Below are 144,179 nucleotides of genomic sequence, written 5' to 3' on the forward strand. Positions count from 1 at the left end.
TCCATTGTGTCTCTTAGAACCGTTTTTTGCTACTGTGTCTTTAAGGCAGATATGTAAATATCCTGTCATATGTTTTTATAGTACAACAAGTGCAAAAATATCTCAAAGGAGAATTCAAACACTCCTTTAAACTTCTTTCACACGCCAGTCTTTCAAAGACGAGTGTGACCCAGCACTCTCCAAAGTTTCCCATCTCACCTTAGAACAGAGGTGCTGTTGATTACTTCTCCAGAGGAACGCCAGTAGCACCTGCCTCTGCCGGACTGGTGGAGGGGCTCCTCCTGCCCTAATTGGTTCCAGGGCTGGAAGTTTGTCTCTGAGGGAATAACACAGCTCAAATAAGTTTGTGCGACCAGCTATTTCTGAACTTACCGTCTGAACATAGAACCCTAGGCCACTAAAGTGGCACAGCCGCCGACTGACGCTTTTGGTAGACTGGCCCTGTCTGAGTGTTTGAAAGTGAAAGTTTCATCATTAAAGCCGGAGTGGTGTGAAATGTGGAGAAACACATGTGTGAAACTCAAAAAAAAAGAAAGAAAGAAGAAGACAGATCTGAAGATTCATAATTGAGAAAAGAAGAAACAGAGGAAGGAAGTGAGACGGAGAAAGAGCAACAGACAATAATCTGATAATCACCTTCATTTGTCACTAGTTGTAGAAGCCTCGGATCCGACCTCAACAACAAATCACAGAAACTGCATTAATCTATTATAGGGGTCTATTTATAGTCGTGCCGCCGTCTTGTGTCTGAGGGGAGACTGGAAGCCATTCTTTGGAGGGTGTGAAGTTAGCATTAAACGGATTAGCTCATTAAGCAGAGGCAGGGCTCTTTATGTATGCATTAAAACTTTATCTTGCTCTCAGAAGAGCTATTAAATATCACAGAGCCCCCTAGACACACATTGCAGTTACATTCACCTCATATAGGCAATGACCCTCACGGGACTATGTTTGACCGCATGTGAATCCTTTCCTAAACTAATGACTTCCTAAAACCGAAATGCACTGTCTGCCCCAGTTTGAGTGTCATTAAAGTATCTTTCAGTGGTTTCCCTTAACAGCATGTCTCTTTATCTTTTCTGATACACATTTCCACAAATGGTTTTTCCTTTTTTTCACAGAGGATATTTGCTGTACCATTGCACACCTGTTCAAATGTATTTTGGATGCTCTCTGAACACATGCAACTAGGGCAACAATATACACTACTGTTCAAACGTTTGGGATCAGTAAGATTTTTTATATGTTTTTACTGATGTTTCCTGTGCTCATCAATTTATTTGAACAAAAATACTGAAAAAAACTGTTAATTTGTGAAATATTATTACAATTTAAAATAACAGTCTCTATTTTAATGTACTTTAAAATATAATTTATTCCTGTGATGCAAAGCTGAATTTTTCAGCATCATTACTCCAGTCTTCAGTGTCACATGATCCTTCAGAAATCATTCTAATATGCTATAATATGATTTATTATCAATGTTTGAAACAGTTGTGCTGTTTCATGTTTTCTGGAACCAGTGATACATATTTCAGGATTATTTGATGAAGATACCAAATGTAAGAATTTTTTTTTATTTATATATATATATATATATATATATATATATATATATATAAAGAATTTATTAAAAATGGAAATCTTGTGTTACAATATACACTACTTTTTTTTAAGTAATAAATACTTTTGTTCAGAAAGGATGTGTTAAAAGGATAAAAAGTGCTAGTAAAGACTCATATTGTAGAACAGACTTAAATTTTTAATAAATGCTGTTCTTTTTCATTTTTTATTCATAAAATTATCCAGAAAAGAGTATCAGTTTCCAAAGATAAATACATAAATGAAGTAGTATATTATAGTATATAGTATTTATAGTATATTAAATCAGAAAAACAATATTTGAAATTAAAATAATATCTCACAAAATTACATTTTTCTTTCTATATTTTGATCAAATAAATACAGCCTTGATGAGCACAAGAGACTCCATTAAAAAACATTAAAAATCTTACTGATCCCAAACTTTTGAAAGGTAGTATATCAGAGCAACCTGATTTGGGCTGTAAAAATACATTGATCTTATGCTAAAAATTACATGTTGCAAATTAATTATTTTTTTTATATTTCAAATAATTGATTTAAAGAAAGTTAATGCTGCTGTGTTCAAACTGCTTTATTTTAAAAGCAAATTAAGGAAACACTTTAGTATAGGGAGCAATTCTCACTATTGCTTATTAGAATGCCTTTTATTAACATATTGGCTGTTTATTCATACTTATAAAGCACATATTCTACATCCCTAATCTTACCCAATTCCTAAACTTAATACCTTACTTACTATTAATGAGCAACAAATTAGGAGTTCATGGATAATAGCTAATGGTTTGTTAATAAGGACAATTGGACCTTAAAATAAAGTATGACCTAAATTAACAGTTGCTTTCCTTCCCAAATTTTGAATTATTATTATGCATATTTTGGAATAATTGGAAAATATACATAGAAATGTCCTTTAACTAGCCTTCACTCATTCCTTATGTTTTATACACCATTAATATGTGGGTTAAAACTGGTTTCTCCAAAATTATTTTCAAAAATATTTATAAAGTCTTTCAAAACACTTGAATATACTGATTTCAAGAATTAAACTAAAATCGAATAATTGTCTGAACTAATATTTACACTCCTACATTTAATTTGTCCAGCAGTCAAGTGACTGATTGTGTCCCAAGCTAAAAAGATTCTGTGTCAAGGTGTGTTTGTGCCTCTCATCCATCAGATGTTCAGGTACTAACTACCACATGTTCTGTTTCCTGAGGCCCTCTTGAGCATGCCGAACGACTGCCAGGTCAGACAAATTCTGTTTTCTCCTATTAAAATCATTGTTATTCTGACTGCAGGAGCTGCGGTCTGCAGACCTCACTAGTAACTGCCACTATAAAGTTTACATATGCTTTGAATCAAAAATAAGAATCTACATTTTTTCATGCAACTCAATTATATCTTCATTGAATATAAATAAATAATACACACACACATAAAGTACAGAAAGATTCAGACAGATTAAAAGCATGTATTTTAAAGTGGAGATTACTAGTTATGATAGTGCTTGAAGAACCAGATCTCTCTCACACACACCTTCACTTGTGTCATCACACATCTGTCTTCACTTCTTCAAACAAATCCCTGGAACACCAGATTCCAAAATCCGCTCTCTGAAACAAAGCAAAAACTCAAACAGGGAGCTGTTAGCTGTTCACACAGACTTATGGACTGAATGTTGCAGAGGTTTGGCAGATGAGGGAATCTGTCCTCGTCAGGGTCTCGGCCCTACGGAATTCAATCACCACTGGCTAATCTGGTTTATCTGGCTTGCATGGGCGCAAAGGCAATTTCCAGTTAATGGCATTAAGGGCTTACTTCAGCCAGGTAATTGATTGTTTGAGATGAGAGGGGAAATTAGATAACACAAATGGAGGGAGAGAGAACAGCGTCCTCGTGTTTGCCAAAGTTCTGTAAAGATAAGTTAAGGACGAGAGTAAAATTACATTGGACAAACATTTAAATAGCCTTTTTGTCACTTAAAAATGCTGTATCCCTGTCTTTAATTGAACTCATTACACTGTAATAAAGAACTGTAGGCCTTTCAGAACTAATCAAACTCTTCTGCACTGTGATTAGTCGTACAATCAAAAGGATTTTAGCGCATCCTCATGCTCAACTGGAATTAAATCGCATCAAATAGTATCTCTTGCAGTCTTGGGTTTAATTAAAGGAAGAGTGCAATAAATAAATAAATACGTACTCACCCTCAGGCCATCCCAGATGTAGATGAGTTTGTTTCTTCATTACAACAGATTTGGAACGTTTTATCATTACATCACTTGCTTCACTTCAACGGATCCTCTGCAGTGAATGGGTGCCGCCAGAATGTGAGCCCAAGCAGCTGCTAAAAACATCACAATAAACTCCAGTACATCAGTTATCACCTTATAAAAAAGCTGCATGTTTGTAATCACAATCGACTTTAAGATTTGTATCCTCTATACGTGCTTTCCCCATGAAAAAGATAATAATAATCTTGTCTGAACCAGAAGATAAATATGCACAGATCAAGAACATCCAACATCCAAAACAGTTCTAAACATGTCAGTGATAAAAGAGGACAAATTAGGAAATCGATTTTTCACGGCAAGAAACATTATTATGGATTTTGGCCAAAAGCAGTGATTTAAAGTTGAAATGTATTGAATTGTTTCCTACAAACATTCAGCTGTTCACTTCACTAGACAGTATTTATGTACTGAAGCTGTGTGGATTACTATGTTTTCATCAGCCGTTGGGACCTATTCACTGCAGAGGAACCAGTTATGTAATGTAATGCTAAATTTCTCCATCTGTTCCAATCAAGAAACTCATCTACATATTGGAGCCCCATTTATGGCCCTAACGTACAGCCTGAAAATACAGTTGATTGAAATAAAATCCTCTTTTGAAATAGACGATCACCAAAAAAGTATTTCAAAGTCATATGGATCGTTGTGCTTCTTGCATTAGTAAAGGACTCTGTCCCTCCTGCTGTAAGTGGAAGGTCAGTGCACAGCAGCTGTGCAGACGCCGGCCTCTCCTGTCCCAGCTGGAAACATTTACACAATAAATGTAACGAAGGACTCCAAATAACCACCCACAAGTGTCTGCCCTTTGCTGCTTTGTGTTCTAATACAGCTATATTGATTTTATATTTCTCTATGAGTGGAGAAAAAGAAGCAGGAATCTTCCTTTATTGGAGTCCAGTAATGACAGCTGTAGTAAGCCCAAAGGAAGAAGAAAAAAATGCAGGGTAATGGAGCTTTCAAGCTTGTCAAAGGATGCAAAGCACCATTTAAGTATTCATCAAAGCAGTCCGAGAAACTTGAACTTACATTCCATTTCTTCAAAAGCCATATCATTAACTGAAATGTCTAGATTTTCAGTCAGTAATGTCCAGTTGGTGGAAAAAGTCAGATCTTTTCGAAGAATCAATTGATCTGCTTTGGAAATCAGTATAAATTATTAATTTACAAATCAAATCTGGATGATCCAGTTTCAATCGAGCTCACTGGAGGGAAAAAGTATACTAAAATTAAGGACAAAGCTATAGCATATGAATTAAGAAGGCTTAAAATACATAAATTACCTTCTGAATCGGGTCTCCAGACCTAAAGTATAAAACTTAAATTTTATGCATTTTCTTTTTCTGGCATTCTCAGAATCACATGGTTCACTGGGCACTGAAATGCTTTTGATAAATGCTTTTGTTTTGTTTGTTTTGTCATCAGCTGCAAGAAATAAGCATTCCTCATTAACGGCAAGAAATAGGCATTCCTTTTGTTATTGTTGTTTGTTCATTTTTCTGTACTTTGTCATGTCTACTGTCATTAGTCAATTTATTGCATTAAAGACAAAACAACAACAAGACATAAGAACAATGCTAAATACAACCAACAATTTTTTTGTTCATTTGTCTATTTTGTTTTATTAGATTTTCTCCTATATGCTACTTTGCTGATGGACCACAGACATGGGATTGAACCCGAATTAGATTCAATAGGCTATAGTTTGAGCATAACTTCAGTTTCAAAATCATCTGCTGTTAAATCTAATCGATAACTATATCCAGAGTCAGAAAGATGATGATAAAAAAAAAAATTAAAATAATGTTTTCATACCATTAACTGTTATTGAGAGCTGCTGGTAATGCTGTAAACACTGGAGCAACAGTGAACACGTGGAACGCGTTTTAATTGTGTTGGTGCCACCTGGCGGATGATGCAAGTAAGTAGTGCAGAGGAGAGGATTTGTTGTATATGATGTTGTTTAAACTTACACTGGAAAACTAATATGACAATCCAAAGCTTTCCAATTTAACTTCGAGGCACAGTCATGGCTCGTCTTTTAGATAAAATTAACTAATCTAGACTTCTATGTCGTTACGTCGCATTTTACTTTGGTAATTTAACCCTTATATAATAATACATAAATAAAGATTATAATAAAAAACGTTTATAGTAATTGTAATACATAAAATTAAAACGTTTTACCATGTGTTTTTCAAGAAAATCCAACCGTTGTTATAAATCAACAGCGCATTTTTTTTATTGGCCTCAGCCATAACACCAACACAAACTGTTCACCAAATGAACACTTATTAAACAGTTTGTTAACCACATCATTTTCACCTCTCGCCTGACTTTGGTACATTTTCACTTACTGTTGATATAAAACATAATTTGACTCACATTACAGGTTCCTGTGTGTATGAGAACAAATGTGAAAACAAAAAGTAAATAAATAAATATATAAATATATTAAGTTAAATGATTATGATGCCATTAATGAAGCATTAGACATCCTGCTTTCAGATCTCTTTTCCACGTGAGTCTGGAAGTGCACTCTCAGATGATATGACTGTTGAAATCTTTTCCCACAATCCAAGCACTGGAAGGGTTTCTCTCCCGTGTGAATCCGCAGGTGTCTCTTAAGGCTGGAAGAACTGAAGAAACTCTTGTTACACTGAAAACACGAATAAGGCCGTATGCCTGTATGGTGCCTCGTGTGGACTTGCAAGTAGAAGGCTTGTGTGAAACTCTTTTTGCAGTCTGGGCATTGGAAAGGTTTATGTCCTGTGTGGTAGCACTGGTGCTTGAGCAACTCTCGGTTTATGCCGGGTCAAGCTGGCCTTGAACACAAATGGCTTGTCGCATAGAGTGCAATTAAAAGTTTTCTCTGTGTGGTGGCTGTCCGAGCGTGAACAAAGAGAGTTCTTTATATTAGAGTTCTTTCCACGTGGATTCTTTTTGGAGTGGGTCCTCTGGTGTTTGCCCAAAGCCCCTGGGTACAGAAAACCCTTCTCACAGACCATGCAATGGTATGGTTTCTCTTCCAAATGGATAAGCTGATGAGCCAAAAGAGCACCACGGTAAGTGAAGCCCTTCCCACAGTTACAAATGAATGGTCTCTCTGGTTGATGGGTCAGCATGTGTCGTTTGTACGAGGTTATGCAAATGAAGGTGGACTCACATTCGGTACACTTAAAGGGTCGTCCTTCTGTGTGGATTCGTTTGTGTCTGATTAGAGCTGCCTGACAGCTGAGCTGCTTCCCGCAGGCGTTGCAGTGATGCACTGCTTCTTCAGGGTGGGTCTTGTGATGGTCTCTCATGGCACTGAGTGAACTGAAGGTCTCTACACAGTACAGACAGTCATAAGTTTGGGATTCTGGCTTTTTTGGTTTGTTTTCCTCAGGAACATCTTTTGGTGATGTTAGGATGTGCTTGGCCACATGAACGAGTCTATGTCGACAGAGGGCCTGTGAATGGGAGAAACTGCGGCCACATACAGATACCGGACAGAGGAAAGGACGCTCACCGGTGTGGGTGCGCTGGTTTAAGCTTTTAATAAGCATGGGAAGTGGTAGCTTTTGCCACAAACATGGCAGCTGTTGGGCAAAGAGGGATCGACCGCAATCTCACTTCTCATAAACTTAGCGGAGTGGACTTTCTTTATGTGACTTCTGAGGTTTTCCTCATGAGGGTGGCTGAATGGACACTGCAAGCATGAGAAGGTGTGAGAGGATCCATCTGCAAAAATAAACAATCATCAGCATAGTCATTCATTCATTTTTTTTATATGTACCCTCTATGGCATCTGTACATCAGAACCTCAAAATAAATAGAGGACTGATTAGAAAGTGACTCACTTGTGTTGTTGTCTAAGGTGCAATCAGATGTGTCAGACTCCACAGGGTGACCCCAAAACCATTTAATAATAGCCACAATGAATAGATGTGCTTGGTAAGATAAACACAAGTTGAGGTTGGGAAATGTCAAGTCATTTAACTGCTTTTCTTAAAGTCAAATCGCTCATTTATACTGTTCAGAATTTACCGCGCGAAGTTACATCAAAGTCTCTGAATGTTATGGATTGGAGTAAACACAGAACAAAGCTCTGACGACATTACGAAATACAGTGTCAAAATAAAAGCTCGAGGCGTCCGCTACAATTAAACGAAAATAATAATAATAATAATAATAATAATATTAAAACGATAAAATAATGATGCTACAAGTGCTTCAGTGTTTTAAATAACAAACGAAGATGCTTTACTGCTATGATCATGACATTCAGATTTTATGAATCAAAAATAGTTTATGTAAAAACTCTTAAAACTGTCTGAAAGAAAGTTTTATATTGTAAAAAAAAGAAATATTTGTAAATGTAGACGTATTTGTTATTACTATATATATATATAATTTCATTCATGTTTAAAAAACAGAAGAAATCGTAAAAAAAAAATACTAATCTCTGAAATTGCTATTATTTTAAAATTAATTTATTATTTTTAATAATAAAACGTATTATCTTTCGAGCTCTCCCTGTGGCTAGAAGGGAGCTAAAACCGGAAGCTCCCAATACATTTAATTTTCTACTTATTAGATTGTGTTTAATTAACGTCTACACCTGTTTTTATACAGTCTGTTGTCTACACCTACCCGAACCCTAAACCTACCGCTTACAATAATGCAAAAAAAGTCGTTATTGTTATACAGTGTGACAAAAATTGCGCTGTATTGATGTGCGCATGCCCAGTATATTTCCCTTGAATCCCTCTAGCCTGGGGGAAGTCTGCTCGATGCTGGAATGATGTTCACCTCTGCACCTCCTCCTAAGGGGTGTTTCCAGACCTGACCAATCAAATCCACTTACAAACCCACGTAATAGAAAAGCTTCAGAAGAAGAGGCTGCTGCTGCAGTGGAGGCTGTGGACGTGTGTGGACTAACAAGTGCTCTATATTAGGCCTAATAAGTGCTTTAATATAAAAAGTCACCATGACATTTGTAACTCTTAATAATGGAGCTAAAATGCCAATTTTTGGACTGGGAACATGGAGGGTGAGTATTCACAAAAATTGTTTTCTTCCTTGTGCAGTACAGTTTCATTCTGGATGGTTTCAATCATAGCATTTGTTTTTTCTGCCGTTTTTTATTGTAGTGTGCCAACTGAACACTGGAAATAGTTCTATTACATATGAATTCTTTTCACGTTTTATGTTTCATTTTTGAGATTTTAGCATATTTGCAATGTAGCCTACATTACATTAGAATTAAAAGAAACATTCTGAAACCTGCTCCAGTCTGCTCCAGGTGAGGTCACAGAGGCTGTAAAGGCAGCCATCCTGGCCGGCTACCGCCACATCGATGGGGCCCATGTGTATGAAAATGAGAATGAAGTCGGGGATGGAGTAAATGCCATGATTAACCAAGGAGTGGTGAAGAGAGAGGAACTATTCATAGTCAGCAAGGTAGAAGCACATCTAAAAATTTGTATCTGAGGCACATGACAGGAGTCAAGGTCTCACAAGGCCAATCATGTGCCTCACACAAAATCAAACCATGTCACAGATCATGCACAAGGCATTTGTATAACATGTATTATTGTGTGTTATAATCCACTGTTACGTCATGCTTTGATTACTGAAATATATGTCATGGTTTAACACTTAAAAATGTAGAAAAATGCTCTCAAGTACATTATTTGAAAGGAACTTTGGCCATTATCTAAATCCTGCATTTTTTACAGCTTTGGTGCACTTACCATGAAAAACACTTGGTAAGAGGAGCCTGTGAAAAGACCCTAAGTGACCTAAAACTGGACTATGTTGATCTCTACCTAATGCACTTTCCAATGGGCACTAAGGTAGTACTAATAAGTATATAACTAATAATAAAATAAGAATTGCTTGTTTTTTTGTGTGCATAATTAATGCAGATTTAATTCGGCAGCCTGGAAAAGAGTTGTTCCCAGTCGATAAGGATGGCCACGTAATTCCAGACAACAGCAACTTTCTAGAAACATGGGAGGTAATACATTAGAGATTTGTGTAACTCGCATTTGATAGCTGATAAAAGAACAATTGCTGTAATGTCTTCTCACAAAGGCAATGGAGGAGTTAGTGGATGCTGGGTTGGTCAAGGCCATTGGTGTCTCCAACTTCAACCGGGATCAGATTGAGAGAATCCTCAATAAACCAGGACTCAAGTACAAACCCGCCAACAATCAGGTATTGTGTTGTTGGAAGTAAATCTGAAGAATTTAAAACGGATTAAGACTTTGTGGTTTACCGGTGCCAAAATCTTTCCAATAACTGCTTTTCACCTCCAGATCGAGTGCCATCCATATCTGACTCAGGAGAAGCTGATTAACTATTGTCAGTCCAAAGGCATCACAGTCACTGCATACAGTCCTCTGGGTTCTCCAACCAGACCATGGTATGTACTCTCATTCATTAGTTAATTAATAGTGAGATGGCTATAAATTACTTCATGTAGATTTGACTTTCTTTAGGGCACAGGCAGGTGAGCCATCACTGTTGGAGGACCCAAAGATCAAGGCCATTGCAGATAAGCATGGTAAAACCACAGCACAGGTAGGTGTAAACTTGAGTTTTTTTATTAGCTATGAAAGGCTGACTAAATTCACGTATCCATCAGCTTTGAAGTACAATGTATTAATTTAAATTGACCCTTGCTAATATTTGCATTATTACAAATGCCTTCATTATATGATATTAAGGAGCGTTCTTTCCAGGTTCTAATCCGCTTCCACATGCAGAGGAATGTTGTGGTCATTCCCAAATCTGTAAACCCTAAGAGAATCAAAGAGAATTTCGAGGTATTTCCATTTGAATTAAACCATGTTCTACATGTTACAGAAGTACACCAGATATAAAAGAATAACCCAATCAGATTTTGTAAATGGTCAACATATACTTTTGTCCCTACAGGTCTTTGATTTTGAACTGAGTAAGGACGAGATGAACACCATACTGAGTTTCAATAGAAACTGGAGAGCTTTTATGCTGGAATGGTGAGTCATCGTTATGCATATTGCAGTGAACTTTGTATCCATTTGTGTAGTATTAGGTCTCTAGAAGTGTTTACTTATGGCCTCCTTTTTCTTATTATTGCAGGGCTTCCAAGCATAAGGATTATCCATTGAATGCAGAATACTAAAGTGGTATTAATCCAGTTTCTAACTGCATCAGGGATAAATGAAGTATGTCAGTAATCTGCATGAAAGATATGAGAAAAACCATTTTTATGCAATTTGAGGGACTAAATGTGGTTAATTTTAAGGAAATGCTCAAGTGAGCAGTTCAAGAGATGAGAAACACATTTACAAACATATGCAGAGAGCTGTTGCAGAACTTTATTTGGATTTTTAAAAGCATACAACAATATATGTAAACAAGAGCTGCGCTTGTGAACTGGAAGTGTTTCTGTTGACTTGAAAATAAGAAGTGTATTAATTTTAAATAAAAAAAAAAGAAATTGTATTCAAAGGACCAATACTTTCTCATGTTATCTGCCTAATTGTGCAAAGTGAGTGACATTGTTCAAATAAAAAAAAGTTACTAGTATCTCCTTAGACTTTCTTATGATTAATTTGTGTTGTTTTGTCATAATACATTTAATGCAAGTCTTTTTACATTTGTACTACAGTAGTAACGGCTTAAAATGGTCAAAGCATTAACAAATATAACTTTATGTGCAAAGAAAGAAAATTCATTTGAAGTTTATTGGCTGCTATAATAAGGCTTGCATTAAATTTCCAAGCCTGCAAATCACATAAAACAGTGGCTCTATAAGGAAGTTTCTCAGTAACTGGAAGATTCGTAAAGCAAAATGAAGAGATTTTCACATGACGCAATAATGTTTTGCTTAAACACCATTTTCCAAGAGTTCTTCTTTTAATACTCAGCATTAAATGGGTAGTCTTTGTGCTTCAAACCCCTGCGTTGACAGAAAAACACATTGTTAAATGATGAATAAAATACACAAAAATATTTTTTCCCTTTTCATATACGTGACCCTGTACCACAAAACCAATATTAAGTCACTGGGGTATATTTGTAGCAATAGCCAAAAATACATTGTATAGGGGCAAAATTATAGATTTTTCTTTTCTATAAATAAATCATTAGGATATTAAGTAAAGATCATTTTCCATGAAGATATTTTGTCCATTTTTCTACCATAAATATAACTATTTCTAGTAAATTAGATGACTGCAAATTTCAAGACTTGTTTAGGACAAAGTAATGAAAACTGAAGGAATAAATTGAATGGAATACAATTATGGACTCTGAATGTAAATGCCTTGTATTAACAAACCTTCAAAGAATGAAACAATCATTTCTATTTTGTTTCTATCGTTTGTATTTTGATTCATTTTACAAAAAAAAAAACTCTTGAAAACCTCTGCTCTCAACCACTAGAATATGAAAAATAACTTTTTTCAGACTTGCTTGATGAGATCAAAAAAAAGTTTTTGATTAAAACAACAATATCTGCCAATGAGTTTTGAAAAACCTACTTAATTATCTCAAATGGAAAACAAGTTAATCTTTTTTTTTTTTTTTTTTTTTTTTTGTTACATTTCTCAGAAAACAAGATAATATATCTTTAATTTGCACCTCAAGTAGCGGTAAACGCATCTTAATTAAGAATATTTAGATATTTGTATTGGAAAACAAAACAAGAGTACTGAAAATATTAACTTTTTGCAGAGCATGCAACATTTAATGTCATGACATTTAATTTCCATGACATTTCTAAAATACCATGATGACCATAACCTGGGAACCCTGTGAAACATACTCACCATTGCATTGGACAAGCCCTGAAATTCTTGTTGAAGCCCAAAATGGTCTTCATGTCCTCCTGACTCAACTCAAAATCAAAGACCTTTTGGTGTCAAAAAATATAAAAAAGTTAAATAATCAAAATCACTAATAATAGTTCAGCATATTGATGCAGTACTAGCAACACTATGATTCCAAGACCTTATTGAAGATGTGATTTCTGAAGATGAACTTACTTGAAAGTTCTCTTGAATCCGCTGAGGTGTGATGGACTTGGGGATGACGATCACATTCCTCTGAATTTGGAAGCGGATGAGGACCTGTGCATGGATGTCAAAGAAATATTATTCTATAAGTCAAGAACAAGCTTTGACATAAGTAAGACGGAGGTCTCCTCACCTGAGCAGTAGTCTTTTTGTGCTTCTCTGCAATGGCCTTGATTTTTGGGTCATCAAGCAGTGAGGGATCTTCAGGTTTAGCCCTAAGTTTGAGAGAAAGCTCAAAGGTTGTTCACAGAAAACATATATAAACTACACCTTGAACCCTCATAGCAAATAAATGACACCGCTTCAGTATCTGGGAACGTCGGCCTACCAAGGTCGGTCTGGAGAACCCAGAGGACTGTATGCAGTGACTGTGATGCCTTTGGACTGACAATAGTTAATCAGCTTCTCCTGAGTCAGATAGGGGTGGCACTCGATCTGAAGAAGAAAAATAAACTATAAAAAAAACAGGATTTTGATAATCACTAACTAATGTAATCAATCAGTGTCCCACGATTTATCAGAAATCATTCTAATAAGCGGATTTGATGCTCATGAAACATTTCTTATTACTAACAAAATTAAAAACGGTTGTTCTGCTACCTTTAAAAAATAAAAAATAAATAAATAAAACTTTAATTGATACAAATACTGTTTTTTTACTTCGATATTCGAGATTATTCACACATGAAACAAAACATTACTGCACTCCCTATAACAAAATCTCCCTTAAAACAAGCATTAGCCCTGCGGAATAAAAGTCAAGCAGTGTCCTAATGATATTTTAAGCCTATATCTAGACAAATAGCTGTGCCTGTTCTTGACAAGTAGCCGGAGATTAAAGGAGCATTGGATTACACAGTTGCTGCAGGCGAAATGCTGGTCATTAGATACATAGTGACCTTTCTCTGTCCGTCTGTAATTGTGTTTAAAGAGAAGAATACGGTACCGACCTGATTGTTGGCAGGTTTGTACTTGAGTCCTGGTTTATTCAGGATGGCTTCAATTTGTTCTCGATTAAAGTTGGAGATGCCAATGGCCTTGACCAACCCAGCATCCACTAACTCCTCCATAGCCTAACAAACATTGCTATAGTTACACTTAATTAAATACAGCTAAAACGTTAACTGGAATTGCAATAAAAGCTGTTATGAATGCAGAAATATGTAAAACAAAGGAGTCTGTTAAAAATGAATGTGAATCTTTACTTTACAAATCAAATCCTTGCCTCATACCTCCCAGGTGTCCAAGAAATCGGTGTCGTCACCAATGGTTAACCCTTCACTGTCCAGTGGGAACTGATCTGGCCCTGACTGAAAAGCAGTGATGAAAGTATTTCTGAATATTGTTACAGTGAAAATGTAGCTTTTCATTGTGAAGATCAACAATAAATACTAGAAATAAATGATAGACAGGAAGGCGTTACATATGGACTTTCTCAAAACTTTTTAATATATCACCTTAAAGCCCATTGGCCAGTGAACAAGGTAAAGATCCAGGTAGTCCAGCTTCAGGTCACTTAAAGTTTTCTGGCAAGCTCCTTTCACTAAGGCCTTCTCGTGAAAGGTGCACCAGAGCTGTGAAACAAAATGACATGCAATCAATTTGTCTTTCCTTCATCTCAAAGCTACTAAATCAGCACTTGAACTTCCATTACATTAAAACAAAAAAACTATTCTTGAGATAAATGATGCAAGCTGGCATACCTTGCTGACCACAAAAAGATCTTCTCTTTTAACCACACCATCTTTTATCATGGCCTGAATTCCCTCTCCGACCTCGGTTTCATTGTTGTAGATGGCGGCACCATCGAGGTGTCTGTACCCTGCAGAGATGGCTGCCTTCACAGCCTCTGCCACTTTACCTGGAGGAGACTGGGAAGACACCGACAGAATATAATCACCAAAAAGGAAAGGAAAAAATTAGTGGAAAGGAAAGGAAAATATAAGTGATATGGGAAAGGAAAAACAGAAAAATTAAGTGGAAGGAAAAGCAAAAACAAATAACTGCACAATGTAAACTGTTTTTTTTCCACCAAATAGGATTCTGCATATGGAGAATAGCAACAAGGTTCTTTCCTCATTAGTCACTTTAGTGTACATTTACCTCAGTATCCCATATTATCTATCAAAAAAAGCACGTACTGAATGTTAGTTGTAACAGTTAACAGCCACACAAAAGAATGATAAGAGGTAAAACTGCTTACTCACTATGACCAAACTTCTTTCTCTAGACACAGGCATTCATATTTTGAGGATTGCTCAATATAGTTTGTCATCATTACAAACCGTCTCTGAACTTCCCTCGTCTGAACTAACGTTACGCCCTGTAAGTTTCATTTCGCACTTTATTGCAAACTCATTATTACGGTACAAAATAAACGTATTATTTTGAAAGTGTATTTTATATTCTACTCTAATCGTATTTCAATACTGCATGCAAAAAAAAAAAAAAAAAAACTTTTGGGCGTGAATTCCACATGCATTGTGCCAGCTGAATGAATGAAGACTTGTGTAATGTGTAATGTACCACGATCACTCAGAGAAGTTAGACCATACCTTCCATGTGCCCAGTCCGACGACGGGCATGTCTGCCCCGGTATTGAGCTTCACAGACGTTGCCATGGTGAAAGAGAGATTAAGCACTAGCTATTCAACAGTACAGCTCCAATCTCAACCGCCCGTGAGGTGAAATAGTTCACATTCAGCTCTGGATCGATTTCTCTTGTCTGGAGTTTTGTGTCGACGGAGCGACGTAAGGTGACGTCACTGAATATTTACCAATAAAACCCTGCTGTCAGGAAAATTTCATTTTCATTTGCTTCAGTTGTAGAACATCGTGATGTATAATTATTTGCATTTTAAATAAAATGTTTGCACGTAAAATCGATTTTTTTTTTAATTTACAATATAAACACAGAGTACAGAACAGGCATGGCTTCCGCGAATGAGCAGACTGAACAAACAGGTTATCTCAGAAAAAAGGAAACACTGTAAACAAAAATGTACAAAAAGGCAATGTCTTTTCTTTATTGTTTGGACAATAATTTATACATTTAACAGTGACACTTGACTTAAAATTATGTGATGCATAATTTTTCTTATTTAAATCTAATTACATTTCTGTTGGCTATTTGATTTAGGCATAAACAAATTTTGGCATCAGGAATTAAAGGCTGATGGGAAGAACAAGAACACACAAAAAAGGGTCAAATAAATAGGCTAGATAAGGTTTGGATTCATCCCGTTATATTATAATTTTTCTGACGTAAATCCTCTCAAGCCTATTCCACACTCTTGCTCATTGACTGGATTGATCTGTCCTTCATCTACCCTCCCTCTTCCTCATCCTCCTCGTCTTCCTCCTCCTCTCCCTCCTCCCCCTGCATTGGCCTTCGACTGATCTTAGGACCCTTGCAGATTTTGAGGTGGCGTGTGAGGTGGTATTTAGTGAGAAAGCCCTTGTTGCACTTCTCACAGATGAAATCCCGTTTCCCATCGTGAGAGTTCAAGTGTTTTTTGAGATGGTCTGTTTTCAAGAATTGTTTGTCACACTTTGGACAAGTTATCTGACGGTCTCTGGAATAAAGAAAGGATAATCAAGGAAAAAAGGTGGCTGTTAAAGCAGGTAAGAAAATGATACGCAAAGAAAAAATTACGAATATGATAGGTTTACATTATTCCATATACTTGTAAATTATATTTTTAAATGGTTTTGTCAGGGAAAGTAAAATATTTGGAGAACATGCAACATTCTCAATGCACTTTAAGTTCATAATGTTATATATTATGTAAATGTTACATATTACAATAAAATTTATTTATTGCATTTAAATATATATATATATATATATATATATATATATATATATATATATATATATATATATATATATAAAATGCATATCATTAATTTATACATTTTAAAGGGATATTTCAAATGTATACTTTAAATAAAATATGAAATCTAGCCTTACAGTGAATGTGAATACATGTGCTGTTTGAGATCTTGTTTCCTCACAAACATCTTGTCACAATGGTCACATTTAATGTTCTTGGCACCAGTGTGTATAACCATATGAGATTCCACATGTGCCTTCTGAGTAAAAGACTTCCCACATACTGTACACCTGAAGTTCTTCTGACCTGCAGAAAAAAACAATTATATTTCATGAGCAGAGCAGTAATGATGACAGCAACTTTTTCTGGCCAATAATAAAGTAATTTCACTGAAAACAAATTAACCTAATTTACCAGAATTCATAAACCACTGTTTCTAAAATGTAATGCATTTCTAAGTGGCATCGGATTTAATTTTATCCATCAGGATTTGATTCTTTGTATCATTAAATCATAATGGATAAAAAAGTTATTTCCTTGTTATTATATCAAAATGGCTTGTTACTACAGTTTCACAATTATGAACAGTTTCAAATGCAATTTTCTAATGTGCATTTACCCGTGTGGATTCTCAGGTGTTTTCTGAGATTGCTGGGATCACTGAAGGCTTTGCTGCAGTAGCTACACTTATGTGGTCTCATGCCCATGTGCCCCATGAAATGCACATTTAGCTTAGTGGACGTAGTGAACCCTCGTGCACACATGCTGCATTTAAACTTTCTCTCGCGACCGTGTCCAATGCTGCTGCTCCTGCTGGAATGCTCATTCACATCGGAGTGGCACTGCCACTGTGGGGAGGAAGCGGACTGGGACGACTCACTGGTCACTTTCTCCTGTGACTGAGATTGGTTGTGTATAGCGTGAGCAGGGTGGTCCTGGGTGGGGCTGTGGCTCTGGGCATGGCTGTTGAGGTGGGATTTAAACTCTGTGAAAGAGCCACATTCTTTTCCACAATGACATATCTGACCTTCTGGCACTCTGAGCACACCTGATGAGACACAGAGATCTTATATGGAAATACTTTACTTTCTTACAGGTTAAGGCAGAGGGTTCCATGCAAGAGGAAGTCCCACCTAACTGTCTGCTGTAGTCCCTGCTGTAATAAAACAACAGCTCCTGATCTGGCAGAATCTCTCTGGATGTGCAGAAATACAGCTTCCCGTCGTCGGTATATGCCACGAGATTCTGTTCCTCTGCAGTCCTGCAAATAGAGTTGATTTTGGTGTTCAGCTACCTGATTGTTTTCATACAATGCATGTTTTCAATATAGAGCTTCCTGAAATAACTGCCATGAAAATAGTTTCTGGGGATGTGGTTACCTTGCTTTTCGTACAAACATCATCCAGTTGCATTCATGCTCATCTGTCGTCACAATAAAGAACTCTTGGATGTCATTGTGGAACATCTACATTAGATTAAATGCACAGTGACCTATTAAAGCTATTTTTAGGATTACAACATGACATGTCAGTGTAATTAATAGTGGATAAAAGGATGCAATTTAGTAGTATACACTAGCTTGCTAATGTTTGGGGTATGGAAAACCTTTTACCATTTTTGAGCCTTTGATTCTTTTTTATTTTAATCAGTTTTGAAATGTACATTATTCCTCTGAATCCAAAGCTGAATTTTCAGCAGATCCAGTCTTCAGGGTCACATGATCGTTCAGAACTCATTCTAATATTCATGTGTTGGGTTTCATGTACCTTCCATATTTGGGGGGTATCTATCAGACCAGTCTGTAAGTTCTACACTGCTACAGTGCTGTCCGACCATTGGCCCAAAGCAGGTCCTGGAGGGTATGGTTTCTCTAGCAAACACACCTGAAGGAAACAAACAATGGCTTCAGCAATCAAACTAAATCCTTCCCACAACATCACTTCCCATTAACTACAATTAACAAGCTAACTGTTAAGTCACATTGATTACACTTTATTTTAAGCTGCCTCTGTTACATTGTAATTACATATTTAACTACTAAGTAACATGAATTTACAACATGTACTTACTACAGTGTTAGGGTCAGAATTAGGGTTTGGTTTAGGCTTAGTTGCATGTAATCATGCATACATTACTGTTATTAATATAGTAAGCACATTTTAGATGTGTAACAAGAAGACTGTAAACAAAATTGTTAACCAAGCATCTTCGATAATCAAAAGTAGTCAATTGTTTCTGGCTAAATTTTACTAGCAATAATATATTATGTAGCTATTTCCATAATTTATTGGCAGCATGTAGATTATTGGCTGATATTACAGTTTTTTATTTTATTTTACTGGTATACTGGTATATTGGATATACTGAAAGTATAATTATATAAATAAGTTCTGAGCAATATTAATTCACATCATGTACTTATTAGAAGGTTAAAGTTTGGTTTAGGGTTATTTGCTTGTAGTCTTGCATAACTTACTGTTATTGATTTAATAACTCCTGTAACATTTATCATAAGGACGCTACACAATAAAGTATTATAAGTAACTATATTTTGAGAATTGATCACAACGTATGTACCAATGGGTTCATCGGCTACAGAAATGCGGAGGCAGAGGGGGCGGGGCAGAGAGAGGCGGGCTCTGCTCTGAATGGGCGTGTCTGGGATGAATGTGACGGGTCCATGCTCAGGGCAGTCTGACGAATATGACCGCTCACATAAAGTGCACCCTAAAATAAAAGATCAAATGCATGAAATTGGATTAAAATGCCTTCCAATACACTAAATCAGCAAACAGATCTTACATATGTTGAAGGCAGTGGCCATGTTTTCCTTATTAGATGTTGAGTCTTCTAGTTGTAAAGTAGAGTTCACGAGCACTAGACTGTTGTCCGGCCCAAGAGACACTTCTGCAGTGATGGGTGACACATTAACAGGCTCGAGTCCCATTCCTTGTAGAGATACCTGTTCTAGTTGAGCCTGAGTGGCCCCCGTGAGCACCACACTAACCACCCCAGAGTTCAGTTCTCCAGTGGAGTGCAAGGCTTCACCCAGTGTCCCTGTACCGCCTGCTCCTGTAGTTCTGGTTCCTACTCTGCTGCCCATGTGCTCCTGCTCCATCACCCCCGGGAGCTCCAGGCCTGCTCCATGCAGGGGCATCACTCCTCCTGAGGAGTTCACACCTGTCAAACCCTCATGAGGCTGAGGTCTGGTACCCAGCTGCTGCTGGGTCTCTGCCACCACGACACTTTCCATGGAGGCCAAGTCCTCTTCCATTCCATCAGGAGACATCGGACTACTTACACGTGACTCCATGTTAAGTCCTGTGGCGTGTAGTTGAACATCGTGAGTCCCTCCTTGGTGGAGATCAGCCTGGCCTCCCACCTGTCTTGTGTCAAGGGTCACCAGGCCTTGTTCTAGAGGGCCGCCGGGGCCACTGTATGGGTCTAATCCAGAGGGGTTGTTGTTGGACACGGAAAGAGTCCCATCCATGTTAAGGCTGCTGGGATGAATGTATTGGGGAGGGGGACGATCTGCCAGATATGACAGAATACCTAAAGAGATTAAATAAAGAAGGCTGGATTTTATTAAATTGGTACATGAATAAAAATACAAGACCCCTGGGGTTCCGTAAAGGTACTGCACAGGGTCAGTGAATTGATAAACAATTAAAAATGTATTTTAAGAGAGCATAATTTGCTCTTAAGCGTCATTAAAATGCATTTTGGCAGAAATCTAATATTTTTTATGATATATTACTCTTGCCAACAGTGCATTTTAATTAAAGTTTTACAGCAAACAAAAAAATACATTTCTGTTGATTGAACTGATTTAAATGTGCTCAATTTGCTCAAAAGTTTTATATAATAAAATGTGTCGTTTGTTGAAATAATATAGTCTAAGCCATAATTATTTCTACCAACAAAAATGAATCAAAATGTATCAGCTCTAAAGCTTTATTTAAAATACATTTCAACAGAAATAAAGCAATTTATAGAATATTTTATTTCACAATTTTGTATGCAAAATACAGACTTTGTATTTAAACACTGATTTAAAATTTCTAGAATTCATTCATTAATTAGTTCACTTGTTCATTCATTCATTCCTATATAAAAAAATTTATATATGTATTTTAAATTAGCTTAAGTTGCCCTAAAGCTTGATTAAAAATGTATTTTGGCAGATATCAAATATTTAAATATAGTAATATAATTAAAAATATATATTTTAATGTGCTTAAATCATACTACAAAAATATATTTATTTATATTTATCTATTAAAATATATCCTATTAAACTTTATATTTGCCTACAAAAAATAAAAATACATTTGTTCAAAAGCTTTACATGAAAATAGAATATTTCATAGAACATATTATTTCTGCCAACAAGAGTTTAAGATAACTCTATAGAGCAAATTAAACACAATTCTTTTTTATATATACTTTTTATTCATTATACTTCATCTGGAATAATTAAATAAACATACATTTCTCTCGGTTTGACACTAAACAGTATGGCACAATAAATTAAAGATCCTTGCAAAAAGTTGTAAAGATATGTTAGTCATTATTATAAGAAATTATAATATTATTGGGAAATTCTAAATTAGTTGTACATTAAGGGAATTCCTAGGTCCAAATGTTTGTCAGTCACTGGTTTAAAATGCACATTAACATATTTTAATTAACATCACCTGGAAGGATATGTCTGAAGTAGCTGCTCTCCAGGTGTGGGTATGGAGGAGGTGGTAATGTATAATTTCTTTCTGGAAGGCCACACATAACGCTTCTGTCCCCTAAATGACCCATGGGTAACATCAGGGACAGTGCAGAAGGAAGAGGCCCAAGTGATGGACCCAGGCTGGGTATAGTGACTGGCATGCCTGAAATAAAACTGACATGTTACTTCTCCATACTTCTCTAGATATACACATGCATCTAAAAGGCATTTGATTCCTGACCCTGAGTAGTGATGGGATTGTGCGTTGGGGATGTGGGGAGGCAGAGGTGACTTGCACTCACAGGCGGCACGCTGAGCTGGTCCATGCCCACTGGGCTGAGGTTCATATCATTCATGCTAAATAAAAGAAAATTATTGCATTTCAATTACAACTCATATATCATATTGCTTGTGCAGAAACAGACATGTAAATAAATTATGTTTGTTTACCTGACAGCACAGATCACTTAAGGCACTGATTTGATGGATGCATTCTAGGATCTTCTTAGTAATTATGGCAGCGTTTAGTTTAGATCACAGGATTCAATTATCAACCTCTTTAAGACACGTTTTATAGTCATTCTGGCAATGCATTTACTTGACAAGCTGTCTTGGTCACTAAACCGATAGCGAAATACTAATAACTCATATTAAACACAAATATATCTATATAATATTCAAAAATATATATGTAAGTAACAGCACATCGACAAGAAAGAGCCAGTAAGTTAATGCAGCCAGTGTTTGAAGCTACTGAGTTTAGTTAACTAGTCTAAGAGAAATGCAAAAACAGAAGGTGTTCATTGCAAGGTACATATATTATTTAAAAGACAAACAAATAATTTACCTACTATAAAGAACAAATATTAATTCTTCAGTGGAAGATTTGTGGTATGAAAACAAAAACATAGATAAAGGCAAAACAGTCAGTGTATGACTCAAGGCGGGGTGGTGTTTCAAAATAAGAGTCCCTCAATATGCTTTGTCAATTTAAATATATATTATATTATATATATTAAATTTAAATTAAATTATATATATATATATATATATATATATATATATATATATATATATATATATATGCACTACTATAGATAGCCAAAAATAGTGTGTGGAGAAAAGTTATAGCGAATTAAAATAAACAAATAGGGAATACCAAATTGAAATGGCTCTCTTTCTCTCTGAATTCTTGGGGCACTTTTATTTTGAAATACAATCGCAGTTTCCTGTGTTCTTACGCAGCGGAACAGAAAAGCGCTGTGACTGTTCGTCTGAAAACCTGCTGTGTAATCTTGACTGAACAGTCACTAACCTAATTATTTACAAAGAAAAAAAGCAGTCATGCCTGATTATTTAGGAACCGAGCAACGCAAAGTAAAAGAAGAGGAGAAAGAAGACAAACCAATTCGATGTAACGTTATTATTGCGAAGACTTTCGGGTGGATTTTAGATTATAAGAGACAGATTAGCATTTGTCGACTAGCCGCTCTGCAGTTGGAATTTGTCAACAAAAGCCGAATCTACTAAACTAAAACTATTTTAATGTTGTGTCGTCCTTTACTTCACATATTTACTCTCCCACGTTAATTATACGAGCTTTCAAATGTCTCAGTGTTGTTAGTTATGTCAGTCTGTGTTAGCCTGAACAGACTTATCAGAGAAAGATAAACACGTTATGCGTCTGCCGTTCTGTAAAATGATGAATATCATGTTTAATTATCTTGATTTGTTTTATTTCTCAGCGTTGGATGAAGGAGATATTGCACTCCTGAAAACCTATGTAAGTATTTGCACTAAAAAGCTGCCTGTTTTAGCATTCAGATGGCTTTCATTTAGCAGAAGTTACAGCAGTGTTAATTGCCTTTTAGTCACTTGCTTTTGTTTGTGAATAGGGGCAAAGTACGTATTCCAGACAGATCAAACAAGTGGAAGATGATATTCAACAGCTTCTGAAGAAAATAAATGAGCTCACAGGTAAGTGTGCTGTCATTTCTTTGTGAGGAGCTAATTTTATGGCTCTTTGCTTTGTAACACAAATGCATTGATGCTGTATTTTGTGTGTCTGGCAGGTATTAAAGAGTCAGATACAGGTCTGGCTCCTCCTGCATTATGGGATCTGGCTGCAGACAAACAGACTCTACAGAGTGAACAGCCACTGCAGGTGGCCAGGTAAGACAGGACAAACACATTTAACTTATTAAGGGTTACCCTATAAGAAACAGATTATTTGCTTATGACATACTACCATTTTAAGATTAAAAAAATAAACAATAATAATGCTTTGATTCAGTAGGGATGCATTAAATTGATTGTTCAAAAACACTTGTTCAAAAGATTGATTAAAACTTTGATTGATTGATACTGGATTTATTCAATAAATGCTGTCCGTTTTAATTTGTTTCCAGAAAAAAATATTAAGAAGCACATCTGGTTTCAACATTAATAATAATAAGAAATATTTTTTTGAGCATTAAAATAGCATATTAGAATGAGTTCTGAAGGATTTTGTAAGATGAAGGCTGAAGAAATGGCTGCTAAAAATTCAGCTTTGTATTAAATTATTATATTTTACAATATACATTTTTTTTCCCTCTATTCTTGATCAAATAAATGCAAACAAAATAAATGAACTCATATGTAGTTTTATTTGTTCATAGATGCACCAAGATAATCAACTCTGACTCTGAGGATCCGAAGTACATTATTAATGTGAAACAGTTTGCCAAGTTTGTGGTGGACCTGAGCGATCAGGTCGCTCCGACTGACATTGAGGAAGGAATGAGGGTTGGGTAAGCTCACATGATGGATTAGACACATCATAATTACTTTATTGCCAACTTTTCAGCTTGTATCTAAAAGAGTTGCTTTCTGTTAACAGGGTTGACAGAAATAAGTATCAGATCCACATTCCACTGCCACCCAAAATCGATCCTACTGTGACTATGATGCAGGTACGAAACCGCTTGTGTTGTTTGGGATCGTATACATCATCAAGGCAACACTGCAGGAATAATGATGTAATGTACATAAACAGGTGGAGGAGAAGCCTGATGTGACATACAGTGATGTTGGAGGCTGCAAAGAGCAGATCGAGAAGCTGAGAGAAGTGGTTGAGACCCCTCTGCTCCATGTGAGTCGGGAATACATCCATTTGTACCTATTAAAACCAAACAGGAGGTATTACACGTCTGAAATACTGATTAAGCACTAAAATCAATCTCTGTCTTTATAATTCCAGCCTGAGCGCTTTGTGAACCTGGGTATTGAGCCTCCAAAGGGTGTTTTGCTTTTCGGGCCACCCGGTACAGGGAAAACTCTGTGTGCTCGAGCTGTGGCTAACCGCACTGATGCCTGCTTCATCAGAGTCATTGGATCTGAGCTGGTTCAGAAGTATGTTGGAGAGGTACATGTATTTTCTATCAACCTGTTTAAAAAATAAAGAAAAAAAATAGGTAGTTAAAGGAATAGTTCACCCAAAAATGTAAATTGTCATCATTTACTCACCCTCATGTTGTTCCATACCTGTGTGAGTTTCTCTCTTATGTCAAACATAAAAGAAGATATTTTGAAGAATGCTGGTAATCAAACAGTTGATGGTCTCCATTGCCTTCCATGGTATTTATTTTCCTTCTATAGAAATCAGTGGAGACCAACAACTGTTCGATTGCCAACATTCTTCACGATATCTTCTTTTAGCTTGAAAAATGTTTATTACAACATGTTTTTGTGTTTAATCCAGGGTGCCAGGATGGTTCGTGAATTGTTTGAGATGGCAAGGACCAAAAAAGCCTGTCTGATCTTCTTTGATGAAATTGACGCCATTGGAGGTAAAATTTCCTATTTGTAATACTCTTCTTTCGGCGGCCTCAAACTGTGTGGATTGAGGTTTTTGAGGTTCCTGTCTACAAGCCAGTCCTGAATATGGTTTTAGAAATCTTAGAAGTATGTTATCAATATTTCCATTCTACTGTGCTTCTTTTCCATTATTTTTCTATGTAAATACAACCTAGATGGACATGTTTGTTGATTGCGTTCATGTCCTTTGCAGCGTCTCTTGTATGACAGTGTTGTAAAAGTGTGACATTCAAGTCAAACGTTCATCTAGAGTGTTTACATAGAAAAATAATGGAAAGGTAGCACAGCTCTGTGTGAATGGCCTCTTATTGTATTGAAAGGGATAGTAAAAATTCTGTAATTGTTTACTCACACTCATATGTTTCCAAACTTCTTCTGCTGAACACAAAATATATGTTGGCAGTCAAATAGTTCCTGCTGCCATTAACTTTATTTCTATGGACAAAATAAGGGAACTACTAATTTGCCAACATTCTTCAAAATATCTTCTTTTGTATTCAGCAAAAGAAAGAAATACACAGAGGTTTGGAATGACATGAGGATGAGTAAGTGGCCGAATATTCATTTTTGGGTGGAACTTCCCTTTAAAATCTCAGCTTTTGTTTTTGTCTCACAGATTTGACCTTTATGTTAAGTCTCGGTGATGCTTAAGCTGCCGTCTTACAGGTGCCCGTTTTGACGATGGAGCCGGAGGAGATAATGAAGTGCAGAGAACCATGCTGGAGCTGATCAACCAGCTGGATGGATTCGATCCCAGAGGAAACATTAAAGTCCTGATGGCCACCAACAGACCGGACACCCTGGATCCTGCTCTGATGAGACCCGGCCGTCTGGACAGGAAGATTGAATTCAGCCTGCCTGACTTGGAAGTGAGTGTTAGCTACAATGGCTACCATTTACTGGCTAAAGAAAGACATGTAGTATAATCTCACATTCTGATAGATATGTAAATGTATGTAACCATTTGCACTCTGTTTCTAGGGACGTACTCACATCTTCAAGATTCATGCCCGCTCTATGAGTGTGGAAAGAGATATCCGCTTCGAGCTTCTTGCACGTCTCTGTCCAAACAGCACAGGTGAGTGCACACAATTTAAATAGACAATATTTGCATAGACCTAAAGGTGGAGGCCTTGGAGCTGTAGTTAAAATTGCTGTGCTTTTCTTCTCTCAGGTGCTGAGATTCGCAGCGTGTGTACAGAGGCAGGAATGTTTGCCATCAGAGCTCGTAGAAAAATCGCTACGGAGAAAGACTTTCTGGAGGCCGTGAACAAAGTCATCAAATCCTACGCTAAATTCAGCGCCACCCCTCGCTACATGACTTACAACTAAACCTTTTCCCTGCATAAATGTTAGTTTTTTAGCCTGATTATTCAAGAATTGTCATATGTCTTGTCACTTTTCCTGTGATATCAAATAAAAACATTATCCTTACTAATTGTCTTATTGCTTAATATTAAATATTTGTCCCCTTCTTCAGGTTAGTAGACCGGTTACATGTAATAAATTAGTAATAAATGTAGAAATAATTATATAAATAGAAATGCACCTTTGAGGAATAGATGTTTAATAATTTAGAGTACTGTATTGCATTTATTATACAAAAATATCTTAAATCCACACCAGCATAAAAATACAATAAAATGCACCACTTTATACGCAGGTGCAACAGATTGTTGAGCTTTGGTCTTCATAACTGCAAATCTCAATTCGTTGGGTAATTGTGTGTGTACACTTGATTTGAAACAAAAAGTGCTCCGAGTGGACATTTCATAGGCAGCATGTGTGTCAAACATGTCTTAGACCATCTCAGCCTGTGGAATTTCCATGTAATGTTCTAAAGACAAGAACACCTGAATTGAATTTTCAAGACTTTGTGGATTCAAAAGGAACCACTAACTAAGAACCCTATATATTGATAATAAGGTTAAATTGAAATTGGTGCCAAGAACCCCTGGAGCAACCTAGATAAGCCTTTAGCCAAATGTGTCACCTAAAACAAACCGATACAATTGATATCTGGCAAGTGTTTTCTCAAAAACATCAGACTGAAGTTTATATCATGAAACAAAAAGCAGCATCGTCACCAACAGTGCACTTATGGGATCAGGTCTTTAAAAATTTAACATATCGCCTCTTGTTTTACTGAAAACTACAGTCAGATATTTCAAAAAAATAGAAAATTAAAATTTAATACAGCAAAAAGGAAAACTAGCACATGGTGTACAATTGTAAAACTTAATTTCTATCATAAAAATAAGCTTCCTGGAATGTCAATAAAAGATTTGAACCAGTGCTATAAAATAAACACTGGTTAAGAATCCATCTACACTAACTGCACTTTAAAGAACTGAAGCTACAGAGTGTTTTAAAGTCATCAGTAACATTGCAGTGAAGCTTTCGATTATGTCTAGTGCAATAAAACAACAGCACCATGTCATCATATTAAGCTAAACATTTGCTGGTATATTCACATTAAATAAAGTGTTTCCGTCTAAAACTTTTTGGCCTGCTGACTTCTTAAACTCTCCTTGTAATCATGACATCCAAAAGTGATATCGATCACTAAAGTGACTTATGAGTAACAGTACTTGTGCTCGTTTGAGCACGACTCTATCCGTATTCTGCCCTTCAGCTTGGTTTGTGTGTTCACTTGACCTCAGGGCAGACTGGGATATCCCTCGAGCGCTTACAATGCAACACTGCGTCATGAATGGTGGGGAAAATGAGGTCAGGGGTCACGGGCTCACAGAAGAATTTTAGTGTCCTGAGTTCAGAGAGCAGAGTCCCTGTACAACACACAAACATATAAAAGATCTTAAAAGGATCGAAGAAAATTTGTTACATTAATATATAGTAGCATTAAAAAATTAATTGTTGTTAATGTCAACAAACATTAGCTTGACTTGTCCACATGAAGGTTTGTTAGTTCCAACTCTAGGTGGAGATGTTTGCCACATTCAACAAATAGATCACAATGAACTTTAACCTACATAAAACATATGAACTCTGGTGGAGTTCAGTCATATTATATCATTTTGTAAATACATTATTTTATAGAAAAGTATGTATAAATGTAATTAATTATTTACTGCTACATCTAACAAGTAGGAGTTTAAAAAAAAAGATTATATTAAGACACCAAATTGCCCTAAAAAAAACACATCAGACATTAACAATAACAAAACCAAGCTTCCAAAACATTTCTCAAAAAATTATTCATCCCATGATTTTCACTGAGTGGGAAAAAAAACTATTCAAAGAAAAGAGGTTTGTTTATTATATTACATTATATAGAAATTTATACATGTGTAAATATAATTAATTACTGTAACATCCAGCAAGTTTTCACTCAAAACTGAATATTATATTATAAATATTAATTATGTAAAAATTAAATTAATTACTTACTGCTACATCCAGCAAGCACAACTTTCACATCGACTGTTGCAAACTCCTTTATCACCTGCAGAAGAAAAGAGGAACTATTTTAACCACAAATGACTCGATATGGTTTCTACAATGTTGTAGGAGGTTGCTAAGGTGTTGCGAAACAGTTTCTAAGGTGTTCTGAGTGTTTTTAGGTCACTGGACCTATGGTATTGTTCATCCACTGAGCAAACATCATGATCAGTATCAGTAACAACACACCCTTTCTCAACAAGCCATGACATATCAATAGTACAAACAAAACAGGAAATGTAACGTGTGGAAATGTAATATTAAGAGTCAGTGGTTTGTTCAAACATCTAACCCATAAAACTGATGTAATGAATAAAACAAGCTTCTCAATATGCAACAGCACAACGTGTGGTCTAATGTATTAAGCCAGATATCTCTAATCGGTCTTCAAGTGTCTTCTTTGGAAATAAAGGCTGTTGACTTACTGATTTAATGGTTTTGGCTCCTACAGAGTCAATAAAGTTAACAGGAGTAAAGTCCAGTATGATGGTGTGAATGGGGGTTAGACGCTGGAGAAAGAAGTCTTCCTCGGATTCAGACTCAGTGTGGTTCTCATTCATCTGGCCATTGGTATACACATGATCCATCTGCTTCATCGGCCCAGCCACCACCTCATGAGTGACGCCCAGCTCCACATCCTATTGTGGCAACACAGAACATGTCAGTCAGTCACATACTCAGAAATGTTTCATCACTAAGCCGCCACATACATGGAAAGATTTTACAGAAGAAAAGCTATAATGTTTGTTCTGAAGTTTTGTGATTGTACAGTGAAATCTGTATAGCTCTGAAATAACAAATTTAGTGATGCATCAAAAATACAAACATGGGGAACCCATGTTGAGGATCAAATGCTTTTGTAAAAGTCATAGGTCACAGATGAAAAAACATCATACCAATAAGACAACTGCATTTTTCTTCACTGAGGAGCAGTGGTTTACAGCCTTCTTCGCCCCATTGTCTCTTTTTGCATATTTTAGCTGTGATTTCCTGCCAGCGAGCAGTTTTGCTGGGTCAATTCCAGTCTGTAGTCACAAAAATAAAGTGTACTGAATTATGAAGACAAAGGCCTGCTGCTCATAGGAATCTCTCTACACAACGTATGTTTAATAAATACTCAAGGACAGAACCATAAAACACACAACATTTGAAGTTAATAATAACTTAAGCATTTGGTCTCACCTTTGCCTTGAGGGCGCTCACATACAGGTCACTGTTTGCAAAGTATATGGATGTATTGGACTGAAAAATCTTGATCCCTGAGCATTCCTCAGCCTTGAGAAAGAGAACAAACGACTGATAAGAGGACAAAGATTGTGGTGGAAAAAAGCATGACGGATTAAATCAGGCCTAATTGAGAGCCTGTGACTAAGAAAAGCTTGAGAAGAACGCTTTTGGAATGAAGCAAGTTAAGCATCTAGGTCATTAACGAATATGTTAAGACGACTGGATGCATTTTAAAAGAAATGTCCTACCTCTTCATACTCATCCACATCAAAGTACAGTTCTGTATCTGGGATTTGTCCAAGAAGAGCATTCTTAGGGCTTAAAATAAGAAGATAGGAATTAAACATTTCCTTTGGCAAGTAAGAAAGTAATAAAATGGTCAAAATAATCCAAATAGAACACATTGTTTTAATTAAATATTAAGATTTCATATTGACAGACAAGAAAAGGGTTTTCAAGCTGAATTTTGTTATCAGAAGGTATCAGAGCAGTAAGACACGGTGTTTTACCATTGTGTTCTGTAAATAACTGTGAGTATGGCAAAGCCCATGGCAACCACCAGACCATAATCCAGACCCAGGAGAACTGATGCAAAAAAGGACACCAGCCAAATTGCCTGAAAAAAAACATGTCAGACATAATCAATGACAAAAACTAATCTCATAAATCACCAATCCCCCCACCTCCCATTTATCGACTGGGAAGTTTAAAAAGAGAAAGTGTTTCATTTAAACAGATGGCAATGATTAAAAACTACATGATAAACCAAACGAAGTGCGTCTGACACTCACCAGTTCAATCTTGCTGGTTCTCCATAATGCAGGAATGTCTTTCAATTGCTTAAACATCCCCAGGAGATTGACCATGATGATAGCAGCCAACACAGTCTAATGAGAATACAAAGACGACAATAATAAACACCAACTGATCTTTGACCTTTGTCCTTTTGCACTAAGAATGCTCATGTTCTGCCAAGAGGGCTCTGGTAACAAATTAGGACTGTCCTTCGCACTTCCAAAAAAAGACCAAGACGTTTTAAACCATTTTCTTTATTTATTATTCATTTTTGCACAAAATCAATAAGCTCCACGGCAAGCACATCAGATAGCACTTCACTTACTGTTGGCAATGGCTGAAAGACAAATCCAATGGCCACTACAACCAGTAGCACAAGTATGGACGCCAACAGTCCTGCAATCTGCCGACAAACACATTAACATAATTCAATTTAGTCTTTTAGGATGCAATCTTATCTTTATGGGTTTATGGCAATTATACAGCCACTGAGATGATGTCATTATGAAAGAGACACTCCATTTCAGGAAACGCATTTTCGCAATCATCGACTGCATTCATGAGTATGTATCACAGATATGTCTCACTTACTTCAGTATGTCCTCCTGTGCTCTCCTGTACCAGGCTGCGAGACATTGAGGCGGTAACGACAAACGTGTGGAAGAATGAACTCATAAAGTTACAAAGTCCCAGCGCGATGAGCTCCTACAGTCATATTAAACACAAAATAACTTCATTAGACCATGTGATTTCATGTCAGGATCATAATCTTACCGACCAACTTTGAAATGGTAGTGTACCTGTAATTATACTGTAGAGTAGTACGTTAATATGCTATTCCGAACATCGCTCTAATTTTCTATATTAAAACAAAATTTCCTAGTTTCTATCGCTTGTGCTCATTAAGTTCATGATCTTGCCTACTCACACAAAAATGTGTCCTAAACAGGCATACTTGTGAGTTAATGAGGTCACAATCCATCTCTATTACTGTTGTTCACTTAAGCATGCCCCTCTGCACAATGTTGCCCCATATGAACTTTCCCTGCAATTAGTGCACTATAAGTCACTTTGGACAAAAGGATCTACTAAATGGCAGGTAACTAAGTAACTAAGTATTTGTAGGGTCAGGACATTCAGCTGTAATGACTTGGAAATTCAGCTGCAACTTAAAGCCATAGAAACTACAATAAAGGGCAGGTGAATAAAATACAACATTAACATTTTCTTTTATCCTCTACCTGATTTCCATCCACACTGTAGCCATGCTTAAGAGCAAAGGTTTTGGCTAATGATATTGCAATCGAGAAGCCAACAACAGATATAGCGAAGGCATCTGGGAACAGGTTAGGAAAGACAGAGAAGTCTGGAATCTTGGGTGGCAGCAACCTTAAAACAAAACATTAAGAAAGAAATATTAGAATGTAAACATTTGTAAAAATGTAAACCATTTCAGTTTGGTATGTATAAGAAAACCTGCATGTTCTCACCCTGTGGGAATTTTACCCACAACTTCTACTCCATAGTTTTCAGACATAACCATCCCATACGAGACTCCAGTGGACACAATTACCTTCAGAGAACAAGAACATCACGCATTCACACAAAGAGATTTTGAGTACATGTGTGAGCAATATGTTTCAAAGGAAGGGCGTTTAAAGATTTACCACTATGATTTCTCCAGGGATGGGGATAGGTAGCTTCTTTTTGAAGCGTTCATTGAGATCTTTAATGATGTAGAGGAACACCATACACACCAGTCCAATAATTAGCGTGACAACATTAGTGCTTGCAATGTTCCTGAAGACAGCATCAAGACTCTGGGGGAAAACAAAATCAATAGAGCTATACAACATAAAGCTATACAACCACAAAAAAAAAAAAAAAACAATATCACTGTTAAAAGAGTTTTTAACTCTTAAATTAGTACTATTTGTATACTAAAACAGGAATTTATTATTATTATTGATATACATTTTTATAGAATAATTTATATTTTACATTATTGTGACTTTTCAGGGTAATTTTTTTACTTTTTATTTTAGTATTGTTTTTAAATATTTTTTTTATCACTGTAGCACTTTAACATTTTATTTTAGTTATTTAGTCTATTTTAATTATTCATCTAATATTTACATTTGATTTCAATTTATCAAGCTACTCTTTCCAACAACAACTGGCCTTGAAAAGACCTTTATTAATTTGTGATTCAACTGATAACATAAACACCAATGAGAATATGTGAATAAGTGTTTATGAAGTAATATGAAGTGTGTTTATAGGTGCAAAAGTGTCTCATACCAACAAAAAAACACCCTAAGGTTTCCCAAGTGTCAAAGGTTACTCACATACACTACAGAGAGAGGCCCATTGAAGCGTGCAGTGTGGACTCCCAGCAGGTACTTGACCTGCGACACGGAGACGTGCACAGCGGCAGCTGTGGTGAAACCTCGCACCAGCGGCTCAGTGAGGTAAATCGCCAGGAAACCAAATCTCAGCAGACCCAGAACAAGCTATGGGAGATCAGAACATTTATGTTCCCAAACATCAATCTGAGAGTACCTCAGGCTACAGTAACTTTAGGAGGTTTACAGTTTTCCATGAAAGGCCATGAGAAAGAGAATACTCTTGCAAAATAGTGTTTTTCAGCTACAAAAGATGGGGGTGATCACAAACATGCACTGCTATACGCCTATGACTCAGGAATTTAACCGTATTCTAAATACAGATACTGGAGATGCACTGGTCTTGATCAACTACAGTTGGGTTAAAAAAAAAAAAGACAAATAAAGATGAATTTAGCATATCAAGAGAGAGAAATGAAAAACGAGTTCTTTCTCAGATATTATACACGTAACCCTTAATACAAATTTATATAATAGATATCTAAATAATAGATACTACACTCATTTTGATTTTCAAAACTTTTGCAGGTAATACCAGATAGCAGCCCACCTGAATGATTCCTACAAGGGTGGTCAGAGCTACAACCACCTCCACTCTTCTGGCATCACGAGCCTCGAAATCCACAACCTGTGACGCGTTGGTCCCGTTGACTGCAAACATGGAGTCCGGGGCCTCTCTTACAGCAACCCCGCCAATCATCAAACTGATTACTGCAAAAGTACCTGAAAAAAAAATTCAATCAAATATTACAATAAAACTTAAGGAAACTGTGCTAAAGTTAAGTGTGGATCACACATTATTTTTGTAATTATTTACTATGTTATAAGCTCTCTTACCAGACATCATATATGCAAATACTGTGAATTGTTTAACAATAACTACTATTACATCATTAAAAACATCACAACCTTTTTGTGAAATGCTATGCTTGAAAAAAATGTGATTTGGCTATTTTCATAAATGCAAAAAAACAATATCTGCATTTATGGCTAATAATATCGGATAACATTAGGAATAGTATTTTTTGCATCTTAAATCATAATTATAATCAGTATTTACATCTATTATTATTGCATTATCACTTTTACAGCAGAATAATAATAATAATAATAATAATACATCTTCAAGCAGTAACTACTTAAGCACTTTAAGGCATTTAAGTGCACGCATAAAAAGATACAACGTACTATTGCGAAACCTACTATTTCTACCTAAATCAATTTTTAGCCATAGAAAAACAGTGCTTTAGATTAAATATTTAATGCAATGGGATTTATACTATTTAAATTGTATCTTAAGACTTACAATGTAATTGTGTAAGAGTAACAGGTGGTGTAATCGCTCTTGGGTACACATTTCTCAGTGGTTCAGTGTTTTCACAGGAAAAGGAGCTCCTTTATTATGTGAGCAAGTATGTCCCAGTGTAATTATGAAAATTAGCTCTGCCTTGGATCTTCATCTAGATAAAGCCCTCTGCATCTGGGTCTGTTTTACATTGCCCATAGAGGGACAGAAGGCGAGTGTTGTTTTAACAAGAGGCAACATGCTTATTTGCAGCAGGACCTTATGCCAATTCTCTCGCTCTCAAGTGTAGCCACGGGGGCTGAGAAAACAAGATGTTAAAGCAACAACTCTGGTTTGGGTAACCTTTTTGACTTTTGAACCTTTGATCTATGTTCTTGGTGGTGTTTCTAATATCCTGCAGGGATTTCTGAGGATTTGAAGATCCCCACATTAAACAGGAGAAAAACAACTCTGCAGGGAATCTACCCAACCATAAAACAGTACAATGATGTCTGCAACAACACTAATAAGGTTCTTAGAAACGCCACTTTCATTTCCTGCTTATGAAAATCAGGACTCTGCAACCAGAGCAGCTTTAGAGCTGTTAACCTGTACAATTGGTAGGAAAAATGAAAAACTGACTTCCTGATGAGACTTTGCCACAGGAATTCAGGAAGAGCTGGGAAAAACAGAGTAAGGATTTTAAATCTTATCTAATTGGACTGCACTTGTTTAGTCTGACAGTAACGCTTTGCTTATTAACACTGACTTAGCAAAACTGTAGAGAGGAATGTCACATTTCAGGTAGTCACACGCACACAGACATTAAACAAAAAAAACACAAAAAAAAAAGGCTTAAATTGCAGTGTAATCTGAGCCCATGTGACCAGCATGTGTAGCAACCAACCGCAGTTTCATTTAATGCAATGCGTAGGGTTTACCTATCAAAAAAATAGACAGGTGTAGTACAAAAAAAAAAAAAAAACACTGTACATGGCAGTCTCCACAAAGTCCCACTGCATGAAGTCATTGTGAAGTTTCAGCCAACCAGATTACAACTTCCCAGACCAAGGAACATTATTTAGTTTTTGTGAGCAATATGCACCAGACAGTCAACGAACCAACCGTGGGTGATCCGTCTGGGGCTGAAACTATTTTTTAAGTCCCAAGCATGTTATTAAAAGCCTGGCATGCACGCCATTGAGTCTCACCTATTGATATATGTTTGGAGGTACCAAAGAAGGTGTATAACAGAACAGGATAAAACGATGAATATAAACCAAACACTGGAGGAACAGCTGCCAACATCGCATATGCAAGACCTGTTGAATGCAACAAATCAAAAGAAAGAGAAATGATCAAATTAATATGCACATTGATCAAGGACATAAAATAAATGAAAATAAAATGAGTAAATAAGTAAAATAATTTAATAAACAACAATATTTTGTTGATATTGTTTACTATATTTATAATAATTATTCTTATTATTACTATAAAATTAAATAAAATTACTGATACTTCTAAATAGATACATTTAAGAAGATTTTAAAATAATTATTATTCATTTTTAAAATTAACCAGTTTTCAGTAACATCTGACCTTGAGGTAGCTGCATTACACCTGTACTGATTCCAGAAACTATGTCTCCAAACAAGTATTCCTTTAGTTGATAAGATGGCAGCCATGTTAAAATGGGCAGGAATCCAAACACAACAGACTTGGCTTTCTCAGAAGAACAGCTGAAAAATAAGAGAGAGGTGACTTTTAGTATAAATGTGTCATATGTTTTTATTGTGCATATAAAAATTCTGCAAAGAGAATTTAATTTAATTCTGCAAACATTAAGAGCGGAGGAGAAGATTATCAGTTAATGACGACTTAAATTATAGTCCGCCTTTGTTCGTTAGGAAACTGAGTCATCAATTTATCCAGCTCAGACTGGGACAAGCAGACTTAACAAAAGAAATGTCACAATTGTTGTGTAATACTAGTAGTCCTGCAATATTATATGGAGGATATGATAAAATAATAAGACTGTCATAAATGACAAATGGTTGTTTACTTAGTCAAACAGTTGTTTTATCAGTCCAAGCTGATTTTCTGAAGTTCAGATAACACTTGAACCTGATAAAATTGTTATAGTTCAAACATACAGCCAAGAAAGTCACAATAACGTGATAAAAATCTGATTCCACTAATGCTTGTATTTAGATTTTTTTTTTTTTTTTTTTACAATTTTTCATTACTACTAAAATCATCAGAATAACAATGCGTGAAATTTGGAATTGAAATGAACACAAATGTCAAAATGTATTTGGTTTGCCTCATTCTTTTTTTCTTTTTTTTTTGATTCAAACTGCACTAACTCCACAAGTGTAAAACTGATGATCATGCCCTCGTGCATGATTTGAGAATGATCACCTTGTGCTTCACTGGATCTTATCATCTGTACAAATAGCTGCATGATCAATGTCAAAAATGAGCTTGTATGATTAGTGACCTATAATACATTACAGAATATTTCTCAATACAGCCTCAGACTTTTGGACTTTACTGTAGATCAGGAAAGAAAACACAGACCTATCATCAGTAAGAAAGAAAGCACAATGTTTTGAAATAGCCCTACCGGAGATGCTCGGCTATTCTCCGTTGAACGGACTTGGATGTCCTCTTCTTCCTATGCAGAAGCTCCGAGTCAATATAGCCTTCATTGAATACAGGACGTTCCACGTGGTACATCAGAGCAGCAGATGGTTCCTCACTAACAGTTACGTGCTCCATAGCAGCGGTGGAAACACAGGCATGTCAGGCTATGATGACCTTGTGAATGCACTCGTGTACTTGCTTTACTTCCTCTTCCTGTTTTCAATGAATGGTAGAATGAGAGCACTCTGTGAAGAAAGAACAGGGCTAAGAATCAACTAATGTACACAAATGTATTTAACTCAAGCATGTTTTGTGGATCAGTTATTAGGTCACAAAACTTTTAATGTCCCACTCACAACCCCCTTGGTTTTATTTGGAGACTTGCAACTCTGCTGGTGTATAATTACAAGCCCTCAAAATAATCGTGAATGACAGCCAACTTTAGCTCGTACAGTGATGATCTATCATGCAATGACAAACTGGATATTTAATATACCTAAATGCTGCATCAAAAGTAAGCACAAAGAAACCAGCCTGCAAGCCTATTGGCCGACAGTAACCTGAAAAAAAAAAAATGTATAAATAAAAATAAAATAATAAAAATAAAATTTGATAAATGTTTTGCTTTTTTATATAATAATGATGATGATAATAATAATAGTTAATTTTATCCATTCAGACAAACCGAAAAAAAGTTGCATGAAAATTACATTACACGGTTCTATGATTTAATATGTGTCCAAAACACACAACCTGTCCTGAGGACACGTTGTACAGCTTGAGCAATAACAACCTATCCACGGATCGAGTCCATTTTTAGCACAGTCCTCTGCAAATCACAAGACCATAGTAAAATGAATTGTACTGGAAGTGACTGATGCCAGTGGTGTAGGCCAATGTTGACAAAGCACTGATATAAACATTACAAACGACACAAGATAAACCCATGACATGCAAGGGTCATTCTGTCAAACGCGCTCTCTTATCCATTCTGAAACGGCTGATTTTTCAAGTTTTTTAAACATTCGGTCACAAACAATGGGTTTAAGTGTTAAGAAATTACACTGTGTCACCTCAACTTAAATGCAAAAGATACAGCAATGATGTAAAGCTAAGTAACAGGGATGAGGGCATCAGAGACAGAGTTGCCAGATTTACAGTTGGCAAAATATGAAGTGATCTTTATAAATGCATTTAATTTTTTTTGGTTTGATAGGAGAAGCTAACTTGTCCTAGAAATTTCCACACCCTTAATACATTATATCAGTATTCCATTTTATATACATTATTTGACTTTTAATGAAATTAATATCATGGTACACACATCTTGTGGACACAACTTTGAGTCTTTTAATAAAGAAAGTCTGAAATGACAATTTTTTGTTGTTGTTGTTGATTTTTCATGTAGTGCAGATTTAAAGAAAATTAGCATTTTTGCTTATACATTCAGAAAAAGTAGGATTCACATCGCTAGGGACAGACTAAAAAGCTTTCTCCTGAAGAAAGAAGTTAATGGATTTACTGGATTTGAAATTATGCATTTAGAAAAAAAGCCTATAACAACACATAGTAAAAGCTGCTTTTAACTAGTAACGTTAGTCGTTAAAGTAACGTTAGCCTATTCGTTTATACATAGGGTTTTGAGGAAACATGAAAATAACAACCAAAAAGCATCTGACATATGCACATGTCTACAGCACAGTCATGATGTAATGACTAAGTGACTTCCAACATCGTACGTGTCTTTCTGCCACACTCTGTTCCCTCACACTTTTATAAACATAAGGTAACCAGAAATTAACATTTTTGGAGAGCGTCCTCGTTCTGTTCAACCCTACGACTCCACAAACCTGTTAAGCAGGTACAATATAGCGTAACTAAAGGGCTTTGCACATTTATCGTAATTTAAATGGTGAGGCAGAAAGCCTAAGCATCTTACCTCTCACCACGTCCGTCCTGAAAATGACCCAAGGTCGGTGAACTGAGCTGAGAAGAGCGTGAGCATCGACAGTCCTGTTACTGTATAACATTTGAGAGCCCTTTAACTGCCGACTACAGCTGCGTCATCCGCTGCGCTGATAAGCAAAGCGAGACGTACCTCATGCGTCACTACTGACGCCAGAGAACAGCATCATGGGACATGTAGTTCTTCATTAACTCTAACGCTAACGGATAAACGAGATAAAAGCTGTACATAAGATATCTGGTTGATTCTAGAGAGATTGTTAAACACGTAATTATAGTTATATAAGTTATATAAGTAATTATGATCAGAACAAGCGAATTTTATTCTAAGTAAATAATTTATTCTGATATAACGATGCAAGGTCGTAAATACAATGTAAGCGCGCCATCTTGTGTAACAACTATTCAACAACAGATAATTCCAATGTAGGCTATTATGTGTATTTAGACTAGTCTTAGCTGGTTGAAGCTGGTTAAATATACTCTAAACACAGATTTAAAATATTTTTGATAGTTTTAAGTTGTTTGATATTTTTTTAATTCTCCAAAAAGCGTAGCACCTCATGCTATACACTTTTAAATGTCTAGGTAAATAACCTAACAGACTTTGGGCAAACTGAGACAGAGTCCAGGAAAAGAAAAGTATTAATACGAAAGTATATTTAAAAAAATCTAATTTCTGATATCTTAAATAAAAATATAGCCTAACACAATCACAACATATCCTGAAATTGTCATGACTAAACAAGCCTTTTTGAGTCATTCCATGCTAGTTTAGGATGAACTTGATTTATTTTAAATTGTATACACCATCATCATAATCGTCATGATAGTAAGGATGATCACACTGTCCTATGTAGTCACCCTTGCGGCCTTCAAACAATCAGAATCACTTTACACTTTTAAAAGTAGAATTATTAAAATGATCTTACCTGTAGAGAAAATATCAAGGTTTTAAAACTCCAAATCAGCATCTAGACTACTGACTTTGTAAAAAAGGCACATAAAACAAGAAAACATAAATATAACAGTGGTGCACTGAAACTCCTTGGTGACAGATGACACCAGTTACTCCAAGACTCCACATCGTGGAGTTTTGAAATGCTATTTATAGGATAGCTGTACAAGCCCATTTAATTTATTGCACAGAAATATGGAATTGCAATACTGATTACATGTATTGTGCAATTGTTGAGCAGAGAGGATATCATGAAACTTGTTCTGTCCCATTTCAGCTCCAGAATAACCATTTCTTCTCAGTGTGAATAGAATTTCAATAATCTGTGGCTTTTTTTCACTATAAAAATCATTTTATGCAATGCAAATATTTGTATGGATGTTAAAGGTTCTTCATGGAACCGCAAATTCCAAAAAAGAACCTTCATTTTAAATATAGGTGGGCTTGTGAGGGGTCTCCAGGAGGGGTCAGCACCTCCATATAAATTCAATAAGAGGATAACTAGTTCTTATACATTGAGCATATAATGTTTACAGGAGTATGTTTTGCTTGGTCGCACCTTAAAAAAGACTCAGAGGCTATCACAGGTGACTTGCATAGTGGAAAAGAAGAAAGTAAACGCCCACTGGTGCTTCTAGCTTTCATGCGATGGGTGTTCGGCTTTCTCTGAGTTCACTGACTGGTAATCAGGAAATTCCCTTTAAGACACAAGCCAAAATTCAGTGCGACAGACTGTGAACTTAGTCGCTCGAGGGTTGGTTCAGTGATCAGGAAGAGACTTGACGAGACGTTTTAGAAAGAGCAGAGCGAATGATTTAATTCTGCAGTATGGAAATCTAGATTGATAATGTTAGGTGAGGGCTGAAGGTTTGTAGGTGAGAGACACATCACACACCTTCGATCATGCCAAAAACGAAAAGCGACGAGGAGTTTACTTTCGTCAGTCCAGTGGTGAAATATTTACTTTTCCTCTTTAACATGATATTTTGGGTAAGTGTTTCTCATTATATATTATATTATATTATATTATATTATATTATATTATATTATATTATATTATAAACATTTTATAAACAATACATTTATTTCAAGTTTTTGAAATATTTGTTTAGTAGAATATATAATATTAGTAGACACAAACACTTTTCTTTTTAAATATGTACACTATATTACAGTATCCTATGCACTCACACACACACACACACACACACACACACACAATATACTGTTTATATATATATACATATATATATATATATATATACAAAAAAACTAAATACTGCATATGTAGAGTTGTTTTTAACTCCTCCACATGATGCGATTTACTGATTAATGTTTTACCTCATTTTTAATGCACAACCACGAAGCAAGCTTTGCATTTAGACAAACAGAATCAGTGTACTTAGTTGACGCTCAGACTGAATGATGGTCAAATTAGTCTAACAGAGATTTAAAAGCAGCTTGACCTGTGTATTCATAAAGACCAACCTGCTTTCATGATGTTTAATATGAACAAACAATAAAAAGATCACCCATTGCCATGGGCATGCCTCAACACCAGTGTGGGTGTCTTAAGTGCACCACAGGGTAGATTCTCAGAATACCTCAAACAACACAGAACAGTTCATGACACATAGAACAGGAGTCTAACCTGTTTGATCTTGACTGAGAATCACTGGGGAACTGCCTGCATTTTCGCAATAAATTGGGCACGCTGTGCAATAAGATCTTTCTAGAATAATAATGAGTTCATATTAGACCTCATCAACAAAACCCTCTTTTGTGAAATTCTTGATAGTGCCAGTTTACTTTCCCAAACTCTTTTAAACTTGTGGCTGTTGCTAAGCAGCGGGGTCTCATTGATTCATATGCTGATAGAGCAGAGGGGGTTTGGATGAGTGGGGGCCCGTGCTTACTTTATTTGTTGCCCTGTAGCATTTACTGAATAATAGACCTAAATGAATACCGCCTCTACAGAGCAAGAACCAGACACCCAAAATATTTAAAACAGGCTTTGTTATGTCAGTTGTTTGCAGAAAAACATAAAAATGACTATTAAGCTCCTTACAATTTATGGACAGCTGACTGAGATATTAGTGTATTTCATTCTGCTGGTGCAAAAAATGCACATGCAAATACCTAAGGAGATTTCATGCTCAAAGGCTCAAAAAGACCTCAGTTTTTACAATAATGTAGTATAATACTGAGAAATTCCATCTTGTTTCAGAGTGTTGATCTGTGCACATTTGTGCTCCTTTTAGTGGTACAAATCGCAACTTTCAGTGGAACGGCATATCATAGAGATTGTCTCTTTACTCTTATAATATGAAAGTTTTTTTGGGGAGATGGGGGCACATAATGAATAGATTTTGAATAAATGATTGCTGCAGGGGATGACTAAAATAAAAATGAAGATGCAAGAGGATGCATGGTTTTCAATAACATTGTTATGATAAAATAATAGCAAAGACCTATTGATTGCTTGACAGGATTGGATTGGATGAAAGTCAGATCAAATTATTATGTACAGTCTTGTTCAAAATAATAGCAGTACAATGTGACTAACCAGAATAATCAAGGTTTTTCGTATATTTTTTTATTGCTACGTGGCAAACAAGTTACCAGTAGGTTCAGTAGATTCTCAGAAAACAAATGAGACCCAGCATTCATGATATGCACGCTCTTAAGGCTGTGCAATTGGGCAATTAGTTGAATTAGTTGAAAGGGGTGTGTTCAAAAAAATAGCAGTGTGGCATTCAATCACTGAGGTCATCAATTTTGTGAAGAAACAGGTGTGAATCAGGTGGCCCCTATTTAAGGATGAAGCCAACACTTGTTGAACATGCATTTGAAAGCTGAGGAAAATGGGTCGTTCAAGACATTGTTCAGAAGAACAGCGTACTTTGATTAAAAAGTTGATTAGAGAGGGGAAAACCTATAAAGAGGTGCAAAAAATGATAGGCTGTTCAGCTAAAATGATCTCCAATGCCTTAAAATGGAGAGCAAAACCAGAGAGACGTGGAAGAAAACGGAAGACAACCATCAAAATGGATAGAAGAATAACCAGAATGGCAAAGGCTCAGCCAATGATCACCTCCAGGATGATCAAAGACAGTCTGGAGTTACCTGTAAGTACTGTGACAGTTAGAAGACGTCTGTGTGAAGCTATTCTATTTTCAAGAATCCCCCGCAAAGTCCCTCTGTTAAAAAAAAGGCATGTGCAGAAGAGGTTACAATTTGCCAAAGAACACATCAACTGGCCTAAAGAGAAATGGAGGAACATTTTGTGGACTGATGAGAGTAAAATTGTTCTTTTTGGGTCCAAGGGCCACAGGCAGTTTGTGAGACGACCCCCAAACTCTGAATTCAAGCCACAGTACACAGTGAAGACAGTGAAGCATGGAGGTGCAAGCATCATGATATGGGCATGTTTCTCCTACTATGGTGTTGGGCCTATTTATCGCATACCAGGGATCATGGATCAGTTTGCATATGTTAAAATACTTGAAGAGGTCATGTTGCCCTATGCTGAAGAGGACATGCCCTTGAAATGGTTGTTTCAACAAGACAATGACCCAAAACACACTAGTAAACGGGCAAAGTCTTGGTTCCAAACCAACAAAATTAATGTTATGGAGTGGCCAGCCCAATCTCCAGACCTTAATCCAATTGAGAACTTGTGGGGTGATATCAAAAATGCTGTTTCTGAAGCAAAACCAAGAAATGTGAATGAATTGTGGAATGTTGTTAAAGAATCATGGAGTGGAATAACAGCTGAGAGGTGCCACAAGTTGGTTGACTCCATGCCACACAGATGTCAAGCAGTTTTAAAAAACTGTGGTCATACAACTAAATATTAGTTTAGTGATTCACAGGATTGCTAAATCCCAGAAAAAAAAATGTTTGTACAAAATAGTTTTGAGTTTGTACAGTCAAAGGTAGACACTGCTATTTTTTTGAACACACCCCTTTCAACTAATTGCCCAATTGCACAGCCTTAAGAGCGTGCATATCATGAATGCTGGGTCTTGTTTGTTTTCTGACAATCTACTGAACCTACTGGTAACTTGTTTGCCACGTAGCAATAAAAAATATACTAAAAACCTTGATTATTCTGGTTAGTCACATTGTACTGCTATTATTTTGAACAAGACTGTATATCTTATTTAATAAATAAATGTTTTATTAAATGTATAAATAGCTCCTTCAAGTTACAACTTGGATCGTTTCTAGTTTTACAGGGATCTCAGTCTAAGAATACAGACGCTGATTTCTCAAAAAACGATAGGAGTTTCGTAGTAACCTGATAGCTGTGTCAGTAAAAGGGGCTACATTGTGTCAGACAAACTGAGACCTTTTGTTATGTGAGAAAAAGAAAGTGAATGAACCTTTCCTTTACGAAAATTAACAAAAGCATATTGCATATTTGTTAATTTGTGGTTATCATGGTTGCCTGTACTCTTTTCTTCTCATGAGCTTTCACAGATAATGATATAAGTGCTTACAAACTGAATAAATCCTCCACTCTTTTAGTTCTTGGCCTTGGTCAGGTTTTTTTCACAATACAGTTTGAGGTGCAGCAGGCCCCTCACTAAACAGTGACCTTAAACTTGACAATAAGAGTCTTTACTTATCTTAGTCAAGCCATTTACACACTTTAGTCCTTTTTTATTTAGCAAAACTAATGAATAAGGATTTGTTCCTGCCACACCCTGAAGAGAAACCACATTAGAATCACCCTGTGTTTCATCTGTTTTAACACACACTCACGGTTTATCTGTGTCACAGATAATCGCACTGATCCTGATATCTATTGGAGTTTATTCCAGGACGGTTAAACATGGTAAGTGTGTTTACTCGAAAGACCACTGGACAGCAGAGTAGAGTTTATAACCTAAGATATCTGTATTTATGTAGCTGTCTTCCTAGACGTTGAGGCTACTTTATATGGTGATGCTGCTAGCATATACAATTTTTCCACAACAAAGTGTAAAAGCAGCAAGCAAGCTACACAAAAGGAGCTTATTAATGTTACTTTATATAACTTTATTTAATGAATATAAAAGAAAGGATTTGTAGCTTGCTTCAAGTTTAAGCCATATCATCAAAGAAGATATTCACTTGACAAAGTTTCAGGAAGTCTGAATTAGCATGGCAACCATCGGTAACTTATACTGACATCTGGTGGTTGTAAAGGAGCATTACGCAGATGTAATAGTTTTCAGTAACCAGTGCTTTTATAGAAACTCTGGCATTTATCATTTAATCCATGACGTCTGTTAATATAGGGGTTACCAAGATACCGTGCATCTTTTATAAATCAAATTGTGTATATACTGTATAATAGATAATGCCATAGTGCAAAAGCTGTCCATCTATCTGATACATCTGTTTTACTCTACAGAAACAGCGCTGGCCTGTCTGACGGTGGATCCTGCTCTGTTACTGATGATAGTGGGCATTATCATGTTCTTCATCACATTCTGCGGCTGTGTGGGTTCTCTGAGGGAAAACATATGCTTACTGCAAACGGTCAGTACTAAAACCAGCTGCCTGATCAGATTTGTTACATCAGTACAGGACCATTTCTTTGTCTGCTTTTCAGACATTTAATATGTTTTTGATGATAATACAGCACAGTTTTGTGTCATTCGTGATTTTAAGTATCTCAAATGTGCTTTCTAAATGTAGATTTTTAGTCCGGGACACAGTTGGCTCTTAGTGGAGATAAAACTACAAGATACATTTTACATGGAAATTGAAAAAACATCAAACAAACCCTAATATCAAACTCTAATTCCCTTGCAGTTCTGCATCATCCTGACTATCATCTTTCTGCTGCAGCTAGTGGCTGGTGTTCTGGGTTTTTTCTTCTCAGACAAGGTAAAAAAATCATCATGAATGACATTAGTATACTAATACCAATGCCACATATATATGTTAATGTGAACTTGGGTTGTATTTACTCAAGTAGCCGATGCTCTTGTCATTCTAAACTGTGTCTTTAATTTGTTTGATTTACCTTTAATTCTTCAGATTACAGTATCGTATATTTTAGTGCACTGTTAAATCCTCCTGTCTTTGTGTAGGCTTTGTATAGACAGGCATAAGTACACTGTTTAAACAGTCTGGGCATGCTTTAACAAAACCCACAATCACAAAATCTGGATTTTTAGTTGACACGTTGCTCCCTCTACTGTCTGTCATTTACCAGTTTGATGTCTCGAACAACAACAAATGACCAAAGATTAATAAGCACTAACATTAGATGACAATTCTAATATATATATACTAATGTTTTCAATTAAATTGCTCCTCTACAGGCACGTGGAAAAGTAACAGATATGATTGACAACGCCATCGAGCATTACAGGGATGATATAGATCTTCAAAACTTCATCGACTATGGACAAAAACAGGTCAGGGTTGTGTATACATGTATAAAACATCATAACAGTTGGTAATAGTTGATAATGATGTCTTTGTTTTATGATATGAACAGTTTAACTGCTGTGGGGGAATCTCCTATATGGATTGGTCTCAGAACATGTACTTCAATTGTTCAAAAGAGAACCCGAGCAGAGAGCGTTGTTCTGTGCCCTTCTCCTGCTGTCTGCTCTCCAATGAGGAGGTGAGAAAAGGCTCCAAAAAGGATGTTTGGAATTTTTTTTTTTATGATATATGTAATATGCGACCCTTGACCCCAAAATCAGTCATAAGGGTAAGTTTTATGAAACTGAGATTTATACATAACATGAAAACTTAAAACAAGCTTTCCATTAATGTAAGGCTATTGGAAAATCTGGAATCTGAGGGTGCAAAAAAATCTAAATATTAAGAAAATCGCCTTTAAAGTTGTCGAATGAAGTCCTTAGAAATGCGCATTTCTAATCACAAATTAAGTTTATATATATTCAAGGTAGCAAATTTACAAAATGTCTTCATGGAACATGATCTTTACTTAATATCCTAAAGATTTTCGGCATAAACAATCCCGTACATTATATTGTTGGCTATTGCTACAAATATACCCGTGCTACTTATGACTTTGATTTTGTTGTCTAGGGTCACATATATTTAAATATGTCCTAAATAATATTTGAAATGTATTAAAATATAATTAAATCATTAAATAAATATGTTCAATATTATAATATTTAATTATCATGTTCTAAATATATTCAATCTAATTAATAATGCAGTAATATATTGTAAATATTTTAGTAATATATTAACTCTCCCTTCCCCTAATACCACTTTGCCTTTTTTTCTGTTTTGTCAGAATGTTATAAATACCATGTGTGGTCATAGGATGCAGCAGCTGGAATATCTTGAAGCAAGTGCCTTCATTAACACCAATGGCTGCATTGATAAACTGGTGAACTGGATCCACAGTAACCTGTTTCTGTTGGGGGGTATCGCACTGGGCCTGGCCATCCCACAGGTACCTCTTGACATGGAATAAGCAGGCAGTCTGCTCAAAATGATGTGTTAAAACAATCGAAATATCATTGTGGGTGACCTTAGATGTCATCCGATCGCAAACAGATTTACTTTAAGCATCTATGAGTGAATTTCATTTGTACTGACAGCTTGATCTCTGCTCTTTTTCAGTTGGTTGGGATTCTCCTCTCTCAGATTCTTATTAATCAAATCCAGGATCAGATTAAACTACAGAATTACAGCCAACAACATCGCTCAGACCCCTGGAGCTGAAACAGTCGAGAAAAAAACGAAATGCATTTTTATAGAAAGCTTAGGAACTCATTGCTGCCTGAAGTGACTGACATGATCCGGATTCTGAATAAGGAGAACTGGGCTTAAAGGGATAGTTCACCCAAAAATGAAAATTCTGTCATCATTTACTCACCCTCATGTCGTCCTAACCTCTCCATAGTAGGAAAAAAATACTACTATGGAAGTCAATGGCAACCACCAACTGTTTGATTACCAGCCATCTTCAAAATATCTTCTTTTATGTTCATCATAAGAAACCAACTCATACAGGTTTGGAACAACATAAGGTAAATGATGACAGAATTTTCATTTTTGGGTGAACTATCCCTTTAAGAACAGGCAACCAAGACACATTTTCATATGTAAGGTCAATTGTATGATATTTTTTAAGGAATAGTGTAAAAGACAAGCTAAAGATCAAGAGGTCAATAAAACTTTGTAAAAATATTTTATGAACACAAAATATTTTTAAGGTTTGTGATCCTAGCAAAGGACGGTGTAAACTTTTTTTAAAACAAAGTTGTGTTGGTAGATATTATGAACATCGAAGATCTATATAGAAATGAAAGTATTTTTATTCACCATTATATTTTGATTAATAATTCACTTTAACAAGTCTGTACAGTCATATGTCCTTCTTAATTTCCATGTTATTTAAGTATTGTTTCAAATAATCTATTTTTAAAATGCACAAAACATTTAAAGGTTATATTTTAAAAAAGCTCACTAATCAACTCACTCCATGCCATTTGGCTGTGATCTTTCTGGAAGGACTAAATATGGCCATAAAAAAAACCTGCTTATAGTCTGAACAAACACAACATGCTTGAGTTGTCCAGAGATTCAAGTGTTTACTTTGCTGTTGATACGCAGACAGTGGTGAGTGTCGTCCTTCTGATTGTACAAAATCCTGTTCAGAGTGGATCTCAATCGATACACACAATAATGGATGTTACTGTTTCAGTGGTGTTCTTTTTATTATCCCTTTTTATATAAAAAAGTAAATAAAATATAAAAAAAAAAAACATAAATTCTCATTATTATTATTAATGAATATGTATATATATATATATATATATATATATATATATAACAAAAAAACAATACTTTAATAATTAATACATTTTTATATTCTAACAACAGGAAACTGGTTTTCTGTTTTAATAACATTATTATTACTAAAAATACACATTTTATACATATTTGAACAGAAGGAAACTTTGCAGGTATTAATATTATTATTTTGGTGTTACGGAGACATAGATCCTTATAGAAAACATAATTTTTCTCAATTTCATTAGCCTCTATTCAAATAATCCACCTGCAGGACATATTCCAAGGCTGGAATCTGACAACTGAGTACTACTGAGTTGTACATGGATGCTCAGGGTTTTTTTATTTAACATTACAAAGACGCATTCATAGACATGGTAGGAAATGCATACCAGGTGCAGTGAAACCAAGAGTGAAGTGTATACTGAGAACAGCCGAGAGCCAGTAACTCATGAGGCCTTTTTTTTCCGAACTCATTTTTTGACAGTGTGGTAGACACCTTCATTTTGTTAATGTTGTTTAAACGCCAGTGTAAAAAAAACACTGAAATATAAGAACAATGCAGAGGTATTTTATGTCAGTGTATAGGAAAGCAATAGATAGACTGTGCATGTGTGTGAGAGAAGGTGAGGGAGGTAGAGGTTTTGGGCCAGGCTCTCCCATTTAGAGCTGGAGTGTGTTTGTGTGTGGTCCCCGGTCTGTGCCTCCCTCTGACTCATTCTACAGCAGCCATGTTAGACGGGCTTTTTAAGGAGGCCCTGTGTTGGGAGCACGCAGCATAGTTTACCAACCGCATCGACACCAACAAGTGCTGCTGTCTAAATCTGAAACACTGAACTACACAAAGTTTATTCTCATCCCTTTACAATTTCTCTTAGTTTCCATGGAACCAGACAAATTGTAGCTTTGTATTGTACCCATGGGAATAAGATGAAAATAATGATTTGAATGATTAAATGAGATAAACGCATGTCATGAAATATAATAACAAGATTCTCGCCAATGTAAAACATGCCACAAGGTTTCACTCAAACTGACACCATTACTGTGGATTTATTTTTTATGTGTTTATGTATTGTTGTGTATCCAGTAGATTGTGTTCTTCATTACAAGACAGTACAGATCTTTTACCATCATAACATTTGTGTATATAGTATACTGCCAACATCCTGTTCCTCTCCTATCACTATGGAAGCCCATTTCCACCACAAAGGGGGGAGGGGTGGGGGGTTCATAATTAGCACATAGGAGTCATAAAAAGTTTAAATTATTAGACCACAAGTCATATTCATGACATAAAGTCAAATTTAGGAGATACTTAGTTGCAACAGATAAAGAAATAAAAATGTTGAGATATTAAGTAATAAAAATGAATGTTGAATTATGAGATTCAAAAAAATACGAAAAAGTAAATTATGAGATTCAAAAAATTAAATTATGGGATACTAAGTAATAAATAGATGAAAAGTTGAAATTGAAATTCTGACATAAAGTAACAACTATGACATAAAACATTGACTATTTATGGCATTAATATGGTTTACCAAAGAATTACTTTTTTCTTATGCAGCATTAAAGGCAAAATGAACGAAAATATTAAAGATATTTTGAGATAAAAGTAAAAATTGGGAAAAAGCCAAATTTATAAGATTAAAAAAAGTTTAGTCAGTTTAGTCAGTGTTTATTTTTTATGACAAATGTGTTTTTATATAAAAGAAATAAAGGCAAATATCAGAATGCAGAGGGTAAACACGATAAGATCAGACATGAGGGTAGGTATGAGTGAAGCATGTAAATATTCTGTAGGCTGGCATGGATTGCTTTTCCCCAGCATGAGGGGGATGGGAGGGGAACAGAAGTTTTTGTTATTTGTGTGCATGTGCACCCCCTCCTTGTGCATACCAGAGTCAGGGAAAAACGGATTCCTCTAAGACATTTTGGGATCACTGGATCTCAGGTCTCTGTCTGACGAGCAGATGAGTTTTGATAACATTTCTCGCACTGGCTTTGCTGTAAACTGGGGGACGCGGGGGCGCGCTCGAGGGGGACGGAGCGCGCAGCCCCAGGATCAAGTTACAGTCCCAGTCCCATACTCTTCAAGGCAACATTTTTTCCTCCATCACAAAAGTGGGGGATGGTGAACGCTATTTGGTTTCTTCAAACTTTAGAGTAACGAATACCGCAGCTGGGGTAAACTTTGTGCTGGAATTTAAACCGCAACTTTTGTTTACAGCTTTCACGCACCGCGATTGTACGATGAAGAGATTTTTAATAGTATGTGAGAGAGAAAGGAGGCATAAAAAACTTTGGAATCGGACGAAAAGACATGTAGACAATGTGGAATCGCGAATCTAGGAAATATCCAAATTGTGACTTGGTTTGAAACCTTCAAGCGCTTCGCGCACGAGAGGAGACCGACAGTTTGTTTGGAAACATTTGATGAAACATCGCTACATTGTTGGGTCTCCAAGATGTCCTCCAAGCGCCTCTGCTCCATTGTTGGAGGCTTTTGGATGCTTTGGATCTGGGCAGCAACCTCTATAATCGCCCAGGCGGTCATCTTGCACCCAAATGAAACGATATTCAACGACTTTTGTAAGAAATCCACAACTTGTGAAGTATTAAAATACAATACGTGCCTTGGTTCACCTTTGCCTTACACGCACACGTCTCTGATTCTGGCTGAAGACTCAGAAACTCAAGAGGAAGCCTATGAGAAATTAGCCATGTGGTCTGGTAAGTTACTGTTTTATTATGTAATACATATAAATGCATTTTTATTTCTACGTTCCCATTTAGAGACAATTAAATAATTTAGTAACTGTTAGTCTGAATAAAATCAATTTAATATAAAACATTTTTTTATTGTATGTCAGTTTTGTATTGTTGAGTATTGCTTAACACATCATGTTTGCAATGCAGTTCAAATGCAAATTGGTTGGAGTAAAAGAACATAAAAACTTTTTTGCCTTTAATATCTTGTTATTCATATTAAACAAAGTTAATTATAATAAATTATATGACAAGATACAGTTTTAAAATGACAGTTGCATCAATGCCATCATGTTCTTAATTTTCACAACAGCCCCGTAATGAGCAATTTAACCCCTTACTCTCCCATTCACACCTTATTCCCAAAGTTTCCTTTATTGTTCCTGAAAGTCCATTGCCCATGGGTCATTTCCTATAAATACGAAAAAGAAAACTACTGTACCAAGGCTTTAAATATCCACTAGATGCAGATAATTTTATAAATATCCTCATTTAACTCTATAAATATTATTTTGATAAACTATCAGATGTTAACCAGACAGTCAATGAGAATTAGACACTATTTTCTCAGACAATCTCCCAATCGCTTGTGCTCAGGGTTGAGAAATGCTCCACGCTGCTGGGCCGTCATTCAACCATTGCTGTGTGCCGTTTACATGCCAAAATGTGAAAATGGAAAGGTCGAACTGCCCAGCCAGCACCTGTGCCAAGCTACACGCAAACCTTGCAGTATTGTGGAGCGGGAGAGGGGCTGGCCCAACTTCCTCAAGTGTGAAAACAAGGAGCAGTTCCCTAAGGGTTGCCAGGTAAGTCAACCATTTGCATATGCCCAAAAAGTTTGGTCTGGATTGCACACGATGTGACCAAATTGTGACTTTCAGAATGAGGTCCAGAAGATCAAATTCAACACTTCAGGACAGTGTGAGGCTCCCCTGGTCAAAACCGAAATCCAGGCAAGTTGGTACAAGGATGTGGAAGGTTGTGGGATCCAGTGCAACAATCCACTGTTCACGGAAGACGAGCACTCGGACATGCATAACTACATTGCCATCTTCGGCTCCATCACTCTCCTATGTACCTTCTTTACGCTGGTAGGTTAACTGGTGAAGATGGGTTTTCATAGTCTCAAGACTTTCTGGTGTGCAGTATTTCTGACAGAATCTAGCTCAGGTTTGGGCTTCAGTCTTTAATTTTGGATGTTATTCCTGCTTACAATTTCCCACAGGCCACATTTCTCGCCGACTGGAAGAATTCCAACCGTTACCCCCGCTGTGATCCTCTTTTACGTCAACGCATGTTTCTTTATCGGAAGTATTGGATGGCTTGCTCAGTTCATGGATGGAGCCCGCAAAGAAATTGTGTGCAAAAGCGACGACACTATGCGGCTTGGAGAGCCGTCGTAAGTATGAAACCAGTGGAAAATCCACAGGTCGGATTTCATTAAATTAGAGTTATGCTGCATATTACAAATATTGACTGTCAGGAACATTTGATAGCCAAAAATGTAACTGGACTGAACAATAATAATAATATAATTATGACTTACAGGAGAATATTTCAAATGAAATAGTATGAGTAATGACCCTTTTCCATGGTTTATTTTTCTCTAGATCCACCGAGACGCTGTCGTGCGTGATTATCTTCGTCATTGTGTATTATTCGCTAATGTCTGGAGTCATTTGGTTTGTTATGCTCACTTATGCCTGGCACACATCGTTCAAAGCCCTGGGCACCACCCATCAGCCTCTCTTTGGAAAAACATCCTATTTTCACCTGGTCACATGGTCTGTTCCTTTCATTCTGACAGTTGCTATATTGGCCATTGCAGAGGTGAGGCTGCACTTGTCATTTTATTTTTTGTTGTTGTTTTTTTTTTTTTTATGGTTAATATCAGCATATTCAGAGTGCTTCAATTTGACTCTATGAAATATTCCACAGGTGGATGGAGATTCGGTTAGTGGCATTTGCTTTGTTGGCTATAAGAACTACAGATACCGTGCAGGGTTTGTTCTGGCTCCTATTGGGGTGGTCCTTGTTGTTGGCGGCTATTTCCTTATAAGAGGTGAGAGAGACATTTTAAATTTGTTTGACAGTTGCACATGGCATAAAGACATGGTTTCATCAGTGTTGATTGTTTTCTAGGGGTTATGACATTGTTTTCCATTAAAAGTAACCATCCGGGGCTGCTCAGTGAAAAAGCTGCTAGTAAAATCAATGAAACAATGCTGAGGCTTGGTAAGTTTCAGATTCCTGTTTATATTTTTTGCATATTATACAGCTTGAACATCTTTCATTAAGAACAAAATGATAACTACCCCAAATGTTCATTTAAAATACAACCCATATGAAAGTACAAATGTCAGTAATAAAGGTGTACAGTAAGTACACTGCAGCTGTCGCAATAATATTATGCTATTTTATTATAACATATATTTAATAGAAATACTTTTAATATAATAACATTCTCCACAAACAATGTAACACAAAAAGTGTCTGTGCATATGTGAATAGAGTAAATCTTCTCCACAAACAATGCATTTTACATATAAAGATATCCACTATACATAATATAGTTTACTTGCGAATAATATTTTTAGAGATTATTCACCTTTTGATGTAAATTCTGTGAATCAATGACTTGATTTACAAGAATGAGCAAATTCCATTTTTTTCCCATGTCTCAGGCATATTTGGATTCTTGGCCTTTGGTTTTGTTTTAATTACGTTTGGCTGCCATTTCTATGACTTTTTCAACCAAGCTGAGTGGGAAAAAAGCTTCAGGGAATATGTACTGTGAGTCTTTTATTTTTCTATCATCTAGCATTTCTTGACAAAGTAGCATTTTATAGACATGTGTCACTAACATGTGTTACCTTGTCCACCAAATATTGTTTAGGGGTGCACGATAAATATCGGCCGATAATTAATGCGCATCTCATCAATAAAGCCAGTTCTCTAATCAGCGGTAAATTCCATCTGAGAACCGCTTTACTGACTAAATGCCCATAAATTATCGGCCGATATTCACCATGCACCCCTAATATTGTTTTATGGTTGTGATAATGTAGAGGGGTACTAATGCTGTCATGTAACAAATCTGGTTTTGAATACAGATGTGAGGCGAATGTCACCATTGCTCACCAGACTAACAAGCCGATCCCAGAGTGTGCCATCAAGAACAGACCTAGTCTGCTGGTGGAGAAGATCAACCTCTTCTCAATGTTCGGCACAGGCGTCGCAATGAGCACATGGGTTTGGACGAAGGCCACCATCCTTATCTGGAAACGCACCTGGTTCAGGTAGCTAACAAACATACAGAGACAAATATGTTTCATTAATTTAAAAATGTTATACATTTTATAAAAATGTTAAGTAATACATAATATGCATTTAATATACATTTTTATTGAGATTGTGTAATATTTTGTGTTTTAATAAATAAAAAATTCTAATGTGAACCATTTTCTCTCCATCCAAGAATCATTGGCCGAAGTGATGATGAGCCGAAACGCATTAAGAAGAGTAAAATGATTGCCAAGGCATTCTCAAAGAGAAAAGAACTGCAGAAGGATCCAGAAAAAGAGCTGTCCTTCAGCATGCACACCGTTTCTCATGAGGGACCTGTGGGTAAGCACCTCCTCATATATTCTAAAGATCATTTTCTACATTTTTAGGAGCACACTAGCACATAGATGACCTCAAAGCTAGTCAATCAGTCAAAAATGTAAAAGTGTTTTGCTCCCTATTTTAGTCATAAATCAACAACATTCTATTTTTTAACCATTTGTACAGCGGGTATCAACTTTGACCTGAATGAGCCATCAATTGAAATGTCTTCAGCATGGGCCCAACATGTGACCAAGATGGTGGCTAGAAGAGGGGCAATTTTACCACAGGATATCTCTGTGACGCCCACTGGAACACCTGGTTAGTGCTCTAGTTCTTAAATAACAATTCATTAATATATAATCAATAGTTAACTGTAACCAGTGACCAGTAGTAGCTGTTTTTGTAATTAAACAAAACAATATTAATAACAATAAAGGATTTACTATAAAAAATGAATGCATTTTTCCCTACAGTTCCGCCTCCAGAGGAAAGAAACAAACTTTGGATGGTTGAAGCAGAAATTTCTCCTGAAATGATGAAAAGAAAGAAGAAGAAAAAGAGAAGGAAGGAAATACGGCCAACAGGTCCTGCAGTAGACGAAGGGAATCCTGCCTACCACCGAAGAGAGTTTGGTCCCAGTTCAGTCCCCCGTCTCCCAAAACTTCCAGGTCACCGGAGTCTGGTGGCTAACCTTCGGGAGCAGCAGCGACAGCAGCAGGAGGAACGCGATATGCTACCTGGAGCATTCCCAGAATTCAGGCCTTCGTGTCCTCTTCCTTATCAGGAGAGGTATGGTGGTATGGGATACTTACACAATAAACCCTCCAACCTTCCCCTTGTTAATCCCCTGACTCTACGAGATAGCATGCAAGATGGTTTGGGCGGCTTCCAGCAGTCATCATGGCAACCAAATGGGGTTTTCCGGTACCTTGGGCAGGAGGCTTCCGCGATGGATTCTGGCAGGACTGCAGTTGTGCCACGGGCCGATGGTAGGAGGGGTGTACCAATACACTCCAGAACAAATCTTATGGAGGCTGAGCTGTTGGATGCTGACTCAGATTTTTAAATTTTAGTAGATGTTTGTGCAGTGAAAGGTGCTGGATACTCATGCCAAACAATGAACTTGGAGCAGAAGTGGTTTTGAACTGCTGTGCTGGCTCTGCTTGTCTAAAGGATAATACTTTCTTATGGAACTCTCATGAAAATATGAATTATGAACTGGATTTATTAAACATTATTAAAGAGTCATAAAGACATTTGTGCCTTCAACATGGATTTTGTAACATCCTACATGTGGTGTTCAGTTTGCTAGCTGAGCTAATATGACATAATTTTGATTTATATAATTCCCTTTCTTGGTTTGGAAACAGGTTAGTGTTTAAGGGGGCTTTATTAAAAAATGCCACATTATTGGGATCTTAGCTTAAAGAGGAATTGTGTAATTTCTGCAGCACTGGAGTTACCAAACAGAATCATATATTTTTTCCAGGTTTTCCAGTCTTTCAATAAAAAAGATAGACCCATCCAGAAGACATGCCATTACCTGAGCCAGTGTTGCTCTGTTCGCGTATTTGAATATGTTGCTTTGTTCGAATAATCTCTTGACCTGTAGGTGGCGCTGTCACCAAATTTGGTATTTGCCTTCAGATCATGATACTGATGAAGGTTATCAAGTTTGGTTTCAAGAGATTAAAGCACTAATCCAATTTTGGGTCAACATTGTTAACTTAATCTCAAAAGGATAGTTTGCCCAAAAATGAATATTCTGACAGCACCTAAGGCTACATTTATGCTAGTGCATTTTCAATTTAAAACGCATAACTTTTGCTACGGTTACGTCAGTCATTTACGCTACTCAAAAACTGAGAATTTTGAAAATGCTGCAGATCCTGTTTTAGTTTGAAAACTTTGGGGTTGCGTTTCAGTGTAAATGGAGCAAAATGGAGACTTTTGAAAATGATGGTGTGGTTGCCCAAATCCTCTCTGCATATCCTTGACGGCCGTGTAAAAAATATCATGCTCGTTGTTGTACACATATGAATATATAGGTAGATAGATTCCCAATTCAACCGCTCCAAGCACGGAGACTATGGTTATATTATCATATAGTTATATTAACCATACTATCTTATGGTTGTGCCTGCATGAATGGTCATGTGACATATATTTTCGGTTGTGTAGTGTAGACAGAGATAGTTTCTGAAACGCAGTGAGAACGCCAGTGTTGACAAGGATCATTTTCATTTTTTACTGATTTAAAATTAAAATGTACTAGGGTAAACATAGCCTAAGATTATAAAATAATTGTTGAAGTTGTTATTTTTGTTTTCTTTGCACACAAAAAGTATTCTCGTAGCTTTAGCTAAAATTAAGGCTGAAACACTGATACCACATGGATTATTTTAATGATGTGCTTACTACCTTTCTGTACCCTGAACATGGTGTTGCGTTGCTGTCTATGGATGGTCAGAAAGCTCTCGGATTTCATCAAAAATATCTTAATGTGTGTTTCGTCTTACGGGTTTAAAACAACATGAGGGTGAGTAACAAATGACAGAATTTTCATTTTTGGTTGAACTATTGTGTCAGTGTCGTTATTATATTGAATGGAGCCCAAAAAAATGTTCAGTCACTTCATTCACTCCTCTCAATGATCATCTGGTCCAAATTTGGTAAGGATATTAACTGTTTTCTAACGGGTTTTCCTGTCAGCCATTGGTTAGTCTAAGAGATAGCTGTGCCCAGAACACATGTCATTGGTTGAGCCAATGATACTGTGTCAACATGCTCAAATAAACATACAGTGTATGAAACAGTGTACAGATGGCTTATTTAAAGTTGCCCCTACATATTAAACTGGGATAGGATAAATTAATATTGAGTAACTTCATAGTCCATTTTTTCATAGTGGGCCTACAGGCCATTATATTACATTTGGTATGAAAAATTTTACAAACAAAAAACACAGTCTGTACTAAATCAGTTGAAAAACCTCACAATTAAACATTCTTGGCCACACCTTGAGAATGAACTTATAAAAGTCTTGGTAAAAAAAATTGCCTGGTGCAATTACAAACAAGTCCACCTCTCTCATTCAAAGAGAAAAAGAGAATATAAAGGGCATTGCTTTTGTTTAAAAACTATAGTTGAAAATGGCCATGGTTATGTAAGATTCTGTTTCCATTGACAATTATTTCTGTACAGTGCTATTACAAAAACTATTTTTATATTTTATAGTCCTATTGTTTTTTTTCACCAGTTTTATTGTATATTATTTTAAACTGTACATACTTCAGATCACATTTTTGTTGCTTACGCCCATTGTAGTGATTTTTGTTTCATACACATGGATTTGCTTCTCGGTGTGAATTTATTTTCAAATGTTAAGGTTATTTACGCATTTTATTATTTTTCGTTTTAAAATTTTCTTAGAGCGTTGTTAATATCTGTGTCAATATTAACAAACAAAGCAGCTGTGCAGCATTTTTTTTCTGACAGTTTGAAGCTGTCCTTCAAGAATGTATTTTAAAGAAAAAGTGTTTAATGAAGATGCTTGTGCTCTGCGACTTAAGTAATATCCTTTTTTCCCATCACCGTTGCTGTTATTCCCTCATAAGAGCCGGTCTGTCCTTATCAGTAGTATTTTATTTTAGTATTTTCATGTGTGTTAATGATCTTTGCTATTTTCCTGCCATTCCATTGTATATATTTTTAATATTGACCTACCATTAATGAATAAAATGTACTGAAACCTAAAGGATTCAGATTATGTTGAATGCTTCCAGGTTATTTTCATTACGCATAAAAAAAGGAAATAATGTTTAGCATTACTGTATAGTATAAAAATAATGTGACAGTAATTTTTTATTTTGTAGAGAAACATAATAATATATATACAGACCAAAAGTTTGGAAACATTACTATTTTTAATGTTTTTAAAAGAAGTTTCTTCTGCTCATCAAGCCTGCATTTATTTGATCAAAAATACAGAAAAAAATGTAATATTGTGATATATTATTACAATTTAAAATAATTGTTTTTAAATGTATTATACTTTAAATTATCATTTATTTCTGTGATGCAAAGCTGAATTTTTAGGATCATTATCACATGATCCTTTAGAAATCATTCTAATATGATGATTCATTGTCAAAGTTGGAAACAGTTCTGCTGCTTAATATTTTTTCAGAACATGTGATACTTTTTTAGGATACTTTGATGAATAATAATAATAAAAAAAAAAAGAATCATGTGATAGACTGGATGTTACATGTGACATTGAAGGCTGGAGTATGATGCTGAAAATTCAGCTTTGCATCACATTTTTTAAGTCTATTCAAATAGAAAACTATTATTTTAAGTTGTAATAATATTTCACAATATTACTGTTTTTTCTGTATTTTGGATCAAATAAATGCTGGCTTGATGAGCAATGAAAATTAAAAATAGTAATGTTTCCAAACTTTTGGTCTGTACTGTTAATATATATATATATATATATATATATATATATATATATATATATATATATATATATATATATATATATACACACACACACACACATGTACATATACATCCCAGTTTAATGTGTGTGTGTATATATATATATATATATATATATATATATACACACACACACACACACACACACACACACACACACACACACACACGTACATATACATATACAACATGTGGACATGAAAAACACCCCACGGAAAGAATGTTTAAGTAGCCCGTAGAAAACGACGGACTTGTCAACACCTGGCGTTTGTTGACGAATGAATCATTGCGTGAATGGTTCAGCGACTCACTTGTAAGGACAAGTAAAATTTGTCGCCACCTTCTGGCTTGACGTTGTAACCTTAAATAAATGTTTCGTCCAATCCAATATATAATAACGAGATTAAAGTTGTATCAATTACAGAATTATGAAATTAAAGATATTCTTTGGGAAATAACATCTTTAATCTCACAATTCTTTAATTGCTCATATTTTACTCCTGCAATTTTTACTTTTTATCTATATATTATCACTTTATGTTGTTTTGCTATGACTATATTAATGATAATGTTAATAGTAGTAGTCTTGGTATATCGTGGGTTCAGCTGGAATCTAGTTGACAAAAAAAAAAGAAAAAAAAAAGTAATGATTCCAAAGTAATGAAGGGAGTGCTAAGAAGCGCGTTCACAGCAGGCGTCGGTGGCGCGCACAGGCCTTGACTACAGAAGAGCTGCTGGTGGTGGTGGCGCGCGACTGTAGCAGGATGGCGCACACCAAACACAGCATGTCCACTGATGTAGAGAGTCGCAGGCGACGGTCCACTGAGGGCTCAGGCGAGTATTACAATCTTCTTAAAGTTATTCAGAAGCTCAAAGAGACTTTAGTCTAATTGTGCAGTAATGAGAACTGTTTTAATATATTTTCTTTGCTTGTCTGTTTTGTTTGTTTTGGTTCCGGTGATTCTCCTAATCCATAGAAATTATTTAATTTCTTAATTTTTGACTCTAAATTAAAGACACTTTCACATCAGTTATTCGTTTAAGTGAATGCTGACAAATAAGAAATTACTCAGATGTGTAGTGGGATTTTGGGAACGTGTGACACCTGTAAGGAGAGACTGATTTCACTGGTTCTACCAACGGCATTGATTAATGTTTTTTTTTATTCTACTGCAAATACAAAGTTAAAAACATAAGTGATATGCAAAAAAACAAAAAGGAAATATTTAAGTATTTGTTTGTTTTTAATCTGTCACAAATTTAAAGGCCTTTTCCATACTTCTATTATCAATACATTGCTTAGATCTAGCAAAAAAGTTAGATCTAAGTTAGATGTTTTTATTTATTGTTTTAAAGACATTGTGCCTTTTTCTGTTGGAATCATTTAGTATTGTGATCTTTGACCTCTAAAATATATATATAAGCGTTTTAAATATAACAATTAATTCATGCTCATAGGAACATTTGGCTTATTTTGAAATATGGTACTAGTTGTCTGTGGTTTAGTTATTTTTATTGCTTAGATTTTTTGATGATCTCATGCCATGATATCAATTAGCAGTGCAATAAGACACAGTTAATTCACTGATGTTCTGTGAGAAACTGATGTTCTTGTGACCATCAGGAGTCTTTCGTTAGTTCCAGACTGACTGGTTGGGGACTCCACCTAGTCATCAGATGACCATGAGAAACCTCTAAATCTGCCGAGACATTTCTTTCTTTCTCTGTATGACCTTTAGAGCCGTTCTGGGACCATGACCCCAGAAGCCGCCGCTGTAGCTCCCAGTGTGACCGACTGTGTGTAGCTGGAGCATATCTTGAGATCCCAGACACTCCTTCCCCCTGCACCTCCCAGTACCTTGGACACTACACTCCAAAATGCCTCTCTGCACAGAGTGAGTGTCTTCCTATAGCCTGTCTACTAGTTCATAAGTGCAAAAATAGTAAAAAAAAAAAAGTTTCAGGGTTATATATAGTAACCAAAAATACAGTTTAATTTCGTAAAAAAAAATATACATACACACACACACTTACATTTATTATTATTAATAATTTGAATTAGTTTGATTCAAATTATTCAGAATAATATAAATTAATATTAATAGCTGATAGTATCTAAATTAGCTAAAAATGACAATGAAAAGGGTTAGGATCCTGTTTGGGAAATTACAGCATTTTTTAAATATATATCATAATATAAAGCAAGTCAAATAACTTTCTAACTATTTCTATATTTACTGTATAGAAGTTTTATATACATTTAGTTCTATATCATAGTATATCATAAACTATATCATATAGTTTTTTTTTCTCTTTTCTAATAATGTCCCCCCAAAATTGAGCAAAATATGCTTGAGATTAAGATTTTTGTTATGCATCTTTTATTATGCAGCTGCAATACTCTGCAAAATGTGTGAAGATATTATTTGTGCAAATTAAATGCAAGAAATATTAGCTATGAAATTTGCCCTTGAAAGAACAAGCAATCACCCTTTTTATTCCATAGAATTACTGTAGACTTTTCTCCAAAAAATAATTTCTCATTTTGTTCTTTGTTTTCTTCAGGGCATTCACGGTGCACAGATGATGTCTGGCAGGAAGCGAGCATCAGAACCACCATCCGTGCAGAAAACGAGGTGGAGGCACATAAACTTGCCAACAACTACAGGGTGTGTAAATATGAGCGCTTATTAAATATTCCCGTTTTAACAGTCAGAGATTTTTCCAGAGTGAGAGTGCAAATCCTTGGAATAACTGGAGGAACTGTTTCAAATGATTTGTTTATGTATGTATGTATGCATTCCAGTTTGGTTTCAGGAAATGGAAGAGTCATGTAACCGAACGACCCATTGAAGACAGGTCTGATGTAGTTAAAGAGCTCTATTCTGACCTCAACTATATCAAACACCATTCAGGTTAGAAAAAATTGAATGAGAAAATTAGATAAATCCCCAAAATTGCTGGAAATAAAAATGTGTTGTCATCGCTATAGCTAAAAAAATTGTAAAACAAAGTAAACTATATATATATATATATATATATATATATATATAATGTATGTGTGTGTGTGTGTGTGTGTATATATATATGTGTGTGTGTATATATATATGTGGTTTTTATATTTTGACTTTTAATATACATTTATATATTTTTTAACTTTTAAATTATAGTGTGTTTGTTAACTGTGATGTTTTTACTCCCTAGGATCACTGGTCTCTGTTGGGAATGTGATATATGTGTTGCTCTTTGGCTGGTGGATCTCCTTATTTTACTTCTTGGTTAGTCTGCTGATGTTTTGCACCATTGCTGGGATCCCATATGGTATGTCAGGGTTCTTTTGTAAACTAGTTCTTATTAATAGTCCATTCCAGTTGCACTTTATTCTAATTTATTCTAATCATATTTCATGATAGGAAAGCTCTGTTTGAAGCTGTCAGGTTATTTCTTATGGCCATTTGGAAAGGCATTACAGAAAGTAAGTGAAAAATCCGCAGAACTTTCCATAAACGTATACCGGTAGCCTATTCATGTACTGTATTTTTTCTTTTTTTTTAAATTCTGTCACACTGTTGAATCGATCTGAAAAGCCTAGTTAGATAAGTTTCTCTTAATGCCTGCAGCAGGGCACATGACATTCATTCCAAACTCTGCGGTTTTCCACGTTTAAATCAATTTTGACTTCCAAGACTTCAGTGTCACTGATTCTAAATCCGAATGTGAATTCTCTCGGCTGACTGCACGTTTTTAAATTCTTTTTTCAGAGCATCAGCCTGGTGAAGAAATGTTGTATCAAATTCCCACATTGTGAGGCCATTCCGGAGGTGGATGAGAGAAAGGAGTCTTCAGAGGTGAAAGAGTCTACACCTCTGCTACGCTCCGCTCCTGCGGTCACCACAGAAATCCCTTTGACTGCGCTGCCTCCAAAACAGACTCGTTACTGGGTGAGACTTTCAGTTTTGAGCAGTTTATTAAGCTGATAGGCCTGTAAATCATTCTTGGGGTTTAGCAAGTTGAGGTTTGTTAACCAGAAGGTTTCTGGTTTGAAGACCAATGAGGGGTAAGACTACAATTTGAATTCCTAAATGGATATCTTGATGTTTTCTTTCTAGTGTCGGCTGAGTACGTATGTTTGGCTGGTGTTGGGATACCCCCTGCTGGCTGTGGTTCATTTCCTGGCTATCTTCCTGTCCTGGATGCTGGTTTTCACCATCCCGGTGTCAAAGATGAACGTCAGGACCTTGAGCATCATCCTGCTTATGCCACCAGAGGAGGTCATAATCCGGACTGTGAAAAAAGTAAGCATTATTCTGCTCTTTACATTAGTAGATTTAATGTTTTGTACTAATAGTTGCCATGTTTTCATCTTTTTTTTATTTTTTAGCCACAAGGTTGTGAGACCAGAGTTCTGCTGTGCTGTTACCGTGCCTTTAACTGGTACTACTACAAATTTACTGTGGATGGGATCAATGTGTTTGCTGTCAGTATCCTTTATAATGGGGGTTTATAAAACTCGCTTACATAAAATGGTATTTTTTATTATTTCTGATTTATTCACATTTTGTGAAATATACAGGGTGGGAAAAAATAATGATAAAATCAAGCAGAAAATAATCATGAAAATATAAAAAGATGTGTAAGAATAATACATAGTAAAAAGTAAATAAATATATACTTATTAAATAGTACACGAAAATGATTGGAGTAAATACTATTTTTAGTTTTTTCCCCCTTCAGATATTTTGCATTTATTTTTTTTTAAATTGCCATTTCTTTGTACTTGTGAAACTGAGTAAAAAGGCTTCTATAATTTTTTTTGGGGTGTATAAATAACATGTACAATTGGTACCTTTTGATAAATACATTTTGCTAGCTTTATTTTATTATTGATATGCACCACTTATTGTCATGGTAAGATCTTTAAAAAACTTTATTCAGATCTGTTGCCCCTGGTTATTATCACTCTGGTGATCGGCTATATAGACAAAGAGGATTATTATGTGAGCTCAGAGGCAAAGTTTGCCACAGCAGTGAGCTCTATTATCCCATTGTCTTACTACATTGGGATGGGGATAGCAAGGTAACATTAAAAATCCTTTTTATAATTTATATTACTTCTCTTACTACCTTTTACTAATAATTATTTCAAATAATTGATTAAAAAGAAAGCTGAATTTAACTTTTGAGCTTTTTTTCCCTGTAGTATTTCCGCACAGAGTAACTTTGCAGTGGGAGCGGTAGTAAACGCCACGTTCGGCTCGATCACGGAGATGGCCTTCTACATCACAGCTCTGCTGCAGGGTCATCGCGCAGGAAGCAAGTGCTACGCAGAGATCGTCAAATCTGCTCTGACCGGCACACTGCTGGGCTGCATCCTCTTCATACCTGTGAGAGCCTGTGTGTGTGTGTGTGTGTGTTCCTGTGCTGCTGCTGCTTCCTCACACTCTCTAAAAACCGCCACTCGTACAGTACAAATTGTACATTTTAACATTTCCTCTAACAGCTGCATTCTGTGCGAGTGTGTTTTAGGGCATCTGTATGATCATCGGCGGCTGCAAACACAGAGAGCAGCGGTTCAACAGCAGGTCGGCGGGAGTCAGCTCAGCTCTGCTCTTTATATCAATAGGAGGTGAGAGAGCTAAACAATTCACTGCGTTAAGTAGAATGAATTATATTTGACCTTTCACCTCTGTCTGACCACAGGTGTTTTCGCTCCCACGCTGTTTTCAAAGGCTTATGGAAACTTTATATGTGAGGGCTGTAACAACTCGCCTGGTAACACCACAAAGCCCTTCTTATGTAACAACTGCCATTATGACCTGGTATGTTGTTTACTTAATAAAATTCATGTCATTCAAACATATTTTAATGATGCAAAGCACAGTAGTTAAATATATGGCCATGATGTTTTCCTACAGAGCGAAAACAACCGACCTCTTTTTTTGAGTCATATCGAGTGAGTATCTAAACGCATTTGTTTTACTACATAAAGACTTTTAAATGTCTAAATGACGTCTTTGTTTTCAGGCCTTTAGTGTACACAATCTCTGTCCTGTTACCTTCTGCATATCTCATTGGTCTGATCTTCACCCTTAAGACTCATTCGCATATTTATGATATCCACATCAGTGATGCCCACTGTCATGGTGCGTATTAGTGGATTTGCTTTTGGATTACACCATTCTGGTTGAATGTTGTTTAGTTGAATGTATGAATTGTTCTGTTTGTGTTAGTTGTTAGTGACCATGGCGCGGTGGTTCACTGGTCTAGAGCGAGAGCTCTTGTGGTGCTCATATTGGCTACAGTCATGATGGCAGCTTGCGCTGATCTCAGCACTGAGCACATCAAACCCATCATCTCCAACTCCAGTGTCTCACAGGTACATTTTTATTTTATTTTTTATTTTTTTAAATTATAATATATATATATATATATATATATATATATATAATATAAAATAATTTCTAAAGGTATTTTATTTTATAAAATGAATGTTTTTCCCATTTTATTTTTATTTTACAAATTAAATTAAATATCTCCTATGTACAGTCCCTATTCCTGCTCTGTATTTAATCTAGAATATTCACTCATTATAAATATTGCAGTATTTTATTGGAGTTACTGTATTGGCTATGGTTCCCGAGCTTCCTGAGATAGTCAATGGGATCCAGTTTGCTCTTCAGAACAACATCAGCCTCAGGTTACAATAATTTGGTGTTAAACTAGATGTGCATTTCACTGTTTCCACTATGTAATCTGGATGTGGCTTTAATATGGGTATTTGTTATCATGTAGCCTGGAAGTGGGGAGCTGTATTGCCGTTCAGGTGTGCATGTTGCAGATACCGCTACTGATCTTGTTCAATGCTTTTTATGTAAGTCACACTCAAAAAAATAACAGTTGTTTCAGTTACTCAGTTCTGCAGTATGACACAAGTTCTTTCTGTTTTTCCCAAGGATGTTGGATTCGTTCTCATATTCAGTGATTTACACCTCTGGGCAAGCATCTTCAGTGTTATTCTGGTCAACTACATATTTATGGATGGAAAGTCAGACTACTTCCAGGGTAAGTGTTATTATTAGTATTATTGATTTAATGAATGGTTTGTACATCATTTACACACCCTCCTGTAACTGTACTATAGCTTTATGTAAGGAACAGCCTTGAAAATCCTGCCTGACAGCCCATGATTGCCATTTACTTTCATTGTATGAAAAGAAAAGCTTAGACATTCTACTATAAATAACTTCTTTGTATTCCATTGAGGAAAGCCATATAGGTTTGACAACGTAACATTTTTGGGTGGGCTAATAAAATAATATAAATTTAAGGTATAATGTATCAACTACGTATATCAGTTTGTTTATTGTGAATTTCTCCTGTGCTTAAGACCGTTAATAGCATCATTAAATATAATATTTTTTCTTTTTTTAGGCAAGTACAGTTAGTTCAGGCTGCATTGTTACATAAAATAGTTATTAATAACTGTTGTTTTTCGTTGAACAGGAACGGCTCTGGTGGTCGTGTACCTTATTCTTCTGGCTTTGTATTTTTTTGCACCTGCTCCTCTTGGATGTTGAGAAAAATGACTTTTTCCTTATTTTTTTTATTGTTGACATGTTTGTAGTGTTTCTGTGTATTCTTGTCTTACATGTATATTGTAAAATTTTGAATATTTTCCAGCATGTGAAGCATGCAGGCTCTTACTTGCGAGCCGGTTAGAAGCTGGGAGCGATTTCACTGTGTTTACTTGAAAATGCATAAAAATATTTTACATTCATTAAACTTTGAAATTTACAAATTAAACTAATAAAAAAATGTTGTATTCCATTCATGAACTTTTCTTGAACTTGTGTATGTATGAATAGCAGAGCTCCAATGCAACCACCAGTTTGAACAAGTTTATTAATTTTTCAACAATAAAACACAAAACTGGAACACAAGTTACAGGTAACGGGTGAGTTTTGGACATTTGCTGCACAACTGAGGAATCGAAGTGCAGCGAAACCCCTAGTCTCAAAAAAACACGAATGTAGGGACTCCCGTCACTCCATGCAGACGGAGTGAAAATTTTCTCTGAAATAATTTCTGGAAATAAATGTGGAGTTGTCACTGTTTGCACATCGCCCGTATGACAAAGCACCCTTAAATCCTGACCCATGCAAACAGGAATCCAGTCATGCAGAAAGAAAATGGCAGGTAGGCACATAATATGGGCATGTATGTGATCTAATCCCAGAAAGAAGCTACTTCGACAACATAAATCAAGGGGTTGCAATTGTGAATCTTTTAAAATTTTACTCCATTACATCAATTGCTGGTGGCTAATGAGTGTAGTTAAATAAATGGCCATGAAATGTAACCGGTTAAATAACCCAAGGCAAAATGCATTAACTCTGAATTCAAGATGCTGAATATGGTTTTTCGACCAGAGATGTTTTGAATTCAGAGCTTTTTTTTTTTTTTTTTAATAGGTCAGCATAGTAAAAGATGCTCCGCTACATTATTGCTAAATGATTCAGTTTTTCTGTACAGATATACACAAGGCCCAAAATATCATTAGCACTGCACTGACCATAGTTTTAAATTTAAGTTTCATTTACCGCAAATATATCAAGTGCTAGAAAGCTTGATGAAAATAGTAAGTGTGCATCTTTGTTGTATTAGAAATTCAGGTCAGCTTTTTCTAGAATAGAATTTGAGTTAAATAATAAAGTGCTTTTAGCAAGGCTTTGTTTAATTTAGCACATTATCACATCTTGCTCAGTAAAGGCACTACTAGATCAATTAAATGTGTCAGTTTAAACATTTGGATGAGGGATGATTCGTTTTAAGGAAAAACATTTTATTCAGTAAAAGCATGAAAAGTTAATTAAGGAGCACCTAGTTCACAGTGATGGAACGATTGGTTTACAAAACTGGATGAAGCATGGGAACAGCTCTGCTATGACTGTACAGCTTTGTTCAAACATTACTCGGTCTGGTGTTTGTGCCTCGAGTGCAGACCAAACTGCAGATCTGAGCAACAGCATTCAACCTAAAAATCAACAATCTCTGTCAAAACCCATTTTGTTAAAACATTCAACTTTTCAACACTGTTTTGCACCGTATTCACTGAAGTAAAACCTTAAATCACAATCCCAAGCATCAAAAGTTCTGCATAAGTCTGTTCAGATATCCAAACAGTTAATTGAACCCCGATTACATCAATTCTGATTGAATATTCATGCCGTGGTGTGGTGATTCATAAAACTTAAATAATTCTTTGACAAGAGAGGAAATAGAATTAAGATACATCAGTAAAAACAATATCACTACTGAAGGCCAATAAATAATAATAATAATACAATCTCAAGAAGAAGAAAAAAAAAAAAACAGCTTTCATTCAGGTCACTGACCTGTAGTGTTTGAGAAAAGAGCCTTCTAATGGATATTTGTAACTTTTGTACTGATTTTCAAATCATTAAAAGGTGCATACGCAAAAACAATAAAGGCATCCTACAGTTTTTGGTTTTAAGGCGGGCTGTGTTAGGATGGAGTGCCTTAGTCGATTCTGTTCCTCTCGTCCACAAGCTGGCTTCAAGCGCCGTCGTCCTGCCCATAATGAGCTTCAAAAAATGAACGAAAACTAAAACTTAAATAAAAAGGTACACATATAGTACATAGACGATCTGTCTCTCACACTCAAAGCTCCCTCGCCTCTTTATTTCAAGCGTTCAATGAGTTCCTGGGTGAGGCCCAAGTTTAGCAGCTGTATCGGGGTAAGTTGGGCCAGGTGTGGGAAAGATTTGAGCAGACGCTCCCAGCACAGCTCTAGCAGACTGGGCACTACCAGCCAGATCTTAAAAAGGGATCCAGTCCGCTTATTCTCATGGATGTTCACCACGCCGCCGTGGATGTACATGCAGCCGGCCTGAAAGATTAAAAAGAAAATTTGAAAATTGTTAACGCCATTAACAGCAGAATAAATGTAAATGTACAGAGAAAACCAAAAAAAAATCCCTGAGCTGACCGGGGGTAACAGCAGCACAGTGGAAGTACGCAGGTTCAGGCATCACTGCAGGTAGTTTATTCCACTGAAACGTCTGCAGATTGATTTTCCACAGGTCGTCTAGTATTACTTCACCATTGTAACCTCCACATATAAATACATCTGTCACAGAGAACAACAGTGATCACACACGGAGCTCTACAAAGTAACTTAAATTAGATATTTACATTATTACCATTTTTGATTTGCACACAACTATGACATCTCCGAGGGGCTGGGTATCCTGTGGGGAAAAAAAGCACAGAGTAAGCATGTAATACAAACACTCACAGTGTGCTTTCCATTGTCAGATGTCCAATGTATCATTAAGATGGGAATTGCATTACTAACCTATTCTTTCATGAGGCTTAGTTGTGATTTCCTCCCAAGAATTTGTTTCAAGGTTATATGCATGTATCTGATACAAACATTTGGGACAACGGTCATTTAGAATAAAATTTGTAAAACAAAATAACCTGAATACATTTGACAATTGAATTACACAGAGATGTTTTCATGTTTCATGAGCAAGGCGCATTAGTTCAAGTAAAGAAATTAAGTCATGTAACACTGACTAAAACGGCGATTCATGGAAACGTTTGTACCTTGTCTAATGGGTAGGAAGTCCAGGAAGTTCCCCCTCCCAGAATATATATCCTCTGTCCATCATGGGCTATCTCGTGCCTATATCTACACAAAACAAATTTAGAAGGAAGTTTGCGATATCTCCTCATAGACTGACATTTTATCATCAGACAGCATTCAGAAATGTGTTTAGTTGTTTAAAATAAAAAGGTCAAAAGTCACTTACCGCTCCTCAGGCAGGTCAGCTGGAGGGTTGTTGGGTTTCAGATGAATCCACTCACGTGTCGTCAGATCCAGTCTGTGCAGATCTGTGCTGTAGATGTAGCCTGTCGTACCTCCAAATACATAAAGGAAGCCGTTGATTATGGCCATCGCCTGCAAAACAAATCAAGGATCGCTCGATTAATCAATGCAAGTTAATATGCTTACGAGTTCACTCACTTTTCATTAGTAGGTTACATCATATCAAGGCTTTTGTACCTGTCCATATATTCGATTGGGTTTCTTGCCCCTGCAGTTGAGGAGGGACCAACGTTTGTATTTAACATTGCAGACGTGAACATCATTCCCATTGTTTTCCCCAAATGGGATTCCGGTCCCGCCAAACACAAGCAGGTTGTTTCCGTGCAAAACAGCTGTTTGATGTACACAGAAGATGGTCATATACCTAAAAGATGTGTTTCTGCCTTTTCTGCATCTCTATCTCATGTTACCTGACATTGAGGCCAGTTCAGTAGGCATAAAACCCTCTGTGCGGATCTGTTGCCATGTCCCAGTGGCGAAGTGGAACCTCCACAGCTCCCTGAACAGTGGGTAGTCTTCGTTCTCTGAGCCACCTGATTCGTCGTAGTCAGGGTTGTATCCTCCAAACACATAGAGGTTGGTGTTGTCAGCCACACAGCGATGGCCGCTCCGGGCCGGAGGGGCTCTGTGACCTACAGAGACAGACAGCAGCCTATTGATGGCGAGGCAAAGATAAATAGCTACACAGCTCAGATAGTGGCGAAGATGAGATGTCCTCACGGAGTAACTGTATTCAAAATGTAGAAGGAAAGATTTAAGATGTGAAGAAGAAAAAAAAGATATCCAATGTTTGCTGCTGGTTTTGCACTGTAATTATTCGAGTAAGCACAATACAACATTAGTGGGACAGCTCTGGAGAGAAAATGGAAGATTAAAGACATTAGAGTACACAAAGTCACCTGTGAAATGAAAACTGCTATTAGTTTAGTTATAACACAGTCATTATAATTTTTACTAAATTTGAAAACAAGCATTTGAAAAAAAATTTTTTTACCTGCATTTCAGATTTAAATTAGATGAACATACTCATTTTTAATTAGATTGAGAGTTATAGAGTGAGCAACTCTAATCCACCCATCCTACTAGAAATGAATACTCAAGACTGTAAATAAAAACAGAGTAATCTCAATCTCCAACCAGATTTATTCATATTTAATGCAGCCAAATTTTATAACGGGATACAAATATGGACAGCTGTGAAAGTGACTCGATTCAGGAATCAGGATTAGCCTTAGATGAACTTCCTTCTCTAAAGCAAAGCTTCAGAATGTGCTCTTTTGTACTTCACATATTTGTTCAGTATCAGATAAATACAAAAGAAGAGCATACATATAGGTAACAGTGACCCCAAATTAATTAACAACAACTAGTTCAAATCTGCATAAGCCCTCATTAATTGGCAACCCCTAGTTAATTAAACTATATCAAAGAAGCTATGGCAACTGACTCCAAACACAATGCAGAGATACACAAACAGGATCTTATAAGAAACAACTGTTTCTAAATATATGCTTTTATTTCTATTTATTAATATAGTAATATTAATATTATTATAATAAACTATATTTACATTATATATTTAAATATGCTTTGTTTATTATGATTTGCATAAACAATATTTAATAAATACACATTTATATTATTACTATAATCAATAACATTTGTCATATAAATGTATACATATTAATTTATAAATACATGTATTAAATATTATTAATATGAAAATGCAATACATTTTTAAATATATAGGAACACATTTTAAATTTTAGAGAGTGAGGGAGAGAGAAATATTTAAATGTAAAATATAATAATTTACCAAAGGGGCGAAAGGTATTGTAACATTTGCATACTTTTTTTTTTTTTTTTGTCCCAGTGTGCAAAACTTTGATAAGCTGACACCCAACTTGGTGGATTCATCTTTTGAATCTCTGAAAAGAATTGATCTAAACAGTCCACTACGTCTTCTACAGCACGTGCAAGCTAGCAACCTCACCCTTGCAAATTTCTTGCCAGTGAATTTGCCTTGAAACCAGGAAGCTGCACCTGAGTGAAAGCACCACAGGGAAGAGCTAATAAGGATGGGAGGGAACTGAAAAAACACACTGACACAAATCAATAAAAATAAAAAGAACCAATACATCTCACTCACAACCAGACGAACACTTTGACCCTTCCCGGTTTTTATTTTTTTATTTAACACCCAAGCCATCCTGCCCCAGCTTTGCCCCCAAAGAAAGCAGAAAGTTGCAGAAAGAGTCCTGGCAAAAGAGTGGTGGTCTTTTCTATTTTCACCACAGTGAGGAAAAGCAGTTTTGAAGAGAGGTAGGATGGGGACAGCATGGGGACACCTCCAGATTTGCCATGTGGGTTTTCTTTTGGAAGCTCAGATAAAGGCGGATTTCGCCTATTACCCACCTTCTCTTAAAAACCTGTTAGGGATCCGTAGACTGGGGCAGGTCTGGCCAAGGAGTCTTCGAGCTTGTACCCAGGAAACTCTCTTCTTAGAGCCTGTTACCACAATCACCGCAGTCAGACAGACAAAATAACAAAAACAACACAAGGACAGTGGCAAAATGAAGGACAACATAAACAGACAAACTCCCTGCCCGACACTCAAGGGGTCAATAAATGAGTTTTGGGAATAGAGAAAGACTAATGTACAATAAAGTGAATTGGTACGTCACATCTCACAGGTAAATAAAACCTTCTGCACACGTTCCACAGTTTAAGTAATCTGTGCAATAACCAAGAAAAACATTTAGAGGTGCATTTAAAAGGACCACAATATACTTAAAGGTGCCATAGAATGCAAAAACCACTTTTATAAGGTGTTTGAACACAGATGTGTGGCCGCAGTATGTGAAAACAACCAGTCTATAAAATGGTACAAAAACCACTCACTCATAGTTTTATAATTCCAAAAAAATCAAAAATAGTCTCTCCACACGAGCAGTTCCAGACTATAGCCCCTTTCACACTGCATCTCGGTCCCAGAAAATTGTCGGGTCGCCTTGTGTGAACGCAAACACGTCCCGGGATTGATCCCGGGATGGAGACCTAGTAACATTGCTGGGATCAGTCCCAGAACGAGCTCTGTGTGAACAAAAGCCTGAACCAATGCCATGTCGTAGTGATGATGCACGTCATCGTGCGACTCTTCTACCAGGTGTTTTGAAGGCGGATCAACATTCACAACAACAACAAAAAAAAAAAAGTGTGCGCAAACTGTAATGAAGCAGAGATCAGTTAGCTCATCACTTTCTGCGCTGAAGCTGAGATCGTTCGACAGCTTAAGTGAAAGTACACGAAAACGCTAGGGTTGTGTGTGAATGCACGCACATATTCCGGTTAATCATTGGCAGTGTGAAAGGGTCAAAATCTTGCGACCCGGGAACAATTGCTGGGAGACATTAACCGTGTATTATCCGGAATCGCAGTGTGAAAGGGGTTTGTGACGACAGTCTGTGAAAGTGTCGCCCATTTGTGACTCTCTCTGCCCTATTAGCAAATACACAGCCCTGAGTGAGAAGCTGCAGTCCGCCATTACTGTTCTCTTGCTGTAGCTGCTAGAGGTACAATGTCAGTGCCAAAGAGTTGTGTGTTGGGATGCACCAATGCACATAGGAGTCTCCATAAACCGCTGAGGACCAGTTCATTGTCATTTAAAGGGCGTTTTGGCTCAAACCCTAAAAGTGGCAATTTCAACAAGGTATAAAAAATTATCTTTGGGATATTTTGAGATTAAACTTTCATACACACTCTGGGGACATCAGAGAACAATTAAAAATATTGTATCAATGCATTCTGTGGCACTTTTAAGAGTTCAGTAGCATGTAAAAGCAGCATAAAACAGACTCAGCCTCAGACATCACGCACACGGACCGTCGGCTAAACGTCTGATGTATATGGGACACAAAAGCAGAAACACTTCAGGAGAGTCGAAGTTGTCATCAGATTGGCTGAATTCTACAGGATTTCCATGAGGTTTGGGCTCTGCCTTTTTTCTTTTTTTTGCAAGGATCCATTAAATTGATCAAGTCTCGATGACATTTACAAGGTTACAAGAGATCATCCAAATAAATAAATTCTGTTCATCTGAACATTCTATTTATCAAAAAAAAAAAAACCTTAAGTATCACAATTTAAGCAAGATTATTATGGTTTTATTGCATTTTTGATTATAAAAATGTTGCCTTGGTGACCATTAGATACTTTTCAAAAACATTGAAATAAATAAAAAAAATAAAAACTAGGGATGCACCGGTTGACCGGCCATAAATTGGTTTTTGGTATTTTTTCGATTTTTCTGGAAGTACGCCCACTTGCACATACTACATTGTAATCGTTCGCTATGTCATTTGTGTGGAAATATTTTGAAATCTGTGCGCAGGACACGGGCAGCCGTTCAGCACTGGAAATGCAGAGCTTCATGTCGGAGGCACAGATAGCAGGAAGTGATCAATCGTTGGTGTACTGGCACTCAAATAAGAGCCCCTTTTCTGCGCGCACTAAAGCTGCGTGAGCGTATACTGTACCGGTCCGAGCCCTGAACATGAGTAGACCATGAAGAGATGTTCAGATCAACTTCTCACGTGTTGGATTAGAAACGAAACTGACTATGACAACTGTGACAAAACTGAAATGTTTTTTTTTTTTTTTGTAAAGTAGACTTGCACACGTTTGAAAAGCCAGAAGTAAACGGCAGTTCTGCATTACGATGATTATTTTTTATTTTACCTTAAAATTACATAGACTTAACTTGATTTAAAAATCACCTGCTGTAGCACACTGAAAAAGTGTTTCATTCATCCAATTAAAACATTTTAGGGCAATGATTCACATCTATATTTTTTTTACTTGAGACAATAAGTTATTTATTTTTCATTGGCTCATGTAAAAAAAATATAGATGAGAATCATTACCCTATTTTTTTTTGTTAATCGTTTTAATTGAATGATTGAAACAGTTTGCATCTTTGTTTTATTCGCACCAACATTAATTGTTTTTAACATTTTGGAATAGTGTATTTATATAGCATACTTTTATTTAGTCTCACTGGTAAAGACCTTTTTTTTTTTTTTTTTTTTAAACCAAATTTAAAAACTAAAATACTGAAAGCTGATTAAGAAACATCTTATTGAATGTGTGTTGATTGTGGTGTTTGGACTGTAGAACTATGCAGTTATTGCATTTAATTTCACATGGTTACAGTTCATCTTTTCATTTAAGGCCAGTTCTATGTAGTTTCAACCCAATTCAAAAACAAAAGCTAAATGCTGATGTCTGAACCATCTATGTTTGTATTAAATGTATTCTACTTACTGTGCAGTTACTGCTGTTAATTTCAGATGGCTATGGTTATTGTTGTCAATAGCCAAAAGCCAGTTTGGCCTATTAAATACCAAATAAACATCTTGTTTATGCACACTTTCCTTCTTTCTTGTTTGTTGCTTAAAGATTAAAAAATAAATAAAAACCGGAAATCGGTATCGGCCAGTTTGCTTATGAAAAATCAGTATCGGCCATGAAAAATCATGATCGTGCATCCCTAAAAAAAACTTTGTCACTTAAAGAGGGATTTAATCAGGGTCTCCACACAATTCAACCAATTAATTTCTTTTTTTTTTTTTTTTCTAAGCATTTGTAATTACTGGAAAGTGATTTTTAAAAAGGCATTTTACAAAGACTGGCAATTTGTACACGCACACAAAATATTTAGAGATTAACAAAAATGTATATTTACTTACAAACATATATCATTTTTGTATTAAATCCATAACTTTTCCCGGCCTGCGCAAAAACAAATCCTAATATTTACAGCTTTTCCATGCCCATTGGAACTCTGTTTAATGTACTATGTTTGATACATCTGAAATGAATTCAATGTTTGGAAACAACTGAAAACACACCGATAACTGGTTTGCTTTGGTTTAAGCATTTGTATTGGTATCTATTGGCTCCACAGAAAGCAAATGATAGTTGCACACCAGTGATGTTTGACAGAGCATTGCTATGCATTTGCTAAAACGTTCTGGGTGGTTAGAAGTCACCCAAAGTGCGAGAACAGACAGTAAGCCCCCTCAAAAGAAAACTCGAAGATGTCCACTGAAGACATGAAAACCACCGGCCATGGCAGCACGTATTACTATTGCACCAAGCAAGTCACATGGTTAGATTTGAGGTTTTTAAGATTGTCATATGCAAAACATCATCCGAGGGAAACATTTACAATAAACCAGCTGCCTCCACATGAGAAGTCTATTGTGCAAAACACCAAACAGCCTCAAATTATGTGTTAAGAACAACCTTTGTAATCCATTTAACTAGGGCTGCACGATAGATCGCATGCAATATTTAATGCTTGTCAGTAAAGACGGTTCTGTAATCTCCATCACCTTTTTTAATCATTCATCATATATAAACAGAAAGGAGGATACAGATGGCTAGATCTGTAGGCTATGAGATGGGCGGTTGAATATCATTAGATGTCCTAAAGCAACACTGCAGCACTGTTTTAAAGCATTAGAAACAATTGCTGTGCGTGTCTTACAGATGAAAGATTACACAATGACTTTGAGTAGAACCAAACTGGGCTTTGAAAGAGCTGGGCTTTTATTGACTCTCAAATTGTATTTACCCATGTGCTGATCTGGGGCACAAGTGAAATGCATCCCTGTATAGACTATAGACATTACACTAAACACGGAGTAATTCTGTGTATAAGTCTTGCCACATCCATTCTTTTTACTCCTGGTGTGCTTTAAAAATCATTTAGTCAAACATGCAAACAGAATTTAGCTTTGACATTTAATCTAGAAATATAAATAAACATTTTGGTTACAAATTTGCCACATTTATTTAGTAGATCATTATGCTAACAAGTTCAAAATGACTGCAAACAGGTTTGTCTATTTATGGCTGAAACAAATTAAATCTGGAAACCAAATGGATAAGCTAGAGTTAAAGCATCAACTTATTATACATTTAAATATCTATATTGGCACTTGACAAACTGATCAAATAGTTGATAAAAAATAAGGAAATGCTATGTTCCTATCACTTCATTACATCGAAAAAATAGGTCTGACAGCTTTAACGTTAACATTAACTAAAATGCAAATGAATTCGTCAAGCTAGATCCACAAGCTGTCAGTATTTAATGCAACTTTTTGATAGACAAACTATCATAAAATGACGACTACAATGCACAAACTTTTTTTCAAATATATTAAGCGCTAAACATAATAACAACAACGTGAATTTGTAAAGTTTGTAATCAAAACAATGCCATTAGCAAAACGGCTAGTGCTAGATGCTAGCAGCATTAGAGATGTGAAATATAAAATAACTTCATTTCGTGGTAAAAAAAAAAAAAAATACAAAACAAATGGGAGTTTCTTGAAGAAATGGTGTTATTTGTGTGCTTAATTCAAGCTGTTAACGGAGTCCTCACTGACCTGCGGCTCTCAGCGGAGGCCTTCCAGACAGCCGCTCAAACTGATTGAGTCTGTCCGGGCTGTGCGCTCCTTCTGCGGCAGACATCGCTCCAGAAATCACGCTGAAATCATTCACCTACACGCACTCAGACGACGGGGCTTCCTTAAACAGACAGATGCGGACCGCACAGCATAACTCAGCCCATTCTCCCCTGGAAGAGACGTTTAAACAGAAATGGATGGACCTGACCGGATCTCCTTTGCAATGAACGTGAAGGCAGAAACGCAGAAAACCTTCAAGATGGCCACAAAAAAAAAAAAAAAAAAAAACACACACAAGCTATGAAAACAATCAGACATAATTGGATGTTTTTTATGCCTTTCAAATTAAAAGACTTCATAACAAACGTCAAACTTTACAAATAATGGATCCAAAATTTTTTTTAAATGTAATGCTGACCCCAAAATGTCCAATCTTAAAAAAAAAAAAGCTTTAGCTTGCTGCATAAACTAAATTTAGAAAAACATCAGTATGTAATACTAAATGTAATGTTAAATGTCATACAGTACATTAATTTCAAAATGAATGTATTATTCACTAAACCTGCAAAATAGGGATAGTTTTTTTTAATTTTATCGGTGATTTTGCATGAGAGACTCACATTTATACAAGTAATGCTGGTGCTTTAAGAGCTGTTGTTCACTAGTATAGTCTTAAGTGAACTGCTCATGCATTTTATTTTATTTTTGACTTAACTTGAATGTTAATCTCTCTCTCTCTCTTTTAATATTTAGAGAAGGGATGAATTTTCAGGGTCATATTATTAATTTGAATATCTCCAGCAAGATTATTTAATTGCACACAAACTAAAAAAAAATCTAATTCAAAAATGTACTTGCTAAATAATTATGCATATTGAGAACGGCTTAGATAGGCCTATATTTGAGAGGGGACTTATGAAATGTAAAATATTTTCACAACACAACTGCAGTCTGACAGTGCAATTCAGTCAAACATCAATATGAGACATGTCTTGGCGTGGTTATTTTTGCTCACGCCTCAACCAGCTTGTGTCTCAGCTGAAAGTATCTGCTCACATTGAGTTGGACTGATTACAGAAAAAACAAATGTCTCTTTCCTAAACTGATAAATGGTATCTGTTACTGCACAAACACCCTGTTTGTATCAAGTTAATGTAATACTAATGTAGCCTAACAAATAATTAATTATTCAACCCCATATTTACAAACTGTATATGTGGTTAAATCGTATACTTTTGTATTTATTTGTCTCTGATGAACATAAAATGAGATTAATGAGAGGAGCATGAAAACAAAACAAGATCATGGAATGCAGCATTATCAAGTGCTGAATAAACAATTAACATCAATTAAACTATTATTATTTTGATGTTAGGAATCACTGTCATCAAAATAAGAAAATTAGCAAAATGACAGAAAGTGTGCTTTACTGTTACCATGGTACGTTTTAGTAATGGAGGGGGCGGAACTGTGTAAAAATGTTGATAATTGATATCTTGCAGCGGAAGGGTTTGGAGACAGACACCGAACATGGCGGCGCTCGGCAGCCGTGCAAATCGCTCAGAAAACGGCGAAAAACAAAGCAAATCTCCACTAGTATCTCCCCTGAAAGTGAGGGAACTTCTCAACGAAGGGGTCGCTTCGGAAGACTACGTGTTAAATTGGTAAGAGTTCCGCTGTAATGAGAAAAAAAGTGGCAAAAAGGTGAGAATGTGTGAGAAGAAAACGACAGGGGCGGTGCACAATTCAGCAAACGGAGAAGTTTTTACTGTAAACCTTGGTGGAACGTTGAACTGAAATGGTAGTTGTGTTTTTGAACGTGGGAGATGGTACAAAATAAACATGAACTGATGCACACTGCTAGTATGTCTTGGGAAATCATCCATCTATAGAAGACTACCAGTTAGACTTTAGACTAGAAACAAACCACGTTACCAATCTACCTGTCAATCTGGTAGACCTTCTTAGACCAAAACAAACCAGCCACCAGCTCATCAAGCTGGCTTTTGCAGCATGGTAGTTGGAGCTGGTCTACCACCTTGTTTCAAATTAAAATCTTAAAATGTATTTTTCTGCAGAGTGATGCACGACTGATAGATGTTTTTGGACTAATGCATGCATTTTATTTCATGTTAGAATTAAATAAGTGCTGCAAAGGTACTTTGGTTCTATTTATGCCTGGAAAATATGGATTAACGGGAACATTGGCGGCATAGTTTATGCATAACACTGATTGAATTTCTTCCCCATATCTCAGTTCGCAGCAGGATCCAAATACACTGTCTCCAAATGGCCTTGGGAAAGCTCCTTGTGAAGCAGCAAACAAAGAAGCATTTTTCACCAGAGTGGAATCCTACTCGATATCCTTTTGAGTTGAGTGGCTTGATGCGAGAAGCTCAGAAGCAGTTTGTGTTGCATAAACTGGTGTAAAGATTATTCATAAACTCAGTCCACTGATTCATCTCTCATTTATTGCTTTTGCAAAATTCATCCTTAACCTAAGCACTGTCTGAAATGGGCCGGAAAGCCCCATGCACTCTCGCCGCTCAGATGTGCGCGGTACGGCTGGATCAATGTAGACTGTGACATGCTGAAGTGTTCTAGTTGCCAGGCTTTCCTCTGTGCATCAATCCAAGCAACCTTGGACTTCCAGAAATGTAAGTTTTGAACCATTTATATTCTAGAGTGAAGGCATAATTTGTATCTGCACACATTCACTTATTAAAGGGGTCATAAGATGCTTTTTGTAAAGATAATTATTTTGTGTATTTGGTGTACAAGAATATGTTGACATGCTTTAATGTTCAAAAAACACATTATTCTTCAAATACTGCGTTGTTTTCTACAAAGTCCCTTCTTCCGACAAACGTAGTCTGCTCTGATTGGCCGATGCACAAAACTCCGCATTTGAACATTCAGTAGCAAATACTTAAACTGATAACAAAACATACTTTCATTAGCTGATTCAGAAGTGCCAGCTTGTCATAGCAAAGTCAGAATGACTTCCTCTCCTAGGTTCACGAAACGGTTGTCCATAAAATATGTTGCTGTTCTGTTGTAAGTAATCTTAAAGATTCCTAAATGTATCTACTTTCGGAAGGCAAAATAAAGTGCTTTTGTTCTCGCCTAGATACTCCCTGACATGGCTGGTGTAACACTAACTGCGGTCACTGAAACCACGCCTGCGGTTGTGTTTGAATGAGCCGTTTTAGGGGGGCGTGGGAGTCTTAACTTTGATAAAGAATATCTCTTTGGATTTGAGACTTAGTCTTTGTAACTTTACAGATCTTCATTCACCAAAAGCTTGTAACACTCCAAAGAGAAAGGAAAATTTTTAATCGCATCATATGACCATTAATTTTTCTCTTTTTTTAGATGAAGGGCGGATTTCGGAGTTGCTACAGCAGCTTCAAACACAACATGAGAAATTCTGTTCCTGGCCAGATTTTCCATGTCCAGGTACTATCTTGAGAGGCCTACTACTACTAGTCTGTCTGAAATCTTAATCAGACATTTCTAGTAAATAGTGCGATTTGTTTTCCAGATCGCTTCTGGATGGTTCCTGTAAATGAGCCTACGGTATTACTCAGTGCCTTTCTAGACCGTTACAAGAGTGCTTGCCTTCTAGAACAGCAGCTGCCTGCTATGAAGCCGGAGCAGCTAAAAGCCATGGTATGGTGTCTTAATTTAAAGGTAAGTCCAATAATAATTCTACTGTGCATTTGTAATTTTGTTGTTGTTTGTTTCTCAGACCTTGACTGAAGATGTAATAAGTGTCCTCCTTCAGCTGATTGAAGATGAACAAGTGAAGCAGGGTGGTTCTCCTTCTAAGGTCTCAACAGATCCATGCTCTGTACAGGTGGCAGCATGCATCATAGCTCTTTGTGGTTGGGCAGCCAGGTAAACATCCAACCAGTCACGTTTGTCCAGTCCTGGCAAATTTTCTGCTGAACATTTGTTTCACCTAACTCGTTCCGTGTTTCTATTTAGCCCGTCTCTCTACGCTATGAATCTGCCCATCCTCACTTGTTCTTACTGCATGAGAAAGGTAGGAATGTGGAACTTCTATCAAATGGACACCGTTTCAGAGAGCGAAAAACCCTCCGCAGTCTCCAACATCTACTACCACCTTGACCCCATCTCAAGGCACAAGTGGGGAAAAGGGGACGCCCCCCTCACCATCCCAGTCCCCCACTCCATGTCGCATGAAGCTGCGTAGTCAAGACTCCACACGCTCTGAGCAGGTGGATCTTTCAAATTTTGACATTATTCAGTATATCTGGATATAGTAAAAGTATGTGTGTAATTTCTATACAAACAAAACTGGCAATGCCCATTATATTCCATTGAATATTCATATGTCAAAACCATCTAAGCTTTGTCAACATGCATGTAGATGGAGAGTACACCGTCCCAACTGGTCCACCGTGCCAGAAGCAGGGACTCGCCGATCCCACATGAGGAGCTTCCCAGCCCTCTGTCCAGGGGCAAGAGACCCATGACCCGCAGCAGGGGCCAAGGAGATAACCTGGCTCTGGATATGCCCTCCAGTCCACAGCGAAAGACAAAACGGCCACGTCTCTCCTCTGCCAGTGGCCCTGTAAGGACAATCTATTATATTTTTTAAATATACTAATAATAACTTCTATTATAGAAATAATAATGTTTTACTATATTATTACTGTTATTATGATTGTAGAATTATATTATATTATCAAATATATTTTGTCAGCATAATTCTATGTATTCTGTTTCTTTTATACACACACACACACACACACACACAGGGTATGTTACTATTATTACTGTATATAAAGTTATTTTTACTCTAGAACTATTTTTATATTACTATACATGCATGTTATGTTTGTTTCTACCTTGACAAACACTATATAGTTTTAAACACCATATCTAAGCACTAAAGCCTGTTTTGTTTTTCTCTTATAGGAAGGGCCCATGCACAGAAATGTGTTTGACCCAGTAGCCCAGCACAGAGACTGGTGTCCTTGGGTGAGTGTGGAAAGAGAGGATAGCGGTGAAGACGGCTCTGTCTTTGTTGGCTGTGAGGCTGAGGTCCCTCAGCCAGGCTGGAAAGCAGCGCTTACTCTGTTCTTATCCATGAAGAGAAGCCTCAGTCCAGTCGGGGCCAGTCCATCTCAGGTGACCCAAATACGCAAACACTTTGCCGAAGCAATCATTTTCATCACTCTAATGCCCGTTTTTTATTATTATTATTTTTTCATCCAGGGTCCTCATGACAAATCTAAAAGGGTGTTTTCGATATTCCGACAGTGGCAGGTATCTTCCCCATCCCAGTAGGTTGTTTCAGAAGGTGGACTGGGAAACCCTGGTGATTATTTTAGTGGTACGCTGTCCTTTGTAACAGTGGCGGTGGTTTTCAGATTGTTTCTTGATCAAGTGAGTCTTGTTTACAGAATTGGGTTTGGTTGGGAAAGGGAGAGTAAATTCACATGGATCAAGCGGCCCGTGCTGAAAGACCTTGGGATGGAGGAGTGAAGCCCGATAGAGTTCTTCTCAGAAATTGCCATTTTAGCACACTGTTTTAAATCTGGGCCTGTCCAGTCGGCATCAGAACATCAGAAGACTGAAGACCGACGCTTCCTACCTCGCATTGACAGCCAGATTGTCCTCACCACCTCCCTGGGTATGAGACTTCAAAGGGTTTTTAGGGAAAATTTTATTTAAATTTAGGGAAAGCTTTAGTGAAGCTCCATGAACTACACTGGAAGACGTTAGTTGTATCAATGCTTTTCACATAATAGTTTAGCTGAGGAGAACCAGTGTTTTCAGGTTTGTGTGTGTTTTCTGCAATGTCTAGGTAGGTATATTATATTTACTTCCATAAATGTGAATGGGACGAACAACATTTTTATCTCTCTCATTTTTTAAAGATGTTTCTCACCTTTATCATCTTATAGCCACATGCCAGCTGAAATGGATGCCATATTTAGAAAAGAGTGCCAATATAAATCATTTTGATTTTTGATTCACTTTCTCTGGAAGTACTGCTTGTAGTGCATCATGCATGTTAGTCTTGTGCATGTCTGCCTAAATTTAATAAACATTTTCCTTTTGCTGGTTTTCACTATGTATGTCTTGTCATTATGCTGTCTTAAAGGGGTACTCCACCTTTTTAACATTTTGATTTCTATGACTTGTAAAATGCTGTATTATTAGTTATTTAAAAAATACAAATAAAAGAGGGGAAATGCTTTTTTTATATATATTTTAGTACCAGAATTGATCACTAAATCCGTTTAAATACAAATACACATAAATACAAAATAAATATGTTTGGTAAAACAGCAGCTTTTATAAAAAAAGATAATTCCATTGTAGTTATCCTAGACTACAATTTTGCAAATATACTACAAATGTGAGTCGCCCGCTGTTTATGACGTCGCCCGAAACACCGCATAGAAGGAGGGGGACACCTTTCGTCGAGTAGACGTGACGTCATCGGCGGAGGGATAGATAGCTGTGTGTGTGAGAGAGAGCGCAGTGTGGGCAGAGGACTACCAGTGCTATCCGCTGCGGACAGAAAGTGGAGGGCGAAAACTCTCGGAACGACAGCTTGCCGTGTGCCAATGTGCAAAACTATACAGTTTCGGTAGAGGCCAAGGGATCGAGAATCAGTCGCAAAAGATTCGAGCTTCGGTCATCGGAAAGAGGAGTATATAACAATGTCGTCTCCAAGTCCGGGCAAAAGACGAATGGACACCGACGTGGTGAAACTGTATCCTTTAAAATATAAACAACATAATTACTGTAACGCTATTGCCGTCAAACACCTCCAGTGTTCGTGAAAACCGACCTAAAACGCTTCTCCTACTGCTTTAAACCCATTCTGGGCGCCCGTCTGGTCTGAAAAACAGTTGTCAAAGCCAATGTAATGGTTTATTGGATGGTGATCAGCTTTTGACGACAAAAGTGTTTTGATGGTTGCCAGTGCGGCCAAGCAACAAAGCCAAGACTCATAAACGTCCATTTCTCAAATAACACAACTTAGCCTACAAATCTGATTTTTCTCGACGGGATTTGTTTGTTGTCAGCGTTCAAAGGCAGAAATGTTGAGGATTATTTATAGCAGATCTCTTGCTTAATGTCCTTTGAGTGTTTTGTCATAGCTTTTCTCTCCAAATCCACCCCAGAGCTTGACATCCACAGAATTTAAACACGTATTTGTATAGATACTGATCGGATATCGATATTTGTATGATCTCTGAAAAAATTTGACGTGTTTTTGAACAAAATGGTGAATGTTACTGTGCATTTGGCCTGCTAGCGAGCTAGCACAACCTCACAAGCCAGTTATTTATTTATTTATTTGTTGATTGTTTTTGTTGCCGTGTTATAATCAAAACAGACATTTGTTAGCCTTTCGAGATATTTTAAGACGGATTTGTGTGTGTTACACGAAAACAAAAGAGATCCTCACATACAAATTGTTGATTTAAATATACGTTAGACATTTTAAAATGCTCTTTAAATAACAACAAATGACAAACTTCACATTCGGCGTCGTTTTATATTCATGTCTGAATGTGTTTTTCTTTTTCTGGCTTTTGTGAAGCTCGAATGTTCTCGTTTGGGGGTTTAAATGTTTTGACAGGAAATTTAGCCTGTATTTACCATCTTTCTTTTTCTGATTTTAAACCTTTTGACATGAGAACAGGGGAAGTCGTGTTGTTGCTACTGTGGTTGGGTGCGGATGTTTGTCTCTATGTCACTAGTCCATAAAAATCATTATAGTTTGTATGACATAACTGACAAACAGCAAAAGTTTTGTGGAGTTGTTTTTCGTCCACTTGTGCTCAAGAGTGCCGTGGCTATTATGCGTGTAACATGCCTTTTTTCCTAATGTGGTTTGGCTGTGCTGTCAGTGTGTTTTGTTGAGGTTTTTGTCTAAGCATCTAGAACACGTCGTTCTTTTGGTCTTTTAAACGTGTGGTTGATCATTCATGAAGTGCAGTTATGTCGAGCTGTTTTAAACAAAAGAAACCCGCATTTATTTGTTTGCTTTAAAGCTCGAGAAAGTTGTCTTGCTTCTGACTGTCGTCATGCGACTCAGAGCTGTGTACTGCTCGTCTTATGTATTTATATTAAAAAGTAAAATATGAAACACTCTTTGAGATGTTTGTAAAGTCCTGAAAGGCTCTGGGAATGTCTCGTTATGTTTTTGTCTGGAGCAGTAGGAACTAGCCTTATGATTGGCCGCTCTGTTACTACCCGGAAACTGCAAGTAGGTGGGCTTAAACATTGAGTTGAGTGACAGTATTTCCTAGTTAAACCCGAGATGTGTTTTTACCGATGTCAAATAATACTGTTTTCCTGTATAATATTAATTGACATCTATCTTTAAGCTATTATTAGGTTAATTGCTCTAAATAGAATTAAAAAAAAGTGTGAACGGTGTAGATCTGTGAAAACATTGCTGTTCGTATGTTCTAAAAGTAAATATCATTTATATATCACTATTTTTGGCATTTTTGATTATGATAGGACTTTATAGGAGGTGAAGTGGGAGAGAGATTGGGAAAGATCCGCTAGCTGGGAATCGGACTTGGTCCAGAAGGTCGTTAATGGTGTTGTTGAAGCCATAATTCACATCATTTTAACTTTTTTTTTTTTTTAAATAATCGTGTATCTGCAGCAGGATTCCTGGTGGAAAACCTACATTACCCATCATTCCTCAGAGAAATCTTCTTCAATCAGAAGCTAATCATGGCAATAGTACTAGGGAAACCTGTTTGGTATTGCTATTAGTGCAGAAAATACACACTTCTGGAGCTGAGGGTAGAGGTTAAAGGTGAAGGGCTTTAATTACTAAAAACAGCTGATGGCAAGGGCAACTTTTTAGAGCCCTTCAAGCAGGTGGCAAGAATGACCTAAAAGTTTCCTCTTAAAGTATTTTAAGAAAGTTCGGAGGTGGAATACACACACAAACACACACACACACATGGAGAGATAATTACAGTAATGATGTAATTTAGCTTCCTGTATTATTTTGGTCAGCTGTTCCCCACAAACCTTTCACTAGAAGAGAACAAGGCCACTTTAATTGTCCAGGCTGTCCGGTGGGACTACCTGTTGGCTGACATATTAATGGCAATTGAGAGGAGTCTAATCACTCAAAACTGCTCAGTTTGGTGATGTTGGTCACATTTACATTAGCTTAATCACGTGAGAATTTATTCACAGGATCTAGGACAGCTATGCAACAATATGGTGGGTGGACAGTCACATTTCTGTCATTGCAAAACCCATGCGAAGAAGCCCACCCTCCCCCAGAATACACGCTGACAGCCATGAGAAAACACATTTTAAATACCAAAAACCCTTAAGGGGAAACCGACAGACGTGTGACAACTGGGAGCAGGTTTCAAAAGTGCCTCCTGTTGCTTGGGACAAGTGTTTGTAACTGGGATGTGGAGCTTTCCATGCGTAAGTTGTTTTCTGCATTCTCTTATGAAGGGCAAGCAGCAGTGCCGTTAAGTTGCTGTTATGATCGGACACCGTGATCCACGCTCGGTAATTTGCTGTGGGCACCAGAGAGCTGCGGATCTGGATCACGCTCAACTGGGAATTCGCAAATTGAATGTCATAATGACCTCGCCGTGCCGAGCTGCTTAAGCACTTCCTAAGCTCGAGCAAGAGAGAGATGATGACCCATCTTTGACATCAACAGATACTTCTGAAACATGTTAGAACAGGTCAAAGCTGTCTGTTGGCTTTGACAGGGCAGCATGGAATAGCATAATGTCAATATGTTGTGTAACATCTGTTGCACTTCTCATTTAGCCTATCGTCTGTTCACTGAGAGATGGAGCTCTTTTGAATTTATTTATCTGGGACTCAAAGACCTCTTGATTTAATCAGTGTGGACTGAGCTCTAGTGGTTCTTATCTCAAGGTTTTTTTTTTGCCAAACCAAGTCTTGATCTAATTAGCTAGAGCAACTGTAACCAAAGCGCTCTAGCTAGCAAGGTCAGTTTACCTACTGAGTAATGATTTGTCATTATGAAATGAAGATTTCACTCGACACCTCAGAGTTTAACTAGTCTTTATCGCTATTATTATTATTATTATTATTATTATTATTATTATTACTATTACTATTATTATTATTTTGATCTACATTGATTTCTTAGTGCTTGAAAATTTTATTGAATTGTGCTATGAACATAATTTATCATGTGAAAAATGACTTCCACTTGTTGAATTACTGAACAGAAAAAATTAATAAATTGTATATGTGTTACTAAAAGGAATCAAATATTTAAGGAATTAAATGTTGCGTGTCGCTTATGTTAATCAAACGGACAACGAAAATGAGATGATCACTCACGGCTCTTGACTGAATAACTTGTTAAGCTTTAATTAGAATCACTGTACAATATATTTAATTCATATAGTGAAGGCTACGCAGTGCTTTATTTTTACATTTGAAAATTCCTTTTTAGACTTGAATGCCACTGTTAAACAGACGTACTGTACCAAAAGTTTTTTTATTTCAGTTGTTTCTTATATACAATTTGCATCTTTAATAAGTTATGTATATTCCTAATGGACTAATCCAAGCTACAAATGCATTATCTAGGTCTTTTAGTTCAGCTTCACAAAATATGGTCTGATTCAGTCAGACTAAAGCTTTTACAAAATATTTCAAGAAGATGAATTATTTACTTCAGCTTTTTTCAAATTGAAATTAGAAGTTAAAAACAAAAAGTAAAAGGGAGAGTAAATAAGTAACCTTTGAGCAAAATTAAATATTATTTTTAAATAACTTACGCAAGTCTTAGTGTTTGTTTTCACTGTCTCTATAGAAATATATAACGCACTGAATCTGAACTAGCCATGATAAGTCTCTTACATACAATTTCAAGTTGTTAGATATAATGTAGTGTCATGCTAAGTAGCCCTTCCCTACAGTACAATCTCATTAGCCCAAACTTCTACTTCACATGGCGTATTAAATATAAAAAATGTTCTGATTGTGCCATGTCGTGAAGCATTTCAATGTGGCACCAAAAAAAATATGTACTGGACACTTGCAGCATCTACATGTGGTTAGAACGTGGTATCATGTTAAGTTCAGTGTTCAGAAGGTGTAACCTTTTTGATTTGATGACTTGTGCCGGGTTCGAGCTTTGTATATCAAGGTGTGCAGTAGATCCATGACTGCTTGTTATTTTTCATGCACAACTCGTTGATCTGTAATCAGGGGATTTTTGTAAACTTGCTTCCACTGTGAGCAATAGTTTGGCGAATAAGAGCATTTAGGGCCTGTTTTATAGTCTGCAAAATGGCCACTGGCATCACTTTGAATATGCAAACACTTAAAATATCTAGGTGTTCCTATTGTGCAGTCCTTCTTTAATCTTGACTACTAAGAAACAAGTAGAGGATCATAAATTGAAAGCAAGTCTCCTTCAGGAATGCTTTGCGTTTCTGTCTTCTTGTTTGACTGCCAAGTCTTTAGACGAGCAAACAAAGGCCACATAAGGGATTGTACACAAGAAAAATAAAGAGATTGACTGTTAGTTACAAAGACGATTACTCAATCCCACCTTCTCTGAGACGTCCAGGCATCGCTGTTTGTAAACAGGATTTGTTAATGTAAGTGAGCTCTGTGGTATGAATTCCCCTGGAAGGCTGTTGGTTGTTAAAACAGTTGGTTGTGTTTCAGTCATGCTGTCGGCCTGAACATTTCAGCTCCATGTATGTGAGGGGGAGGGGGATTCCTAGTGTACCAGCATCCATTGTTCGGCTCCGCTACATTGAGGAAAGATGCAGGGAGCAGCGAAAGTTTTCCGGGGCCCCTGCCAACATTAGAAATGCCCCCTGTGTTTGTTGGAGTGGATCGGATCCCTGTGGTGCTGAGGCAGAGGCCCCGGTGTGTAAGACCAGTCGAAGGCTTTATCTGGTGTGATCGGCGTCTTTGTGCATGAGCTGACATCCGGCCTTCCCCAGCCTGCTTTCATATGCCCATGGAGTCTTATGACTGTGCTGCTGCTGTATTAGTACCTGTCTGACGGCTGCTACTGAATGATATTCCCCGTCATTCTCATCTGTTTTTGCTGTCAGAATGTGTGTGTTGAACTGAAATGGCTTTGAAAGGCTGACGCTTGGTGTCAGGTTTACCAAGCATTGATATCCTGTTGAGCTCCACTGGTAGAGAATGGAGCTAGCAATGCAATGTCAGCATCAAAGGTTTGATTCCAAGGCAATGTGTTTATTGATAAATGCAGCTTAAATGACTGCGAGTTGTTTTTGATAAAACCAGATACATAAATTAGCAATTGCAATTGCCATCTCATGGCTTTGGAGTTAAAAACAATTTTTTTTTCTAGAATAATTGTTAGTTTTTTTGTTTTTTTTTAGTACCGGGCAATGATTATTCACATCCAAAATAAAAGTTTTTGCCTACATACAATATTTGGCCCTATTGTGTATATTTATGTTTATATAAATACACATGCATGTATATATTTAAGATTTTTTTTTTTTTTGCATATTTATATTTAATATAAATTATATGAATAGAAATGTATAAGTGTAAATACAGATCAAATTTTCAAAATGTATAGTACATGTGTGTGTGTCTTTATACATGATAAATATACACACTACACACACATTACATACATAAAAACTTTTGGACTTTGGATTCTATTAATCACAATTAATCATTGCCCAGCACTAATAATTAATTAAAATATAATTTTTTATATTTAGTATTTATTTATTAATTTAGTTGTTTTTATTTTATAATGTCTTTGTTATAATCATTCATTTTTAGTTATTAACTCTTTTTATTTAGTCATTTATTTATTTCATTTATTCATTTGTCTTTTTGTGTAGCTTTGCAATTGGTTAGCTATCCTTGTTGATAGTGTGCAAAACAGTAGCCTGAACATTCTGCTAAACATCTCTTTTGTGTTCCGTGGATGGAGAACGTTATATGGTTTTTGGGTAGTGTTGAGGGTGAGTAGGTAAATCAGGACATCATTTTCAGTTTTGTATAAAATCTCTCTCGTTTCAGTTTCTATGTCAAAAGCGTATCATTTCATTTTCAAATTTCAATTGATCTACAAGAGTCTAAATGTAAATGAGCTTATTGGCTGTAAAGGATTGTTTCTGTTCAAGTGGGTTTGACGGACAGGGAGGGCAAACGGTCGGGTCGTGGATGCATCTGCCCCTTGACAGTGGGAGATTTGAAGCCCTCTGTAATCCCACAATAACACTGCAGTTTCCTGCATGCATGGCCAACCTCAGGCTGAAAACAGATGGACTGAAGTTCCTCTCTTTGTCTGATGATGTTTGGGGCTGCGCCGCGTGTGCGCTTTTTTTTCCCTTTTGAGAATGGAAGGGTTGTTTTACAGCAGTCCAAAACACACAACGATTATCTGTTAGATCAAATCTAAATGCTGCAGATGAAGGTGAAACTAGATAATCAGATTAGCTTTGATGTATATGAATATCTTAGTAACCTATATTAGACTGTAATGGCTATACTTATGTATAATATGTCAATCTTAGGTGCCCTTATTTGACGGAGAAGTTTGACGTATTGCATTTGTACGAGTCGTGGTGTAATCAGCTGAGTGCACAGGCGTTTTATCGTGTAGCTGCAGGATGTTTCAGGTGATATGGTTGCTTGAGCCATGGTGTGTTGCATGCTGATGGACCCTGCCCTTTTCCACCCACAGAAACCTGTTTGGAGCAGCCAGAAAAAACCCTATAGAGATGAAGATGTCAGCAAATCTTGTAAAGAGACAATGTTATTAAGAAAAAAAACTTGTATATAACCTCTACAGCCTTTAACATTAGCATTGTATGTGTTATTATTATGGTAAATATTTATAGCATAATAAGATTAGACCATTTTTTACTCCTCGAAAAGGAAGCATTGTTAATGTTTAGCAAGTTGTTGAAACTGAATTCTTGCTGCAATACTTTAAAAGTATAAAACACTTTAGGAAATTCTATTTAATGCAATTCAGGTCAGTATGCCGAAGGAGGAAATAAACGTTTTAAGCAGCATCAGACAGGGTAATATTGATGAAAGCTCATTGTGGCACTCGGTTTCGTTGCTGTTTGTCTATGGAAATAAGAGCAGGGTCCACTTGGCCACAGCATGTGATTGAGATTCTGGCAAGAGGCAGTGTTTGGCTGGTTTGTGTGTTCTCAGGAGCTGGCCCTAAGAGAGCAGGAAAGAGATCAAGATCTCTCACAGGAGATTCTGTAACTCATAATAGAAGCGGAGCCTTGTGATGCCTCCACTGCAAACTTTATGGCCTCATTTATTTGTCATTAGCATGGAATACGTTTAGTCAAAGCCACTGCTCCGTTTAGAAACTCTGTTGATTTCACATGAACATTTTAAGTCTGAAAGTACAAGTCGTGCTTAATTTTGTGTTCTTTGTGGAAATGCAGTTGAATTGTATACTGTATGCCAACAAGCTTTCTCGGGTCATCCACGGAAATGCACAGGTTGAAGTTTTACACACAAGGGCATTTCAATTTGGATTTTGCTGCCTTTGAACTATGGGCTGAGACAGCCATTGATATGTAAAGTGTGCCCAGGCTTTTCTTTTCTCGTCTATTTTTCTCCATCAGTATTCACAGACTCTGTTCAGACCTCTGGGATCAGAGTTTTCATCCTAACAGAGCGCTTCAGATTGCAGCATTCCACTCGGAATAAGAAACTTGTGATGTCGGAAGGGAGGTTAGCTGCTTTGGTACGGAGTAAAATCAAAACAGATTTGGATCCTGTGTTACAGTAGATCAGAATACTTCTCCTCACTCAGCATGCCGGTAAATCACGGGCCGCTCAACCTTGAAGCAGTGTCGTATGTGACCGTTTCTTTAGGATTGTGTGTATGTTTCATAGAGAGTTTGGTTATTAGAAGGAGACCATAATGTGTGTGGGGTCCTTCTGAAAATGGCTTTCAGGAAAAAGTAACACTGATTCCAAGTAGCAATCATTTCTCCTGCAGTGAACAATAAAGTGCACCTCAAATGAATCAGAACCGTAATGAACTCAGCTGCTGGTGTTAGATTAAAAGCGAAGGTCTGTCGGGTCCCATTATATTGGTTTGTGCAAGAGACTATTGCTACAGACATGCACATCTGAAACCATTTTAACTGCAGAAAACGTGAGCCATGTCAGGTTCCATGATGTCATTTCCTGTTCTTAAGGTAACAACAGAGGAAATCATATGCCAGGCAGTTATTTTTGTATTGTTTATATACTATTATAGTGTTTATTAATATGTTGAATTGGCCTTTATTTTTACACTTTCAATTTTTGTTTTAGTTTTTATTCTATTTAGCCTTCATTTGTTTTGGTTTTTAGGAATTATTTATTTATTTATTTTTCTTCAACGTAAACCTGTTTTATTTCGGTTAATTGGCATTTAAAAAAAAAAAAAAGAGTTTTCATTAATATTTGTATTTCACCTTATCGAAATCTATTTTAAATAGTTTCAGTTAACAATAAAATTACTCATGCAAAACCTTCACATAAATCATGTCTGGCATAAACACTTTTCCTTCAGATAATCAAAGTAAAAAAATGGTCAAATCTATTGTGTAAGATTTTAGTTAAAGTTTCAAAATTGCAATCCGCTTCACTCCCAAATGCTTGATATGTGCAGGCTGTATCCTGTTAGTGTGAGCAAACACAATCTAACTGCATCTAGCTATTTGTACTCCAGTATTGCCAACAGAAATCATTATTATGTTCAGGTCAGGATTTGGACTCCAGGTCTTTACGTGACCCTGTGTGAAATGACACGTATGTGACTGCCCAGAGCACTGTTTTACAACAGCTCCACTTATTTAGAGGGCACGGCCTGTCGTGTTTAAGGTTAGCGTCCATTTGGGCTAGATAGGCCAGAGGTCAGCTGGACTCGGAGGCTGTTTAAGCTCAACTGGTTAACATACATAGATATATAAATATATTTTTTTATGTATGTATGTATGTATGTATTCATATATAGTATATGTATGTGAATCTTATGAAAGGGGCAATTTCATGAAGGGAAAAAAACAAAACCATTATTACTGTCTAATCATACTTGTCGATCATACTTAATTTGTGCTCATTTTATTAGTAGTAATTATGTTGTGCAAGATTTAAAAAAAAATATATATATATATATATATATATATATATATATATATATATATATATATATATATATATATATATATATATATATATATATATATATATATATATATGGGAAAAAAATATTACAATGATAAAGATGCCAGCAAATCTTGAAAAGAGACAACATCATTAAGGGAAAAAATACTGCTTAATACTGCTTGTTCATACTTGTTGGATCATTTTATTAGTCGTTATTATGTTGTGCAAAATAATATAAAACAAACTGGAAAAAAATCATTATAGAGATAAAGATGCCAGCAAATCTTGAAAAGAGAAAACGTCATTAAAGGAAAAAAACTATTAATTCTGCCTGTTCATACTTGTTGGATAATTTTATTATTTTATAATTTTATTATGGCAAGATAACATCTTTTTATAACTTCTTTAATATAGATTAAATGCATGCCATTTGATTTTTTTTTTTTAAATAAACAATTTAAGAAGCATCAGACTACCATTAATGAAAGCTATTATTATCAAATTTCCTTATTTTTTAAGTAATTATAATTAATATGTTTCAAATTAATTGTGACTAATTTATAGAATAATTATAATTTGCTATCTTTAAATCACAAATCAACCAGGGTTTTATTATAGTTAACAATTATTTTTAATGGTTTTAGTTATCTGAAATATAAATGTTAAAAAAATCTCAGTAATACTAAAATAACATATCAAATTTATACCAGCCTTCAGCCATAAGCTTCCTTTCATACTCTATCAACCACTAATAATAGGCTATATTTTGGTCACTGTTCTGTTTTTTCTTTTTAGTAGGTTAGGGTTAGTTTCGATCTGAAACTCACTTCATGACTTCATAATGACCCATCATTCATTCTCTAAATCACTTGTCTTCTGTAGTTCGTAATGCCACTGATAATGTAAATGAAAAGTCTTAGTAATATTAATTTCCTGCTGTGGTTTCCTGGGTGTCTGCAGTAGGTTAATGCTTAGTTAGTTCTATAAAAGATGATGTGGAAGAGGTTGCTAATCTTACAGGTAAACAGTTTCAGCCCTTAAGGCCCTGGGTTGTGCTTTACCGAAAGTGAATGGTAGATCCAGATTCCTCTCTCTTCCCCCCTCCTCACTCATCCGCTCTTATACGTACACACACACACACACACACACACATATAACCAGGCAGCTGCTGCTCACTTTCAGATCAACAAATGCATACTTATGGTACATACTGGCAATGTTTATTCAACTGTTCTTTAGTGAAGATGGCTAAAGATGACTATGCCTTTATGAGACATAATGCAAACAGACATATCTAGAGTTGTGCACACATCTACAACAGTCCCACATAGCCTATATAAATGTTTGCACTCCTTGAGTGCACTTCTCTGAGTGCATATATATATATATATATTTGATATCTGTATAAATTTACTTGAATTGCATGGTAGCAAATAGCTATGGCAAATGGCCATTGTTACCATGTATATTTCAAATGCTTAAAGTAAGAACTATGACAAAAGTTAAAATCTAGTTTTTAAAATAACCAAGGTTTTTAACATGGTTTTTCACTGAATGGAAGCAGGAAAGAATATTTATTTATTTACAGTAATCCACATTAATTATTTTCCACTATATACAGTATACTGTATATTTTAAATGCATATTATTGTTGCCATATATATAATTCAAATGTTTAATATAACAACTAAGACTCAGTTTAAAAGTATATTAAATTATTAACATGTTTATTTTTTATGTAATTATTTAATTTTTAAGGATGATCATAACATTTTTTAGAATGATGACCGTTGAGTTGTTCACTTCATTAATTGGAATGAACAGTTTTAGCTAATTTAAGGAAATAAATCAAACATTCATTGAAATTTAAATGACTGTTACTATTAATCCCTTTTAATTGCTATTAAGGCATGCATACTAATTGGCAAGGACTACTGCAAATTTTTTTCTAACGGCACAATCTTTAAAAAACATAATAGCCAAGGAGCCATTAATGCTTAAAATCATTGTCATATTCATAATGTTACTTAATTTCATATCGCCAGCCAAATCACAACTATATAATTAATTTTTGATATTTTGCCTAGCCTTAGTCTGGAGTGCAGCAGATGTCCAGGAGAGATAAAGACAGGCTCAGAGCTGTGCATGTGCCTGCTGATCAAATGAGAGCTAGTTAATTAGGAAATTAAATAGAGCCCAAATGGATAGAGTTAGGAGAAGGGAAGGGAGATTTTTATGCAGTTCTTTTCAGGAATGGTCCCTGTAATAATGCACACTTTTCACTAATTAACCAAATCTCTTTCTGAGATCTAACCAGATTTGAGGAAAATCCTTGGACTTTCATGCATGTGACACTAGAGGTAAGCTGCACACAGCAGAACTTCAGTTCTGAGAAGAGCAGACTTACACAGCGAGTCATTGAGCCAGACAGCTGGGGAAGGGTGTGAGGTTACACTAGGATAGGAAGTTGTTTTTGGGGTACTGGAATTGACCATAGATGGCTTCCCTGTTGGGTTTGACATCTGTCTTTCTAACCCTATTTCACCTGATGCAAATCATGACACGCATTATCGCTAGATGGTTGAATGGAACGTTAACCTTAAAGTGCGTCTTGTCTGTTTCTCCATCAGTGAACCCGTGTACTTCCTCTTAGCATCTTGCAGACTAAAAACTGCCACACTTCCTGTCTTTCATCTGCCCAACTTGAGCAAAATAGTGTGCTTATGACTGCATGGCACCAAGAGAGAAAAAAAACGGTCCGCCCTCTTTGCAAAAAGTCACTCTTCTCTTAAAGTGTAACAGTTCTGAAATTTAATTTTCAACGTCAATATAAGTGAACTCTTGTTGGGTACTGTTAGTATATGCTTCTGGGGAACCCATAAAATTCACATTTGCCTTCATGCGAAATTTCGCAGGTGAAATTCAGTCATTATATTAGAAATCCATATGATCTGGTATTTCGCTCAAGAACCAAAGATTTCATAAAACAATTTTCGCATGGGTTCAAGCTAGTCATGCAAAGTGCCATGTTTACCAACAAAAAGTTAGTGTGCTTTGGACATCGCTGCACTATTGCTAGTGGAAAATGTGTTGCTTGCGAAATTTAACAATCTATCTGACAAAATCCTTCAGATTCAGCAGAGAAGTTCATGAATCATGACAAGCAGGATGCAGAGTAGCTAATTACCGTTAGCTAATGGTATTTAGCTAGCTAGCCGCCTATCTGTTTGCAGAAGTTTCCTTATTAGAAAATGCATTGAAAAATTGTGTCCAGGCTTGTTCGGTGTTAGGGATGCATTTGGAAAATTCCAGGTGGTAAGTTTGGAACTCAATTATACCTTAATATGAGGTTTAAGTAAAAATAGTTAGCACATTTAGCTTGTGTGAGGGCCTGTCTGTTTTGTAGTTGTGCACCACTAGCTCCAGCCGGTTTTTTTTTAACCAACATTAGCAGGCTTCACACTGTTAGTGGACTGAGGTTTCTGAGTGGATTACAAAATAGAAACTCTTCGGACAGAATGACCACAGCCTTTGGCATACACATAAATATTTAAGACCACAAATCTTTTACTCAGACACTCTTACATGTACCGAACTGGCCTGCGGTATAATAGTGATGTATTGCCTTTAATCATCTGTAAATAATGTGGCACTAACAAGCAGACAGTGTTTTCCACCCTGTTGGCAGTGGGTAAATATTTAGCCTGCACCCCAAGGCCAGCCGTTAGCATTAGGTGTCAGAGAACAAGATTCCCTCCTCTCTGTGTTTGTCTGTAATGATGAATGAATGCGTCTCAGAAAAGAACATGCTGCTACGCCGCCGTGTCTTGGCAGTTGATGTCTGCCCGCTGTTTTCATCCTTGGCTATCCAGAATGAACATGGAGGGATTTGCTCCTGCAGGGAGGGGGTAAACCTGGCTATTGTGTTTGTGTATTTTTTTTTTTTGCATGAGACCGATTTAATTCTAACTGTACCCTGTGGCTCATGCTGTGATTCAGCGTGGTGGCCGTCAACTTTCTAAATGACTGAGAATGCACTCCACAGACTGCATACCTGTATTTACATTTTTTATATGTCTATTTAACTTTATACATCGAATAGTGTAAAAGTTTGATAGATTTAAAATCTAAGAAATTATTAATTTTTTGCATTTTTGGTTGCAGTTTTATTTTTAATTGTTCTTGTGACAGTGAAATTATACAGTTAAGTTCTGAGTAATATTAATTTACGTACTTATAAGTTAAGGTTTATAATTTGTGATTGGTTTAGGGTTAGTTGCATGTAATTATGTACACCTTATTGTTATTACTATAATAAGTACTTGTAATGTGTAACGATCAAACTGTAAAAAAGTTTTTAAAAAAAAGTTAAATACATAAGTTGGCAAAGACTTCTGATGCTGTTCATAAAACAATATGAAGTGCAGATGGAAGCTCCAAAAGCTTTGTTCATTTTATTTATCAAGTTGACAGAAAGACCAAAATAGTTCTTACTGCACAATAAGTGTTTATTTGAGCATAAAGTCAATGTCTTTCTTTCCATGCTGGGTTTGTCGCTCATTTGTCTGTCCAGGCGAGTATGTTGTTTTCTCACAACAGACTTCTAAAAGAAGGTGAACCCCCTGTGGTTTTCCTCTGCATGGGGTGACCATTTACACACATTGTCTTTCTTTTTTTCTTTTTTTCTTTCTTTCTTTTTTAACCCAAAGTACAAAGCAGAAAAAGTGTGCTTCTCTGTAAGATCATATACCTAGACATGTGCTTGTCTGGACCTGTTCATTCACACAGGCTTATAAACACTCATAATCATGTATGCATAAGACGGCATTGTGCAACCGACCACAACAGCTAGTAGGAATCCATGTCTAAGCGTGTGTTGTTTCAGTACTAATGTGAGTGGTGCTCGCTCTCGTTCCATAAATGTCTCTGATATTTTTAAATGAGGTGATTGATCAGTCTGTTTAGTGTGATTAGATTATACATGTGCGCAAAAGGAACACTGGGCCATGGGTCTCCTGTAGGTTATGGCTTAATCCATACAAATCCATTGAAGGGGGAGGGAGCGTTGAGATGGGTGAAAACAGGTGGGTGCCAAGACAGCATTTTGTGAGAAGAGAACACAATTGGGCTGCTTTGTCAGCAGCCGGATTGAGCCTTGGGCAGGGGTTAAACCCTGTTTTATGAGAATTTAACATTATCAGAGGTGCCGTCAAAGAAAACACAGCATTTCTCTTGCCTGCATGTTTGGGGAAGGGATGCACCACTGCTGTGATAAATAGTACAATGTGGTTTCGCTTTATAAGAACTGTGCGAGTAGTTGAGTAGACTAAACTTGAGTAAATTAAAATTGATACATTTATTTTTAGTTTGCAATTTAATTTTAGTTAGATGCCACATTCTTTTTAAATGTTTTTGTCTATTATTTATTTTTTTATTTCAGATTTATTTAAAATACTAAAAATGACTTTTAATAGTTTTAGTCTTAATTAATGCTGTGACATTCTTGCTTCAGTGAATTGCAAAAAGAGATGTTTTGAAGAATGTTAACAGTGCTCTTTTAAAAACACTGAAAGTGAATAGGGACTGGTGCTGTCTAGCTTCAAAAATACCAAAAGTCACCATAAAAGCGGTCTTGTTTGCTCTGTTTTAAGTCTTCTGAAGGTTTACATTGAAATATATAGTAAATAATGACTCAGATTGTGTCTTTTCTGATCTACTAAATATCTCCTTTTGTGTTCCACGCTGGAAAAAACTCAATATGTTGTTGCGGTGACTTGAGGATGAATAGGTAATGACGACCAGTTCTTCAATGCGTACAGGATTTCCAGACAGTTAATAACGATCTATTTTAAATCTGTGTCACCGATGCCTCAGAGGAGAGACACGTGCCTTGCAGTTCAGATGAAGAATTGAAGGAAAATTGAATTATCAAATCAATAGAGGTTGTAATGTACAGTGCTGATAAATGACTCCCTAAGGATGAAGGTGGAGAGGAATATGACCTGTATTTTCAGTATGAATCCATCTCTTCCTGTGTAGTCTTCAGGATGAAGGAAAACAGCAGGCTTCAAAACTGCCTCAAAGGCATGAGGAATGGAGTAAAACCCCTGCCACCTCCAGGCTTCTGCTTTTCTGTGTGTGTGTCTGTACATGCATGAGCAATTGCTTTTGTGTCTATCCAAAAGAGGCTTAATATACAGGCAAAAAGTAGTCCCACGTGTCATTGGGCACAGCCAGACAGCTCAGCGTGGTGCTTCTACACTGGAGGTCTCATGATCTCAGCAATGGGCACGGATTCTTTAACAGGTCTGCTGAAGCTCCACACACAGACACGCATGCACTCACCCCTTTCTTTATCTCTCAAGTTTCGTCGAGTGCAACCTGTACAGGCTGCCAGACGACTACATTCCTACCTGAATGGAAACTGATCTTGTGTTTAAAAAAAAAAAAAAAAAAGGTGTGTGAAATTCATGTTTATTATGCATGAGTCATCAGTCCAATCTTCAGGATCACGTTTGTTGCGAGTCAGTGTTGGTTGAGGATAAGCAGCTAATGATGCTTGTGTGTTGTTCAGATTTAGATCAGTGAACGTGAAAGCATGAACGCATTGTGCAGAAACACACTCTTACTGGGTGCTTCCACTATTCTCTCAGTCTTTGCAGATGCTTCGCAGCCTGAAATAAACCCTTGATGTTTAACACCTTGGTGACCACAGCCTCTTAGAGCTACAACTGACAAAGAAGCCAGCTGGTGTCTTGAAAAAGAAAACACTATCCCTCTGTGTCACACTCAGCCTCTCTCAATCTGGCTCTCTTGCATCACTGTGGAGGACTAGTGGGAATACAAAAATAAAGGAAGGGATTATTCACTGAAGAGAAAAAATAAACAAAAATGTAAAAAATAGACAAGTTCACAAATAAATTCACATTTAAAATAAACTTAATGTGTAAAATGTGGCAATGGAAAAACTGTTATCAACCCATAAATGTAAATGTTTTTTTTTTTCTTAAATGTTTTACTCCTATTTTAAATGTAAATTAGATACAGTAAAAGGATTTGGAATGTAGGAACAAATCAGTTAATTTTAAAAATACTTTTTTTAAGGGTGTATTTAAAATTGTTTATCATTATATTGTTTCATTTAACAAGAATTTTAGACTTGGTTCACTCAAAGAATTCTATTCTTTCAACAGTTACTCTCCCTCATGACATTCCAAACCTGTTTGACCTTTATTCTGTGGAACAGTGCATTTTAGTTTTTTCTTACATACAGTGGAAGTCGATGGTACTTTATCTTCTTTATCTAAAAAAAAACTTTATCTTAAAAAAAAATATATATATATATATATATGAGATTACATTTTGAAGATTACTCTTCAACCTGACAAAATCTGACATTGTGGAGCCAATTAATTGTATGCCACACAAGGTATACAATTCATTTGCTCCACAATGTCAGATTTTTGGAGCTAAATCTCTGTATAATTACAGTCATTCAGTTCAAGCAACTTGAGACTCTGGCATCAAAAAGTCACAATGAACGATAATCTGACGGAGAGCGGCTTCCACACCTCTCCCTGGAGCCCTGATGTCTCTCGCAGCAGATGTTTAAAGGCGACCACTTTCGTATGACAGCTCTGTTTCCCAGTGGAGCCCAGAATCAGCAGCTGAGACAGGCACCCTTGAGACGAGCACTCAAATGGTTAACTCTCACACGAGTCACAGGACACATCACAGTTTCAACAGACCGTAAACATGTTTGCCTTCATGAGCCAGTCTGGGCAGCGTGTATGTGTGGTTTGAGTCACGGTGCAGCCTACACAACAGCTGACACATCACACAACACACACGATATAATCAGAGCATCGGTAACTCATTCAATTAAAACGCAAACCATGACAAATTCTGCTTGAGAACTGTGTTTTGGATGCATGTTGTGTTCAAGCCGAGATGGCAGACCGTGTGTGAGTCCTTGAGAGCGTCGGGTCCCTGTCATGGACTTGGTGTGGTGGTGAGCATGTATTGTCTGGCTCAGCGAGGGTCTGACTGCTGCTCTCTCCACCAGCAATATGAGAAGTGACAGCCTGACAACCATAGCTAATGACGGGAGTGTCGTATTGAGTTGCCCTGATGTCCTGTGTGCATCAGTCGGAGAGCAGACCCACGGATTGGGTTTTGCCATCCGATCTCCGGAGTTGAACCTCTTAATAATTATTGATGGTCAAAGAATAAAAGCTAAGTGAGAATCTCAGTTTGAGAGATTGATCTGTTGGTGTAAATCTGCTCTTTTTGTGGGTCGAAAGGTCATTTTGGTGCATTCTCCCACTTGAGTCTTTCCTTAACTTGAGTTTAATTGTCATTTTGATGTGAATGGGTCTTTCTTATTTGAACCTCGTTTAACTTTTTTCAACTTTTTCCCCTTAAGTATTTTCTATAAATGAATTGTGAATGTAATTTGTTGTCTTTGCTTTTTTTTAATTGCTTACAGTCAGTATCAAAGCTCTTGAATTTGCCTTAACAGTCACTATTAGCATCGAGAGTAAACATGAAGTCACAATCCTGAGTGGACTCAATGAATTCGTAGTGAAGTTTTATGGACCACAAGGAAGTAAGTATTTTTTTTACTTATTTAAACACACGTTGAATTTAACCTCATGAAAACATTACAGGTCTTATTTCATCGTCCCCCACCTCCATTTCTCTTTACTTTAATGCGAAAATAACATACTATAGAAATTAATTTAAAAAAATTTATAATATAAAAATGTATATACAATATAGTAATTTGAATTGGAGGAATTATTTAATGCGTAATAGAAATACTATGAAAAATATAAATGTCGTAATATTTACAAATAAATATATTTGTCATAATTGTAATAATAAAAAAAAATTGTCATTTTTTTTTATTACTTATAAAAATCAAAGGAAACTATACTATAATACTATACTAAATTATTTTCTTTTCATAAAAAATTAAGCACATACCCTCCATTTTCTTTATTGTAAAACAAAAAAAAACATTGTTTATAAATTACTTAAATAAATACATACACGTACGTAAACATTTATTCATGAATATAAAACTGTAAGGTCCAGGCACTCGGCCCAAGGAAGGTATCCGGTGCTGGATGAAGGTTTCCTGCGTGTTCAGTCTTTCAGCGCGTAAAGTTATTCAGTTTATGTTAAACTCAAATCTGACTCCATTTTATTATTTAATCTGACTCCATTTTCTTATGACCTCGAATTTAGGTTGAAATGCAAATTGGTTGTATGCCTCTTTAATTAATATTCTTCTGACATTTGATAACTCTATTTTTATATTAACTCATTCATTCGGGTGCTCATGTTGCTAACAAGGATACAACGTAATCTACTAGTCAATAATTACAGAGTAAGACAGAATAGAATCAAAATGTAACAATTTATTTACAGTCAGGTAGATATGTATTTTGCCAATTACATATCCAATTGAAACACATCAAATCATATCAATACAAAACATCAAATTCTCAAAGATGAATCTAAAAGTAAAATATGCATACCTGACCTTAGAAAATACATAGTATGAAGTGAACAGACACACAACACACTACGGGCTTTCTGGCTACAGAAATCGCCCTGATCCTTTTCCTGCAATCCTTTAAATACCTCAGACCAAGACAAACATCCCCCGAGATGGAGACAGAAACTAACAATTGGAATTTGCATTACCTCAGGTCCCAAGCCTGGGTGGTTTTACAACTCAATGGGAACAGGGGGTAATTTACATGGAGGACCCTAGGAAAGGGCACTCCTATCAGATGCCCGTGTATGTTAGTATTGTCTGTTTCTCAGGAGATCAAAGTATCTCAGGTTCTTTCGTCCTTACAAAAACAAAATCACATTTTATGTTATGACTACTACATGAATTACTATAATTATGATGACAGTTGTATTTATTTGTAAATACTACAGTCGTGTTATTTATGACTCATATTGTAGTAATGAAAATGTAAAAAAAATCTATATATACATTTAATATTTGCATATTTAAACATGCACATCTTACACAACTCTTGGTTTGGGACATGACGTCACAGTTTACAGCCTGCGACCCCGTCTTTAATGATCAGATCATCTGCTTTTACGATTAACGATCTTTCATTTCTCTGCTTTGAGATGTAGGAGCAGGTCTTATCTGTGGCTGGGCTTTACCTTTCGTAGTTTGAGCTACTGGCCACAAGGGTCAGATTGCACGGGGCTATTCTTGGAGCAAGCACACGTTGCACCATACCCTATATCGCACGCAGCACAGCTTCCCGTCCACATGTGTGTCATTCCACATATAATTCATAATCCTCTAATTAAATATTACGGTTACCCCCACACACTGTCACTTCTGAATACAAAGACCTCTTTGCTAGAGTTTGCATTATACGATTATTGCTTGTCTTTTCATAGTCTTGATTACATGCTAGAACAGATGTGAATTGTTTCTTGAATAGTCATGTGTCTCTGTTTTTCCTGTCAGCTCCATATGAGGGGGGCGTATGGAAGGTGCGGGTAGATCTTCCAGACAAATACCCATTCAAATCTCCTTCTATAGGTAAAGTATTACTATACATTTATCCAAAAGTGGCAGCTGAGTGCCCTTTAAAAGTCACACACGTTGGTGTGGTGTATGAAATGAATGGGGGTACATTCAAAGGTGTGAAAGGTGAAAAAAGCATGTGACTTTACTGTGATGTCATATTTAATGGTCTGTAAAGATGGTAAAGGTTAGGAATGGCCTGTTGTGCAATCAAATGCTGTCCTTTGTGTCAAAGACCATTAGGTTGTTTGACATTTGTCACAATATTCATAACAATTAAGCATACTCCCTTTCTCCCGAAATCTTATTAATGCTGTGCAACAAAAAAAAAAAAATTAATGACATTCATTAACCTATGCAACTGAATGTTTTATTTCTATCTCCATCCATTCTTCTTCAATCTCTGTACAGGATTTATGAACAAGATTTTTCATCCGAACATCGATGAAGCGTAAGTCTCTTTTAGTCTAAATTAGATTTTAAATTTGCCTTTTTGTGTGCTCTTAGGAAAACATTAGACCTTTTTAATATGTATTTTAACCACACATGTTATTCTTAAACATTTGTTTTAATTCTGTGGAACATAAAAGGAGATGTTTTGAAGAATGTTCATGCTGCTCTTTTCCATATGTTTAAAACATAGTTACAACAATTTATGTCCAGTCTTTTAAAGTCATACTTTAGTTTTCTCTCTCTCTGTATGTGTGTGTGTGTGTGTGTGTTTTTATTTATTTATCCACCTTTACACCCTGAAACATTTGGCATCAACGATGGCAGTCTATTTTTTTTGCTTTTTGTTTTCAGCTGTATTTTTTTTTTTAATATGGCATCATTGTATTATTAATGTTGATAATTATCATTATTTGTATATTTTTAGTAAAAATATTTTTGAGGTTTCATTAATTTTATTGTGTATGTTTATATATTTCTATATATATGTAATTAGTTTTATTTTAGTGCTTATATTTAAACCTGTATGGCCAAGCTAACATTTTCATGCACCGTATTCATCTAATATTTATATTTTATTCCAGCTTTTTTTTATTACAGAAATGTGTAGTTTTAGTTCAGTCATAGCACTAATTGTCAGCAAAAAGTTTTGTGTTCATGTGATATCTATTATTTTGATGTCTATTACCACAAAAAGCCATTGGACAGAGCAAAGAAAATGCTGTTTAGAAACGATTGCATTCCCACAAAATTCAACTGCTAACACTAAGTGAAAGTAAAACAATGTGATGGGTTTCATAGGAGTAGATCGAGGCATAATGTTAATTCTGGTCATATTGCCTACCCTCTAATGCCAAGACCATTATTCTTTGTCCAGGTCAGGGACCGTGTGTTTAGATGTGATCAACCAGACATGGACCGCTCTTTATGGTACGTATATGTGAGCATGGTCACTCTGCATGTGTTTGCTTTCATGAACATTGATAATAAATGCTCATAACTTGCACTGATGCTGCCTGAGGAGTAGAATAAAGTCTCCGGCCCCTTAGACAGGATCTCGGTGCCCTGTAATCCTCTTACCCTCTCTGAATGAGCTAATACCTGTCCTGCAAGGTCAGAAAACAGCACTAAACAACCACACTTAAGCGGCCTCATCCCACCAGTTATCTTTCACAACACCGCTGTCTGGTCTTTTTACAGATGTCTGTCTGTTTTTGTCTATATAATAATGCAATAATTCAAATTGTACTATATGGTTAATTGATCTTTTATGCAGTAGTGTAATTAAGTTTGTTTGCTGCCTAGTTTTGATGAGATTTTGAAATACCTAATTCTGATTGGTTTGTGTTTTTGTTTGAATAGTTGTATATACATTCTGGTCATCATTTGTATTAATGACCGGCTGACTGTATATTCTGGTATTTGGTTTAGATGTACTCAGCTGCTTTGTGCCATTGACCAGGTTGTGTTTGTGTAATAGAGTGACAGCTAGAACACACAGTACTGGCTATGAGAGAAAAAGAGAAAGACGGAGAGAGATCTATGTCCACAGCCCCCACACGGAAAGGGAGATTAAGCCATAATCATGTCACTCAACACAAATCCTCCATTTTGTGCTGCACGCAGGGCTCATAAGACTTTTGCTCTGCTCCTGTATTAAAGGCTACTTCCTCTCTTTCTTTCTCCTCACAGATCTCACCAATATCTTCGAGTCATTTTTGCCACAGTTGCTGGCCTACCCGAACCCCATCGACCCTCTGAACGGGGACGCCGCAGCCATGTACCTACACCGGCCAGAGGACTACAAACAGAAAATCAAAGGTGATCGGAAGAGTTGCAGTCTTTTAACCTCCATCTGGCCTCTGGGTTTCTATCTGTCACCATGTTTCACATCACAGTTTTACGATGTCTTCTGCTCTAAAAATGATGCATGTTGTTTGGTGAAAGGTGCTCTGCTTGACCCCAGCCTGACCTTCCATTCTAACGAGAAGTAAAAAGTAAAAGCTATATCAGTCTTGAATTTTATTTCTGTTTCCGCCAAAAGTTAAGACTTTTAATATTATATATAAAAAAAATAAAACAGTATATGTATGTCATAGTATTTTTAAGCAGCATGCTGGATGTGTTGTCATTTCAATGCTTTTTGCTTGGCAGCTGTTTCTAAAAGCATGAATGTTAGTGTCATGACCGTTTCCTGTCTTTATGATTTTTGCTTTTTCATGACTTTTCCTGTCTTTGCGTTGCAAAGATGAGTAGGTGTTTTTTTTTTTTTTTAAAGAAATCAATACTTTTGTTCAGCAAGGATGCATTCAATTAATCAAAGAGACAGTAAAGATGTTTATAAAGTTACAGAAGAGTTCTATTTCAATTTTTTTTTTTTTTTTTACTTTATTGAGCAGCACAACACTGATAGTAATAATGCATGGTTCTTGAGCACCAAATTAGCATATTTGAATGATTTCTGAAGGATCACGTGACACTCAAGATTGGAGTAATCGCTGCTAAAAATTCAGATTTGTCATCACAGGAATAAATTAAATTTCAAATTTTAAATTGTACGAATATTTCACAGTATAAAATCAAATAAATGCAGCTATGGTATAGTTTTGAGTGGTAGAGTAAACATAGGTAGACCTACATATATTTAATTTAGCGATACAGAAGTGTGAAACATCAATTTAGAATTTTATTTTTATTTTATTTTATTTATTTTTTTTTACATGATGAAATAAGTTAATTGCTTACATTTTGTTTGTAGTGAAATATTTGCTTTCTATGTCTAACATATTCTCCCATCCATCTCTTTCTATCCCCGTTTCTATTCAGAATACATCCAGAAATATGCAACAGAGGAGGCTCTGAAGGAGCAGGAGGAAGGAGCGGGCGACTCTTCTTCAGAAAGCTCCATGTCCGACTTTTCAGAGGACGAAGCTCAGGACATGGAGTTGTAGTTAAGGGTGACAGTTTCTCCCCTTTACCACAGAGACTATATTATTTCCTAACCATGCGAAGCAGACTATAAAAGATTCATATTTAAACAAGGTGATTTTTTTTTTTTATCATTATTATTACTAAACCAGGATTTTTATGGATATCTAGCGTTGATGATGATGAATACGGCACCCTCTCAAGGTGTTCTATCTCTACTTCTTGGTGGTTGTTTTTTTTCCCCCTTTTTTCTCTCTTTCACTCTCTCACTCGCCCTCTCCTTCACCCCAGCAAAAGAAAGGCTTGTAGTTTTCCCCCTTGATTCCACGTCGGTAGCTGCGTAGCTGGAATGCATGTCATCGCCTCCCTAATCCAACTTTTCTGACGCAGACTGCCCGGACAGAGGCTGTATTTAAACGGGGGAGCCCTTTTTTTTTTTGTCCCCTTGTGATATTACTAATGTACTGAGAGTTGTGTCCGTGATGCTCTGATACATGAATCCCCTCGGCTTAGACCTTTTGCCAGGACGGTCCTCAGATGGAGTTGTTGCAGTTGGATCGGACACGTTTTGCCTCATTACTTCCATCCACCTTCCCGACGCAAGTCATTTTGAATTAACGTTGCTTCCCTGGTTGTCTCTCCCTAATTTGAATTTTCCTTTTTGTTTTCTCTTTAAACAGCTGTTTTAAGATAAAAACGCTCAAGAAAGGAACTCTCTTCTTTTTATTTGGGAACGTTTCCACGCTGTACGTTAAAGCAATCATCAGGATTTTACCGAACGCCGCTCACCGATCAAGCCCTCGATACAGCGCCAGTGGAAAATCTCAATATGACTCCCTTTAAGTTCCTCGAGCGTTTTTTTTTTTTTTTAAAGAGGATGTAGATGTAGAGGCTAGCACAGCGAGGCTCAACTTTTCCACTAGCTCGATGTTTCTGGCTTTTGTTCCGTTGTTGTGGAAGCCCCACATCACCCAAACACGGCTCTACGCTTCCACAGTGACCTTCACAAAACGACCAGGAAGTGACTGTCCTGCTTTACGGAGCACAAATCGTTTATTTTGTACAAACAATGTATGCACAGAGTGCTTTTTCCTCTTTCTGTCTCGCACCTGCTCCCTATTTACGGGCATCTTTTTCTTTTGTACATTTGGAAGTGGTCGTGTAGGACTTTGTTGGTCTAGCCTAGAAGAAACCTTAAAGAGAAAAGAGACAAAAAAAAACATAAAAGATTTTTACTAACATTTGTAGAGTTCATCATCTTTTCCTATTGCTTGTGCATAACTATGATAGCTGTTGTTTGACCTCATGTAGATCTAGTTAGTTTTACTGGGTGGTGAAATCAAAATTAGATGTTCATATGGATTTAGGTTTTGTAACCTGCTTGTCCGAATACAGATATTATCCGAAGGATCCCATTTGGTAAGATCTGCCTTGGAAGGACTTGTGGGTTTTAAGAGTAACGGGGTGGAAACGGGGCAGATATCTTCTGTATAAAGAGCTTTTGAATTTCAACATCTGCAGATGTCATCAGTGGCATGTTGGTACCATGAAGAACCAGATTAAGTTTGTGTATGTGTTTTTGCAGTATTCTCACAATGCACTTGCAGATTCATTCATCGTCCAAAATGTAAATGAAACGGGGTTGAAGTGTAGAGAAAAATGGACATCGACCCCAACAACAATGGCTTAAGGGGAGGTGTTTCAGTTCAGCTCGTGTGATTTGATCAAGAGCTGCCAAGGTTTTTTTTTTTTTTTTTTCTTCATGGAGTGGCTTTTTATATTCTCAACTTTTTTTTCTTCTTTTTTTTTTTTTTTTTTTCTTTAGGTTTTATGGGCTAGACATTTGATGTTGTTATAGCCCGAGTCAAGAATTGGCCAAATTGTGCAATGGAAAAAAGAAAAGTGTCTCAGTTTTGAGTCTAAATCTGTTCATATTTTCAAGTAAAATAAGAAAAACACCGCTTATATGCAGTATTGTATTAAAAAGTTACCTTACAAGGAGAGAGAGAGGCTGCGTACTATTAGAGGTGGCTTTGTTTCACATCTTTCAGACACGTATGGAAGAAAATGCTTCTCTGCTGCGGTTTGGTTGTTATGGTAAACATTTTGCCATGCCTAGCAACACACCCCCGACAAACAAGACAAACTCAGCTTCTCTACTTCATTTCTGATCCCCAGACTTTAATATGAGAGACAAAATATGGACAATTTAGTTTGAACTATATATATATATTTTACTTTAGTTTTTAACTCAAGTCAGAGTAAAATGACTAAAGAGTCTGAGAATCTCAAATAAACATGTATAAGTGTGCTTCCATTATAATTAAAAATCTACTTTTTTTTTGGTGAGAATTTATTTACTAATTTTTGGATTTCTGTGCCCCCCATGTCAATAAAAGAGATGCTCATTTGGAGCAAGTAATACATGCTAAAAAATGTGTTTGGGATTGAAGGGAGTTATTATTTTATTTAAATTTTTTAGTAGGTGGGGTGAAATAAATTATTACAGTGTGTCTTTTGTGTTTTGCACCCATAAGCCCCCAGTGCTTACACACACGCACATCCAGGGTACAGCAGTTATTAATGTTGTGGTCTCCAGCTGTTTGTTTGCCTGAGAAAGAGCAAGGAAGAAGAGATCTGTCTTCGGCTGCTGCTGTGGCCTCAGAGGCCCCGCCTGCTGACCCTCTCAGCCAATGGCATCGTGTCTCTTTCACTTGTGTTGAACTCTCCAGTGCACTTTGCATGAGTCCGGTGTAGAGTCCAGTCTAGTTCAGTCCTTTAGTCCCTGTACCTGTGCTTCAAGAGGGTGCTCAGACATGGGGCTTATGTGGGCACACAGCATGGATTGTTTTTTTTTGTTTTTTTGTTTTTTAATAATCTGTATTTAGTACCTAGTGTTTGATACGCTGACTTAAAAGGAAAATACACTTTTTTTTTTTATGTTTTTTTTTCTCCCCAAGATATTATGGTAATTTGCTCTTTTTATTTCCTTATCCATTAATCTTACACTCTATTTTTGCCATTTATTTTTTCTTTTCTTTTGCATTGTGAAGTGGGCATGCCTGTCGCAAAGGACAAATGCTCTTTATCTATAGGATTATAATCTCTTAAATAGCTGTGTACAGTAAACTGTAATAACTTCTTTTTTAATAAAATATTAAATATGTGTACAAACTGCTTTGCATCTTTGTTTTCTGTGAAAAATTGGTCAGTCTTTTTATTCAGAACGTTTATTAGTGCCTAGATGTGTTTCTGTTAAACACAAAAGAAGATATTTCAAAGAATGCTGGTAACCAAACAGCTGCCGGTAGCCATTGGCTTCCAAAGTTTTTTTCTTTTCCCCCCATATTATGAAAGTTGACTGTTCGGTTGACAACATTCTTCAAAATATTTTCTGTTGAACAGAAGGAAGAAACTCACAGGTTTGGAACAACATTCGTAAATAAATTATGAATTTTAATTTCTGGGCAAACTATAACTTTAAATTCGACAAATACTTTTAAAGAAAAGAAAGAAAAAAAAACATCTGGGTATTTAAATAAGAAGTTTAACAAAATGTGGCCCATTTTAGCTGAATTCGCTCTGTATCTTAGATATTGGGCAATCAAAAAAAAGTTTTTTTTTAAATGGTATCACAATTAAAAAACATAGGGTGAGTTCAGAGTGAATGTTTCCTTGTCATGTTCATGTCCTTGTTTGGTTTCCATATTAGTATTCAAGACATTTTAGTGTCCCCATCATAACCTATTTCAATTATAGACATGGGGTTGACTAGCGCATATTTCATATATTCTTTAATAATAATTTAAAAATATTTAAATTACCACACATAAAAAAATAAAAATAATACAAGTCTCAAATGATACTGCAGTAATGACTTAAATTATATCCCCATATGCTATATTTGAATGTATATTACAAACATTCAAAAATATTCTAAATGCCAGCCACAATTCAAATTCGATAAGTGGGGCAAATGGGAAAGCCTCAGGGGCTACTTGCTCAAAACAAACATTCCCACAGCATTTTGTTTTTACTCTATACCACCACTAGATGGCAGTCATGTCGTCAAAGTGCCGGAGAGGAGAATATTATACATTGAAGTCAAATATATTTTTAAATTCTTCCAAGTCCACCAAAATGCCTTTTTATTTGATTCCAAAAACAGACTTTATAAATTACATCACAAAGAAAAATGAATTAATTCAGGCCATGTCAATGTATAAAGTGGGCCTATGAATTGCATCATCTAATGTATTATATTATATTATATTATATTATACAGATTTTCTGTGCAGAATACAGCATTGACCACCAGGTGTCCCTCAAGCTACACAAAGTAGAATCGTAATACATCTGTAGTACCATTAGTGGCCTGCAGGGGACGATGTCACTGGTTTTACAAGGGGGAAACAATTTAGCAACATAAGGCAAATTAATCTTTTCAACCAAAATGTCTCTGTCACGCAGCAATCTGTCCTCTCTTGTTACCTCATGCTTTAGAAAGAGATGGAATTAAAAAGGAGTACAAACTGTAGCTCTACTTCACCCTCCCACATTTTCCTCTCCTTTTCATTCCCTTTTCTATTTCTCTGGGCTTTTAGCACATCTGTTTTACTACATTATAACTCTTCCACCAGTCTTTCCCAAGTAACATTTCCACTGAGTCAGAACCTGTCCGTGAACGGTCAAGGACGAGCTCTGACAGAAACGGGACAGTGCGTATACCGATTTTTCCAAAGCCCTGACCTCCAGTGCTGGAGGAACATGAGCTCCTCAATGAAATATTTAAAGACCTTTATCTGCAGTGCGATGGTCAAGAGGACTACAGGCCTACATGACGTAATGCCCAGTCCCGGGCGGCCGTTGTGATTGGCTGGAATCAGAGTTTGCCGTCACGTGACCAGTCCCAGCGGTCCACCGAACTCGCTGGAGAAGCTTGATACTCTCTTGTACATTCGTTAATGTCTCCATTATTTTCGCTTAAAACAATTTCGGACTACAGAAGCTTAGAGGTAATGTGTTGGGATTTGCTATCGCAAGAAATGATAGATGGCATAAACGCAGAAAACGCAATTATGGAACAATATACAAAAAAAGTGGTCGAAAGTGCTGCGGAATGAAGGACAAATTTAAAAGGACTCCGGCTTTGTCATGATTCCTCAGTTGATGTCCATCACATTAATTATCGCTCCCTGCACTTCTGAACTCTCATTAGTACATGAGTTGCCAGATACACCCAAGAATCATAATACTTTACGAACTTACGAAGCCTAAAAAAACGCCACAACTGACCGCGTTATTGTACGATCAAATATAAGAATATAAAGTGTAAGAAACAGCTAAGATCGGAAGCTAAACTACTGCCTTATTTATTTATTTATTTTCTTGTCAGAGTGTGTCTTGTGCGAAATGGCATCCCGATGCTGACATGTGAGACGAAAGATCACGATCACGATGAGAGTGTCTCGTGTCGAGGACTCGGTTACTGAAGCAGCCCAGCTCCGTTATTAATGGATGAGCGTCTGATTAAAAACTCATCAGACAAAGACACAAATGGCAGATGCTCTGACTCACTGTCTCCATGGCTACTGATGATGCCAACTTGGTCAAAATGAATGTTGCCGATGGTAAGGTGATGACATGCAGAACGACATCTTCTATTAGTAGCATATTAGTTGAATATATCAATATGTTGTAATATGCTAAATAACTGCATAATTGGATTCATCCAATTACTATCGAATTGCACAAGCATTTTTATACTCAGTTATCTTCTGAAATGTTTCTTGCCATTTAGAGCTGAATCAAACTGTATCAGATCAATATTAATTATATTGCATCCCTATGCAGTTTATTAACAGCATCTATTTTCAAACCATTATTCCCTCTTGTATGATAAAAATTAGCTTTTTGGCAGTCTGCGATGAAGATTCTTCTTCCTGTGTCTTTGCAGCTTGTTTTAAAGCTTTTAAGTTTAAGTGATGCTGTGAAATATTCTTTAGAAATGAAACTGTAATGCATGCATTTATCTGTTTATAAATAAGTGACTAAATTATGAGTGACAGAGTGACATTGGCTCCAAAACATTTTTATTGCCTTCAGTTAATCTTTTATATCTTTCTGTATTTTAAATGTGTATATGCTCAAAACAATGATATCATTGTATTTATAATTTATGGAGCATATTGAATTACATTTCTGTATCATCAGGATAATTTTTTTTGTTTGTTTTTGTGATTATTTAAGAAGTATTAAAGATTTAATCTGTATAGTGCATTACAAGCAGGAAATTGACTGCAACTGAATAATATCATATATCTCTTTGTGAAAGTAGTTAACACCTGCATAGTAATAAACAAATTACAAAAAGTAATAAATCCTATTAAATAAATACATTTCCTCAAATGATATTTTTTATCTCCATTAAAAAAATTGCTTCAACAATAAAGGTTTGAACTTTAAATTGTAATGCTGACCATAAAATGCACTTAGAACTCAAAAAGGCAAATAATCAGCTTTACAACTAAAACATATTTTAAAATCTATATATTAATAATTCCAATTACAAATTCTTACGGATATCATAAAACCTAAACCACAAACAGTGACTTAACTGTTGGTGACACATTGCTTCAGCATGTGTTCACAAGTTTGTTATACTTATAAGTGTATAATATTTAATAGATAATATGACAGGTGGGGTTCATTGCAGTGGATGGGAGTTTGTCAATACATCAAATGCTCCGTTGATCATCTGTAAACTATTCCACCACGCTCTTTGTTTCCGCGGCCCGTATCATGTATCATTCGATGAGGGGCATCAGTTGTGCCAGAAGAGTGGCCCGGTTACACCCGATACCCATCTTGGCAGGTGGGGAGGGCTCTAAACGTCATATGGACCGACAGGTAGCTGCAACGAAATGACTATTTTAAAAATTCAAGAGCTTAACTTCCCTCATACAGGTGATCCGCGGCTCGTGTTTCGAAGTTAATCAGGTGAATGGAGAGTGGACGGTTGAGGGGACGACTCTACCAGCGCTGACTGGTCAACAAAGAGCCCCTGGGATAGATTTCACTCTGGCTATTTGGTTTGAATAGATGTAACAAGAGCCGCCAGACTAACACCACTGGCATAATTTAAAAATATAGAGCCGTTTTTTTCCACTGAGGTGTCAGTATAGGCTTCAACTATCAACAGCAGGTAAGTGGACTCGGGGGTTGAGGTTAACGTGGATGGGTATATATACGAAGAGAGACCCAATGGAGGACAGCATTGCTTCCAGGCTCTGTAGAAGCACTTGGAGCGTGATGCACCGACTGCACTGCGGCTGCTTTGAAGAGCTTTCCAGGATGGAGGGATGCTGTCTACGATGTCTCCCACATGGGGTAACCATTTATACCAGTTTAACTTGAGATCATTTTATCTATAGACTGCTAAAATGTTGTCATAGATCTGTGAATAATTGACATTGGGGCATAGGCTGGTAGGCCTAAACCTATTATTAATATAATAGACTGAATTATAGATTCCAAATTGACAGAATTAAAAAGACTTGATATAACAGCATACAGTCCTATTTAAGGTAATTTATTTGAACTATTCAAGCAACTTGCTGAGCACAAAGATGGACTCTGGCTGCTAACTGAGTGGGGACCGTTATGTAAAAGGATGCTCATAGCTGGTAGGGCCTGCAGGCATAGAGCAGATGAAATGGTGCATTTGAATGCTTGTTCATTACAGGCCATCTGGATGATGTCATCTGATCCCAAACCCCAAGACCTGCGGGACACACACGGAGAAAATCCTAACCAAGGCAATGCATTATCACATATTGATAAGCTTTTCTGATTATATGTTGCTTTCTTTCTCTTTTTAATTTTTATTAATTTTTATTTTTTGTTATAATGATCATATAAATATTGTTTTGTGGAAAAAGGCTCAACTGGTTTTAGATAGTCTGCTCCCTGGCCTGGTCTAGCTGGTCCTAAGATGGATTAGCTTCCAGACAGATCAACTGAAAAGTGCACAAAACCTCATTAAAACCAGTTGGCAATCCTCTTTGATCAGACCAGCTCAGAATTTAGACCAGAAAACCAATTTAGTCTGGTTTAAGATGTTTTTTTGTTAGCCGAGTTCTTTCATTCCCCCTTTTGCTCTCTCTCTCTCTCTGCAGACAGAGCCTCTTTGTCTGCCAGTAATACAGGTAAACACCTGTCTTGGTCCTCTACAGACACAACACGTCACATTTGGTCAAGATGTGTTTGTTTGTAGGAGTCTGTGGGCTCTCTTGCTAAACAGAAGGACAAACTACAAAATATTGCGTTAGGCTATTAAATAGATCGCATTCTAAAGCACTATTTTCAGAGTGTATTTACAGATTTGTTTAGGCTGTCATAGTTTTTCGAATTATTTAGGCCTATTACAGCACTGATAAATAAAGGTCCAAATGTACCGTGTCAGAGTCACATGTATGCTACGCAGTTCGAAATTAAAACGGCGAGAACGCGCTGCATGATGGAACATGACATTTAAAAAAGTAGCCAATTGGATGTTGTGGCCAAACGAATATATCACAATTTCAAGTCATACCATGAGGGCAAGAGTGTGAAATGTTTTTAGAAATAAGTAGAAATATATATAAGTTTAAACAACGTTTTATTAAAGAGAAAAAGTTCGAATTTCCTCAGCATTCGATAAATAAACATTCGCGTGATGATGTAATCGTAGGAACCGCTGTCGATGATAAAATATAAGTAGGCCTAGCCTACGTGATATAAAATACAAGTGAGATTATTTATCTCGTTGTTGTAGAGTTATCAGAAATGTATAGACAGTAGCCTGTTATGTTTAAAACGGGTTTATGGTAGGCTAGCTGACAGTTAGCTAACTGTGTACAATTTAGATTCCGCAAGACGAAATCCTACTGACGGGAATTATTTTAAAAAATTTGTTCCCACACTCCCGGAGACTATGAAAAAAATAAGATGCTGTCGTAGCAATTAAAAACCTGCTCTCTTCATCATTTTTCTATTGTTAAATGAAAACCCGTCTCCAGAATAATTCGGTACTGAAATGACAATCTTTTAATCCGAAGATGATTTAAAGCAGCGACAGCTGTATGGTCGAACTGCAGCAGAGCTCCAGAGAGCCTCGCCTCCGTCAGCTCCACCTTAAAAGGACAGAAAAAAAGCACCTGAGTTAGTGACATCGCAAAACGCAGGAGACAAGAGGAGGGTTGGATTATTCCTTCGGCACTGGGGTAAGATGCTTAACTAATTATCTTTCCATTGGCAAATCCTCACGGTTGCAGACCAAACAGGCGGGCTGCCTTCTGTGCATTCTGTTTAATTTAGTCTGAAACTCTGGAGTCGTTTGAGCACCTGGATCTGCGCAGGTACAGCGACTCTTCAGGTGGAAAAGGGAGAGAGGGAGAATATGTAAGAGGGGGGGAAACTGGGCTGCATTCGTTATTTGATACTCAGGAAGTCAGTGACGACGCTTTGACTTCTTTGTCTCATTAAAAAATGCTCGATTATGCGGCGAGAGAGCTTGATAAATCCCGGGAAGCGAATGCGTTTAAATCAGCGCAAGCTCTGTGTGCAGTGTTGGGAGAAAAAGTCAGCTCGTTTTTGATAGCAGGCGCTCAGATGTTCGTCGAATCTGTGCAAATCAGGACGATAAGACCGAGTTTTAGATTTTAGTTGTGTTTAAAGCTTTGTGAGTGTACACAAATAAACTAAAGGAAGAAGCCGAGTCTAAAAAAAAGTTATTAGGATTTTGAGACGCACGCATCAGGTAAGCTCTTTAATAATTTTTTGAAACCACACGGAAATTTTAGACAGAATGTGTAGGCTATATAAATACTGTCCTCTTTTTGAAATGCTACCCTGCGTGTTTTCCTTTGAATAGGCTACACTTATTATTTTTACGGGTTTTATGAAACACAGATTATTTTTTATTTATTTATGACTAAAACATATGAATATATAGCCTATTGAATTGAATGTTGTTTAGTTATTACATAGGATAATAGTCTCAATGCAAAAAATAAGTAGCGTGTGTGGATTTGCATTACCAGCATCCCTCTTGAAAAACAGGACTGGATATTTGGATGGTTGACGCAACGCTTTTATCAGCATCATTATTTTACGTCAATATGTATTTAAATTACATTTAAATAAATGTATTTAGATATTTGAGGGAACTTGTATGTTTTAGGTCCTGTAACTGGTCGCCCTTTTTGCTGTTTTAAACACTTTTTTGCCTTCACTAATTCTTTTATTTGTAGTTTTTAAATGTGATGGTTTTAAAATCACAAGTAATTCAAAATGAACTGTAAAATAATAATAATAATAATAATAATAAAAACAATGTAGCCTATTATAATAGCTGTACATGCATAAGTAGCCTAGTTATTTTAGGTTTAAAATGTTTTTAGGAGTAGCCTGTATATGATGTCAGACCGCAGGGCAAGTCAGCTTCCCAAAAGTGTTTCATGTCATCAACCCATCTACACCTTTTCCTGGGTCCCGCCAAAATGTAGCCTAATTCTAAATTTTTTTCTTTTTGATTTTCAGTTTGCCCCTGCGTCGTTTGCATAGGCTTAAAGCAATTTGTTTAGTAAGTAAAAGTCGTTATGCTAGCAAATGCATGTGGAAGAAAGTCGAAGTAGCTCACAATCAACCTCAAGAAGTCTGGGTTATTTATTTTAATAACTAAAATGTATTATGCAGTGACGTTATGCTATAAAAAACAAACGAAAACAATGACGCCGACAGCGATTATGGTACGATGCCAAATATGAAACCCACAAACAATTAACTAATTATATTTCACAATTTATTATAATATTTAGGCCTATATTTTTACAATATTTTTTTATATTTTCAGTTTTTCACGCTTACCACAAAAAATATAAATCCATGAATTAAATAGGGCTACATAAAAAAATAAATGAAACATATTTAAGCTACATAAATATTTAAAATTAAAATGTATTCATATTTTCTACTAAAGAAAATAGTTTTATATTTACAGGTAAACAATCCACGAGACTTCTACAACGATTGTTTTGTCTACAATCACCTTGAGAGCGCAAGTCGCCCCGGGCGTTGTCCTTTTGGGGGACACTGAACTGGTCTGGCCAAATCTTTCCTAAAATAACTAAAGTTCGAGGAGATGCTCGCTAATTAGACAAATGCGATTAACCGGGAGCTTTGAGGCCGAGGTTAACAAGAAGTGACCAACGCACCCACACACAACTTATTAATGATGATCAAAATTATGAGACTTAAATCTTCCAAAAACGTGATAACTCTGGATCCGTCTGACGCAGAAACAACCGGCCATGAATGTGACGCAGTGCAGGCATGATGCCATGTAGGGTTCAAAGACACTGCATTGGGTTACCTTAAACGAAAAATAATAATGGCTATAATTTTATCAGGCTCAAATGAATTAGTCTTTTAGTTATTGTGGATTGACCTGAATTGGAAAAATAAATAAATAAAATAACATAATAATGAGTCTGGATTTGAAAAGTAATGAAAAATGATAATAATAATCTGCATTGTTACAGTATAAATACGTGCATTATTCATTTTATTCTATTTCTATAAACCTTTCCCATTTTCTTTAGTTACAGAATGGAAACAAACATATATGGATGATTTGTTAAAGAAGATCTTTTTAACATTTTATATGGTTTTGCCCGTGGCACTATATGGTTTCACGCATTTGTATTGACGTTTTAGGAAATTGTGAAGGGGATGACATTCAGTTTTGAGTACTTTCGTTTTTAATGATGCCTTGTGCCAAGACAGCCAGCAAAAATAGACCATTAAGTCGTCATGATGCTATCATATGAGAATTTTTTCTTTCATTATGCAGGGGTGAGGGCGAAACAGAACCAGCTAGACCAATTTGACTATGCTGGCTTCTCCACTTGGCTTTTTAGAGGTATTGATTATACCAGGAAATTGCAAGAGGAGTCCTGCTCCGGGAGCCATTTGGGTGTCTGAAAAATCACTTAGAACATCATTTTTGATCTGGAATCAATCTGGCCTCCATCTCCTGCAGGAGCAGAGGGAGCAGGGGCTAATGGCTGTTCCTGGGTCCTCCTGGGTGGGGCTGCAGGCTTCGCCTATAGGGGAGGAGGGTGCTCTAGGTCTGGTGGCTTCTTCTATGGCAGATGGCGTGTAACCAGAAGATATGGGGTCTCAAAGGCAGAAAGCTCTCTTGGGCGCTGTGTGTTTGGGGCTTTTTGCTTAAGGCTAGTGAACCCAGCAACATGGCATCTCTCGTGTCACTTCAGACAGTGATTATGATGATGCTCAAAATGATGTTGGCGGATCTCTGCAGACTTTTATTGCTTAGGAATTGTCTGCTGTGTTTTGAAGGAGATAAATGTTTTTGTGATCTCATACTTGGACATGCATTTCACAGTAAAGGGATCATCCTTTTGGTGTAAATCCAGAACTTTGTTTGATAATCTCTGAAGATTATCTAAAGACAATTTCATCCGAGGAAGAGACTCTTCGTTCTTAAGGAGATGCAAGTCCTTGCTCAGTATAAAGTATTATGATTATGAATACAACTTGGTTTAATCTTCTCAAAAGCTAATTAAAATGTCTGTCTTAATTCAGAATGGAGGAGAGTCAGCATTTTGCGAATCATTTGACTGAAAATGCTCTATCCATCTATCCATGTGGAAAAGCGTGTCCTAGTGTGTCCTTTATAATCCCATTGATGATCCAACAAAAGAAATAGCTTTGAAATCTCTTCAAAATTTAAATTTTTCTTCTCATTCCGAATAACTGAAATAAATTAGAAGAGCCTTAGAAGGCACCTCAAACAGTAGAGCTTGGTGATAGGAAATCCAAGGTTGCCAAGGTCATGGGTTCGATTCCCAGGAAATGTGTCAACTGAAATATGGTGCATTTTTTAGTAAAAAAGCATCTGCCAAATGTGCTAACTGGTCTTTGCCTTCACTGATTTGATATTTTTCATCATTACACAGTGTTATTCTGTACTGCATTCTTGGCTTGCTATCTCTCTGAATTTCCTATGATGAACTTTTGTGTTCCTTTCTCACTCTCTGTCTCTCTCTTTCTTTCCCTTTAGGAAGAAGGGTTCTTCTCAACTTCCTTAACCCAATTTCCCCCCACCTCCCCTCGTACACCCCTCTCCCCGCTGCTCTGTCGTTCTTTCATTGGTGTTGCTGGAGGACGCAGGTTGTCTTAAAGGGGTGAAGCTGACAGACTCCTGTTCTGTGTATGGCACTGGTAGAATTCACTGTGAAAGCACACTATCAGTGAATTACCAAAGGGCCATAAACAGAGCAGAGAAAGAACCACATGATATCCGGTTTGCTTCTCTGGTGTAAGTGGGTCTGGATTCCAAACTCTCAGATACGCTCTTGTCCCTCTTCTTTGCCTGTTTTGGCACTAGCACATTTTTGCTTTTTTATATATACGTTGAGCAATTATGTGTAGTGCCAATATGGGACAAGACAGAAATGCTGCTAAAACTCATGCGCTCACCAAGGACGGACAGCAGGCCATTGGCGTGATTGATCCTCTCATCGCAGTCATGTTCTATTTTCAGTCCTTCTGTCCAGTGTAACATAAGAAGTGACCTTTGCTGTGGAAAGCCGAAAGTTCGATAATCTCGTACCTTCATGAAGACATTTTCCTTTCGGTCACTGCAGCTGAACCCCAATAGAAGTAGTCATGGTGGTTTTTGCAGAGAGATGATTTGCACAGATAGATTATGACACTAAGAAGATGCATCAGACACCATGAACTGTCATTACTGGAGGACGGATATTCAGATATTCATCTCCTCTTGAAAGCAACTGCATATTTATCGATCAATGCAAAAATTTGTATAAACTGTTTGCTGTGTTTCTGTGTAATGCTATAGCTGCTGATGAAGGAGATTTGCAGTTGAGTTTTTTTTTTTTTTTTTTACTTTTTAGAGGCTATTTTATGCATATATGCTCTCTTAAATGTTTTTTTTTAGATATTTGATATCAGTTTACAGATTTATTTTTTCCATTGCACAAAAGGGTATTTAAAGTGCAATATATATTTTTTTTTAACTATTCAAATATTCTTCACACTAACAAAAAAATAAGGGTCCTTTGGAGAACCCAAAATGGTTCTTGTACTGCACTGCTATAAAAAAAAAGTTCCTTTTTGATCCTTTATTTTTTAAAGAGTGTATTTAGTACTAGTAAGAGCCTTTGTTTCTGGCTCAATGAAGACCTTTAATCATTTTCCATCTCTTACCTTTCATTTTAAGAATCTTAAAAATGAAAGGTAAGGTATTACTGTATATCTGTTGTGGCCATGAATAGCCCTTTTCTCCTCTGCTACAGTGTTCAAGGACAAAACTCGAAGGTTCTCCGTCGGTATTTGGCAATGGTAGAACTCACACTGGTGAGGTAGTCAGATCCGGTGGTTCTAGACTTGCCAACTACTACCTGAGAACATCTCCACTCTGAAGCATGGATATCAGTCTCCGAAGAAATGAGAGCACAGGTTCGAAAAGTCACAGGCTCCGTCCCCTGAGTGAGTGACTGTGAGTTGTGCTGGTTGGGGTGAAATTCAAATATTCCCTCACTGCACACCACAGTCTCAAAGCTCCTGATTCTTCAGTCATTGATACAAGCTGTTCGCTGATACTAGTCGGCCATGATTGGTTTTCATTCTAGTGCCATTGTGAATCTCATTGTGTTGGATCGGTCTTCCTTATTTCTCTTTTTTGGGCTGTGTCAGCCAAAATAGAGCATTGAATTATACACATTATAGGTTTCTATTCAAAGTCTCATGTACACAATAAATAAAAACTGACTGTATGGAACACAGCTCTTGGAGAACTCGGTGATTTGGCATTTGTGTGAAACAGCTTGTGTTTTGTCGCTTGGTAAAGAGAGAAGCCGACCCTGTATCTGGGTCAGGGGCTGCTAATGTAGGTGAGGAGGGGATTGCTTGATTAATTCCTCTTTATCTCCTTTTGCATAAATCTATTCACACAGAATGAATGACAATATGAAAACATTAGCCATCAATGAAGTTTCATGTTATTATTCTTAGTGTCTGTCATCAATCACTCTATTTAGGTCTTTGGTTGATGGTGAATGCTTCTGTTGAGGAGGAACTGAATCTAAATAAATTTGTTAGAGAATTTATGTTTATGCATTACAGAAACAATGCAGTCAAATATTCAATATTGTTCACTGAAGAACCATTTTGAGCCACTATAGAAGTTGCAGCCCTTAATTTGCGTACCCTTCCAAATGCGTTGCAAAATCCCTTTAAACATAGGTTTCTCTATTGTTTTTTTTTGTTATTTTTTATTAATATCTTGGTTTCTCCATTGGTTTATTATCAGTATCTCTGCTAGTGCTGTTCACTTTTATGCTGTTTACCTGCCTGCATCAGAAAATCCAAAGCAAACATGCATATATTGGAGAAGAAAGGAACATTGTGTCAGATTCCTGCCGAAACTTCGGCTGCAATAATTGCTTTGTGGGAAATCTCTGTCCATGTGGGCCTTCTCCAGATGGGCCGCCTGGGTCGGGTTACACAGCATTTTTCAGGCCTCCTCCTCTGTACCGACCTCCTCTCTCTCTCTCGTTCAGTGAATAATCCCTGGTTAGGAGAGAAAGAAAGAGCATGGCCGAGACAGAGCTCGGTCTGTACTCTAATGTAAAGAGAGCATTAGTGGAATGAGATTAGGGTCCATCTCTCTTACGCACTGTCTGGTGTCGAGGTGTGTTTGATGGTGAGAACATCATAGTAAGTGACGATGACAATGATGATGGTGGTGGGTTGGAAAAAATCCCCTACCTCATGAAGCATCTGCATTTTTAGTCACTAAATATTTTGTTTTTAAGAAATAATTATTTAAGGGTGATATAAGTGTGTGTGTGTGTGTGTGTGTGTGTGTGTGTGTCTGCATGCTGTTTTAGAAATACATAATTACTAATATTCTATCAATAATATCATGCTACAATTTATAGATGGATGAACAGATTCTGAATAATATTCTGAATCACAATTTGAATATTTGTGAATAATATTTATCATTCAGTCAGATTTGTGAATATTCTGAATAGATAGATGGATAGATTTGTGAATATTCTGAATATATATATTTTGAATGGATGGACAGACAAAGATAGATAGATAGATAGATCGATATACATACATATTTATATTGATTATTAAATAGTATTCTGAATAAAAATCAGAATAGTTCTGAATAATATATAATCATTTAATCCGATTTTTTCATATTCTGAATAGCAAAATAAATACTTTAGAATAATAAATCAGATGATAAATAGATTTCCGAATGATAATCTGAATATTTTCTGCATAAAATATCAAATAGATAGATAGACAGGTTGGGTTTAGTGAGGGGGATAATCCATTAGTCCAGAGCTACTGCTAGCATGTGCACGCGTGTTAGTGTGTGTGTGTTTGTGTGAAAGAAAGAGGGCCAGAGGGATGTAGTGTGTATTAAGATACGATTAGTAGAGATTAAAGCTCTGTCCCAGAGTTTGTGCAGCTCCAGGCTGGAGGAACAAGCCCCCCGCAGAGACTGGAGCCGTCAGAGCCATATCCTCTCCTTAACACAATCAATACCTCTGCCCCATATTCCCCTGATGACACAATACCACCAGACAGCCAGTTACCATTTGTTCCAGCTAATGGCAACCCTCATAAAAATATAAAACTAATGAGTATTCCTATACATTTACAACTCTGAGACAAAGTGTTATGGTAACTTTGTCCTGCTTGTGTTAGCAAAACTCTTCTAATTTCCAGTTTCCCTTTCTGTCTAATTACATATTATAAATAGTGAGGTCCAGAAGTCATGAGAACCAAAAAAATAAAAGTACTTAAAAATTGCTAGTAAATTGCACCATTCATTACAATGAAAAAACAACCAACTACGATATTAAACATGACATTTTGAATTTGGAAACATTTTAAATAGTATTTTTCTATTGTAAAATGTACAATACACATTGGAAATTTGCATGCTGATATTTTGGCAAAATTGGGACATATAAAATAGGAAATTATGAAATTTTAATTAGTTAACACTAGTATGTACTAACAAAGAACAAAAGCATTTTTATTGTATTTATATGCCTATGTTAATATCAATTTCTACATTTACTAATGCACTTTTAACATTCAAGTTGCAATTGCCTTTATTTAATGTTTTCTGAAAAAACATTGATTAAATATGATATTTATAAATTAACCTAAATGAATCAATGTTGTAAAATTGAAAACTTTATGATTTTAAATATATTAAATTTGAAAAATACCCCTTTTATTAAGGTTATATAAATATCTGATATGCAAAAAGTTGCTCAGTTATTGAACTATACTTGTCAGTGGTTTTATGTATGACATCACACTTAAATCAGGTACGTAACGCTCTGATGTTAAAATAGAATTGTGGTTATGTATTAGGATTAGAGCTGAACGCTGTGTGTTCTGTGAACACGGCGCCGACTGAGGAACAGATTGGCCCGAGCACTTGGACGGGATGAGGGTGGGGCCAGGGCTGATTCTCAGAAAGCGTGCTAATAAGAGTCCCTTAATCTGCAGCTCACGACTGACGCACGCGTGCACTGAGCAGCTCCTGCCAGCTGCCACCATGACCTGAAAACCACGAACACACGAGCCCTCGCTCTCCCTACACACTTCCCTTAACATCTCCCTCTCATTTTGCTCTGTTCAGATCGGATGTGGTCGGACAGGGATTAGACAGTCTCTCTCCGATCATGTTGCCCAGCTCTGATAATCTAGAAGTGGAGTGGGATGCTTGGATGTGTGCGGTGCCTGATGGATTAGCGCGCTTCCCTCCTCCCTCCCTAGCCAGGAGGGAGGGATCAGGGCTTATGATGCAACAGGAGCCCCATCCATCACAACAAGCTGGAGGTGGGGTGCGGATGTCACCATGTGGTTTTCTTTTGTAAAGAGGTCATGGAGTTTAGTGATAGGATTATTTAACTTTAGAAAAACAAGTGGACGATGACTAGTAAACTTGACGTCTAAATGCACACAGATTACCAACTTTTATATTGATTTTGGTCTTAATTTTTGGGATTTATTACACTATTGGTTGAGGAAGGTCCAATACAGTTTTAGTCCTGGATGCTGATTGGTCAATACATTGCAGCTTAGCCAAAATAAGCAATTTAGCAACTTGAACACAATTACGATGTCAAACACCTGTTGATTTCCCAAAATGTAACTTCTGGAATATAATGAACTATAATGGCACTGTGAATTTCCTTAATAAATTGTTCAAATATTTGATGATGTATTCTTACGTATCTGTATTCTAAAATAAAATGGCACTGTCTGTCACGTGTGATTATTTTTGTGTAATAATTTTCAAAGGCACACTTTTGAATAGTAGCCATTTTATTTCCAAGACTGGATAAAAAGGGGAAGATGAACTCCGCCAACGTCACCATCATTCATTCACCGGCAACATGGGAGAGTTCGGTTTCATCAAACCTTATATTTTACAAAATTTACATAAAAAGCATCTTGTATGAGGTTTTACAATTGTATAAAAATTCAATCCGACCAGGAGCAGAGACCTTGATGGGTTATGGGTGGAGGAGGTGCTTAACCATAACAAAACATCTATATGTGCATTGTAGAAACCATACGGGAGTTTGAGAGAGAAAGAAGAAGATCTGAATTTATGATTCTTTAACTTTGCAATAAAATCAGAATGTGTCCTCTATCATACCTTTACCTCTCTCAATGTGTGATTTTGTGTGTTGTTCTAAAGATATGAGCGCACATCTAAACATTCAGAAAAATAAATAAAAAATAAATAAAACATTTTCATGACAGAATCAGTTATGCACAGTTCTGTTCATGTTCTGAAGTATAAAAGTTGACATTAATGGAGTGCTACATCTTCAGCCTCATCATTGGGAAGTCGTCGACATTTATAGTTATCGATTAATAGTTTAATTCAGTGAAAGTCTATAGATGGCACTGATCGACTGTGCTCAAATATCAGAACAATTCTGTACCGACAGGAAACAGTGGTCTCATTCAATATACCACATAATCACTCAAGGTCATACCATTTTTTACATTGGGAGTTAATGTGAAATGCATACAAAGAATTCTACATTATACAGACTGACAAAAAGCAAAAAAACATGCATGTCACCTCAGTAGTCAATGGGATCTAAAACTAAAATCAATGCAATTCACACATATTAATAAAATGACTCAAATATGGCACAAGATGTTTTGCTATATCTATATATATTTATATGTATGTATGTGTGCATGTATGCATTCATGTCTGTATGCATGCATGCATGTATGTATATGAAAACTAAGGAAATATCAAGAATGACCAACACAATGCTTGCATGGGAAGAAATTAAATTATACCAATTATTGAAGGTTGAAAACATGGTTGATTTCGTTATCCTCTACAATACATTTATCAAACATCAGCTAAAAAAACAAAAAGACGAAAACAAATTTAACAACACTAGCAAAGAAAATATAGACAATGAACTGTGTACAATGTAAAAGAGAAAAACAAAAGAACTATGCAGCCCCCTGCAGACACGTGAACAGCTTCAAATCTTATTTTTACACTATATTCCAGCAGCTATTCACATAGACGCCGGACGTCCTGTCCCACACACCTGCAGGGGTAGAGTATGTCACTGTTCTAGGGTCACCACTTCCACCGCCTGTCCGTCAAGCGTCACCGTGTTGTCGATGCGCGTGGTTATGGGAGCCATGGCCACCTGAACGGGCCGATTTCCCTGGGCCAAACTGGTGACCACGGTCTGATACATGCTGACCGGAATCTGGACGAGACCTGGGATGAGACACAGACCTGTTACAAATGATTCAAGACCATTTCTGTTTTAACTGTGATGTTATCAGTGTAGGGGCGGCCTAGTGGTTTGGGACGTTCGTAGTTGTTATTTGAGACAGCTGGAGGGAGGAGACTTTAGAAGTGCGGTCGGATGAAGCCGCAGAGCATGTGCGCAGTCCAGCGGCCTTGTAAGAGTTTGCGTGCAACGTGGATAGGGTCGGCCCCTAAAAATGGGGCTGAGGGCAGGGCTACTGCATCACACTGCAATGCGGAACAATGGAGTAATTGAGGCGACCGCTCCCAGCTTCCGTTTCTCCCTCTCTCTCAATGTAGCTCTCTTTCCATGGCCAGCTGTGAGCGGAGCAGCCTGGATTACTGCTGCAGTCACATGGGGCGAGCGGGCGGGAGGGTGGCCAATCTCTCCGGGCCGCAAACTCGTATGGGCAAAGCGGAAGGTCAGAACTAAATGTGACTAATTGATGCATCCAGTAAGTTTTTGATATAAGTGTGCCTAAAACTGTCTCATGATGATGTACAACCCTGTCCCAGCGTCTCAAGGAAGGGCTCATATTTCAATCAAATTCGCCATATAGCCTGTCAGTTATGTTAACTTTTCAAGCCGACACAATTTGAACTAGCTAAATGTTGCTTGTAATCGCAGGTCCACACAAAAGCTGATCAGTTTTGACCTTAAATGTATCTTAAACAGGCATGAAGAAATGTTGATTTTGTCCTTATTGTCCCAGAATCCTTTCATGAATTCTTAAGGTAATTCTCACAAAATCGGCCAAGAAATATTAATCACAAAATACAAATTGGAATTATATGAAATATACAAATTTAATTTTTAAAGTTCTTGACAGTGACAATTAAGTTTCCTAATCATTGTCATAATTAGAACTAATATAAAAAAAATGCATATATTAATAATATAACAAACATGATTTAAAAACTGTAAATACTATTTATTTTATTTTTCTACATATTTTGCTTTTTTATGTTTAAATGTGTATTTCTATGTGTATATATATACACGTGTGTGTCATTTTTGACAAAATAAAAAGTCTATCTAAAACTCATACATTTCTTTGAGAGATAAACCCTTTAAAACGTCAGAAAATCATTTTCCCCACATGGCATATGACTCAATCAAACTGCTCCGATTTCTCGTAATCACATTGTGTCTCAATAATTGACGGGGAGTTTGGAAGCATTGTTTTTTTGAGTGAAGTGCTTACAAACCCTCAATCACTCTGACACTGAGGGTTTCTACCAGGCTTACGGAGCAGGAAACAGAAATCAGTCACGATTACCTCAGACCAGCCACTTCAAAGCTGCATCCTCACTGCCATTTCACTGATTGAATAAGCCCAATAAACGCTGGCTGACCATCAAGTGTCTGTTGTTGACTACGCTCTATCTCAAGCCTCCCAATGCTGAAGCGTAAATGAGGTTTAATTGCGTAGCTTAAAGGTGAGGGCCTCATTTTGGCCAGAAGCGACTCTCTGGGACTCACTGCTGGTTCAGAAGAGCAGTCAACATGCTCGGTTACATATAGGGGTGCTCCGATCAGGATTTTTGAGTCTGATCCCCGAAAGCAGTATCTGCCGATCCGATCATCGTTACCAATCTTTTTAAAACCTTCTTTTTATCATGTAGAATTGTTTATGAGTGATGATCCAATCAAGATTTTTAGACATATCTTCATATTTATCTCACCTAAATGTCTGATCATGCACTGTATTTTTGTTTTTACAATCGTGTATTTGTTGCACGATCGCTTACACAGTTCAAGCCTGATTTTGTGAGCTGTATGTTTGCAGTGTGTATGTGGTCCATGTGTGGTACAGAGGGAGCACGGACTGTGCTTTCACACAGGAGTCTGCTCCTGATCCACGCCCGTTTACCACAAACACAACATTTATCCATTCTTCTGATTTTAAATCTAAATATTGTTACTTAAAATGTTTTTTCAACTTTGTGATTTTTTTTTTTTACACAGTACAGTAATACAATCTTTCATCAATTATTCAATGCTTTTTACCTTTACTTTTAGATTTATATATTAAGTTGCTAAAGCAAAACATTTAACCTACTTTTCTTACGTCATGCCAAACATTCTAAAAATCAGAATTTACCATTGAAAGAAACAGTCAGCTCTACTGCCTTTCTTTTGCATTTAAATCTTTATTACAAGCAATCCTGTGGTTCATAAAGAACTTTAAAATTATAGAATTGTCTATCTAAAAGTGCTCTTTTAAAAAAAAAAAACCTAGCCAAAAAAACCCATAGCTTATGTGTAGGCTATGAAATACAGTAGACTTTAATTATATGCATATACGGTGTAAGACAATGAATATTTGTGAGTCAATGCATGTTCATAATTACCGCAAACAATATGCTGTTACTTTAATTCACGTGTGCAGTACAACAAAACTCGGTGCGGAAACTCTCTCTAAACTGCTGGAGACGCATCGCTTCTAAATAAACTGTCAGATGGCAACCGTGTGTGCAGTGTGAACGCTTTATCCATTAACAAGAGCGCGGGAAAATACGCACCACATACTCACTGCAAACGGAGTAATGTGAACCTGGCATCATTACAGCGATTCTAATTTATAGTCCTCACACCCCCCAGCTCTGCATATTTTGCACGTTTCTCTGTTAACACACCTGATTCAGAGAACCAGCTCGTTAGAATTGAGCTCCGTGCATTGACATGGTCCCTACACAGTGTTCATTGCTCCCTACTCCCTGAGCAGGGGAAATCTGTTGGAAGTTTACCTGACTTCGGAACATTCATTCACGGATTTGCGCAGCACAACGTCTTCAGACATGGATAGGTGTGACACCACATACCTTGGTAAATAAATACGATTAAAATTCATGGCTGCATCCGAAAACTTAGCAAGCTGACTTGTTGCCTCGCTGTCATATCAGGCAATGACTTTGCAGGAAGCATTTTTGCACGAAGGCACCTCATGAAACTGATTTTGGACAGGCTACTGACGCAGAGTAATGGTTCAAGTCAAGTCAGCTTTATTGTCAATTCTTCCACATGTACAGCACATACATACAGAGAATTGAAATTGTGTTACTCTCAGACCCTTGGCGCATACAGATAACACTAACAGTAGAGCATAAAAATACAGACAGATACAGATTAAATATAAAATACAACTACACAAGTAAGGAAATAAAATCTACAGCAAAATATAGTGTGTTTGGTGATAACTAAGTGGATATTTTATTACTGCAATATTAATTCTAGCTAGAAATTACATCAAAAGTGGAAAACGTTGATCAAAACCGTACATTTAAACAAAAACTGACCACCGAGCTCAACTTTCAGACGCCATCTTTATTTTTTGGCTTAACGGTCACAGAATTGAACGCACAGGATTGTGGGATATTAAAGGCAGCGAAGGATACATCTATGCTGCCTTCAAAAATCAGCCAGATGAAGGCATCTCAGAAGACAGGAACGGAAGCTAGCATTGAATTCAGACGTGTCTTGATGCCTTCCTACCTTGGAATGCGTCTTCCAAAGGCATCATTTTTCAGTTTTCGGATGCAGCCCACGTCTCACACGCTTCAATGCACTTTGAATAGAACCGATACGTTTGCTTCGAACTGGATTAATGGTGGAATATCCTGTGAGGTCCACTTCGCAGGGCACTTACGTTTGACTAGAACAAACATCTGAAGCATAAGAGAAACATACAAAATGTGCAGGGGGGGTGGGGGGTGGAATTAAGTGTGTGCGCTGTAAGTGTGCATGAGCGTTGAATGGATTTAACATTTGCAAGAATTGAAAAGAAAAAAATGCCATTTATAAATTTTTGTGATGATGCGACACTGCCTCGATAGTGCAAATGACAATTCCTGTGTGCGTGCAGCTCGCTTTTATAGTGCAGTCGCGATGTGATTTGAAGCCATTTGCATTTTGAGAGAAAGAGGGCACGCTGTGATTCCTTCATGCTGTTTGTGAAATGATGTCTCATAGAAACTTTTTCAAATTACTCTATCAGTTAATTAATGAAGAAATAAGTATTGTACTTCACCTAAAGCATTATAATTATTTCACCCGCGCCGGACAGAGACTGAGACGGTGCCGCTACATGTTGAGCCAAACTTCTCACAGCAGGTGCGTCATCAGCTTGAGATCAGTTTTTTGAGATCTGCCTTTTTAGAGACCGCCGATCAATCATCCAAAAGCGATTATCGGCCTATTATTATCGGTGGCCGATCAATCAGAGCAACCCTAGTTACATATGTGGGAAACGGGACGTACTTGCATTCTCTGAACACAAGGTCAGTACAGTGTTATATAAAGTGATTTCCTCTTATCAGGCAACTATTTTCCTTCATTCACATAAAAATTAAAAGGGGGAAAAAGAAATAAACCGAGACAGTGAGCCTACAATCCCCCTTCGAAGCAGTGGGACCCAATATGTTAGCTAAATCATTTTAATCATTGATCCAATAATATGAAATACTAAAGCAAATAAAATATCACAACCACGGTCAAATATTTATACCAAGAGTGGGGGAAAGCCTGACACCAATGTCTTTAAATGTAGTTTTAATGCCTGCTAATCAGCTTTTATGTTTAAATACACCCCTTGCTCTTGTCTATTCTCTTAATGTCACATGAGCGTGTGTGTGTGTGTGTATGTGAGTGTTTTACAGAGTGGGCTGACAGCTGGCTCTGTGATTAGACCATGCACTGATAATGGAGAGGATCAAAGCCCTTTAAGAGGGTTCCTGGGGGGTTAGAAGGGGGGCGAGGAGGGGCTTCTCTTTGGTCAATGGGGGCAATGGGGTAAGCTAGGACACTAGGTAAGATAGGTCACTGGGAAATGGCCATGTATGATTGGAGCAATCATTTTACCCATCAACATTAAATCAAAACGGCCCCTGTTTACTTTGTTGATACAGGTTCCTGGCCATACTGTTAATTAATTCATCTTAATAAATAAACAGATTAAGGATGCAACACACTGTTGATTATTTGTCATAATCGTGATGTAAATTGTAAATGGACACAGTCGTATTAATTATAAAGTCAATTCGAAAACATTAAATTACAACGTAAAATTTTTATAACTCACTTTTTATCGAATAATTCTAACCTTTTCCCTCTTATGACTTCGTAACTGATCATTTCTACTAAAATCATACTTATTTTTTTATAGTTTTGTCTTTTTCACATAATTTTGTTGTTTTATGCCATAATTATGACTTTTTAAATCTCATTTTCAACTCATGACTTTTTAATGTCATAATTTTAATTTAACAAATGCATGATCCTTCTTTCTGTTAAATGCATGATTATAAAAATTAAATAAAAAAAATTAGGATGCACCATATTGATTGATTGTTGTCAGTACATATTAAATATATATTGGCTGATATTGTATGATTTGAATTGTTACATATGAATTCATAATACGTGGTCACTGTTAGTTCACGTTAGCTCAGGTTTATTAAATAACATTAACAGGTGCAGTTTTTAAAAATATATAGTAATGTTGAAATAAACAATAACACATGATTATTAATTAGAAATAAATTTTGCTCTTTTTTGGCAACTTGCTCTTTCTTTCCAATAATTCTCCATTTCCGCTGACATCGGAAATGTGGCATTACAGAAATACAATGGGTTGCAATACTTTAACTGGAAGAATGTTATACTCAGAAAACAAAAATGCATAGATATTCTAATTTCGTTCAACCAAACTTTCAACATATCATAGCTAAAAGGAAACGTGTTATGCGCCACTTCACCGAAGCAGTAACGAATGCCTCCAGTAAACATTAGTGCTGCTATTCCACTGTAACATGGCTTCTAATGCATGTGTAAGCACTAGTACTAGAGGCTGCCGTGCATATGCAGAGCTCTTAGAGGTTGAAGCAAACCGAGGATTAGCAAGGAGTGTAGAGGCTGGAGTCTGTGACACAGGTCACACACGCACCATCTGTCCCACAAACACCCCAGGGCTTACAGTTAGACCTCCACAGACTTCCTCACGCTCTGACATACCTTACATGAGATGCATAGGGTGCCCTCACATAGCAAGACAACTGATGACCAAAGGGATGTTTCATCATATGTTTGCCCACCTTAAACTTTCCTGTTTAAGTTTCATCCATTGAGTGTGAAAGGAGACTAAAGAGGGTAAATGTGGCTGCTTGTGATATAGAGAGGAGGTTCGTACCACTGCCATCCGAAACGCCAGTTAAAGCTCCTACTGCAGCCGCTGTTTCTCCTGCTAACACAATTTGTCCTCCTCCCTGAAGAGTCGCTTCTGCTAACGTCGCCACTGCGTGAGCTGCTGCTTCACTGCAACACACACACATATAAAATATTGAAATAATCTCACAATAACCCTGCATCAATAAAGATTTTCCATAACGCTTTATACAGGATTTAAGCAGGATTTGAAGTCAATTGATGTGGACTGGGGTGTACTGCCCCCTAGTGTAAGAAGTCAATCAAAGGGCACCATTAAATAAAATAAAGTCATTATCATTTAAACTGTCTAATTCATAATTAAGAGAGAAAAATCTGAAATCATGAAAGCATGTTATAATTTAGACTTTTCTAATTTGTAATTATGGAATGTTAAGTTGAATTTGACATACTAAATCATAATTGACATAAAAAGCTGAAATCGATAAGTCATCAAATCAAAAATCTAAAGTTTTTTTCAAAATTGAATTGTAATTATTAGATAAAAAGTTGAAATGACATAAAAATGGCATGAAGTCTAAATAAAGCACCCCGTCAAAATAATTATAAAAAAGTCCCTTATAAAATGTCTAAATTATACTTTTTTTTTTTTATTATTTTTTTGATTTGTCCTCATTTTGAATCATCTCAGTAAAACCTGATACCTGATCATTTTGAATAAATTCACACTTTTGACTTTGAACATCAATTTTAATCATTACTTTGACTTCCCATAATTTTGTCTCATCTCAATGATTTTTAAACACTCATTATGACTTGGCATCTTACTACTTTTAATGTCATAACTTTAGTTTAACAAAGTACTTTTTTCTTGCATGATGTAAATGAGTTTCTATACTAAACAGAGTATAGAGACTTTTGTGACTTCCTTTGAGATCATGATAAAAAATAAAGCTATTAACAGTGCTTTGGGGCTTTAGTAGAGGAAAAGAACACTTTTTTGGTTCCGTTTATCGATGCCCTGACTATGCTCAGCAGACTGATGGTGGATTTACTGCTTTAATGAAGGCCGCTGAGCAGAAAACAATGCCTCCTAAGCCTAATTGTTGTGGGAATGGAGTATGAACCAATTGTTCCTGCTGTGCTGTATTTCTGGGCTGCTGCTGCTGCTACCTGCTTGTGATAAACAGGAGACCAGGCTCAGGTAACAAGACCCTGGAGACCTAAACCTGAATCTAGGTGCTGCTGTGGTTCAGAATTTCCTTTCTCTCAACTTAACCGCTACTTCCCATGAGTACCTGTTGAGTGCCATAGTAACAGTTGTCCCTGGCTGCATCTCGTGCGAGGCAGCTACCGCAGCTTCGGCTAAGGAGGCCACCGCCTGCGTGGCTTCTGACGGTTGCGTGGTCTGGATGGTCATCTCGCCTCCCTGTAGTGTGGCCCAATTCTGTACCTCCTTAGAGATACAGAAAAAAAAAAAGGTTTGAAGAAAGAGATATATCCTAAAAGCACAGTATGTGTGTAAGGACATGACAGAAGAAGCTGGAGATGCAAATCATGGAATATTCAGATATGAAGGTGTGTGTGTGTGTTGATGTTACCTCTCCATCTGTCACTGTGGAGTAATTCACCTGGGCCACCGTCACCGTGCCGGGCAATTCTGACGCATCTGCCAGTGTTGCTACCGTGGCTCCAGTTCCAACCTGACAATAATATGATAATATGTTAGAATACTGCTGTAATACTATTTAAATACTGTAATGTGACCATTACATATATATGTTTTATTTAATTTTCTAAATTATATAATTATATATAATTATATTAGAAGCATAACAGAAATTAACCTTTCAGGTTTGGGGTTGGTAAGATTTTTTTTTTTTTTTTAAAGAAGTCTCTTATGCTCAAAGGATTGTTTTGTGTTGTACTTTAAATCCCAAAAAGATAGAAAAATAGTTAAACATTGTCAAATTAAATTATTATTATTTATTTAATATTAAAAAAATCGTCAGTTTTACAATTATTTTATTATTACAATATATTACAACTTTTCTATATTACTATTATTTATATCTTATTTATTCTGTGATAGCAAAGCTGAATTTTCATCATCCATTACTCTAGTCTTCAGTGTCACATGATGCTTCAGAAATCTTTGTAATATGCTGATTTGGTGATCAAAAAACATGTATTATTATTATTATTATTATCATCATCAATATTGGAAACAGTTTTGTAGCATAATACTTTTGTGGAAACCATGATATTTTTTTTTCAGGATTGCTTGTGGTATAAAAAAAATCAAAAGAACAACATTTATTTAAACAGATTTTTTGTAACATTGTAAAAGACTTTTTGTATTAAAAAAAAAAATAATAATAATAATAATTTAGACAAATTATACAAGATACAAGTGTTAAAGAAGTAAAAAGTAAATCTATATTATTGTTGACCTGAATATGACTTATTCTCTATTTTTCAATATTTTGGTCTCGGCCTTATCTAAATGAAGTCCTCCAGTGGAGCTAGTTTATATCATAGTGAAAAACAAGCGTGTAGTTGTTCCCACAGCTGGGACCTGGGCTCACCTGTATGAGCGAGACGGTTCCATCAGGATTACTGATCGTCTGCACTACGGTCTGTGACGGCACCAGGTGTGCGATGCTGTGAGTGGTTGTTGTGGCAACTTGTGTGGTGATCTGGTCCTCAAAGGCGTAGAGCAGGTCCTCTCTCCCATGCTGCTTATAGCAGTTTTTAACGATAGTCCTCAGGGCTTGCGTCCATGACACCTGTTTCCAACGGAAGTAAGCCCTCGATAGGTCAAGATGATGCAAGCTTTAGCTCATTCGTTTCAATTCAGGTGTCATTTTATGGAAAGCTGACAAAACAAGTGTGGCTGATTCAATAACTTGTTTGCGTCATCACGCGAGGCATTTTTCGTACAATAAAATGTTTTAGTATAATGTTTACCGTGTACTATAAAAATCAGTGCATATACAATAAAATCAGAATATTATAAACCAAATTTCTTAAAAATGAAAGAAAATAGGCTCCATATATAATCTTTCACAACTCAGTTGTAATATGAGCACCCAACACTACCCTCTGTTTCTGCTCCTCTGTTCGGACATCACTGCGTACGTTGGCCCAGGGAATGTCCTCTGGCCACCAGATGGGCTTGCAGCTCTCTTTCCCCCAGCCAGGCTTCCCACGGCCTGTGGAATACTTTAGCATTTCTGGAATGAACGCTCGGAGTTGGGCCTGCAAAGCAACAAAAGGGCGCACATAATCACTGTGGGAGTTTAATACTGGGAGTGGCAGAGCGAAGCATGGCCTCTGGAAAAATCAAATCTGTGAAATAGAGTTTGGAAACAGCAAGCCATTGATTTTCCTCTTCCTTCAGCAGCTGAGTGCAGACAGTCTGTCCACACATATAGCTTGCGAAAAGCTAAAAGTAGACTATTAGGTTTCCATTTAAAGACTAATCTATGGGTAAGGCTCCAGTGCACACTGACTGCAGGAGATTGAGAGGATGGAACATACACCACTGAACTACAGATTATGTAGAGAGAGGCAGGAAAATACTTTTAGGGTTGGTACACTACCATTCAAAATTTGAGATTAGCAAGACTTCTTTTAATTTTTTTGTAAAGAAATTAAGTTATTCAGCAGTTATTCAGTAGCATAATACTCTTGTGGAAATGATTTTTTTTTTTCAGGATTGTTTGTGGTATAAAAAGTTCAAAAGAACAACATTTATTTAAACAGATTTAACATTGTAAAAGACTTCACTTTGATGAACATTAATGATTTTTTTTTTTTCTTTAAAAAAATAATAATAATAATTTAGACAAATTATACAAGATACAAGTGTTAAAGAAGTAAAAAGTAAATCTATATTATTGTTGACCTGAATATGACTTATTCTCTATTTTTCAATATTTTGGTCTCGGCCTTATCTAAATGATATCTACATAATCTGTAGTTCAGATGCATTAAAATTGAGCAAAAGCGACTGTATAGACATTTACAAATGTTACAAAATATTTTCATTCAAATTAATGCAGTTTTTTTCAATCTCCTATTTATCTAAGAATGTTTTCAACATTGAAAATAAGAAATGTTTCTTCAACAACAAATCAGAATAATTTCTGAAGGATCATGTGACACTGAAGACTGGAGAAAGGGCTACTGAAAATCCAGCTTAAACTACATTTTAAAACATATTAGATCATAATTAAACCATAATAAAAGTTCACAGCATTATTGTTTTTACAGTATTTTTTAAGAATTAAATATAGCCATGCTTAACTTTTCAAAAACATTACAAAACCATCCCAAAACTTTTATCATAACAGTACTTTAAAATCCCACCCAGTTCTAGATTGCACTAATCTCAATGATGTCTGAAACTTCCTGTGTCTATTTGCCTCCTTATGATGAATGGCTTATTGTATTCCTCAATTTAAATCCCATTGGATAAAAGCGTCTGCAAAATTAATAAATGTAAAAAAATAAATAAAATAAAAATAGTCTAATCAATAATCACTAATCTGCTAATAGATGCAAAAAATTGAAAACAACAAATTCTTTACAAGGATGCCAACTTGCTTATGCAAGTTAATGCCATAAAAGTCATGCCCTTAAAAAAAATAAAGTATTAACTTGACAATAAAGGAGCTTATTGCCGTTTTTAAAATCCACACTGAGTAGTAAGGGGAAGTCCATTAGCCCAGTGACAGCTCCATCCTGAGGGTGAAGCTGGAGTTTACCCCAGCGTCCTCAGTGCCCTTGGTAATTCCATAGGCAGGCCAGGGATTGTACTGCAGAGCACTCTTGTAGCAACGTCTGTTCACCTCGACATCACAGGCTAAATTTGGCTCGGGAGGAATAAATCGGTTCCCAAAAGAGCTTCTCCCTTCCTCCCTCCCTCCCGCTCTCTCACTGTCACAAACACACTTGCTGTAAGCCTGACATTGGACGGTGGCAGACGACAACATTGTGTGAAGACCTAGTGAAGAAGGTCTTTAGACAAAGAGCTAAAAATGCAGTTCAATAATACATAAATATAAGCTTCATAATATATTTAAAATAAAATATAAACAATTATTTAATAATAAACGATCTAAATACACATTGTATGAAAATAAACCATGATTAATCATTCAAATTAAATTTAAGCATATCTAGAAAAAAGTATATAAACAATTATATACACATATATAAATACATACATACATATATATATACATATATATATATATATATACAAATATATATATAGTATACAGACTTAAAAAATAAATCTGTAATAAAATAATACATGCTTCTTAATGTGTTTCGAATATAATTAATTTTTTTTTTATTGCAAATAAAAGCCAAAAATAAATCCTGCTTAAACCTGAATCATCTGAACATAGATACGGATGTTAAGTACACTGTTTAAAGTCATGTAACAGATTGTCCACAGCGGCGTCATGACTTGTAGGCTCTTCCTTGTGTTTGTACAGATGGACTAATTACGTGGCGAAGGAATTAAGAGGAATCTCACGCCCCAAACACATAGATCAGCCGCCCATTCCCTCCCCCAGCTCTGCTTTAAATCCACTTGGGAGTCAATCAGAAACCTCTGTGCTCGGCCACGATGTGCCGGATAATTACTCACGCGCACAAGCCTCACCTGATGATCCCTGCACAGACCTGCCTCCAACTGCCACAAGCCAAGCAAGGTGTGTCTGTCCTGAGGGACACTAGCTCTCAGCAGTCCGGGGTAATGAGTAAGGGGCGAGCTGGTAAATGTAGAGGTTATGTGGTCTTATATATCAGGCTTCAAGTAACCTGTGCTAAAGCCCTTTAGTGGATGAAGTGAGACTTATTCTCATTTTAACTGCTGCCCCATGAGCCTAGAAAATGTCACATTTGCATGTCAAAGCCGAAACCTCAATAACTTGCATTCCTAGCTCATAGTGCCACCTGCTGCCCACCTGTGTCATCTTGTCCACAGATACTGGTATGCCGTCAATAGTCAGAGGAGGCAGTTCAGAGGTGAGTTCTCCACCGCCAGGGGGTGCGTGTTCAGCCAGAGCGTTTTCCAAATCCTCCAGAATCATGCTCTTGTATTTTCTCACCTGACCACAAGACATGTCAAAACAGGGATGAAATCTGAAACAGTGCAAATGATATGAAGGCAAGAAACACAGTAGATATACTCACCACATTCTCTAATGGTGCCGCTCCAAATACTCTAAACACAGGGTTCGGTTTAGAGGGAGAGATGCACAACACAATAGCCTGCTGGCCAACTCGTGTTGTGTACTCGTCCAGAGTTGCTCTCAGCTTCCTGCAGACACATAGTAAGGGAAAGGTTGTCATTGTGAACTATTAAATAAGTGTAATTGGAATTTACATTATTGGAGAAAATTCAGAACTAATTTTTTCCCCCTTGGTAACTAACTGAAAGCAGAACTAAAATTACTAAAACTCAAATAAAAACAAATAGAAAATAGCTCAAACATATATATATATTTTAAATAATATTAAAATAAAGGAAGATGACTAAAATCAAAAATCTGAACTATAATTTAGATAAAAACAACTACAAAATTGAAAACAATGAATACTAAATCAAAATATGAATGAATAAATACTATACAGTACATAAAAAAATTAAAGCACTGAAAGAGCATATATACAGTATTGTTCAAAATAATAGCAGTACAATGTGACTAACCAGAATAATCAAGGTTTTTAGTATATTTTTTATTGCTACGTGGCAAACAAGTTACCAGTAGGTTCAGTAGATTGTCAGAAAACAAACAAGACCCAGCATTCATGATATGCACGCTCTTAAGGCTGTGCAATTGGGCAATTAGTTGAAAGGGGTGTGTTCAAAAAAATAGCAGTGTCTACCTTTGACTGTACAAACTCAAAACTATTTTGTACAAACATTTTTTTTTCTGGGATTTAGCAATCCTGTGAATCACTAAACTAATATTTAGTTGTATGACCACAGTTTTTTAAAACTGCTTGACATCTGTGTGGCATGGAGTCAACCAACTTGTGGTACCTCTCAGCTGTTATTCCACTCCATGATTCTTTAACAACATTCCACAATTCATTCACATTTCTTGGTTTTGCTTCAGAAACAGCATTTTTGATATCACCCCACAAGTTCTCAATTGGATTAAGGTCTGGAGATTGGGCTGGCCACTCCATAGCATTAATTTTGTTGGTTTGGAACCAAGACTTTGCCCGTTTACTAGTGTGTTTTGGGTCATTGTCTTGTTGAAACAACCATTTCAAGGGCATGTCCTCTTCAGCATAGGGCAACATGACCTCTTCAAGTATTTTAACATATGCAAACTGATCCATGATCCCTGGTATGCGATAAATAGGCCCAACACCATAGTAGGAGAAACATGCCCATATCATGATGCTTGCACCTCCATGCTTCACGGTCTTCACTGTGTACTATGGCTTGAATTCAGAGTTTGGGGGTCGTCTCACAAACTGCCTGTGGCCCTTGGACCCAAAAAGAACAATTTTACTCTCATCAGTCCACAAAATGTTCCTCCATTTCTCTTTAGGCCAGTTGATGTGTTCTTTGGCAAATTGTAACCTCTTCTGCACATGCCTTTTTTTTAACAGAGGGACTTTGCGGGGGATTCTTGAAAATAGATTAGCTTCACACAGACGTCTTCTAACTGTCACAGTACTTACAGGTAACTCCAGACTGTCTTTGATCATCCTGGAGGTGATCATTGGCTGAGCCTTTGCCATTCTGGTTATTCTTCTATCCATTTTGATGGTTGTCTTCCGTTTTCTTCCACGTCTCTCTGGTTTTGCTCTCCATTTTAAGGCATTGGAGATCATTTTAGCTGAACAGCCTATCATTTTTTGCACCTCTTTATAGGTTTTCCCCTCTCTAATCAACTTTTTAATCAAAGTACGCTGTTCTTCTGAACAATGTCTTGAACGACCCATTTTCCTCAGCTTTCAAATGCATGTTCAACAAGTGTTGGCTTCATCCTTAAATAGGGGCCACCTGATTCACACCTGTTTCTTCACAAAATTGATGACCTCAGTGATTGAATGCCACACTGCTATTTTTTTGAACACACTCCTTTCAACTAATTCAACTAATTGCCCAATTGCACAGCCTTAAGAGCGTGCATATCATGAATGCTGGGTCTCGTTTGTTTTCTGAGAATCTACTGAACCTACTGGTAACTTGTTTGCCACGTAGCAATAAAAAAATACGAAAAACCTTGATTATTCTGGTTAGTCACATTGTACTGCTATTATTTTGAACAATACTGTATATATATAACTTTTTTTTTAATAAAGTTGAAGTAATGAAAATACTTAACCTTAAATAAAAAATTATTTTAAAATAAGAAATACAATGAGAAAAACTAAAACTAAAAGGAAAACTAAAAATAAAATATTAATTGATATTAATAACACTAAAATAAACAAAACTGGTAATAGTACATTTTGAATCTATAAAGTTATTTTTCTTTATGTTGTAAAACGACTCACATTCGATTACAATACAATGAACAATATTGAAAATACACTTCACCTAAGTAAACGAGTCTGTTGTCTTTTACGGATTGAAGGGTTTGATTCAAAGATGTGCGGTCGCTTTCGTTTCTTCCCTGTTGCCACAGCTGCGGCTGCTGCCATGCCAACAGGCCCTGAAAAAGAATTAGTGGAATTAAATAAATTGTTTTCAGACATTCTATATCATTCAGAATATGCATGCATTCATGGGAATACACAAACTTCCATGAGCTTTACAACTGTTGCAACTACAATCTTGTGCAATGAAGCAGCTGACAATTTATGGTTTAAGTGCGCCATCTAGTGGTTAGTCTAATAACCACAAGTCAGAATACAACAATGAGCACAAACCTACCTGCAGCAGCCAGATGTGCGGTGACCTCATCTGTTCCAGTTGAGTTAAGTATATCAGAGTCATCGTAAACATCATCATCAGGCGAGGACGGCGAATCCTCATCAGCGCTCAGCATGCCATGCTCTGTGTACGTGGCCACGTGCACCTGCTGACTGACGGCGTGGGCCTCAATAGTGGTCATGTGCTCCGTCTGATGCACCGTGTGGTCTTCCATCACCCGATACAGTTTCTCTCAAACACACTGAGACACAAACAAACAATTCATTAGCACACGGATTCCTCAAGCAACTGCATCATTCAGATTCACAGATGAGGTGAGTGTCATGTACCTGTAATGTTGATGGCAAAGAAGTGCTCAAATACATGCATTTTAATTTGCATTTAAAATGCATTAAAAAATATGAGGAAGCACATTGTCTTATAATGACTACCAAATCACCTTTTACTAGTAGTACATATGATGCATCGGCGTAACAAGGCATTATATTAATAGTCTTGGCAGATAAGCTTTTATATAAAACAGCATGACAAAACATTTAATTTACCACTGGATGTGATCTCAATGTCAAAAAGTGGCATTAAATAAGCCAAAAATGTTTCAGCAGCAGCTATATACACTGTGTGTAAATGTATATGATATTTACACCAAGTTTACATTTACTGTGAAGGGAAAAAGAGCCTGTTCCTTTCTATTCATCATATCTAATAATCACTTAAATCACATAAAGCATTGCATCTATTATTGTTGCTTTAAACATCACTCCATTAGGGGGCACTAACCATCAGATATAATCAACAATTTGCTCTTAAAATGAATATTTATTTTACAACATAATTTTTTTTAA

At 36.6% G+C, this 144,179-nt stretch overlaps 10 protein-coding genes and 3 pseudogenes across 12 annotated transcripts in view; 7 read left to right on the forward strand and 6 right to left on the reverse strand.

The window, feature by feature from the left end:
- Nucleotides 1-6,149: 6,149 nt before the first annotated feature.
- On the reverse strand, nt 6,150-7,996 carry LOC113056915 (gastrula zinc finger protein XlCGF52.1-like; annotated as a pseudogene).
- A 748-nt stretch (nt 7,997-8,744) lies between these two features.
- LOC113063794 (aldose reductase-like) lies at nt 8,745-11,459 on the forward strand. Its single transcript, XM_026234122.1, has 10 exons — nt 8,745-8,931; nt 9,174-9,341; nt 9,620-9,736; nt 9,823-9,900; nt 9,978-10,100; nt 10,202-10,308; nt 10,385-10,466; nt 10,628-10,711; nt 10,824-10,906; nt 11,010-11,459. Exons 1-10 carry the CDS (start codon nt 8,869-8,871, stop codon nt 11,050-11,052), a joined length of 948 nt encoding a protein of 315 aa, XP_026089907.1. The 5' UTR covers nt 8,745-8,868; the 3' UTR covers nt 11,053-11,459.
- On the reverse strand, nt 11,227-15,680 carry LOC113063781 (aldose reductase-like). 2 transcript variants are annotated; one of them, XM_026234101.1, is made up of 10 exons: nt 15,505-15,680; nt 14,653-14,820; nt 14,407-14,523; nt 14,182-14,259; nt 13,900-14,022; nt 13,278-13,384; nt 13,083-13,164; nt 12,920-13,003; nt 12,704-12,786; nt 11,227-11,832 (listed from the first exon to the last, which is right to left on the reverse strand). In XM_026234101.1, the coding sequence occupies exons 1-10, from the start codon at nt 15,568-15,570 to the stop codon at nt 11,790-11,792; spliced, it is 951 nt and encodes a 316-aa protein (XP_026089886.1). In that variant the 5' UTR covers nt 15,571-15,680; the 3' UTR covers nt 11,227-11,789. The 2 variants fall into 2 exon arrangements, with proteins under 2 accessions (XP_026089886.1, XP_026089895.1); XM_026234110.1 differs by lacking the exon at nt 15,505-15,680 and adding an exon at nt 15,157-15,275.
- A 327-nt stretch (nt 15,681-16,007) lies between these two features.
- On the reverse strand, nt 16,008-22,450 carry LOC113063638 (PR domain zinc finger protein 4-like; annotated as a pseudogene).
- A 289-nt stretch (nt 22,451-22,739) lies between these two features.
- On the forward strand, nt 22,740-26,800 carry LOC113063717 (26S proteasome regulatory subunit 7). Its single transcript, XM_026234049.1, has 12 exons — nt 22,740-22,922; nt 23,254-23,291; nt 23,404-23,485; nt 23,581-23,680; nt 24,169-24,300; nt 24,390-24,462; nt 24,546-24,641; nt 24,750-24,914; nt 25,251-25,338; nt 26,033-26,235; nt 26,348-26,444; nt 26,541-26,800. The coding sequence occupies exons 1-12, from the start codon at nt 22,853-22,855 to the stop codon at nt 26,696-26,698; spliced, it is 1,302 nt and encodes a 433-aa protein (XP_026089834.1). The 5' UTR covers nt 22,740-22,852; the 3' UTR covers nt 26,699-26,800.
- Nucleotides 26,801-26,936: 136 nt separating this feature from the next.
- On the reverse strand, nt 26,937-39,258 carry LOC113063649 (prestin-like). 2 transcript variants are annotated; one of them, XM_026233988.1, is made up of 19 exons: nt 39,129-39,258; nt 37,170-37,434; nt 36,143-36,282; nt 35,752-35,862; nt 33,806-33,978; nt 33,199-33,363; nt 32,518-32,670; nt 32,341-32,423; nt 32,092-32,239; nt 31,442-31,555; nt 31,176-31,253; nt 30,847-30,942; nt 30,565-30,671; nt 30,304-30,373; nt 30,011-30,103; nt 29,725-29,853; nt 29,254-29,466; nt 28,778-28,832; nt 26,937-28,155 (listed from the first exon to the last, which is right to left on the reverse strand). In XM_026233988.1, exons 2-19 carry the CDS (start codon nt 37,322-37,324, stop codon nt 28,016-28,018), a joined length of 2,223 nt encoding a protein of 740 aa, XP_026089773.1. In that variant the 5' UTR covers nt 37,325-37,434; nt 39,129-39,258; the 3' UTR covers nt 26,937-28,015. The 2 variants fall into 2 exon arrangements, with proteins under 2 accessions (XP_026089773.1, XP_026089777.1); XM_026233992.1 differs by lacking the exon at nt 39,129-39,258 and adding an exon at nt 37,546-37,716.
- A 1,564-nt stretch (nt 39,259-40,822) lies between these two features.
- On the forward strand, nt 40,823-47,837 carry LOC113063803 (tetraspanin-33-like). The gene is made up of 8 exons (XM_026234135.1): nt 40,823-41,102; nt 44,901-44,955; nt 45,517-45,644; nt 45,921-45,995; nt 46,436-46,531; nt 46,615-46,743; nt 47,395-47,556; nt 47,727-47,837. The coding sequence occupies exons 1-8, from the start codon at nt 41,016-41,018 to the stop codon at nt 47,826-47,828; spliced, it is 834 nt and encodes a 277-aa protein (XP_026089920.1). The 5' UTR covers nt 40,823-41,015; the 3' UTR covers nt 47,829-47,837.
- A 3,106-nt stretch (nt 47,838-50,943) lies between these two features.
- Nucleotides 50,944-59,040, forward strand: LOC113063602 (smoothened homolog; annotated as a pseudogene).
- Nucleotides 59,041-60,553: 1,513 nt separating this feature from the next.
- LOC113056921 (low affinity vacuolar monovalent cation/H(+) antiporter-like) lies at nt 60,554-67,560 on the forward strand. Its single transcript, XM_026223856.1, has 20 exons — nt 60,554-60,623; nt 61,529-61,684; nt 62,355-62,458; nt 62,596-62,704; nt 62,994-63,110; nt 63,203-63,264; nt 63,551-63,730; nt 63,899-64,084; nt 64,171-64,270; nt 64,725-64,866; nt 64,990-65,173; nt 65,316-65,415; nt 65,490-65,608; nt 65,705-65,742; nt 65,814-65,932; nt 66,020-66,165; nt 66,392-66,486; nt 66,582-66,660; nt 66,743-66,851; nt 67,293-67,560. The coding sequence occupies exons 1-20, from the start codon at nt 60,554-60,556 to the stop codon at nt 67,364-67,366; spliced, it is 2,289 nt and encodes a 762-aa protein (XP_026079641.1). The 3' UTR covers nt 67,367-67,560.
- Nucleotides 67,561-68,255: 695 nt separating this feature from the next.
- Nucleotides 68,256-78,453, reverse strand: LOC113063868 (kelch domain-containing protein 10-like). The gene is made up of 10 exons (XM_026234271.1): nt 78,162-78,453; nt 73,120-73,212; nt 71,115-71,336; nt 70,882-71,036; nt 70,628-70,776; nt 70,422-70,506; nt 70,168-70,234; nt 70,013-70,060; nt 69,776-69,939; nt 68,256-69,699 (listed from the first exon to the last, which is right to left on the reverse strand). Exons 1-10 carry the CDS (start codon nt 78,244-78,246, stop codon nt 69,490-69,492), a joined length of 1,278 nt encoding a protein of 425 aa, XP_026090056.1. The 5' UTR covers nt 78,247-78,453; the 3' UTR covers nt 68,256-69,489.
- A 1,219-nt stretch (nt 78,454-79,672) lies between these two features.
- Nucleotides 79,673-84,288, forward strand: LOC113063707 (nuclear-interacting partner of ALK-like). Its single transcript, XM_026234040.1, is given in 11 exon segments — nt 79,673-79,846; nt 80,440-80,542; nt 80,689-80,839; nt 81,558-81,641; nt 81,727-81,854; nt 81,934-82,082; nt 82,173-82,278; nt 82,280-82,426; nt 82,579-82,782; nt 83,130-83,342; nt 83,430-84,288. Coding segments are annotated over 11 exon segments (1,491 nt in total). The 5' UTR covers nt 79,673-79,712; the 3' UTR covers nt 83,502-84,288.
- Nucleotides 84,289-84,652: 364 nt separating this feature from the next.
- On the forward strand, nt 84,653-111,486 carry LOC113063838 (ubiquitin-conjugating enzyme E2 H). The gene is made up of 7 exons (XM_026234210.1): nt 84,653-84,939; nt 102,893-102,969; nt 104,875-104,949; nt 105,346-105,385; nt 106,262-106,314; nt 107,077-107,205; nt 108,211-111,486. Exons 1-7 carry the CDS (start codon nt 84,887-84,889, stop codon nt 108,333-108,335), a joined length of 552 nt encoding a protein of 183 aa, XP_026089995.1. The 5' UTR covers nt 84,653-84,886; the 3' UTR covers nt 108,336-111,486.
- A 15,270-nt stretch (nt 111,487-126,756) lies between these two features.
- LOC113063675 (nuclear respiratory factor 1-like) overlaps nt 126,757-144,179 on the reverse strand; it is an 18,761-nt gene continuing 1,338 nt past the window's right edge. The window contains exons 2-11 of the mRNA XM_026234012.1: nt 143,335-143,575; nt 142,999-143,113; nt 140,628-140,754; nt 140,399-140,542; nt 137,517-137,675; nt 137,003-137,203; nt 136,016-136,117; nt 135,713-135,870; nt 134,440-134,564; nt 126,757-128,218 (exon numbers count right to left, since the gene is read on the reverse strand). Of these exons, the coding sequence (XP_026089797.1) occupies nt 128,058-128,218; nt 134,440-134,564; nt 135,713-135,870; nt 136,016-136,117; nt 137,003-137,203; nt 137,517-137,675; nt 140,399-140,542; nt 140,628-140,754; nt 142,999-143,113; nt 143,335-143,548 (1,506 nt within the window). The 5' untranslated portion in view covers nt 143,549-143,575 and the 3' untranslated portion in view covers nt 126,757-128,057. The remainder of the gene's footprint in view (nt 128,219-134,439; nt 134,565-135,712; nt 135,871-136,015; nt 136,118-137,002; nt 137,204-137,516; nt 137,676-140,398; nt 140,543-140,627; nt 140,755-142,998; nt 143,114-143,334; nt 143,576-144,179) is intronic.

The sequence above is a fragment of the Carassius auratus genome, chromosome 4, assembly GCF_003368295.1.
Source record: "Carassius auratus strain Wakin chromosome 4, ASM336829v1, whole genome shotgun sequence".
NCBI classification, from domain to species: Eukaryota; Metazoa; Chordata; class Actinopteri; order Cypriniformes; family Cyprinidae; genus Carassius; species Carassius auratus.

Excerpts from the sequence above, each read along its gene's own strand:
- LOC113063794 (XM_026234122.1), top strand. The coding sequence starts at position 8,869 with ATGACATTTGTAACTCTTAATAATGGAGCTAAAATGCCAATTTTTGGA. Across the intron at positions 9,901-9,977 it reads ACTTTCTAGAAACATGGGAG|GCAATGGAGGAGTTAGTGGA; the intron begins GTAATACATTAG and ends CTTCTCACAAAG. Across the intron at positions 10,467-10,627 it reads ATGGTAAAACCACAGCACAG|GTTCTAATCCGCTTCCACAT; the intron begins GTAGGTGTAAAC and ends CGTTCTTTCCAG.
- LOC113063781 (XM_026234101.1), bottom strand. The coding sequence starts at position 15,570 with ATGGCAACGTCTGTGAAGCTCAATACCGGGGCAGACATGCCCGTCGTC. Across the intron at positions 13,385-13,899 it reads ACAAACCTGCCAACAATCAG|ATCGAGTGCCACCCCTATCT; the intron begins GTCGGTACCGTA and ends TTTCTTCTTCAG. Across the intron at positions 13,165-13,277 it reads GGTTCTCCAGACCGACCTTG|GGCTAAACCTGAAGATCCCT; the intron begins GTAGGCCGACGT and ends TCTCAAACTTAG.
- LOC113063717 (XM_026234049.1), top strand. The coding sequence starts at position 22,853 with ATGCCTGATTATTTAGGAACCGAGCAACGCAAAGTAAAAGAAGAGGAG. Across the intron at positions 23,681-24,168 it reads CAGCCACTGCAGGTGGCCAG|ATGCACCAAGATAATCAACT; the intron begins GTAAGACAGGAC and ends ATTTGTTCATAG. Across the intron at positions 24,301-24,389 it reads GAGGAAGGAATGAGGGTTGG|GGTTGACAGAAATAAGTATC; the intron begins GTAAGCTCACAT and ends TTCTGTTAACAG.
- LOC113063649 (XM_026233988.1), bottom strand. The coding sequence starts at position 37,324 with ATGGAGCACGTAACTGTTAGTGAGGAACCATCTGCTGCTCTGATGTAC. Across the intron at positions 33,364-33,805 it reads CCCTTGTAGGAATCATTCAG|CTTGTTCTGGGTCTGCTGAG; the intron begins GTGGGCTGCTAT and ends GATCTCCCATAG. Across the intron at positions 30,104-30,303 it reads ATGTGGATGAGTATGAAGAG|GCTGAGGAATGCTCAGGGAT; the intron begins GTAGGACATTTC and ends CTCTTTCTCAAG.
- LOC113063803 (XM_026234135.1), top strand. The coding sequence starts at position 41,016 with ATGCCAAAAACGAAAAGCGACGAGGAGTTTACTTTCGTCAGTCCAGTG. Across the intron at positions 45,645-45,920 it reads ACATATGCTTACTGCAAACG|TTCTGCATCATCCTGACTAT; the intron begins GTCAGTACTAAA and ends ATTCCCTTGCAG. Across the intron at positions 47,557-47,726 it reads TGGGCCTGGCCATCCCACAG|TTGGTTGGGATTCTCCTCTC; the intron begins GTACCTCTTGAC and ends GCTCTTTTTCAG.
- LOC113056921 (XM_026223856.1), top strand. The coding sequence starts at position 60,554 with ATGGCGCACACCAAACACAGCATGTCCACTGATGTAGAGAGTCGCAGG. Across the intron at positions 66,487-66,581 it reads CAGAACAACATCAGCCTCAG|CCTGGAAGTGGGGAGCTGTA; the intron begins GTTACAATAATT and ends GTTATCATGTAG. Across the intron at positions 66,852-67,292 it reads AAAGTCAGACTACTTCCAGG|GAACGGCTCTGGTGGTCGTG; the intron begins GTAAGTGTTATT and ends TTCGTTGAACAG.
- LOC113063868 (XM_026234271.1), bottom strand. The coding sequence starts at position 78,246 with ATGTCTGCCGCAGAAGGAGCGCACAGCCCGGACAGACTCAATCAGTTT. Across the intron at positions 70,061-70,167 it reads TAAGCCTCATGAAAGAATAG|GATACCCAGCCCCTCGGAGA; the intron begins GTTAGTAATGCA and ends TTTTCCCCACAG. Across the intron at positions 69,940-70,012 it reads TTGTGTGCAAATCAAAAATG|ATGTATTTATATGTGGAGGT; the intron begins GTAATAATGTAA and ends TCTCTGTGACAG.
- LOC113063838 (XM_026234210.1), top strand. The coding sequence starts at position 84,887 with ATGTCGTCTCCAAGTCCGGGCAAAAGACGAATGGACACCGACGTGGTG. Across the intron at positions 104,950-105,345 it reads ATTCAAATCTCCTTCTATAG|GATTTATGAACAAGATTTTT; the intron begins GTAAAGTATTAC and ends ATCTCTGTACAG. Across the intron at positions 107,206-108,210 it reads CTACAAACAGAAAATCAAAG|AATACATCCAGAAATATGCA; the intron begins GTGATCGGAAGA and ends GTTTCTATTCAG.